The 121,485-nt window shown below is 44.7% G+C and overlaps 7 protein-coding genes across 11 annotated transcripts; 4 read left to right on the forward strand and 3 right to left on the reverse strand.

Moving 5' to 3' along the window:
* Positions 1-588: 588 nt before the first annotated feature.
* On the forward strand, positions 589-47,163 carry CTCF (CCCTC-binding factor). Of its 3 annotated transcripts, none has more exons than XM_080937428.1 (12): positions 589-744; positions 7,325-7,441; positions 26,867-27,656; positions 27,965-28,135; positions 31,148-31,281; positions 34,641-34,761; positions 35,634-35,783; positions 38,975-39,135; positions 40,228-40,410; positions 41,284-41,419; positions 44,498-44,686; positions 45,693-47,163. In XM_080937428.1, exons 3-12 carry the CDS (start codon positions 26,876-26,878, stop codon positions 45,875-45,877), a joined length of 2,211 nt encoding a protein of 736 aa, XP_080793554.1. In that variant the 5' UTR covers positions 589-744; positions 7,325-7,441; positions 26,867-26,875; the 3' UTR covers positions 45,878-47,163. The 3 variants fall into 3 exon arrangements, with proteins under 3 accessions (XP_080793554.1, XP_080793556.1, XP_080793555.1); XM_080937430.1 differs by having other exon boundaries at positions 45,699-47,163; XM_080937429.1 differs by having other exon boundaries at positions 44,501-44,686.
* A 3,632-nt stretch (positions 47,164-50,795) lies between these two features.
* CARMIL2 (capping protein regulator and myosin 1 linker 2) lies at positions 50,796-62,732 on the forward strand (the record flags this gene model as incomplete). Its single annotated transcript, XM_080937008.1, has 39 exons — positions 50,796-50,835; positions 51,088-51,179; positions 51,273-51,323; positions 51,897-51,959; positions 52,079-52,203; positions 52,308-52,399; positions 52,592-52,662; positions 52,780-52,853; positions 52,992-53,067; positions 53,148-53,236; positions 53,317-53,411; positions 53,486-53,572; positions 53,651-53,763; positions 53,859-53,936; positions 54,066-54,142; positions 54,236-54,340; positions 54,521-54,590; positions 54,708-54,789; positions 54,905-55,001; positions 55,084-55,141; positions 55,274-55,446; positions 55,598-55,760; positions 55,841-55,939; positions 57,002-57,130; positions 57,216-57,329; positions 57,479-57,639; positions 57,724-57,811; positions 57,949-58,089; positions 58,221-58,287; positions 58,721-58,956; positions 59,711-59,811; positions 59,894-60,254; positions 60,338-60,460; positions 61,373-61,409; positions 61,561-61,632; positions 61,757-61,978; positions 62,101-62,181; positions 62,456-62,533; positions 62,620-62,732. 39 exons carry the CDS (start codon positions 50,796-50,798, stop codon positions 62,730-62,732), a joined length of 4,194 nt encoding a protein of 1,397 aa, XP_080793134.1.
* Positions 62,733-62,785: 53 nt separating this feature from the next.
* ACD (ACD shelterin complex subunit and telomerase recruitment factor) lies at positions 62,786-65,492 on the reverse strand. 2 transcript variants are annotated; one of them, XM_080937039.1, is made up of 12 exons: positions 65,321-65,492; positions 65,104-65,240; positions 64,862-64,955; positions 64,697-64,773; positions 64,419-64,463; positions 64,274-64,308; positions 63,984-64,132; positions 63,810-63,906; positions 63,428-63,564; positions 63,221-63,352; positions 63,004-63,095; positions 62,786-62,924 (listed from the first exon to the last, which is right to left on the reverse strand). In XM_080937039.1, the coding sequence occupies exons 1-12, from the start codon at positions 65,417-65,419 to the stop codon at positions 62,858-62,860; spliced, it is 1,161 nt and encodes a 386-aa protein (XP_080793165.1). In that variant the 5' UTR covers positions 65,420-65,492; the 3' UTR covers positions 62,786-62,857. The 2 variants fall into 2 exon arrangements, with proteins under 2 accessions (XP_080793165.1, XP_080793164.1); XM_080937038.1 differs by having other exon boundaries at positions 63,221-63,564.
* A 1,647-nt stretch (positions 65,493-67,139) lies between these two features.
* Positions 67,140-67,873, forward strand: PARD6A (par-6 family cell polarity regulator alpha). The gene has a single exon (XM_080936747.1). The coding sequence runs from the start codon at positions 67,285-67,287 to the stop codon at positions 67,795-67,797; it is 513 nt and encodes a 170-aa protein (XP_080792873.1). The 5' UTR covers positions 67,140-67,284; the 3' UTR covers positions 67,798-67,873.
* A 231-nt stretch (positions 67,874-68,104) lies between these two features.
* On the reverse strand, positions 68,105-72,412 carry ENKD1 (enkurin domain containing 1). Its single transcript, XM_080937166.1, has 7 exons — positions 72,304-72,412; positions 72,029-72,223; positions 71,030-71,202; positions 69,073-69,198; positions 68,794-68,957; positions 68,556-68,692; positions 68,105-68,460 (listed from the first exon to the last, which is right to left on the reverse strand). The coding sequence occupies exons 1-7, from the start codon at positions 72,386-72,388 to the stop codon at positions 68,300-68,302; spliced, it is 1,041 nt and encodes a 346-aa protein (XP_080793292.1). The 5' UTR covers positions 72,389-72,412; the 3' UTR covers positions 68,105-68,299.
* Positions 72,413-72,908: 496 nt separating this feature from the next.
* Positions 72,909-75,004, forward strand: LOC308435959 (uncharacterized protein C16orf86 homolog; the record flags this gene model as incomplete). Of its 2 annotated transcripts, none has more annotated exons than XM_080936691.1 (4): positions 72,909-72,992; positions 73,250-73,467; positions 74,059-74,240; positions 74,316-75,004. In XM_080936691.1, 4 exons carry the CDS (start codon positions 72,909-72,911, stop codon positions 74,750-74,752), a joined length of 921 nt encoding a protein of 306 aa, XP_080792817.1. In that variant the 3' UTR covers positions 74,753-75,004. The 2 variants fall into 2 exon arrangements, with proteins under 2 accessions (XP_080792817.1, XP_080792818.1); XM_080936692.1 differs by having other exon boundaries at positions 74,343-75,004.
* Positions 75,005-79,291: 4,287 nt separating this feature from the next.
* Positions 79,292-115,873, reverse strand: GFOD2 (Gfo/Idh/MocA-like oxidoreductase domain containing 2). The gene is made up of 3 exons (XM_080936954.1): positions 115,737-115,873; positions 90,845-91,188; positions 79,292-81,523 (listed from the first exon to the last, which is right to left on the reverse strand). Exons 2-3 carry the CDS (start codon positions 91,101-91,103, stop codon positions 80,625-80,627), a joined length of 1,158 nt encoding a protein of 385 aa, XP_080793080.1. The 5' UTR covers positions 91,104-91,188; positions 115,737-115,873; the 3' UTR covers positions 79,292-80,624.
* Positions 115,874-121,485: the final 5,612 nt, after the last annotated feature.

Genomic DNA, 121,485 nt, shown 5'->3' on the forward strand with positions numbered 1-121,485 from the left:
AGAAGTGAGAGAGTGCCGGAACTCACTGGGTTTTACTCGGTGGCGGGACAGGGTGCAGAGCTAACCCCGGGTTGGACCCAGCTGGGGCGGAGACTGGGCAGGGCCGAACCTTGGAGCTTCTTCGACCCCACGGCCCAGCCCCGAGCGCTTACTTCAGCTAACCGTAGTCCTCCCGCCCTTCACAGCTTTGAAGGAAAGACAGAGCTAAGGAATCAGGGCAACTAGGCGGAGATCCGATTGCTCAGAAGCCGCAAGCCTCCGCCCAGGAAGCCCCACCCAACGGGAACCAGGACGCCTCCGCGCCAGCTAAGCCCACGCGCGACCGGGTGAGGGCGCGGAAGGGCGCGTGCGGCGTGACGACGCGACTCGCGGCGCATCTCGTGACGCCATCGCGCCTGCTTTTGAAAGTTGGCGCCCGGGGCCGCCTCCCATGCTGCCCTGCGCCAACCCCTCCCCTCACCTTTCCTCCCCCGCCCTCAACTCGCCGCCGGCCGGCCCCCCCACGCGTCTCTTCCCTTATCAGCACCCGCGGCCCCGGCAGCGCCGACGCAGGCGCACTGCACCGCGCCGCCGCCATTTTGTGTCCGAGCCTGTGGAGCGATTAAACCGTGCGCGGAGCTGCTTCTTTGGCGGCAGCGGCGACAGCAGTAGCCAGTGCAGGCACGCGGAGCTGGCCGGGGACGCCAGGTGGCCGGAGCGGTGGAGCGGCGGCGGAGCGGGCGTCGTGGGGGGTGTGGCGCGAAGGTAAGGGGGCCCGGGGTGGAGGAGGTTTCGCGGGCCGCCTCTAGGTGTCACGATGGGGCCGCTCCGGTCGGCGCTGGCTGCAGCCCGGCGCCAGCGCCGCCGCCGGGGGGTGTTTGTCTCCCTCTACCGTCCCTGCTGCGGCGCGGCCGCCGCCATTGCCCGGCGCCGCCGCCAGGGCCTGGCCAACCCCCTCCACGCCCGCCCGCTAGCTTCCCTCCTCCCAACATAGTAGGCCTCTGGCGGCGGTGGCGACAGAGGCCTGCGCGCTCGGCGACTCCATTTTCCTTCCTTTGTCTCTACCCTCGAGGCCGGCTTTTGGCCCGGCTGATCTTCGGGCCACGGCCCGCCCTCTGCCCCTCCCGCGACGGGTACTCCTAACCGAGGCTGGACCTCTGAAGCTCGGTTGCCGCGCTTGCTTCTCCTAGGGGTTTTGAACCCTCTGCCGGCCGCTTAGCCAGGTTCCCGAACCGTGTGGGTGTCGGGTCCCGACTGACGCGCCTCGGACTGCCCATCTTCAAGTCCACCCGGTCCCGGAACCTACCCGATCGCCCTGCGTGCTTCTCCAGCAATTGGGGTGCTCTCTTAGTTTCTTCTAGTCCGATCATCGCTGCTGCGTGTCTCCGTCGCCGCCGAGTGTCGCAGGCGGCGCTGCTGTAGTTGAGAGCAGAGGGACCCCTGAACTGCCGAGAGCTCCCTCTGCAAGGCTGGCTGAGCTGCTCGCGCCTCAACGCCGCCTGAGCGGGCGGGGGAACGCGCGCTCGCCACCCCCGCCGGGCCCCGCTGCACCCCCAAACACACACCAAGGCATTGCGCGGGACCCGACCGGTGCGGCCCGCAATGGTGCGCGGAAAAGACACGAATTTCTGCACCAAATAGTTTTTCTCCAACTATGTTCACACTCTTCAGCCCCTTGAAACGATAGCAGTCAGAATTGGTGCGCTCAGAGATCTCAAAAGGACTGAAACTTAATTTCACTCTCATATCAAATGATGTGATAAACTATAAATTCGGGACCATGGGCTGGTTACGATTGTACAGGCGACGCTGGAGTTTGCCTGTTTAAAATGTCCTGACGCTAACTTCGTACTCCACTTAGAAGACCTGATGCTCTGGGGCTAGGCTAAGGCATCTAGTATTGTGCAAACCGATCTAATGCACCAGTAGGGTAGAATGAACTTATTCTTGACTAGACTGGTAATTTGACTGTTCGATGAAATGTGAGGGTTGATGTTGTAATTGAATCCTGGGTCACTTGCAGCAGATGGTTTATAAGTATCTGTGCCTAATGTAACTACTCTCTAGTATCTGACTTCCTGTATTGAGTGTGTAACATTAAGTAAACATGAGCAAAGAGACTTAATACTTTTTTGGAGTTTAGATCAATTAAGAAAGCTAAAATTCCCAGGAGTCCATAGACAGGAAAAGAAATTAAACAAAGTATTTATTCTGGCTTTAAGTCTTTTGCATTTAAAAACTTACTTTGATAAATTGCTGGAGTAACCTTTCCGTGCCCACTCATATTTTATTGTCAATTAGCCACTGATGTGTGTGGCTTAGGTTTTTGAGTAAAGAAAGTGTAGGTTGACACTTTTAAGAAAGAAAAGATAATGAGGCACTTTAAACACACCACACACACACACACAGTTTATCTGTGTAGCTCTGGCTGTCTTGGAACTCTGTAGACTAGGTTAGCCTCGAACTCAGATTCACCTGCTTCTGGCTTTTTCCTGGTGCTGTGGTTAAAGATGTGTTCCAACGACTTGCTTCAATCATCTCAATGCTAAGAAAGATTGTGTTCATTGTGTGTCATTTCAGTTTATATGTCTTGACAACCCACATTGTATGCAGCTCTTTGGACATTCCCCAACCTTTATGTCCTCCCTCAAAAGAATTTAGGATTCTTTGGCTAGTTAGGCCATACTAGCCACATTGAAATCCTATGAAACTTTGTTTCCTGTCATGCACGAGCATGCTATCCAACTGTTCTGCCTTTGAGCTATGTTTAGTCATTCAGCAGCACCTCATTTCTTTTTGAATTCTCTAGAATGTTCTAACTCATCCTCCCTCACAATAAAATTGTGCTAATTGTAGTAGTGTAGATAGAGTGACAGCCTTAGTAGAACTACTTTTTAAATATATTAGGCCAAAGTATGTAACTCATGTAATTATTTTAGAGTTTTACTGTCAGGTTTGTGTTTCACAAGTGCCACATTTTATTAAAAGGAGCTGCTCAAGTTCCTAATGGTATCCAATGCCAGTAAGTACTTCCGAAGTAGAGGCAGGAAGATAGAGGAGTTCAAGGTTATCCTTAGCTTTGAAACTGATAAGGCGACCCTTTGATACCTGAAACTGCCTTAACAGATAAGAGTGGTTAGGATTTGTTTTTGTTGTACTGGAGTTTGAACTCAGGGTCCTGGGTAAGCTAGGCAAGTGCTTTCTACCTCTGAGATATTTCCTTAGCCCCTTTCTAGTTTTTAGGTAAAGTCTCCTTAAGTTGTCTAGGTTGGCCTTGAATTCACTGTGTAGCTTAGATAGACCTTTTTTTTTTTAATCCTCCTAATTCCAAAATACCTGGAATTACAACCTTGAATCCAGACACATTTAAAGTTAGGACTGGTCAGGAGTTAAATTTAGTCTCCAATATTACTAGAACAAACAAATAGCAAATATTAGCTAAGTACAATGATTCCTTTGGAAATGTTATGAAATGATTATTTTGTATGTTTATGATTTTTTTAAATGGAAAGGAAACTACTAAATCTATAAGGAAAATAAATCAGAGGAGTGAATAAATGCTGAGGGGACTACTTTTTAAAACTGTTTTTGTTGGGCATAGTGTCACATATCTTTAATCCTAGCTCTTGAAAGGCAGAGTCAGGCTGATCTCTGAGTTTAAGACCAGCCTATACTACTTAAAGAAATCCCATCTCAAAACCAAAAAAAAAAAAAAAAAAAAAAAGTTTTTTAAGTTGTTGTTTTTATTTAGGTAGTTTCTTACTGTATAGCTCTGGCTAGCCAGCAACCGGCTGTGTAGAACAGGCTAGATGCCCCTCTTAGTTCCACCTGCTTCTGACCGTGATTAAAGACATGAGCCACTATGTCCAAAGGCCTTTGTGTGAGAGTGCAGGCAAGTGTGTGTGAAAGCAGTATAACACCATGGAGTCCATTTTCTCCTTTCTTTTTGGAACCCTGGTTGGTCTAGAACTTGCTATGCAGACTAAGTTGGTTGCTGAACAGATCTGCCTGCCCTTAGCCTTCCATGGGTTAAGATTGAAGTCTTGGGCCGTATCATACCTGACTCCTACACTCACTTTTCTTTCCTTTTTTTTTCCTTATTGTAGCCCTGTCTGTCCTGTAACTGACTATGTAGACCAGGATGGCCTTACACCACTTGATCTGTCTACTTCTGCTCTTGAGTGTTGGGATTAAAACTCTGGGGTTTTACTTGAATTCTGAATTCAGGTCGTTAGGCTTTCCTGGAAATAGATTCTACCCACAGAGTTATCTTGCCCAGCCCAAGGATTTAACTTACTTAAGTCAGTAATGTGACACACAGTTTACATGAATGTCTGCGTACATAAGAAAATCCTCCTTATTTAGGAGTAGTTAAAAAATTTTTAGGGATCTCTCCAACCTTGTAAGAAAATTTAAGAGGAACAAAAGTTAACCTTAAGATGTGTTCTAAAGAGTTAAGATTTTCGAAAAGGATATTCAGAATTAAAGGAACCCAACTGGGACTAATGACTGGCTTGGGAGTTCCTTGGCAGAGTCCACATGTGGCTGACTAATGCTGTAGGGAGGAGTCTTATGACAGAATCTTGAACTTATAGGCAGAAAGTTTCTTTTTGAGCCTTTTTTTCTCCTAGGGATGCTGTTAGCATTACAACTATCCCACATCTCTTTCTCTCTTTAATGTAGGAACTTGACTTGGCCTTTATATCCTATTTATATGTCTTGGCTCTAGATGGCTTCAAACTCTTGGTAAAAATAGATCCTTCTAATAACTTGAGAGTTTCCAGGTTTAGGAAAAACAATAGAGGCAAATAATGTATAATGTTGCAGATAGCTGCTCTCAAATAATGTAGATTTGTCATACCCCATTTTTTAAAAAACACATAAAGCCAAGTATGGTAGTACAAGCCTGTAATCTCAGCATGCAGGATGATCATGAGTTTGAGACCATTCTAGCCTAAATATAATGATTACTGTCTCGAAAATACTAAAGCAAAACAACACAAAGAAATCCTGCGATTGGAGAAATGACTCAGTAGTTAAGAGCACTTGCTAACAGATCCAAGGATCCAGGTTCTGTTCCATCACCCACATGGTGGCTCACACCCATCTTTTAACTCCTGTTTAGGGATAGTCACTATCCTGACTTCTGGCCTCTGTGTACTTAAGTACATGTAGGCAAAACACTCATGCATAAAATAGAAACAAATCTCCTTTATTTTTAATTTTTAAACTTTCTTTTTAAAAAAGCTGGGAGTGAGAATAATAAATAAATAAAAATAAATTTTAAAAAGGTGGTTGTGAGACAGGTTGCAAAATGTAATCTTGGTTGGCCTAGAAACTCAAAGCCTTTATCCTGCCTCTGCCACTCAAGTATTGGAATTACAGGCTTATATCACCCTACAGGGTTGGGGAGAGAATACTATATAGACTTTCTAGTCACGATCTTCGAATCCTTCTGGCCAATATTTTTTTGTGCTTTTTTTCAGTGGTTTAGTATTTAAATGTAAAGTTGGAGCATTGCATAAGACTATTAACAAATACTTCAGGAGTGGTATATTTTTCATATATTTGATCTTTATTCTGGAATAACTGAAAGTTTTGTTCAGGGATGTAAATTCTGTTCCCCTTGGTGATATGGACTTCAATATGAAATTGTTTCCTACACAGGAATAAGTTTATATTAAGCTACCTCCCAACAAAAGAGCCAGGACATCTCTTTTATCTTGAGGGGTTTTTGTTTTTTTCTTTGTTTTTTAATTTTATTTATTTTTATTTTATGTACATTGGTGTTTTGATTGCATGTATGTCTGTGTGAGGGTCTCATACCTTAGAACTGGAGTGAAAGACAGTTTTGAGTCACCATGTGGATGCTGAGAATTGAACCCAGGTCCTCTGGAAGATCAGCCAATGCTCTTAACTGCTAAGCCATCTCCTCAGTCCATTATCATGAGTTTCAAAGGTATTATATCAATTTTATTGAGCTAGTTAAATTATGAGAGATTTCTTTTTTGTTGTACCATATATAGAGATATATTTTTTTAAATTCTCTGTTGCTTATAAGAATTTTTTAAACTTTGTGTATGAATGTTTTTGCCTGCATGTATGTATATATCCACATGCATAATTGATAACCTATGAAGGTCGGGGGGCGGGGGGTCAGCGTCCCTGGAACTGGAGTTAACAATTTTAATTGTAAGCCACCATGTGTTTATTGGGAACTGAACCTAGATCCTCTGCAAGAGCAGCAAGTGCTGCTGAGCCATCTCTCCAGCTGAGCCATCTATCTCTCCAGCCCCCTTTTCCTTTTTTTTTTTTTTTTTTTTTTTTTTTTTTGATGATCTCACTTTTCAAACTCATAATCCCATTTCTCTCTCCTAAGTGCTGGGACTATGAGTATACACACTTTAAAGAGTATTTCACTTGGGAGACTCCCCCACCCCCACCCTCTGCTGTGTGTGTGAGCATGGTCTTTCTAAAGTAGCCAGTCAGTCCTGGAATTTGTTGTGTGGATGAGGCTGACCTCATATTTGGAGGGATCTTCCTGCCTTAGAGTCTAGAGAACTGGGATTAAAAGGTATTGGGTCACTAGACCTGGCTCTCTCTCCCTTTATAAGTAGAGCTAGATTTCCAGCATTACTTGAAACATGGTAGCTTATTGGTAGTTCAGGGAGGAAAAATATTGTATTCATTATTTCACTGAAACAAGTATTTGATTATTTGTGTGTCAAGGATTCTCAAAGGTCAGCAAAACCTTCTGTCTTATTTGTTAATAACCTTACTAGTGTGTGGTGCAAACTAACTTAACCAGTAACACTACTCACTTTTTATTGAAGAAAAGGAAACAAATTGCTAAAAGATTGTTACTTCAACTATGGGAATGTTAGGTAGTTTTGAGTATATGTGCCATGATTATAAGAAAACTGTTAACAATCACAAATCCTTTTAATCTGTATATATTCAGTGAATGGCTGAAAAGTACTTGAGTGTTGTATTATTGGCATTACAGGCATTGATAGAACTATTCAGTTAGTCAGTCTAGTAGCAGTTTATTGCATGGTGGTAGGGTTTTGTTTTGAGAAAGGATCCTGGTTTGTATGTACCCCAGGTTGGCTTTGGGCTGCTGGCAGGTCTCCTGCCTTTACTTCCCAGGTACTGACTGACATTATAGGCCTTCATTATCACAACCAGTTAGTCTGTTGGGGTTTGTTTTGTTTTGTTTTTTCTCCCAATCATAGTAATCTTCAATGTGTTCTCTCTCTCTTTTTTTTATTCTGTATTTATGTATTTTTATGGTGTATTAATGAGAAATGCTGTTTTCATTAAATGATTTCTGTTTTTCTTTTAGAATGACCACAAATCTAGAACCAAAGAACACGATGCACTAGCAGACAGACTCGAAGCTAGGAACTGGAGATCTGGGTTCTTTTGTCCTTCCCCAAACTGATTTTGCAGCCACGGAGAGGTAAATGCCTATTCCATTGTTTGCTCTTTAAAAAGAGACTAGCTGGGCCCAGTGGTGCAGACCTGTGATTCCTTACAAGTTGATTCTGCCCTTGGGAAAATAAAGTTAGAAAACGGGAATGGTGGCATATGCCTGTTTGCCAGCACTCAGGAACCTAAGTTTACTATCCAGTACTGGGGGTAGGGTGGGGGGGAGTATGATGTAATGTCACCTCTTAGGTCTAGAGGATTATCTGGGTAGTTTTGAGCATAGGAGATGCAGCATATTGGGTAATTCAGAGCATGCAAGAATAATTTCTATATTATGAGATCCTGGGTATAAAACTGTTAGTACCTTATATTTGTTGGTTGACAGAGCAGATGTCTTTCTGTAGAAACCTTTGGGTTATATGTTTTGAACTTTGGGGAAATGATGTGAAATGGTGAATGACAGTTTATGGTTTTATAATTTTGATATGGAACAGGTTTTTTTTTTTTTTTTTTCCCTTGGAGTATCTAGTATCTGGGATAAAATTTTTCTTAATTAATTGGAGTTAGTCTAACTGGCCCATGTTTACTTTGTATTATAATAGTCATTATCAATTATTGCCAACCTGTACTCTTTGCTATTAAATAATGGATTATTATAGGGTATTTGGAAAATATCTCATAACATTGGGGGTGGGTATATTCTGCTTTAAGATTTCTAAATAACTAAGTAGGATTTGATATAAGATTACCTCTTTTCATGATAACAAAAGTACCTTTGGGGAAAAATGTAAGATAATTAATTACATTTATATAATGGAAAAAGGAATTTAGAGTTTGAAGTTTATTTAAAAAAAACATGTTTGTTGTGTATTAGTGGGGGTATGCTGCATTTGTGGAGGATAGAGAACAAGTTTGGGAATCATTCTCACTATATGTGTTTCAGGGATTGAGTTCAGGTCATCAGGCTTGGTGGCAAGTGCCTTTGCCCACTGTACCATCTCACTCACCATAGAGATGGAAACTTCAAGTGCTAATATTATGTAAATTGACATGAGTCTATTTAAGTGGTTATTAGAACTTTTTTTTTCTGTTGTTTTGCTTTTTGGTTTTTCAAGTTTAAGATAGCGTTTCTTGCTGTCCTGGAACTCACTTTGTAGCCCAGTCTGGCACTGGACTCAGAGATCTACCTGCTTCCACTTCCTGGTTGCTGGGATTAAAGGCATGTGCAGCCACCACCTGGCTAGAGTTTTTCTTATAAACTTTGTCTAGAACAAAGAGAAAGGACTAGGAATGAAAGTTCTTTTCTGCAAGCTTGTTTTCCAGCAAGGTTTGTATAGTAGTATTCTTCATAAATTATGCCCTGTAGGTTCTTGTAGGAATGCTAGTACTGATCACTGGTTAATAAGCTGCTGAAGGGAGCAACACTGACTTGAAAACTGCTGAGAAATCAAGAACTTTACTAATTTGGAGAATGAATAGGAACATGTTGCTCATTTTTAAGTGTTATTAGTTGACCTAATTGTATTTGATTCCTATTTTTCAAATTTTGATATGAATGCCTTCAGGGTCCAAGGTGATACAATTTTACAGCACTTGAAGCCAAACATAAAATTGACCATTTTCCTAATTTAGGGTATAGCGACTTAAGTAATTTAGCTAGAAGTAACTTAAAATATTGATATATTTGCTAGATGTAGTGATACATGCCTTTTGTCTTAGTGCTGGGGAGGCAGAGCAGATCTTTGAGTTCTAGGTCAGCTAAGTCTATTTAGTGAGACCTTGTCAAAAACAAAACAAAAATTTTATTTAGACAAGTCACCATATTTGAAGTAGAATGCAAACTATATTATTGTCTTGAAAAGTAAGGTCTTTCTCCAACAAACTGAGGTATAAATGCCTAGAGTAGAAAGTGTTATTTATGGACATCGTAGTGGAAACAGATATTTGAGAGAAATGATGTTTGTGTTGCTAATGCTTGCTTACTGGCTTGTTGAGATGGCTCTGGCTGTCTGTAGCCTAGACTTTAAGGCTGAAATTGAAATGAGAGACAGTTCTGCTTCGGCCTCCCATGTACTAGAATTCCAGGCATATACCACCAGGCCTGGCTGTCTTAATTTGTGTGTGTGTGTGTATGTGTGTGTGTGTTCGCGCACACATGTGCATGAATATACACAATTGTGCTCTTGTGCATATTGGAGGTCAAAGGACAACTTGGAAGAGGAGTCACTTCTCCCAGGTAAATTCTGGGGACCAAATGCAGACCATCAGATTTGGTTACAAGTGCTTTTACCCTCCTGAGCCATCTCATCAGGCTGAGCATACTCCTTTAATTAACTATTTATAGTGAATTTGGAGGGTTGAGGATATAGCATAGTGTTAGAAACCTTTCCTATTATTTGGGAAGCAGGTTCAGTTACCAGTGCTGGGGGAAATGTCCGGTGGAGCTGGAGAGATGTCTAAGTGTTTGCTGCTCTTGCAGAGGACCAGGATTAGATCCCTCACACGTAACTGTGACTCCATTTCTAACATTAGTTTTGTATTCATATTCTTTGATTTGGCTGGCTAGATCCTTGGATTTTCATTTTTATGTGATACATTCTCTCTCTATATATATACACCATTGACTGCTACTTCTAGGGTACAGGGTTTATTAACTGGGTGTCCATTGTTAGTTAGTTTCTGTATAGTTCAAAGAAACTGCTCCTAAACAGAACACTGTATTTCTAAGAAGTATTCTGTTTGACAAGTTGCTTTAGAAATCTAATATTTCTATGTTCTTTAAATTTCAATGAGTAGTATGTGATATATATGTATCTTTGCTTTTCAGATTTTTTTGGTTAAATACTTTTTAAATTATCCATATTTTGTTCTATGATACTATTATACTTAGAGAATGTGGGGGCTTGTTGCCAACTAGTTTTTTTTTTTAATGAATTTTTTTTTTATTATATTTTATGTGCACTAGTGTTTTGCCTGCATGTATGTCTGTGTGAGAGTGTTGGATCCCCTGGAACTGGAGTTACAGACAATTGTGAGCTGCCATGTGGCTACTGGGAATTGAACCTAGGTCCTCTAGAAGAGGAGCCAATGCTCTTAACCATTGAGCCACCTCTCCAGCCCCCTCCCAACTAGTCTTGATCTGTGTTAAGAGTGTATGTTTATGCTGCATGGTATAGGTGTTTGTTGAATATGAGCTGTGAAAATTCTGACTTAATATTAACTTATAGAAACTCCTTCTCATTCCCAGCCAAATAGAAATGGCGGTGGTTCTTTCAAGTAGTCTTTGTGTGGTCGTTTAGTGTAGTGACATACTGAGATGCATCACAAAACTAAGCTTGTTCTTTCCTCCTAAGAAAGTTATCTTTCAGTATCACTGGTGCCCAAGAATAGAAGTGAAACTTGAAGACCTACTATGTGAGATAGAATTGGTTTGAGATGACTTTGCAGGTTTTTTGTCTTTTTGAGACAGAGTCTTTCTGTGTAATCCTTGAACTCTGAGATCCTGCTGCCTCTGCCTCCTATGTGCTGGGATTAAAGTCATGTACCACCACACCTAGCATCTTTGCAAATTTTTATCAAAAAAATAAACAAGTCAGATGTTAAAGCTCATACTTACATTTCTAGCACTCCAGAGATGGAGAATTCCCGTTAGTGAGTTTGAGGCCAGTGTGAAGTCTTGTCTCAAAAGTGGGGGAACATCACATTAGAAAAATATAAGCCTATATTTAAAGTATTATATTTTAGGCCAGTAACTTTGAAATTGTGGAACATAAATTCTATATGAAATATAATTATAGTCTGAAATCACCTGTCCTCTCTCAAAGTGCTTAGATTATAAACAGGATCTGTTGCCATACCCAGTGACCTGGGGACCTTATAAAATAAGGTTTTATCTACTCCATATCTTCTGAATCAGAATCTCTGAGATCTATGTATTTTTTAAGTTCACCAGGTGATTCTGATGTTTAAAAAAAGTTTTAAGAACCATTGTTCCTGGTTGCATCATCCGAAAAATAGGTTATCTGTTAACTCTGTATAAACCCTAAATTGTGTGTGTTATTCCTCTTTTGTTAATATTAAGCCTACATGATTTTAGCTTTTTTAGTATTCTAACTGATGAAAGCTTGTAGAACTGTTTAGAGATAATGGTTCTGAGCTGTTTCTTATGGATAAGGAAGGCTCTGGTGAGTCTTGGTGGTCACTCTTAAGAAAATAAGGAAAAGGAAGGTGTTAGGTTGCTTTACTCTAGAGTTGGGTTGTGAGAAGTTGCTTGAGACCCAACCTTCCATTAATACTGTGACACTAATGTTGACTTCCTTTAAGCCTTTTCTCTGTGCAAATGTTTAGTAAGTGGAATAAATGGACTATCTTTAATAAAGAGCCTCTAAAACCAGGTCACAATTATACATTTGAGGGTTTTGGGTTTTGTGGTACTGGGGAATGAACCAGGGGACTACTGTTTACAATCTAGGTATCTGTTAAGCACTTGCTTAGGGTCTGTTAAGCATGTACAGGGCCCTAGCAATCTCCTGAGGTTGGGGGTAGAGTGGATTCTAACTTTATGGGGCTGAAGAGAAAGCTCAGCAGTTAAGAGCACTTGTGGAAGATGGGATTTCTGTTCCCAACATTCACATAGCAGCTTACAAATGTAGGCAAATGTAGTTCTAAGAGATCTGATGCCTTTTTCTAGCCTCCCTGGCCTCTAGGCACACAAGTGGTGCACATACATACTTGCTAGTAAAATAAGTCTTGGGTGAGAGTGAGATTATAGCTTTAGTGATCTCTTTTTGTTTTTAGTCTTCTTTGTTTTGTTTTTGAGACCAGGTCATACCATGTGACCCTGGCTCTTCCTAGAACTCACTGTAGACCAGACTAGCCTCAAACTCAGAGAGATTTGCTTATTTCTTCTGCCTCCCAAGTGCTAGGAGGCATGGGCCACTATGCCTGCCTTTTGAAATTCTTTCTTATCCACACAAATTGCCCTCTGACAAAGCTATAGGAAGTATGTTAATCCCTCTTATGCTTTTGGTTGTGAGCTTAGCCTTTAATGGCTGAGCCATCTCTCCAGCCCATGTTACCCTCTCTTCACAGCACTCATCCTATTATTTCACTTCTTTATTTATTTATTTATTCTCGGTCTGTCTTGCTATCTGATGAGGAAGCCTAAAAACTAAGTCCTGTGTAGAAAGTTTATTTGGGAATGAGCAGTGTTACCAATTGGATGATGCCACTACTGCTTGTGCTCTCTCTGCTTTACTTGTAACCTTTGTCCCATTCTTAACTTGCTAAGGAGCTACTAATTTTTTAAAAAAAGCATCAGGTATCTTTTTGATTAAAAGTTGTGTGTGTGTTGTGTTGGTAGGTACTCACGAGTATAAAAGTACATTCGGAGCTCAGAACTATTGGACCTGGATTCCTCTGAAGCTAGTTTCAGGAGGTTGTGTGCACTGCTTTGAGTGCTTAGAACTAAACTTGGGTTCTCTACAAAAGCAATACACACTCTTAACAACTGAGCCATTGATCATAACACCTCTTGCAGTTTCTTTAGACAGTTTCACATAGTCTGGGCTGACATCAAAATCACTGTGTGACCAAATTGGCCACCTCTTGAGACAGAATTTGTCATCCTAGTTGTTCTAGAGCTTCATCTGTAGGCCAGGCTAGCCTTGAACTTATACTTTATGTTTCCCTGTCTCCTGAGTTTTGGGATTAAAGGCTTGTGCCACCATCTGCTAGTCAACTTTTTTTTTTTTTTAAAGACATTCATCCATCCACCCATCTATCTATCTACAAGCTGGCGTGGCATCACACATTTGTAATCCAAACCCAGGTATCCTTTTTTTAAACACACACACACACACACATACACACACACACACACACACACACACACACACACACACACACACACACAGTAGCTGTCTTAAGACACACATCTCGTTACAGATGGTTTTGGTTTTGACCTACCATTGTGGTTGCTGGAATTTGAACTCGACCTGTGGAAGAGCAAGCAGTCAGTGATCTTAACCACTGAGCCATCTCTTCAGCTAGCCTTTTTACCCCCAGGTAGCCTTTTAAAAGACCATATTTATGTATGTAATTATAAGCTTGTGGGATGGCACACAAGTGTAATCCTGACATTCTTTGGAAGCTGAGGTAGAAGATTCACTAGCAGCCTCGCCTTAATAATATCTCTTAAAGAAAGGAAGGAAGGAAAGGAAAGAAAAATTGCCAGGCTTGGAGGCAGAGACCAGCCTGGTGTACAGATGGAAGTTCCAGGACAGCCAAAGCGACACAGAGAAACCTGGTCTGCTACATTTATGCACAGATACACACATATAAACAATTAAAATCTTTTTAAGAAAAATACCTGGAAACTGGGAGTTGGTGGTGCACACTTTTAATTTCAACACTCAAGGGGCAGAGGCAGGTGGATCTCTGAATTTGAGGCCAGCCTGATGAGTTTACACAGGGTGAGTTTAGGACATAGAGACGTGCTGTCTTGAAAACTAAAACAAAAGGTCTGGCAACTAAATTGAGTTACACAAGCTGTCAGGAGGCAAGAGACAGGAAAGATTCTAAATTTTTTAAGACTAGCCTGACTTACATAATAAGTTGTGATCAAACTCTCCCTTATGTTGATATCTTATGGTTTATGCTGACCTTTGTTGGGTGGTCTTCATGTTAGATTTTCATAATTGTTGCTTTAAACATTTTTTTAGCCAGTAAAACCATGGAGCTACTATTCTCTCCTTTTCTTTCCTGTTCTCAAAATAGGTTCTCATGTAGCCTCAGGCAGGCCTTGAGCTCCAATCTTTCTGCCTCTATCTTCTGAGTGCTGAGGCTGTAGGCACTTTGCATTGTTTATATGGTGCTGGGATTCAAACCCAGTGTTAAATATAAACCAAGTATCCTCTACTAATTGAACTACTTGGGGGCTCCTTTGTCTTTTTGAGACAGGGTCTTACTGGGCAGCTCCAGTTGGCTTGGGATATGCTATATAGACCAGGTGGCTTCAAACTGATCCACATAAACTCTGGGATTAAAGGTGTATGCCATCATATCCAGCTGGGGTTACAGTTTGTCTGTCTGTCTGTCTGTCTGCATAGTGTATATATTATGCCTGGTTTGCTACCATAGGTTTATAATTTGAGCTGCTTGAGAGGCTAAGGCAGAAGATCTTAAGTCAGTTAGCAGGAGTCTATTTTACAAACAAAACAACTTTAACATTCTACCTGTTTTCAGTGACAAATAATTGCTAAATCCCCTATCTTGTTTCCTAGAGCTATGAAGGCTGTCTTGTTAACCATTCTCTCCATGCTAGACAGGCACTTTGTCACTGGGCAAGTTATATTCCCAGTTCTATTCATTTGTTCATGTAGGACTTATTTTTTAGTCTTCACAGTATAAATGTATAATGAAAATTAATTTCTCATATAAACTGTCAAGCAGATGTTAATATGTTTACAGATAGGACTTTTGAGATAGGGTTTTGTATAGCTCAGATTGGTTTCCAGCTTTGTAGCTCGTGATAGTCTGGGACTCCTGCCTTTTTCTCCTCAGTGATTGCATCACCACATAGGCCTTATTTTTTGTTTTGAGTCAAGGACTCACTACATAACTACATATCCCTGGCTGGTCTGGAACACACTATGTAGATCAGGATGACCTTAAAATTTTTAGCAATCCTTTTTTTTCTCTGCCTTTCATGTGCAATTATAGGCATCTACCATGAAACCCAGATTTTTGTTTTTCTCAGCATCTCTATGTATATTGATTAAGTGCCTGTCTCCTGAATGTTGGGATTGATGGAATATGCCACCATATCCAGTCAAACTCAGTTTTATTATCAGTAACAGATTGTTAAAAATCAAACTTTTCTTCCAATGACCAAATACTGCAATGATAAATATGAAGTGTTTATTTTGATAGTTTTCTCTAGTAATAATTTAATACATTTAACTATGTTATCTTATATACGGCATTACTGATATTTATGTAGTCAAAAATTAATGTCTGGGCATGTGATTGCAAATGGTGCTAGTTTGATTTGCTTAGAAATTTCAAGGCCAGTCTGGGTCAGTATTTCATTTGACAGTGATACTAATATGTAGGTATCTGCTGTTTACCTAATATTGGTTTGTATCCATTGCTTTAGATACAGAGCAAAACATTCCTGCCTTTAAAAACTAGTTTGTTGAAGGGAGATGCAAATATAGAGTATCATGTTATAGTTAAAGCAAAAGCAAAGTTAGTCTGCCCTGGATAAGGTTAAAAAGATTTTGATGTAGGAGATGTTGTAAGCTAGGAGAGAGCAAGGCGGTAGACACTGTTGTAAAGATAGATGCCTAGCATGGAGCACTCAAAGATGAGGTTAAATGAATAGCAGGGATGGGAACAAACTGTACAGAGCTGGGAGCTGAGCCAGAGAGTCTGAACTTGATTCAGTAAGCATCAACCATTGTAAATGGTTTTTTTCTTATTACATGTGTATTTGATAGATACAATCTTGCTGTGTAACTCAGTCTGGCTTCAAATTCAAGATCCTGTCTTAGCCCCTTGAGTATTATGAGTATAGACTGAACCACCATATTCAGCTTTGTCTTTTAAAAGTTGAGGGTCCCTATCTTTCTTGCCCAGGCCACCTCCAAACTTCTGAATTCAAGTGACCCTCTTGCCTTAGTCTGACAAATTGCTGAGACTAAGGCTTGTGCTCCTTTATCTTCCTTCATTCATCATGAGTATTTTTAGGAATCATGAGCCACATTTTAGGAAGATACAGTGTATTTCTAACACAGTCTACAAGCTAGAAAAACCAAACTCAAAGGTTACTATTTTTTTTTAATGTGATACATTCTTGTACATATCTGAACCCATGTATCCAGGTTCTTGTAGAGGTCAGTGGTCAATGTTGAATTTTTTTTTTTTTAGTTTGTCATTCAGTTTTTGAGTCAGGATCTTACTGAACTTTAAGCTCACCAGTTTAAGTATAACAACTGGTATACTTAGATAGTTAGTCCTAGAGATAATAAGTCCACACTTCCACCCAGCTTTTTTACATAGGTTCTGTGAATTAGACTTGGGTCCTCACACTTGTGTGACCAACATTTTACTTACTAAGCTATTTTGCAAACCTGTTTTATTTGTTATTTTGTTTTTGTAGAACTAGAGGCCAAACCCCGGACATAAGACATACTAGGTTCTCAACTACACCTCCCAGTTTGATTTCTTACAAAAACAAAACATATATGTATATTCTGATAGGTGTGTTTGAGTGTATGTATATATGTGTACTACATGTGTGCAGCAGTCATGTTTCTTTAGAGAACTCTTAATCCCCTATTTCAATATTTGATCAGTCAGCAACTCATAGAAACTTGAGAATTTATTGAAAAAGTCATTTTCATGGGGACTTCAAGGTTTTTTTTTTTTTTTATTAGAATTTTATGAAATTAAGGCTTACACAAGCTGAGGGTGGTGGTGCCCATATTTAATCCCAGTATTTGGGAGGCATAGGCAGGGTCTACAAGGCACAGGACAGCTAGAGTTACACAGAGAAAACTTGTCTCAAAACAAAAAAGGCATGTTAATGCTACTGTTTACCTAAATTCCTAAAATGCTTTGTCTTCTTGGATGGTGGCCTTTTAAGTTCCCAGAAGCCTGCCATCATACAGTGGTTCTCTTATTATCTTTACAAAAATCTGTGGGCGTAGATACCATTATTATTTTTTTATGGAAACCGAGGCAAAGAAGATAGTATATTACACTGTAGGCCTCCTTTCTTATTGGTTAAAAAAAAAAACTAGAATTGGAATTCTGGTGTAGGTTTTAGGGTTTTATTTTTTGTTTGTTTTTTTGTAATTTGTGTGTGTGTGTGTGTGTGTGTGTGTGTGTGTGTGTAAGTGTAACTTGACAGGAATTAGTTGTCTCTACTTAGAGAATCCAGAGTGTTGAATTCAGATTGTCATGTCTGTTGGCCAGAGCAAAGCTATCTTACTAGCTGTGATGGTTTGTATATGATCAACCAGGGAGTGGCACTATTAGAAGGTGTATCCCTGTTGGAGTAGGTGTATCACTGTGGGGATGGGCTTAAGACCCTCAGCCTAGCTGCCTGAAAGTCAGACTTCAGATGAAGGTGTTGAACTCTTAACTCTACACCATGCTTGCCTGGATGCTGCCACATTCCTGCCTTGAGAATAGTGGACTGAACCTCTGAACCTGTAAGCCAGCCCCAATTAAATGTTGTCCTTATAAGAGTTGCCTTGGTCATGGTGTCTGTTCACAGCACTAAAACCCTTAGACACTAGCCCTATGATTTTGGTTCTTAATGACTAATTCTGTCTATTCTCACCCTTGGGGGAAAGATACACTACAAGGGGCTGATAAGATTGCTCAATAATTAAGAATGCTTAACTTATAGAAAAATAAAAATTAAAAAATAAATGCTTAACTGAGCAGGGCAAAGTGGCATACACCTTTAATCCCAGTGGAGGGGATCCACATGACCTATGGATCTGAGTTTGAGGCCAGCCTGATCTACAGATCAAGTTCCAGAACAGCCAGAGCTACACAGGAAAGTAAAACCAAAAATGAGTACTTAACTGCTCTTGCAGAAGGTTTAGCTTCAGTTCCCAGTATCTACAAGGCGTGGAATACAACTGTCTGTAAGTGCAGTGTCTAGGAATCCCCTCACACACACATGCGCGCGCACGTGCGCACACACACACACACACAAGCAAAACATTAAAATAAAAATACACAATATTTTTCCTTTATTAATGATTAACAAATCTTAACTATTTGCTATTTTTTTTTAAATTTTATTGATATGAGTATACTGTAGCTATCAGACACCAGAAGAGGACATCAGATCCTAGATGGTTGTGAGACACCATGTGAACTCAGGACCTCTGGAAGAACTGTGTTCTTAACTGCTGAACCATCTCTCCAAGGCAGCCCCCCCAACCCCTTTGTTCTTTTGTTTGTTTCTTGAGACAGTGTTTCTCTGTGTATCCCTAGCTATGCTGGAACTCCCACTGTAGACTAGGCTAGCCTCTAATTCAGAAATTAACCTGCCTCTGCTACCCAAATGCTGGGATTAAAAACAGGGTCTTATTGTTTGGGCTGGCCTTGCTTGAATCAACATTGGCAAGAGTCATCATGGCCAGCTTGAGGTGTTTTGTTTTTGTTTTTGTTTTTCTTCTTCTGATAAGTTTATTGTAAATGTCTTTACACTTTTTCTTTAACTTCTGTTTATCAAAAGTACATATACACACTTTTAAATTTATATTTCAGTTCCACAAAGAATTTGGGGGGATGTATATAGAAAATAGAATGAAGTGTCTTATTAGGGTTTTATTACTGTGAATAGATTCAACTGTTATTATCAAGGAAAATATTTAAATGGGGCTGACTAACTGGTTCAGAGGTTTAGTTCATTGTTGTCATGGTGGTAAGCATGGTAGCATGCAGGCAGACAATGATAATGGAGGAGTAGCTGAGAGTTACACATCTGAATTGGCAGACAGCAAGAAGATAGAGTGGGCCTGGCTTGAGCTTCTGAAACCTCAAAGCCCTGTGACATACTTTGTACAACAAGGACACACCTACTCCTATAATACCTTTCTCTATGAGTCTGTGGGCCATTTTCATTCAAACACATGTTAACAAATTTGTCAAGATGTAACCAATTAAAAAAAAAAGATAACAAGGTCTATTATATAGCTTATAAAATGAAAAAAGTTTAACAACAGTTCACTTGCCTTGGCAGAGTGATTAAGAACACTTACAGTGGACCTGGGTTTGACTTCTAGCACTTACAAGGTGGCTCACAGCTGTAATTCTAGTTCAGGAGATCAGACACTATGGCTGGCAAAAGCCATATAGGCAAAATACCCATATAGAAAATAAAAATAATTTAGGGCAAAGGAAAAATATTTTTTTGAACAAGAGCTTTTCTAAATAAGCGTTATATATACTTACTGCAAATAAAATTTTACCCATGTTTCTTTTGGTATAAGCCAAAGGCATAATGCCAAAAACCTCAGTGAAAAAGCAGTTTTTTGGGGGGATAGGACTATGTGACCTATGTATGTCCAGCTTTCAGATGATCTGGCTTAAGTCTAGGATAAAACCTGGGGTCAAATGTTAATAAAGACCGCAGAGAGACCAAGTCTATATAAGAAAGAAAAGTCCCTTTTGGATTTACCCATTAACAGTAATTGTTTGCTTCAGAGCAGTTCAGTAGAATTCTAAGGAATGAAAACCAAAATTGTTGAACTAAGAGGTAGAAGAGATGGGTTAGAAACAGCAGATGTGGAGTCAAGCATATAGAAAATACCTGACAAAGACTATACAGTGAAATGAGGTTGAAGATGGAACATATTTGGACAACATATTGCTGAGAGAAAAGCCAAGAGAAGGATAAAGGGGATTGATCTAGCAGACTGCCTGCCTGAGGGATATATAGTTACGTTATGACATAGGAGCATGGCATTTTAGGTGTTTTCTGTTAGAGTTAGGTCCTTGCATTCACTCTGTCAAAGGTCAGAAAAATACTTGAACCAGTTTTCCTTCTTCTAAACCTTCACCCCCAATTGTCTTAGGATCTTACTTGCTCAATCTAAAGGAAGCTCCTCTATCCTCTTCTGTCTAGAAGTTGATGGGATGATGGTTTATTTGCTATTTTTTTTCCTTAAAAAATGTTTTAGCTGGATGTGGTGGCACATGTCTTTAATCCTAGTGCTCTGGAGGCAGAGGCAGATAGATCTCTGAGTTCAGGGCCATCCTGGTATACAGAGAGTTCCAGGACACCCAGGGAGGGCTATTACATAGAAAAACCCTGTCTCAAAACAAAACTTGTTTTTCTTTCTTTCTTCCTTCCTTCCTTCCTTCCTTCCTTTCTTTCTTTCTTTCTTTCTTTCTTTTTGTTTTATTTTTCAAACAGGTCTTATGTAGGTCGGTATGATGATATGAAACTTTCTGTATACTTGAGACCTTTCTATGTATATGAGGATGACCTTGATTTTTTTTTTTAACCTATATTATACTGGGATTGTGCTGTATATCAGTACACTAGTTTTCATGGGTGCTGAAGATCAAAGCTATGTTTTTGTTGTCCTAGGGAAGAACTCTACTAACTGAGCAGTATTAGTAACCCCTCTTTTATTTTTACCATGATGATAGAAGATACAAGGATCTGTTCTGAGAATACCATTGTGATAGGGACTATTATTGAGTGATAGAGCAGTAGGGAGCCTCTCATAGGTACAAAGCCCTGGATTCCATCCCAAGCACTGCCTTAAAAGAAAAACAAAACAAAACCCCGATTGCCAAAGAAGCAATGTATCATTTTATAGTGATAGTGCAACAACAAGGGTAGAGTTTAACCAGATAATTTATCCCTTTGTGATAGGTTGAAGGCTACAGTCTGCCTTTCTACTCTACCCAGTGCCTTTGACTTGAGAAAGTAATAGGTAGTCATCTGAGTGGAGACAGTAGCCTTTAGACTCTGAAACAGAATGCTTTCAGAGACACAGACAATGCTCCCATGACAAGGAGCAGCTAAAGAAAGAAAGGCTCCTTTTCTTAGGGTTAATAAAAATTAAATGTTGTAGACCCCCTTTTTAATGCTATCATTCCATAAAAGAGGATTAATAAAAGTTATTAAAGGTGTGTTGAGCATAAACAAGGAAGATGGGAGAGGAGAGAGATTAAAGCAACCAGGAGTCAAGAAAGAGATGGGTTAGAACTGTTAACAGCGACAGGGCAAGTATTTCCTCCAGGGAGTAAAGGAAAGAAGCCAGAGACTGTTGGGTTAGTTATTGATTCAGAGGAGAGATTCACTTCTGGAGAAAGCTAGAGGAAGGTTGCTTTTTTCCTTTTATGTGATTTTTCTCTAGAAACTGTTACTTTAAGACTTCAGTAGATACTGATGGTCATGTACTGTAAATCATATGTTCCTTTCATTGAGTACTGTCAGCTCAATTCCTTGGCACGCAATTGTTTTCAATTTGTGCTCCGTTATATGTTATTTTTTTTTAACATGGTATAATTCTATGACTTCTTTTATATAGAATTTTTATGTAGTTTTTTTTTTAAAGATTTATTTATTTTTATTTATATGAGTAAACTGCAGCTGTCTTCAGATGCACCAGAAGAGGGCATCAGATCTCATTACAGGTGGTTGTGAGCCACCATGTGGTTGCTGGGAATTGAACTCAGGACCTCTGGAATGCCAGTCTGTGATCTTAACTGCTGATCCATCTCTCCAGCCCTTATGTAGTATTTAATGTTTTAAGTTTTCAGATTTACAGCAGAGACAGTTGATTCCCCCCCCCCCGTTCAAATTATGTGCTACAAAATCCCAAAGGTGTTATAGAAAAAAATTTTTCCTTGACTTTTGATTTGTTTGTTTATAAAGAAGCAGGGTGTCATGTAGCCCAGGCCAGCCTCAACACTGTAAGCTAGGCTCACCATTAATTCTTGATCTTTTCTCTCCACCTACCAAGTGATAGTCTTACAGGTGTGTGCTACTATGCAGACTCTGCCTTCCTTTTTTATGGGATATTTATTTAAATAGTCCAGATAATGTAGTCATTCTCTGGCAGGGCTACCATTAAACATTTACCACGCATGGGAATTAATGTCTTTTCTAATGGTGTCTGTAATGTAAATAGGGCCTTTTCTCTGGTCCCTAACTCCAGCTATCTATCTGTATTATTGCTCTTGCTTGCTGTGACTAACTTTGGAGCTTGTATAATCTGGAAAACTCTTTAAACATAGATATAGCTTGTGAGGACATGGTGGCACACTCACCTTTAACCCCAGCACTCATGAGGCAGAGGTTGGTTGTTCTCTATGAGCTCCAGAGATACATGATGACAATTCCAGTACCCTGGAAGCTGATGTAGAATTAGACTGGTCTGGCTACAGAGTAGTAACACCTGTCTGAAGTAAAGAAGGAAAAGGAGAAGAATGGCAGCTTAATGTTAAATGGCAGATCCTGATTGTTGTTTAGGGGCGAGCCCAAAGTTCTGTGTTTCAAACAAAGGTCAGAATTATCCCAGTGTGGTTGGGCTTTAGACCTTACTTTGAGCAACACAGTTGCCTAGTCATGGGTTCTAGTGTTGTTGTTGAGAACTTTCATAATCATAAATGCTAGACTTTACAAAACTCTGGCATGCTAATGCTTGGAAATTTTAAATTTATAGGTAAGTTATAAAGTTCCTTGACTCCTACCTTTTTTTTAAAGATTATTTATTTATTATATGTAAGTACACTATAGCTGTTTTCAGATCCCATTACAAATGGTTGTGAGCCACCATGTGGTTACTGGGAATTGAACTCAGGACCTCTGGAAGAGCAGTCAGTGCTCTTAACCACTGAGCCATTGCTCCAGCCCTGACTCCTACCTTTTATAGTAACATTTTGTTATATTTGTCTCCATTGTGGTAAAACATTGTATTGTTTATTAGCCTGGTGGGATGGCACCTTTGGGGAAATAGAGACAGATGATTTCTGAGTTGAAGGCCAGCCTTGTCTACAGAGCTAATTCCAGCACAGCCTAGGCTGTCTCAGGAAAACAAAAGCAAGGGGGCTAGAGAGATGGCTCAGCAATTAGGAGCTGTTCTTCCAAGGTCCTGAGTTCAAATCCCAGCAACCACATGGTGGCTCACAACCATCTGTAATGAGATCTGATGCCCTCTTCTGGTGTGTCTGAAGACAGCTACAGTGCACTTAAATATAATAAAAAAATCTTTTAAGAAAGATTTATTTATGTGGTTGCTGGGATGTGAACTCAGGACCTCTGGAAGAGCAGTCAGTACTCTTAACCGCTGAGCCATTTCTCCAGCCCCATAAATAAATTTTAAAAATACACACACAAAAAGAACTGTTGTGTTGTTTTACTCTTAGATATTTAGAGCAAAGGGTAATAAAAGCAGGTGACAGCAGTACAAACCAAACTGGCCATCTAGAAAGTTTTCCATCATCCTTGTCTTTATTCCACACATGGTAGACTTTGTTGAATTGGTCCAAAAATAAAAGTTGCTGTATTGAAGATGAGGAGTGTGGGAAGCCCCAGGCTCAATCCTCAGCACTACTAGTGAAATGACTAACGTGAGAGAGAGCAAGTACTCACACGCTCTTCAGGCCTGGCTTCACAGTTTTTGCTTTTATTTTAAATTTGATGGTTCTTTTTTTGTTTTTGAGGCGATGTATTGCATGATTTTACCTGCAGTTACTTAAAGTTCATTGAGTTTTGTGAACAAACCAATTTGTGAGTTTATTGGCGTTACTTATAGGAGCATGGATTACTCAGATAGCTGTGTGACAGAAAGACCCACCACAGGACAGGAGTTCCCTGCCCAATTTTTGAAAGCAGCTGTGCTGAAAAGTGCTCCCCACCCACATAATTGTGTGCTGTATATAGACATGCTTAAAATACAGGATAGTTGTTTTTTTTTTTTTTAAATAGCTCAGGTTAGCCTTGAAGTTGCTAAATAACCAAGGCTGACTTCATATTTCCCCTAATCTCCTTCTTCCTCCTGAATTATAGGATTACAGTGTATATCACTATACCTAACTATTTTGAGGCATTGTTCAGCACAAAATCATGTGCTTTGTTTTATTAGCAGCCATTAACAACAAAGTAATGGCCGCGGGAAACTTTACTGTCTTAAGAATGAGCTAGATCTGAAGAAAATGGGAAGGACACAAGGAACAGGACAAGGAGAGAGAAAAGACAGTCAGAGCAACAATGTTGGGTAAAAATACAATTTCTTGCTTTTTTTGTTGTTGAGCATATCATTTTGTTTCAAGACAGGGCCTCACTAGATAACCTTGGCTGTCCTGGAACTTACTATGTAGACCAGTCTGGCCTCAAATTTACAGAGATACAGCTGCCTCCTAATTCGAAGATTAAAAGTTATGAACCAACACATCTTTTTTGGGTGAGAAGCAGGGGACAGTACTGGAATTGATTTTAGGGCCTTATTAGTGCTAGACAAGTGCCTTGACGGAGAACTGTATTCTCAGTCTTTTCTTATTTTGAGATAGGGGTTCATAACATTCCGTTTATAATTAATACAAGCATTTGCTTTGGACATGGTCACTCTACTTTGCTCCGCGCCTACCTTATTTTACCTTAAACTCTTTTCATCCTAAATCAGGCCATGGCTATTTCTCTGTAGATTTTATAATGCCTTCCCAGAATGCTGGCTCAGATACGGTGCCTGCACAGAGAATTGATGAGCTGTGTCTCTAGTAAAGTAGCAAGAGCTTTGTTTGAGACTGGGCCAAGAACATAAGGCATTTTAAATTGTTTAGGGATGACTCTGTGTGTGTGTGTGTGTGTGTGTGTGTGTGTGTGTGTGTGTGTGTGTGTTTTGTTAGGTTATAGTATTGCTTTAAATTAGATGTTTCTCAGACTCACTATTAGCTGAGTTTTTTTATTTTTAGATTTATCTGTATGGTGTTTTTCCTGCATGTATATATGTATACCAGTCACAAGAGGTTAGAAGAGGGAGTTAATTCTCCTGGAACTTGAGTGAGCTCCATCTGAACCTAGTCCTCCTCCAAAAGAACAATAAATACTCCTAACCAAGAAGCCATCTATCCAGCTCCCTGCTTTACTCTTCAAGTTTTTTTTTCTTTTTAATTAAGTCTTAGTTATTCATTTAGTGTGTGTGTGTGTGTGTGTGTGTGTGTGTGTGTATGGGCATACCATAGAACATATGAAAGTCAGAAGGAAATTTGTAGGAGTTGATTCTTTTCATCACATAAGTCCTGGGCATCGGACTTGGGTCACTAGGCTTAGTAGCAAGTACCATCTTTTCTGAGTCATCTTGCTGACCTATTATTTTACTCTAGGTACTACCAAGATTTAAGATACAGCAACTGTAGACAGGCATGGTAGCGAGGCAGTCAGGCCTCCCTAGCAGTGTGATTACAGGCACCCACTGCCATGCCTAACTTTCCATGTGAGTGCTAGAGATCAAACTTAAGTGTTCATGATTTCTCAGAAAGTACTTTACCAACTGAGCATCTCCCTATCCCCCATACAACAAAGTTTTCTAGAAACGGTATGACAAAGTAGGATTTCTAAGGAAGAATTTAGAAAAAGCAGCAAGGCATGGGGTATAATTCAGTGAGGCTCTGGATTTGACACCCAGAGCCATTTAAAGCAAGCAAAATCTCTTCTAATGTTTTATAAATAGATATAAAATGTACTTTTTTTTTTTTTGAAACAGGGTCTTATTATATAGCCCTAGTTCTAGTCTAGCCTTAAACTCAATGATTTCCTTGTCTCTGCCTCAACAGTGGTGGGATTAAAGCAATGTATTACCAGGCCCTAAACTTCCTACAATGTATTTTTAAACTAGTTTTTAATCTGAAGAAAAATGTAAAATATGTTTGTGCTTAACATTTTGAAATGTGTGTACATTGAGGATTATTAAATCTAACATGTATAGTCTTCATTTGTGGTAAGAGAAGGTAAGTATGTAGAGTGCTAACTATGTCTGCATGTTGTACAATAGCTATCTTAAACTTTCTTCTTCTGACTGAAAATTTTTATTCTTTAACTAATACACTCCAAATGAGTAAGTTTTAAACTAGCTTTACTGGTAATTTTTAATATAATTAAATATTCAGAATTAAAGTTTCTACTGTTTAATGTCTCTTTGTTGTTGGGTATCATAGTGTGGCCAAGGTAGTCTCAAACCTCAAGTGCTAGTTTTCTAGTCATGGCCTGCAGTACCTAGCTCTGGTCGTTTGTTGTGGTAGAAGATTGACCTCTGCCTTGTGTGATTCACCTGATGCCATTAATAACATTCTATCCCAGTAATAACAACTAGAAAATAGCCTTAGACCTTGCCAAATGTCTCTGGACACTAAGTTTCCTCAGTTTGGAAATTTGAGCCTATAGGTTGTTGTTTTAACTTTTCCATGCTTTTTCTTTTGGCAGTTTATTTGCCTAAGAAACCAAAATTAACATTTTAGTTTTTTCTTAGACTGAACTTTACTTCTGCAGTGTATTTTAACACCCACTGTCACCAGTTTTCTGTTAGTTTTAAGTATAATCCATAGTCTTGATCAGTTTTGGATTTTTTTTGTTTTGATTGGTAAGATTTATAATATAGGTGGTGATTATTTTTTTCTTCCATCAAAGAGAAAGATATCTGTTGAATAACCATTGATGGGTACCTAATCATTTCACTAAGGAGGTGTTTTTGGGGGGGCGTGCAGGTATTGGAAGTTTGGTTTGATTTTTAGGAACAGGGTTTTTCTGTGTAGGCCAGGCTTGCCTCAAATTCAGAGATCTGCCAGCCTCTGCCTCCCTAAGTACTGAAATTAAAGGTGTGTGCACCACTAAAAGTTTTTAGTTTAAAATGTGTATGCTTTTATTTGGGCAAACCATATCTTAAATAACAATCTGTGTTCTCCCTTAATAAAGGAAGGGGAAATGGAAGGTGAGGCGGTTGAAGCCATTGTGGAGGAGTCTGAAACTTTCATTAAAGGAAAGGAAAGAAAGACTTACCAGAGACGCCGGGAAGGGGGTCAGGAAGAGGATGCTTGTCACCTGCCCCAGAACCAGACAGATGGGGGTGAAGTGGTCCAGGATGTCAACAGCAGTGTACAGATGGTAATGATGGAACAGCTGGATCCTACCCTTCTCCAAATGAAGACTGAAGTAATGGAGGGTACAGTGGCTCCTGAAGCAGAGGCTGCAGTGGACGATACCCAGATCATAACCTTGCAGGTTGTAAATATGGAGGAACAGCCCATTAATATAGGAGAGCTTCAGCTTGTCCAAGTACCTGTTCCTGTGACTGTACCTGTTGCTACTACTTCAGTAGAAGAACTTCAGGGGGCTTATGAGAATGAAGTGTCTAAAGAGGGCCTTGCAGAAAGTGAACCGATGATATGTCACACCTTACCTTTGCCTGAAGGATTTCAGGTGGTTAAAGTGGGGGCCAATGGAGAAGTGGAGACACTAGAGCAGGGGGAGCTTCCTCCTCAGGAAGACCCTAGCTGGCAAAAAGACCCAGACTATCAGCCACCAGCCAAAAAAACAAAGAAAACCAAAAAGAGTAAACTTCGTTACACAGAGGAGGGCAAAGATGTGGATGTGTCTGTATATGATTTTGAGGAAGAACAGCAGGAAGGACTGCTGTCTGAGGTTAATGCAGAGAAAGTGGTTGGTAATATGAAGCCTCCGAAGCCAACAAAAATTAAAAAAAAAGGTAAAACGAGTTTATTTGTAATGGACTTGTAAAACCATTTGGGGAAAAGGATACAACAGCCTGTATGCAAGCTATTTTTGTCAAGTGCTTTTTTTTCTTTCTTTCTCCTAGTGGGTGCCATGGCTTTTAATCCAAAAGAAGAGTCTTACTTATGTTTTTAAGTTCTCAAGAGAAGTCTATTAATGCTGTGAATTAATTTCTACTTAGAGTGACTTTGATTATAAAAAGTTAAGAGAATATAATTGTAGTTTGGGATTAATCTAAACATTGAAGCACTGTAACAAGTTCATGTTTTGTTTTGCATATAGGTGTAAAAAAAACATTCCAGTGTGAGCTTTGCAGTTACACATGTCCACGGCGTTCAAATTTGGATCGTCACATGAAAAGCCACACTGATGAGAGACCACACAAGTGCCATCTCTGTGGCAGAGCATTCAGAACAGTAACCCTCCTGAGGAATCATCTTAACACACACACAGGTGCTGGATATTAATGTGGGGTACAGCATAATAAAGGCTAAAACATGTTTTCTAATCCAAGATTACTTCAGTGGGAAGTTGAAGAAGATGATTTTTGTTAATCTGCAGTTTTCCCTTGACATAATTTATAAAAATTTAGCATTATGTTGCTAAGGATTTAACAGTAACAAGAAATGAGACCCAAGAAATGAGAAAGAACACTAGAAATAGAAGTAAAATCCTGCCTATGTTAGAACTGTGGCTTTTTTGTTTCTTGTTGATTCATCTTAAAGAAGGTAGGTTGTTTACAATTTAAGGATAGAAAAGTATAAGTACCATTCTCAAAGTTCATTTATTTGTTCAAATACAAAATATTCTTTAATATGGTATTCATTATTCATGTTTCATATAGACAGATTCCAGTGAAGTGACTGCATTCTCGCTCTCTGTAGACTCTTGTGCTGGCAAGTTTGTTTGTGTGAGTCTTTCTGTCAGCCTGGGGGGTGTGGGGGAGCAGAGAACTTGACACAAGCTATAGATGGTTCCATACCTAGGCCAGGTGGTCATAGGATTTATAAGAAAGCAGACGAAGCCAACCAGAGGGAGCACTCCAGTAAGCATAGTTCCGGCCCTGACTTCCTCAGCAGTGGAATTTGACCTGAGTGAGAGTCAGGCTGAAATGAACCCTCCCTTCTTCAAGTTGATATAGTCATAGTGCGGTTTTTTGTTTTGCTTTGTTTTAAAATCACAGCAGTAGAAACCCTAAGGCAACTCTCTCTGCAGGTTTTTAATCTTTCTGCCTAATTTCTTGATTGTAAGTTCTCTGACCCAGTTTTTTATGAAGAGTTTTTTCCCATATTATCTACTTCTTTCAGAGTAGATTTTCCTCTAGTTCTATCTTCACCATTTAAAATGGTGATGGTTGGTTTTGATTTGATATACTGGTTGTCAGATTAAATTAGTTGTCTGCTTTACATGTCAAAAGATTAGACAATTAGTGGACCATCTATTGCTTTATAAATAGTGTATTACATATTGGGATATTCTTAGCCATCTAGTCATTTTTTTAGAGTGTGCACACACACTTATAAATGCATCTAGAGGGCTGAAGACATGGCTCAGCAGTTAAGAGCACTGACTGCTCTTCCAGAGGTCCTGAGTTCAATTCCCATAACTACACGGTGGCTTAAAACCATCTGTAATGGGATCAGATGCCCTCTACTGGTGTGTCTGAAGACAGCTACAGTGTATTTATATACAATAAATAAATCTTTTAAATAAATAAATAAATGCATCTAGTACTTTGAAGACATTGTATTACTCTTTGATAGGATTTGTCCGTGTGTATTTACATTGACATGAGTACTCTTAGACTGTATTTAAGCTTTGAAAAGTTCATTCTGTGGCTATCTAGAATTGACTACTCATCTAGTTAACTAAGCCTGCAAAAGTCAAATGCACACATGCTCAAGTGCCACTTCCTGATAAAGAATATGCTTTTCACTTTCTAAATGTATTTATATTACATTCTAGGGGGCATTCTTTGGATTTTTTTTTCCCCCAAGACGGTCTTTTCTACATAGCCCTAGCTGTTCTAAGATTTACTATGTAGTCTAAGTTGGCTTTGAACTCAAAGACCTACCTGTGTCTGCCTACAGTGCTAGGATTAAAAGCATGCACTAGAATGCCCAGCTTCTAGTGGATACTCTTACCTATAAAGTTATAGCAAACAAACAAACAAAAAAAAAGACTTGGTGAACGTGAACCTTGAGAAGAAGGACATGGTGTCACATAGTACAGCCTGATGGAAATCCCTGCTACACAGCAGTATCCAGTTTGATAATTGTCAGGCTTTTTCTCCCAGAGGCAGAACTCTTCTTCCCGTAATAACACTAGGTGAAAAACAGAAGTTATTGTTCTGATTACCTTGTTCCTCAGATTGATTAATGCTTTCCTTCCCTTGATAATTGTTTTTTTTTTTTTTTTTTTTTCTGTACCACTAGATTAAATATACACTTCATAGAAAGAATTCCTTCATTTTCTTCTAACTCAGTGGTACTGAGGAAACAAATTTAACAAGAGAATAGCATTCCTTTTCATTTCTTAGTTGCTGTAATTTTTTCATCAGCACTTCCCTGCTTATATACTTCCATCTTTTTAGAAAGTCATTTTTGTACATTTGTTCATGGAGTTTTAAGCCTGTAAACCTAAACCTTTGGGAGGCTGGGCACTAGGAATAAGAGTTTAAGGCCAGTTCTGGGTTATAGATTTATATATTGAGACCTTAGAGACAGAACGAGAGAACAAAGAATAGTTTCTGCAGGTGTCTGTTCTCATTGTTGACATTGTGATTTTCTAATTATAATCTTTTTGCTGGGGGTGAGGGTTGTTTAGAGACTGGGTTTCAGTGTAGCCCTGGCTGTCCTGGAACTTAGTATGTAGGCCAGCCTAGCCTCAAATTCAGACCGCCCTCTGACCCTGCCTCTGCCTTCTAAGTGCTGGGATTAAAGGCATGTACCACCACTGCCCATGTATGTTGTTGCATTTGGTAAGGATGAAAATATACTGGAACTTCTTTTAATGGTTGGATTCTTAGTAACCAGTATATTTACAAAATAGGAATAAGAAGGATTTTTCTATTCAAAGGCAATGGAATCAAATAATTAGCAGAAACTTGCATTTAGCATATGTTCTCACATCTTTTTTTATAAATGTATTTTTTAAAGATTCATTTATTTAATGTATGTAAGTACACTGTAGCTGGCAGACACATTCCATTACAGATGGTTGTGAGCCACCATGTAGTTGCTGGGAACTGAACTCAGGACCTCTGGAAGAGCAGCCAGAGCTCTTAACCACTGAGCCATCTCTCCAGCCCCATGTTCTCACATCTTAGGGACTAGTGACAAAAATTTATCCAGGGCTTTCTGTAGCTTGTACAGCTACTTTCAGCTTATATAGTAGCTTTGAGCCATACATTGAACCCTGTCATGTAATGTGTCATTGATTTCTGTTATTCCCTCCTTTCTTTAGGTACTCGTCCTCACAAGTGCCCCGACTGCGACATGGCCTTTGTGACCAGTGGAGAGTTGGTGCGGCATCGTCGTTATAAACACACTCATGAGAAACCATTTAAGTGTTCCATGTGTGATTATGCCAGTGTAGAAGTGAGTGTCTAGTTCTTTATTATTGAGAGCTTTCTTAGACCATGATGGTGGGCTTTTTTGTTTTAGGGGAATACCTATTCTATGACTGAGCATGCTAGTGCATACCTTTAATATCAGCATTTAGGAACCAGAAGCAGATGGGTCTCTGAGTTCAAAGCTAGCCTGGCTTCGTAATGAGTACCAGGACAGCCAGACCTATAGAGAGAGAGACCCTGTCTCAAAAAAAATTTTTTTAAATGCCAACTCTATATATTAGTACAAGAAAGCTCTTCTATACTTTGAAGAAATAACTGTACCCAAGTCATTTAAAAATGGAAGGTTTCATGTATACCCCTTTAATCTTAGCATTGGATAGGCTGAGAATTATGAGTTTGAAATTACCTTGGACTAGATATTGAGTTTGAAACCAACTGAAATATAGTTGAGCTTGTCTCAATTGTAATAATAGAAGGTTTGGGGTTGGAGCAGCAGCATTTATGAGGCTCTGAGTTTGATTCCTATCATTTAGAGGGAAAAAAGGGAGCTGGAAGAGGGGTAATAAAATTCAGTTCTCATTACTGTGTAAAGTTCCAACAAGACTAGGGAAAAGCCAGAGCAAATCTCTCTTAATTAACTGAATCACTAAAGTGACCCATCATGCCTATAACCTCAGTAGTCGGGAGGCTGGAGCAGGTAGAGTGCTGCAAGCTTTAAGCCAGCCTAAGCTATAGAAACCCTGTCTCTATTATTGTTGTTGTTGTTATGGATCTTAATGCTATTGTTTCATCGTTGTATTAAGAATTACAGCTACTAGAAGAAGAAAAGTATAACTAGGCAAATGTTGTTGTCTTTTTTTTTTTTTTTTTTTTTTAATTGAGACAAGGTCTAACTATTTATGTATTCCAAGCTAGCCTGGAGCTCACAAAATTCTGCCTGCCCCTGCCTCCTGAGTGTTGGGATTAGAGGCCTGTTCCTCCACACCCAGCTGTTTGGTTTTTTGTTGTTTGTTTTTTCCTATTTTTCTATTTGAGTTGGGGTTGGGGGTACTTCCTGCACCCGTTTTTCTTTCACCCTGTGGATCTTGAGGTTGACACTCAGTCATCTGAAAATAATTTACTCAGTCATTTTGTCAGGTCTTGAAACATCATTTCTTAAAGATTTTTTATTTTTATTTTAGAGAGTATCCAGTAGTAAAAAAACATTAGAATAGGACGAATTCAGTGGATAGGGACCAAATATAAAGAAAGTATGGGCTGGGCAGTGGTGGTGCACACCTTTAATCCCAGCACTTGGGAGAGGCAGAGGCAGACGGATCTCTATGATTTCAAGCCCAGCCAGGTCTATAGTATATGTTCCAGGATAGCCAATTCAATGAAACTCTGTCTCAAGAACAAAAGTATATAGAAATGAACAATTTTGTACTTAAACCAGTGTTTGAACCCAGTTCCTTAGGCATGAACTTGACCACCAAGCTGTGTCTCCAGTCTCCACAAACATTTTGTACTAGTGTAAAAGTTTTTTTTTTTCTCTTCCCAAGAAAGCTTAACACCAAAGATGCTTCAAGATTTTTTCCAGGTTTTGTTTTCTGAGGTTATCTGTTGGGGGGTCGGTGAGTTAAGATTTTATTTTTTAAATTACACTATGTGTGGAGTACTTTGGGTGCACAAGTGTGATGGAGCCAGAAAAAGTTGAATCCCTTGTAGATGGAGTTTCAGGGGATTGGTTATGAGTTGCTGTGGCACTATCATGGGTCCTTGGAAGAACATTTGACAGTCTTAACTACTGGACTGAGCTCTCTCTCTAGCCTAACCCTGTTTTGGATTTTAGAATATTTGCATAAATATACTGGTATCTTGGCAAAGAGATTGAAGTGTAAGCATAAGTTTGTGCACAGAGGTATAATTTTATTTGTTTACTTATGTTGTAACTGTTTTCACTGAGACCAGTGTCAGATTTGCTGCTTGCTGGTATGTTGGTTCTTCAAAAAATTTTAATTTGGGACTCTAGGTGTGGATGTAGCTCAGTGGTACAGTGCTAGGCACTGTCTTGAGTCCCCGAACTGTCAAAGAGAGAAATAATAGTAGTTTCAAACCTTCCAACTGGAGTTATACAACCTATACTAAGAATAGAGAAACTATGAAACCTTGAGGTGGTCCCAATTCTCATAGTGGTGAAATGACTGAAATAACAATAAAAACCATTTTTGTGATTTTTGTTACTGTTAATGTGTTTTGAGACAGGGTGTTTTTGTTTTTTGGTTTTTTTTTTTTTTTTTTTTTTTTTTTTTTTTTGGTTGTCCTAGAACTCGCTCTGTAGACTAGATTGTTCTCGAACTCAGAGATCCATCCGCCTGCCTCCACCTCCCAAGTGCTGGGATTAAAGGTATGTGCCACCATGCCCAGCCCTCTCTTATATTTTTTAGGCAGAAAAGGGTACAAATTTTTCCAAAGGACATAAAAAATGAAGATTACAAGTTGAAAGTATGTAAAGAGAGGTGTTGTATTGAATGTTGTGAGTCTATGTGGTAAGTCAGGCAGGTATGGGGTGAGGTACTACTACTGGTGAGTGTGAGAGCACTCTTAGTCTGTGCATGGCACACCCTAATGTGGCAAAAGGGGTGGGGATTGAGCGATGCTGCAGGGATAGGCACTTGGCCGCTGAGCAAATGAGAAAATTTAGTAAATAATTCTCATGGGTGTAGAAGGGGTTTTCTCTTAAAATTAAAAACACTTTTTCAAAAATCTCAGACAGACATTAATTGCAAATATCCAAAGTATTTTTAGAGTCCTGTTTGAAACTCATAGTTTAGGATAAGGTGCTTACTAAGAGACAGAAAGCATCGCAAGTAGCAAGGAAGAGAAGTCAGAGACTCCGAAATCTCAGCCTGTTTAGGAAGTACAAATGAGAGAAAAGTAGGTAGGGGTATTAAAACATGAGTTTGGAGTTGAATTTTGTAGGAAAGTAATATATATAAAAATAGGCATGAGTTATTTACTATTGTGAAAGTTTCAAACAATAAAAGGGCTGCGTACATGGCTCAGTGGTAGAGAGTTCTTGCCTAATACAAGTCCCTGGGTTCAATCTTCAGGACCACTACCACACCACACCCATACACATACAATAATAGTAAAGACTAGTATAGCATCATGTGCCCAACTCAATTATCAGTGTGACAGTTTTTGCCTGATCCGTGTCCTGTCCATTCACCCCCATCTCCTTAGATTGTAATACTACTGAGAGGAAGCAAAGGCTACAAAGTAGGGGCTTTTCATAACTTTAGTGTCCCCAAATTAAGGTTTTGTACCTAAGCCATAGAGTTCATATTATAGTCCATGTTAACAGAAGTATAAGAAGTTCGTTCGATTGCTTTCATGTTTCAGGTCAGCAAATTAAAACGACACATTCGCTCTCATACTGGAGAGCGCCCGTTCCAGTGCAGTTTGTGCAGTTATGCCAGCAGGGACACATACAAGCTGAAAAGGCATATGAGAACCCATTCAGGTAGGACTTCTCCCCTCCTGCTACTAATGAGCTGCTCTTCAGTGAATCCTGTAAACTGCCATGTGCACCCAAGGCTTACCTGAATGGAAAACTATTAAGAAAAGTTCTGGTATATCATCTGAATTGATGGTTCTGAAAATATACCTGAGGGCAATTTTATTTGAGTCTTATAATGTGAAAATGGTTCTTTTAGGGGAGACATCAAGTGAAATTAAAATCTCATGTTTATCTTTTAAAGTCTGAGTAGAAGCTGGATGTGGTGGTACACACTTCTAATCCCAGCAAAGGCAAGCAGATCTTTTGAGTTTGAGGCCAGCTTAGTCTACATGGCAAATTCCAGACTAGCCAGGGCTACATAGTGACTCCTTGTTTCAAGTTTCAAAAGCTAAAATAATAAGTCTGGATAGATTATCTAACATACTGTGGTTTCTAAGTACTATCATTTTGTAAAAAGAAAGGCTTGTGCTCAAGTGTCATAGCACAAGCCTATAATCTTGATACTTGGGGCTAAGGTAAAAGTATCTCTGGTGCGAGACCATCCTAGACAGCAAGACAAGATCCTGCTTCAAAAAGTAAAAGAGAAAGTACAATTTAGTTCTGGTTTCCCCCTTCCCCCAGGTAAACTTTGCCATAAGAAATACTGTCCTAAAATAGAAGAGTGTAGAGAGCAGAGCAGAGCAAACAAAGGTATAGGATTTGTTTGCTAATTCTGAAGATAGGCATGAGTTGAACAATTAATTACACCAAGCTTTACCTTCTCAAGCAAGGCCTTTGATCTTATATGGCCTAACGTGTGTCTGCCACTCGGCTATTCACTTATGAAGTTACAGTATTTACTCATTTAATTTGTTCATTCTGTATTTTCTTTTAAGGAGAAAAACCTTATGAATGTTATATTTGTCATGCTCGGTTTACCCAGAGTGGTACCATGAAGATGCACATTTTACAGAAGCACACAGAAAATGTGGCCAAATTTCATTGTCCCCATTGTGACACTGTTATAGCTCGAAAAAGTGACTTGGGTAAGTAGATTTATCAGAGACAAAGAATTTATGAAAATAAGAAGATAAATATTTGACCTTATACTCAAACTTTTATTTATGTTAACAAATGGCTTACTACTTAGTGGAAGCCATAGCTTAACTCCCCCTCCTCCTGACTTTTTTCTCTTTATTAATGTGACACTACAAGTTAAATATAACCAGAATATAGACTGTACATAAGGTAATGGGAACTGTAATAGGGAACACTATGCCTGTAACACTAGCTTCCATTCTCTAAATAAGAAAGTAACATGTCTCAAATAAGGTCAGTTTCCTTCAGGTTTTTCAAGAGTATTTGTACATTCTGCGGAGTAATTGGAATATTTTATTGGTTTAGTGATAACTATTCCTGTACGTTGGTAAGCCAGAATTACATAGAGGGAGAATTTATCTATAGGAATTTTAGTGTGGTACATGCTTACATTTAGGATCATCTAGAGTTCTCTCTTCATCTTTCTTACTAAAGAAACACAGAAGTTAGGGATAGTAAGTGCCAGCATTTGGAAAGTTGAAGCAGAAGATTGAGAATTCAAGACCAGCCTTGGTTATGTAAGACTGTCTCAGACAGAAAATAAAGGGATAACTTAGTGGCATGTACCTGTGGTCCCAGTTTCTCAGAAGTCTTAATCAGGAGAACGTTTTGGTTCTGGGATTTTAAGCATAGCCTTAGCCACGTTAGGAGGCCCGTGCTTTACTACATAAAAAAATAGAAATACTACTCAGTCTATGCTCAACTCAAAATACAGTTTCCTGAACATATTGACTTTGTGTGTTGAGGCCCCGGGCCTCATGGAAGCAGTTAAGCACTGTACCATAAATTATGCTCTTAGAAACATTTTTTTACATTCACTTATATTTTTGTGGTTTAGATTTTTCTGTTTACATTTGGTCTTTACAGTATAAAGTAAGCAGGGTATATCTTACTCTAGTTTTAGTACAGTGGTAAGTGTAATGCTTACAAAGATGTACCAGATGTTCAGCAGAATTGATGAGTGGCAAAGCTGGGCAGAAGCCCCTGAGTTCCCTCAGGTTGGGTGGTTGGTTTGGTTGTTATGCTTTATTGATGGTACTGGGAATTGAACCCAAGCCATCTCAGGAGTAATGTGAAAAGTAATAGAGTAGGACACCTGAGGTCCTACTTCAGCCTCTGTGAACCCAGAGATGAGTGCAGTATGTCCTATCTCTCCACCCCCACCCCCGCATATCTCCATGCTGGGGATTGAACCTGGTCCACAGAATTGGTCCTCTGTTCTTTGGGTTTTGGTTTCTCTTAGGGAAGAGACTACGCATATCATATGTTCACAATCCTAATATGGGCTGCCCTCCTCCTGAGCAGTCCCACAAGTTGCTCTTTTGGGGCTATTCCCATTGTTCCGTAGTGTATTCATTTGTGGCACAGATCCTTTGGCTCTGCTCTGTAGGATGTACCATTACTCAGTAGAGTTAGACAAGTCTTTCCCTTTTAACTACTAACCTTTTTTGCTTACAATAGAAAGGTAGTAGGGTGAAATTTCCTGTTATAAAACCAATTTATAATCTCCTTATATCTACACCTACCTTCACCTTTCCTATCTGCCCTTAGGAGTTGGTGTGGCTCTCTTTATCTGTGCTTTGTCCCTTCACCCTCATCCCCACTTTTTATTTCCTTATGTATGTTCATTATTAGTTTATGTTTGCAAGTTGGTGTACTCATTTCTCTCCTATTCACAAGAGCATGATTTTGAATGAGGCCTCATGGTATAGACAAGTCATTTTAGCTGCTCAAGAAGCTGAGGCAAAAGAATAACAATTTTAGGACCTGCCTGCACCTATGTAGGGAGACCCTGCCTCAAAGGTTTTTTTTTGTTTTTTAATAATATTGGTGACAGAGCTCAGTGGTCAAGTGCTTACCTGGCATATGTAGGGCCCTGTGTTTAATCTTTAGCACCACAAAAAATTTTTAAATAACAGTTTTCCCAAATGTCTGTCTATCTGTCTGTCTCCCCCCTCCACCACCACCACCATCCCATGTTGCTGGAGGTTAAATCTGGCTCATGTTGTGTGGTGGGTAAGCCATTTCTCAGAGTTACATCCCTACCCCTAGGTTTAATTTACTTCCTTCTAGCCAACTGTAATGAACAATGATGCCCCTTGTAGTTTTTCCTTCCCTGTTTTTGACATCCCTTTCATTTGTAGAATCTACTGGCACTCCAGTAAACAGCCTTGCTAAAACACTGTACTCATTTCATGTGCTTCCTTAACAGTACCTTCCCCCTCCCAAAAAAAAAAAAAAAACAGTACACTGCAATCTCTGTAAAGCACTTTCTTTCCTCTGCCTCTATGATTAAAGTACTATTGGATTTCTCTCTTTGGTAGTTCTTCCTCTTGACCCCCTTTTAAAAACTGTTCCCTCTTCTCAGTGGCCTTAACTCTTAGATTGAAAGCCTAACCCAGGCTGGGTGTGGTTCTGAAGGCCTCTGATCCCAGCATTCAGGAGATGCTTAGGCAGGTATCTCTGAGTTCCAGGCCAGTTGTAAGCTGTTGGAGTCATAGAGACCCTGACTCAACAGTGAAACAAGCCTGACTATACTAGTTCTTACTTTTGGCCTTTTGTCTTAGTGACTTCATCAGCTCCCTGGTTCCACTCCTGTTTTAATTCTATACTATCTATCTGTCCTTTTCTGTTCCCATCCCTATTTTAATGTGATTGCTTCAGATTCAATGTCTGTGAAACTATAGGTCTAGAATGGCCTACTATAGGTCTAGAATGGTCTCCAGAACAGACACGGCTTGGTCTTGACCCCTTTCCACCATTTCTCACCTTAGTAAGTGGCTTTGTTGTTATTAGGTGTCATCTCCAGCACCCACTTTACTCTTCATCTTGTCTCATGTTTAGTCAGTGACTTCCCTCCCACTGCTCTCACTTCTGGATCTCTCCACACTTCCATTCTGAGTGTAGTCCTCAGGCTTCTGTCTCTGACTTGTTCTCTCCCCACTGATGTTACCATTGGATAGAGGTGGAGAGGGTGAGGGGTGCCACAGCACTAGGGACTGACTCTGGCTCTCACTCCTACTAACCAAAGGTTTTACTTCTGATCTCATGTTCTTAAGAAATAAATCCATTACTAACTTGTAGAAATATTTAATTTGTGTTTTTCCAAGTTCAACCTGGCTTTATATTTTATTTGCAGGTGTCCACTTGCGAAAGCAGCATTCCTATATTGAGCAGGGGAAAAAATGTCGCTACTGTGATGCTGTGTTTCATGAGCGATATGCTCTCATTCAGCATCAAAAATCACACAAAAATGAGAAGCGCTTCAAGTGTGATCAATGTGATTATGCTTGTAGACAGGTAGGTACTGTTGTAGTTAGAAAGCCAGTGATCCAGCTGGAGAGATGGATCAGCGGTTAAGAGCACTGGCTGCTTTTCCAGAGGTTCTGAGTTCAGTTCCCAGCAACCACATGGTGGCTCACAACCATCTGTAATGGGATCTGATGCCCTCTTCTGGTGTGTCTGAAGAAAGTGACAGTGTGCTCACATAAAATAAGTATAGTTTTTATTTATTTATTTATTTATTTATTTATTTATTTTTAAGGAAAGCCATTGATGCTCTATTTCAAGTATCATGTGACTAGTATGGTACTTTTTTTCTTTTTACTGAGATATGGTTTCTTTGTTTAATCTCTTTGTAGAATAGGGTAGTCTCTCAAATTTAGAGATCCTCCTAGCTATTGCTTCCTGAGTGCTGGGATAAAAGGTGTGTGACACCATACCTAACCTGGTAGCTATTTCTAAGAATATTTTTCAGACAAATATAAAGAATAGTCATAGGTGGTACTCTTTATCAGTTGAATCTGGGTCTACATATGCATATGACAGATGTGATATCTTAAGATACACCCTCAGCTTCTTTCTTGAAGAGGGGTGGGTATGGCTTAGTTACAGAGTATAGTGAATTAGAGTCCAGCCTTGACTACATAAGACTATGCCTGACCAAACCAAAAAATCCCAAGGGTATTAAGTCCAAGACTTGGGAAAAGAATCTGGCCCCAGAATGATTCTTAAACTGGAGTTAGAAAAGCAGCCCAGGGCTGGAGAGATGGCTCAGTGTTAAGAACACTGACTGCTCTTCCAGAGGTCCTGAGTTCAAATCCCAACATGGTGGCTCACAGCCATTTGTAATGAGATCTGATGCCCTCTTCTGGTGTGTCTGAAGACAGCTATAGTTTAAATAAATAAATAAGAAAGAAAATCCCAACGCAGGGAGCGGCTTTCTCTGTGCTGGGGTTTCAGGTACGCATTTTTGCTTCTCTGTGAATATACTGTTAACATCTTGACAGTGTTAACTCTTGAGGATGAATGGCATAGGGTGTGCATGCGTAGCAGCTAGGGTAACAGCCCTGTGACTCTTTGAGGCCTTTCTGACAAGCACTTCTGTTTCAGGAGAGGCACATGATCATGCACAAGCGCACTCACACGGGGGAGAAGCCTTATGCCTGCAGCCACTGCGACAAGACCTTCCGCCAGAAACAGCTCCTTGACATGCATTTCAAGCGCTATCATGATCCCAACTTTGTCCCTGCGGCCTTTGTTTGTTCTAAGTGTGGGAAAACATTCACACGCCGGGTAAGGGTTGGGTTCCTATTATGGTTCTTAATATCACATGCCTGATCTGCTGTTACAGAATACAGTTGTTGCACTGGAGCAATAAATGTAGATAGACTTTGCCTTTTGAAAAGACTTATTTATTCCTGTCTCAGGTTCTTCTGTCCATCGGGAAAGCCTTCTGTGGATAGGGACTACAGCATCTTTGAGTAGGCTGGTGGTAAAAAGGCATCTTTTTAGGTGGATTAAAATCTGTATTCTATCATAACCCTAACTAGTTTGAGTCTGACTTAGCTTTCTCTGTTGGTTAGCCAAGTCAGCACTTGCCAGCCATGCTGAATCTCTCCCAAGTTTCTGTGTGACTACAGGCCCTGAGCTCAACGCTCACACCCCCCCCCCCCAACACTCAAACACACACCCTCATGCATGCAGGGCCCAGCCTTCTTACTGGTGTCTCTTCACTCCTTTTTTTTTTTTTTAGTACAGAATAGAATTTATTCAGGTCATGGGAGAGTTAAGAGGGTGGTAGAGGTGAGGGGGGAAGTAAAGGAGTAGAGACCTGCCATGAACACGTGGGGGGGGGAAGGGAAGGGGAAGAGGAGGGGTAGGGTTGGGAGAGCAAAAGAGCCAGGAGGCAAGAGAGGCCAAGAGCTCTTCACTCCTTTTTTATCTCAGTCTATTACCCTATCTCTGACTACTATAGCATCTGAAAGATGCTATCCATCTTTCCTGAATTCGATGGGAGGAACATGCTCGGTACAGTTTGCAGAATTTTGTGACTTTATGTATTCCTTAAAGTTTGTTTTTATTTAATTAAAGAGAACTTTCCGTCTGAACTTAGTTTTTTTTTTTTTTTTTAAAGTAGTGTGTAACAAGGTTTGTTCCTTTTGTCAGAATACAATGGCAAGACATGCAGATAACTGTGCTGGTCCAGATGGTGTAGAGGGGGAAAATGGAGGAGAGACAAAGAAGAGCAAACGAGGAAGAAAAAGAAAGATGCGATCTAAAAAAGAAGACTCTTCTGATAGTGGTAAGTGGATCATTGTTGATTTGGTTAGAGGTGACACACTGGAGGCCTTGTTTCCAGTACATCTGTGTAAGATAGTAGAGGCAAGAAGGTCCCTCTTCTTTACACTTGTAATCTTTCTAAAGCCAAGTGGAGCAGAAAGATCAAAGCAGAGGTTCCATGCCAGCCTCACCACATAGCAAGTTCAAGGCAATCCCTGGCACCAAGAAATGTCGGGGGGGGGGGGGCTGGAGAGATGGCTCAGTGGTTAAGAGCACTGGCTGCTCTTCCAGAGGTCCTGAGTTCAATTCCTACCAACCACATGGTGGCTCACAACCATCTGTAATGGGATATGATGCCCTCTTCTGGTGTGTCTGAAGACAGTTACAGTGTACTCATATATAATAAATAAATAAATCTTTAAAAAAAAAAAATGAAATGTCAGAATACACCCACCCAGAAGTTAGAAGTACTGACAATAAACATGAGGTTGCATAGCTCTGTACTTGTTTGCTGCAGTCCTCCCTGCTGCTATAGGCTCTGCAGTGCCTTCTCTTTCTCTGGTACCATGCTGTTCATGTTCTGTCTCTGAAGAAACTACTGACAGCCTCTAGTAGATCTGCACAATTCTTTCTTTTGAAGAACCACTGATTTCACTCATAGGTCTCACAGGTATTGTCTCTTTTCTTCCCCTAGAACACTTGAGTCAATCTGGACTCTATCCTATTGCTAGCAGAGGCCATATATAGTCTTATTTACCCTATAATTTCTGTCTGTTAGCCATCTGCACAGATTGACCACAGAATTTTTCCAAAATTTCTCAAAGCCAAAAGCCTTTGAATCCTTTTTGACCTTGTTAACTAACATTTCTCTGCATTCCCCCACCCCCCAGTTTCTGGTTGGATTTGTTTAATTTTCTAGGCATAGGGCAGTGGAGGCTCAAGTGAGTTCCACAAAGAAGCATCTTATTTCTGACACACTGCCACCTACAGTGTGTTCCTTTTACTCAGTAACTTGGAACATGAAGCATTTTATCTTGAAGATAAGGCATTTACTCATAGCTGTAACTTAAAACATTCTTTCCAGAGAGAGTGAATTGTGTGTTAATAGTCTGTGCATCTTGGAGGAAGCAAGCAGTGCCACAGCACTGGGCAAGGATAATAAGTACTGTCTGACTGCCTGTGAGTGTAGACAGCAAAGGCGTGAATCCCACCTCCAGCAGTTTTAGCTCCTCGCCTTTCCTGTAAATAAGGACAATGCTCAGAGAGGAGGAGGGGAGAGGAGCACTTGCACACATGTAGGCCAGAGGTCACGTCCCAGGGATACTCCCGGGATATTTCCTAAGTGCTAGGATTATTTGGGACATACCACCACTCCACTTCAGGCTCTTTTTATTAGTATTTAATCTTTTAATATTATGTGTATGTGGGAAAATAAGTATGTGGCGTGAATTCAGACTCCAGTGGAGGCTTGAATCATTAATTCCCCTGGAGTTGGAGTTAGTGGTGAACCACCTATTGTGAATGCTAGGAACTGAACTTGAGTAGGAAGTGCCCTAACCACTGGGCAATCCTTTCAGCTCCAAGGCCTTAAAAAAAAAATTGGGGTGGTGATGATTAAACTCTCAAGTCCTCAAGCTTTCATGACAAGCACTTTTATTTACTAGCTGAGCTGTCTTCCCAGCTCTGGATATCTCCTCTTAGCTGAAATACTGAATCCTAATAAAAAGAGGCTTCTCTATTGTAATGAACACTGTAAAGGCTGTGTTTATATTATATAGAAATTATATAGCCCAGGGTGGCTTCAAACTCCCAGCTCTCTTGCCACAGCCTGTCATGAACTGTATATGTACACTACTATATGCAGTTGTCTCTTTTCTTAATCCTCAAAGCTTTGTTGGGTTGCTGTGCTAAAGACACTCCCCAAGGAAGTGAAGGGTAGGTGTGTCAAGTCTGTACACCAAGTAAGAGAGCTGAGACTTCAAAGCCTTAATATCTGATTCCTTCTTGGTATTCTCTTAATTCACCCCCTTTACATTTAATAGTTTTAAAGGCTGGGGAAGTAGCTCAGCAGTACTTGCTGAACATGCACAAAGCTCTGAGTCCAGTCCCCAGCACTGCATTATTATGGCATCTGCCTATAAATTTAGGAGTTGGAGGGAAGAGGATCAGAAAAAGAAAACAGTCCCAGAACTTTTCCTCTTACCCTCGTAAACAGGACTCTCATTAGCAGTTTCTGTATTTCCTTCTCTTGTAGGTGGGTGTATGCATATCCCCATATGTTCTGCCTCTGTCTAAAGATGAGCACCTCCCCTCCCCGTGCTTCAACTTAAGCTCAGACTCCTGCTTTGCCTTTGTATAATACGAGAAATATTTGTTAATTTGCTTAAGAGCTGTTTGGTAGTATGTTACATAACTGATAAAAGATGAAGCTTGGGCTGGAGAGATGGCTCAGGGGTTAACAGCACTGATTGCTCTTCTAAAAGTCCTGAGTCAATTCCCAGCAACCACATGGTGGCTCACAACCATCTCTAATGGGATCTGATGCCTTCTTTTGGTGTGTCTGAAGATATCGACAGTGTATACATATAAATTAAATAAATAAACAAACAAATAGATGAAGCTATCTGTATGGTTTGAAACTCAGCTTTTTTTTTTTTTTTTTGGTTGGTTGGTTTGTTTTGTTTTTTGAAACAAGATTTCTCCATTTAGTCCTTGAACTTAGAGATCCACCTGTCTCCACTTGAGTGCTGGAATCAAAGGTGTGGACCACTACCACTTGGCGGTCTTACTCTTGTACTCAGTGTACTAGTATTCTTAACGCTAAACAGCTCACATGAAATGTGAAAGTAGGGGTTTTGTTTTGTGTTGGTTTTGATACAGGGTCTCTTTTCTTATCCATGACTCTCCTGTAACTCAGTATGCAGAGACAGATCGGCCTGCCTTTGCTTCCCAACTGCTGGGATCAAAGGTGTGCACCTCCGTGCCCAGCCAAGGACCTTTTCCTAGGGAATATAAAAGTGTTTCCAGAACATTTAATGGTCTGCTTTCTTTGTCTCTCACCACTCTGCTTGACCCACCACCTGTGCTTTGATTTCTTGAGAAGAAAATGCTGAGCCGGATCTCGATGACAATGAGGAGGAGGAGGAGCCTGCTGTAGAAATTGAACCTGAGCCAGAGCCTCAGCCTCAGCCTCAGCCTCAGCCTCAGCCTGTGACCCCAGCACCACCACCTGCCAAGAAGAGAAGAGGGAGACCTCCAGGAAGAACCAACCAGCCCAAGCAGAACCAGCGTAAGTTGCCTGCGTTGGCTCAGTAGGCATCTCATGTGAGGAGGCAGACTGTGTTTTCATGAAGATGGGGACTGAGTTTTGAGAACAAGTGAAGGTCACACAGGCACAGATGCTCAGGAAGCCTTTTTTTTAAAGGAAGTATTTTTTTGTTTTTGCTTTTGTTTTTTTACTGAGAAACATAAAAGGCAGAAAAAGTCTAGAGGAGAAAGGTACTATGTCCTGCAAAGTGGGTGTGCTTTGGGAGGGGTTATAAAACAACCAAGATCACAGTCACGTGGCAGAGCTGGCAGGGTTATGAGTATTAAAGAGCCAGGCTTTTAAGGAATGAAGGAGTGAAGTAATAAATATACAGACTGTCCTGCTAGAGAAATTGAGGCCCATAAAGCTGGGAATGGTATTACCAGCCATAATCCCAACACATGGGAGGCTAACTGGACTACATGGGAACAAGAAGGGAAGGAGAAAAATTCAGGTGAACGGATTGTCCCAGAGGTGTTCCCTTTCTAGATCTCCGCAAAACAGCCTTTTCTTCTATTAAATTCAGGGGTTAATCTATAATTAAGCTCCCCGAGCACCATGTTTAAATGTCCATCACAGAGCAGGGCTAACTCTATATCTAGACCACCTACACACAACTACTTGAGAGCAGTACAAGATCAGAAATGTCAGCTACATCATATATTCTGTGAGGTACTTGTGTGTGGTGTGGTGTTAGATTTCTTTTACCTTGCCTTGCATTACTATAAATCCTAAATATAGAACATAAAGGAAAACTAAAACAGTTTTTAAAGTGCAGTTTAGAGGCTGTGAAGGTGAATGCCAGTATTGGTATCTTGACAATTTCTAGCCTATTGGGATTTTATGTGTGACCACTTGGCATTCACAAGAGGTTGCTTTGTTTTCTATGCTGCTGCTTCCTACTCATTATCAGCATCTGAAACAATGCCTGTACTCTCTGGGGGCTTTAATGTACCATTTGTTTTTTGTTCCTGCTCTTTTTTGCCAGCAACAGCCATCATTCAGGTTGAAGACCAGAATACAGGTGCAATTGAGAACATTATAGTTGAAGTCAAAAAAGAGCCAGACGCCGAGCCTGCGGAGGGGGAAGAAGAAGAGGCTCAGGCAGCTACCACAGATGCCCCCAATGGAGACCTCACGCCTGAGATGATTCTTAGCATGATGGACCGGTGATGGCGGGGCCTTCCTCGTCACCAAGACTGTTGGGCTGTGTTTAAACGGCCCAAATCTTAATATTTCTTTCTTTCTTTCTTTGGCTTTGGGAACGGCATAATTTTACACCATTTTACCAAACATACTGAGAACGAAAACTTCAAGGATGATGTTAGAAAAATGTGATTTAACTAGAACTTGTTTGATGTTAGCAAATCATGGAATGTTCTAAGTCTCTGAGGGTTTACTGTGAAGTGCTGAGGACAGTGTTGATGCCTAATTAGTTTTCTTAGACGGAAACAGACATTGAGCCCTCTCTCTTGATTTAGTAAACCACTCCAGAATGGCCACAGGTTTCCCAGAGTTCTATGGTCTTCCCAAGAGAGTTTTTAATTGTAAATGCAGACTTGGGAAAGACTTAGACTTTTAACCTGGTTTTGCTTTTGCTTTTCCTGACTCCCTTTGCTCAGAGTCAGTTGCACACCAGTAGGATGGCATGCTACGATCAGTTTCTGTCCTGAAAGCTTTGCCTCTTTCTTGGCAAAGTTTCTGGTATGGTCAAGCTTGTAAATAACCTTTTTTACATTTTAATCTTTTCCATTAATTAAGAGGTTGAAAAGAAGTACAGTGTAAGAATAAGAAAACCCAGCATTTTAATTATTTTCAAATTAAGGAGATACGGACACAGACTTGGTGGTATGTGAATGTTGACCGGATCACAATCATGTAGCAGAAGGGCACTGGGCCTGTCGCCTGCTAGTCATGGGCACCATGTGAAAGTCCTGATTTCCAGCTCATGGAGCCACCATTTGAACCTTGAACAAATAATTTTCATTTATGATTTCCTCATCAACATTTTCTTTGCTCTGTTTGTAGCTTAATGTTCTGTTAAAGCCAGAAGAGTTGATTATGAATGGGCCACAGCAACCCTGGCAAGCTGGGCCAAAAAAATTTCAGTAGGTCAGTAATTTAAACTTTAAATCTGAGGGAAAAAAATTATTAATAATAATGTGAAGCAAACCAACTTAAAAAGTGATTCTTGCACATGAATTGTCACATGTTACATGTTTTTTAAAGAGCCTCAGTCTGACTGATTTCAAACACTTTTTTTTCTTCTGTGTATTGCTTTTAAGAGAGCCATCAGTTAGCTATCAGAATCTAGGTTGATGCATTTTTGTACTTAGCTGTACTGTGTGATATTTTTCATTATTTTAGGATGCCAACATGAGACCTGTAATAAAATATGTAATGGGGTTGAAAGCTGGGGAGGAGGATCTACTGCTGTACAGCTAATAAATCATAACGGATTAACAGGCATTCTGAAGACTCGTATCTTTTGGGATTCCTATTTGTTGAGGTCCCTTGGAGGCCTATGCACAGCTTTCTTCTGCAACAGACAGGAGATAGATGATCCTGGCAGGTGATGGGCTGTGGAATGCAGCCCATTCAAGTTGTATCCCACAGTGTGTGGGAATAGGGAAGCCCCCTGCTTCCAAGAGATACCTGAGGAATGACTTGCACAGCAAGTGTTGCCAGAGATGCTGATGGGAGGCTGTGCCCTTGAGATCCTTGAAACCTGCTTAAGGAAGGTTTAGGGTCTGTCTTTGTTCTTAGCAAGGCACAGGAGAGTAGAGAGAGAGCATTGGTAAAGGTAAGAGGGACTGAGAGCAAGCTCAGGCAGTAATTCTTGTTTCTTAGCTGTGTGCATATGTGGCAGTTCCTTTTACAGAACAGTCAGCTAGCTTTGTAAAACACTGTCAGCATGGGTGTTCAAATTACTTTAAAAAGTGGAAAGGGTCAGGTAGGAAGTGAGGTTCTGATAAAGCTTAAGACAAAATGATACTCTTGCATAGCTCATGTTTCATGTGATGAGTCCGTTAAATCTCTCAACATAAGAAGTTAGTCATCACTCTTAAATAAGTTACTGAGCCTCCAATAATCTATATATAGTCTATATGTGTTCTTTCCATCCTGGCTTGTTTTCAGCCCTATGTACTGCTGCCCTGTTCAGCTTGCACCTGAGCGAGCCTTCATTGGTTTTAGTCGGGTTCTCTTGTAGAACCACCTGTTATGAGTAAGCCTCGCTGATGCACCAAGGGCCCTTATCCAGTGTTCCTCACAAACAGTTGATTTGTTCTGTTGGGAGTTCTGACTTCACTTTAAAAGCTGCCCGAGTGTTGGTTTTTACACTATGCACCGGCCGCTAGCCGCTACGTAGCTAGTCCTGGTCACCTCTTCAGATCTTTTTTCTAGTAGGCTCTACTTGCACCCAAGGCATAGAACCTAATTCGGGGTATATCTGGCCTTGGCCAGAAGGATTGCTTTAGTCCTTTGACAGTCACTCCTTGTTTTAATCAGAAAAATTCCTGTGGAAATAGATTTGCTCTATTTTTGACACCCCAGAGTTGCCATGATAAGATACACATCTTAAAAGTAAACATTGAAGTTGCGCATGCTAGCACTCCACTGTAACACCAGTACATGGGAGGAGGCTTTGAACTCCTGTTCAAAGTAGGCTCGGGTCAGGTAGGTTACACAATTCTAGCTACTCTGGAAGTGAAGCGGGAAGATTGCTGCAAGTTTAAACCCAGCATAGACAACCTGGGTACCAGGGATGGTAAAACACTATGCCAACAAAAAGGGGGCTGGAGAGTCAGCTCAGTGGTTATGAGCTCATTTGCTGTTCTTGCAGGGGACTGGAATTTGGTTCCCAGCACCCACTGCAGACAGATCACAAGTACTTATAGGTGACCTGATACCCTTCTGGCCTCTGTGAGCACCCATCCACATATACACAGATACATAGAGCACTGGCTGGTTTTGTGTCAACTTGATACAAGCTGGAGTTATCACAAAGAGAGGATATCAGTTGAGGAAATGCCTCCATGAGATCCAGCTGTAAGGCATTTTCTCAACTAGTGATGAGAGGGTGGGCATTGTGGGTGGTGCCATCCCTGGGCTGGTAATCTTGGGTTCTATAAGAAAGCAAGCTGAGCAAGGCAGGGGAAGCAAGCCAGTAAGTAACATCCCTCCATGGCCTCTGCATCAGCTCCTGCTTCCTGACCTGCTTGAGTTCCAGTCCTGACTTCCTTTGATGATAAACAGCAATGTGGAAGTGTGAGCTGAATAAACCCTTTCCTCCCCAACTTGCTTCTCGGACATGATGTTTGTGCAGGAATAAACCCTAAGACACACAAAAAAGTCAAGTTCTGAGAATAATTCATGTCAAAGGCTTCCAAAAGACTAGTGAGGTTAGTGTCAAGAAAAATTTATTGACTTTGCCTTCAAAACCCACATTCTTCACCATAATGTGCATGAGATTAAATTGAGTCACCCTATAAGCCATTTGTGACTTCCAGATGACCTATAAAGTCTTAAATTTCAGTCTCGGGCTGAGAGGCCTGGGGCCTCCTGGTTCTGTAGCTCTTTCTGTATCTATACCAGCTAGGCTGTCCCTGTCAGGCTTTATCTGCCATACCATATACCTCTTCCCTAACTGCCAGTCTTCCTCCAAGTTGTTTTTACTTTCCAACTTGTCCTATGTTTTGGTGGAAGTTGACAAATACGTTAAGAAGCTATCATTTCACAATGCAGGAAATTAAACTCAGATTTTATGCAGAGGAAGTAAATTTTCCTGCCATTTAGCTATTTTATTTTAAAGAGACAGGGTTCCTTTGTGTTGTCCAAGTTGGCCAGAAAGTCCTGGGCTCAACATGATTCAGAGAGGCTGGGACTTGGTCGGAGAGTCCTGTCTAGAAGATGCTCCCAAGTCTGGGAAGGGTAGTTAGAGATGGTAAAGAAGCTGAAGAGCTTACAATACAGTCTCTTCTACTCTCCAAAACTTTTTATTTCTCTTTGAACTGTGGATAGGTCAGTTAGATGTGGAATTTAATGGAAATCTTTGCAGGGGGAGTGTAAAGATCTGAATTAGTCCCTTTTGTAGGGTAGCATGTTTCTGACTAGTGTACTGTGATTTCTGGAGCCCTGTCCCACCCAGCTCTAAACTCAAGTGAATCCTCCCTGAACTTAAATGCAGACACAGGTATACTTGGCATTTGCTCACTCCAGCCCTCCCTGAGATTCAGGTCATATATTAGCTATAGATGTTCCCAAAGAGCCCTAATCTGATTGAGAGGAACCTGCTTTTTTTTTTTTTTTTTTTTTTTTTTTTTTTTTGGTTTTTGAGACAAGGGTCTTCCGTATAATCTTGGCTGTAGACCAGGATGACCTCGAACTCAGAGTCCTCTTGCGGGGACCTCCCAAGTATTAGGATTAAATGCAGGTACATACTTCAGTCAAAAAAATCTGGCTTTTTGGTTTTATAAAGCCCAGGCATCACTGAACATGCAGCCCAGGCTCTTTTCTACCTGCCTGTTTTAACAGTAGTAGGATTACAAATAGGTCGCCAGACTTTATAAATTCGTATCTGAGCAGAGCAGAGCCTTGGCTGGTGGGTAATTCTTACTGGAAGAGAGACACCTGTTCTGGCTTCCTTTGAGTTCCTACACCACCTACCAAAACCTGTCTTGGGACAGACCAAGATGGAACTTTGGAATCCCCTGGAGGGTGGCGTCCCCTGGTGTTCGCGTCAGGGACTACGGGGCAGGCTGAAAGTAGGGCACCAGGACCTGTAAGAGGCAAGCATGAAAAGGCAAGACCCTCTCCCCTATGCCATTCACCACACCCATGAGTACCCGGAAGGAAAAGTCCCTAAGAGTCAAGATTCGACTATCCTCCCACAATCTCCAACCCGGGCGAACCCAGCCGACTAAGCCGGGGCGGGGAGGGGCCGGGCCGGGGGCGGCCTGGCAGGAAGCGGCGCGTACCTTCCGCTGCAGGAGGAGCAGGTGGCTGCAGTGCTGCCCGGGCCCCTGGCTTCCTGTGTACGCTCCTGCCGGCTGCTTTTTCCCGCCAGAGCTCATTGGGTCGTCACGGCCCTATGGCTCAAACCCCAGATGGCATATCCTGTGAACTGCGAGGTAAGCCCTGCTAGGCCTTTCCTGGGAGCCCACCTGGCTGCGAAGAGCCTGGCTCCAAACTAGACCTCTCAGCACCTCAGGGAGCTTGACCAGAGAGGTTTTGTTCTAGAGGGAGGGCCAGTTCCTAAAAGTCCGCCTCATTTCTTCCTAGCTGGTAGATGAATTCCTGGGCACTCAGCCTAGCACAGACCTTGCACACAGCGTGGTCCTAATAGAGGGACCAAAGTCACCCAGTAGATTGTCTTTCCACAGGCGAGATCACCAGGTTCCTGCGGCCCAAGGAGGCGGAGCTGCTTTTGAAAACCTGGCTTCCCCAGGAGGGTGCTGAGCAAAGTCATATTCTGGTACGGTAGCCAGAAGTGAAGTTCAGGACAGTGGCTAGACCAAGCACGAAGAAGCTTCATTTCCCTAGAATATTAGTCTTTTGTCTCCCCTAGGCACTGCTTCGATGGAGAGCGTATTTGCTGCACACCTGCCTTCCCCTGAGGGTGAGTGAGTCCCTGGCCTAGCCAACACTCCTTTCCCTTCAGCAAGGGACTACATTTGCAGAGCTGTCCTTTTTGCCTGTGCTGAGCTTCCAGCAGTGAACCGGAGGGAAGTCTGGGCAGGTCTAGCTCTGGATGCCACAAAATCCGGGCTGTAGAGAAAGGACCTGAGTTCAATTCTCAGCACCACCAAGAGGCTCACAAGTGGTTGGAACTCTAGTTCCAGGGCACCCACCACCCTCTTCTGGCATCTTTGGGAACAAGGAACACAAGTGGCACATGGACAGATCTGCCAGCAAAACAGCCAATAGTACAATTTTTAAAATTTAAGGACAAGCTGGGAGGTGGTGGCACACACCTTTAGTCCTGGCACTAGGGAGACAGACACAAGATCTCTGAGTTCAAGGCCAGCCTGAGCTACAGCGTGAGTTCCAGGACAGCCAGGGGTATACAGAGAAACCCGGTTTCAGGGAAGAAAAAAAGAGGGAGAGGGAGGGGGGAGAGAGAGAGAGAAAGCAAGAAACTAGGCTCCAGAGAGTGGTATCTGTTAGTCCAAATGATTCCTGTGCTCTCCAGGTGGACCGCACATTCAGCTACCTGGAAGTCCAAGCCATGGCACTGCAGGAAACACCTCCTCGGGTAAGAAAGCTGGACCCCAACTTGAACACACACTCTGCTTGATCATTTATCCCTACACACAGAACTCTCAACGGACACCAGCTTCCACACAGGGATCCAAAAGGCTTCTTCTTCCCCAGGTCACCTTTGAGCTGGAGTCCCAGCCTGAACTGGTTCTGGAGTTTTCCGGAGTGGCCGCTCTAGAACAGCTGGCTCAGCATGTGGCTGCTGCCATCAAAAAGGTCTTCCCTCGCTCAACCCTTGGGTGAGGCCTAGAAAATCCAAGGGGTCAGGTGGGGGCTTCAGTGAAAGCTTTTCACCCTTCAAAGGCTAGAAGTCCCTTGCCTCTTTCCCTCATCCTCTGCCTAGGAAGCTATTCCGGAAGCCCACACCCTCGACACTGTTGGCTCGACTGGAGAGAAGCCACCCCTTAGACTCTGCAGTACCCAGCAGTCCGTGTGGTGAGGGCCAATTCAGAGCCACATGAATCTTCCCGTTTGACTCCATGCAACTGTAGTCCCTTGGTATTGGGGGCTCCCCAAAGTGAACAGGGGTTCTTTGATTACTGCTGCCATCTAGTATGGGGCTGACCTTCCTCTGTCTCTGACTTAGTGTCTGACTTTCCCTCCATCATACCTCTGACACCTCCCTAGGTGGCTTCTTGGAGACATATGAAGCTTTATGTGACTACAATGGCTTCCCATTCCGAGAAGAGATTCAGTGGGTGAGGGTAGGGCCCTTTTGGGGAGCTCTGGAGATGTTTGACACACCCCTGTTATGTGCTAAGTCCCTCTACCCTTTGTGGCCCCAAGCAAGCTGTAAATATTTTCTTCACGTCTAGGATGTAGACATTATCTACCATCGCCAGGGCTGCCGTCATTTCTGCCTTGGAGATTTCAGCCACCTTGGTAGCCGGTATGAGGCCTGCCAGAGTTGGGAGGAGAGAACTCCAGCATCCATATTCCTAGACTTCTGCCTCTCTATAGAGGGGGTGCTAGCTGGGCCTGGTGTTTGGAAGGCCCTGAATGCTGCATTTTTTCTTCCCCACACCAGAGACCTGGCCTTGAGTGTAGCTGCCTTATCTTATAACCTGTGGTTCCGGCGGCTCTCCTGCACGGACATGAAACTGGTGAGCGGGCACACGGCCGGGAGTGCCAAGGGTGTAAGGGTCAAAGTTCAACCTGATGAGTCATGACCCTCTCCTCTCAGAGCCTGGAGGTCTCAGAACAGATCCTGCACATGACGAATCAGTCTTCCTATCTGGAGGAGCTGGTACTGGAGACCTGTGGCCTGAGAGGGTGAGGCTTGGCCTGAGGTGGGCTTGGGGAGCGATGGTCTGTGGAGAGACTGAGACTTACACTGGAGCCTTGATCCTCAGAGACTTCGTTAGGCGACTAGCCCAGGCACTGGCAGGACATTTTAATTCGGGACTTCGGGAGCTCAGCCTGTCTGGGAACTTACTGGATGACAGAGGTATGGCAAAATTTGGGAGACCCAAGGCAGACGAGCCGGGAGAGGTGAGGCTCACGGGGCTGCTCTTATCACAGGTATGGCCGCACTCAGCAGACACCTGGAGCATTGTCCGGGAGCCTTGAGGAGACTCAGCCTGGCACAGACAGGGTTAACACCTCGAGGTGGGTGGGACGGAGGAGGGTTGGGATGGGGTGAGGTGAGGGATATCTGATACTTAGCGCTCCTTCACCCACCAACAGGCATGAGAGCTCTAGGCAGGGCACTGGCAACCAATGCCACCTTTGACTCCACCCTGACCCACCTGGATCTTTCTGGGAACCCTGGGGCACTGGGAGCCTTACAGAATAGTGGGGTGAGTAGCAGTTTTTAAAGTCAGAAACTGGGACTGCCTAATCAATGGGATGCCAGCTCCTTAGGCAACTCCTGACTCCCTCTTTCCTTCCAAAGGGCCTGTATGCTTTCCTGAGCCGTCCTAACGTTCTGACGTATTTGAATCTTGCAGGCACTGACACCGCTCTAGGCATGGTGAGAGTGTGGTCTCGGGGGATGTTTGGTAGGGCTTGGCTATGCCAGAGCAGGGTAGGATGGAGAGCAGAGTATGGTAGAGAAGGCCAGGGCTTCTGGAAGGTTATCACTAATACCATCTTCCCCCAGCTCTTCACGGCGTTATCTGTTGGCTGCTGCTCCAGCCTCACTCATCTCGAAGCTTCTAGGAATATCTTCTCTCGCACGTAAGGGGCACCAGGCAGGGTGGGAAGGAAGAGGCTTGGGGGAATCAGCTCCCTGAAAATAAATCCCACTTCTGCTTTCCACCCCCACCGCAGGAAGTCCCAAGCGGCGCCAGCTGCGCTACAACGCTTCCTTGGCAGTGCCAGGATGCTGCAGCACCTGGGCCTGGCTGGCTGCAAGCTGCCACCCGAAGCGCTCAGGTCAGTATTGCTACGCTCAGTCGCTCAGTCACATCCTCACGTGCAGTTAAACCTTGACCCCCACTCTCTCACCCCTCTATCACTACCATAATCTTTTATAACCCCAACCTGCCTGGTGCTTACTTGCACCCCGAGTTCCGGTTTCCCGGGCCTTGTCACCTGTGTGTTACCCTCTCCCAGGGCCCTTCTAGATGGTCTCGCGCTCAACACTCAGATTCATGACCTGCACCTAGATCTCAGCGCATGTGAGGTGGGCACCCAGTCCTAGTTGTGAGCTGAGAGCACGCCTACATTACTGAGAGTGGGACTGGGAGGCCTTCCCTACCCAGACATAAAGATCCTAAGTGCACCCTATCTCCACTTCCAGCTGCGCTCTGTGGGTGCCCAGGTGATACAAGACTTAGTTTGTGACGTGGGCGCTTTGAGTTCCTTGGATCTGTCGGATAATGGTAAGGCCACCAGGGAACCCCCTCCATACCCCTGTTATTTGGACCTGAATCCCAGAGTGGGGGGGACCCTGCCCTGGCAGCAGCGCCTTGTGCGTCACACTCTAATTACTCCTAGGTTTTGGCTCTGACATGGTGACTTTGGTGCTTGCCATTGGGAGGAGCCGTTCTCTGAAGCACGTGGCCCTTGGAAGGAACTTCAACGTCCGGTGCAAGTGAGCCCCAAGCCTACTCCTGTATCTCTCAGACAGGACCTCATCACCCAGATAGTTTCCTAACAGCAGCCCCTTTCCACAGGGAGACGCTGGATGATGTTCTGCACCGGATAGTCCAGCTCATACAGGATGATGACTGTGTGAGTTCGTAGAGCCCTGCGGGGGTCCTTAAGCAATTAGTGTCTTGTAATGCTTCTTACTTTTTGTTCCTTCAAACCCTGTTTGCTGAACCCGATCCCATTTATCCATCAGTGCCTTTCTTTTAACCCCAGCCTTTGCAGTCTCTGTCAGTGGCTGAGTCGCGGTTGAAGCAGGGTGCCAGCGTCCTGATCCGGGCTTTGGGCACCAATCCTAAACTGGCAGTGCTGGATATCAGCGGCAATGCCATAGGGGATGCTGGCGCCAAGATGCTAGCCAAGGCTCTACGAGTCAACACCAGGCTACGGTGGGCACGGGCTGGGACCAATTTTGAGGAAAAGAGTTATATATTAGAAGGGTGTGTGGGTCTAAGGTATACATGCTGATGAGGCAGATGAATGGATGAGACCAGAGGGCTGGGTGGGGTTCTGCCCTAACTGAAGCCTGGTGGGGTCCAGGTCTGTGATCTGGGACCGAAACAACACATCTGCTCTGGGCCTGCTGGATGTGGCCCAAGCCCTGGAACAGAACCACAGCCTGAAATCCATGCCACTGCCACTGAATGATGTATCACAGGCACATCGCAGCCGGCCAGAACAGACAACTCGAGCAGTCCACCAGGTGGGGGTCCCCTCTTCTCCCTGCCCTTCTGTGTGCGGTGGTTCCACGCCCTGGCATTTCTCATCGTCTCGTGACTGCAGATCCAAGCTTGTCTCTGGAGGAACAACCGAGCTGACTCTGCTTCTGACCTCAAGCCCTGTCTTCAGCCCTTGGGTCTGATTTCAGACCACTCAGAGCAGGTCAGTGTCCCTTCCCCTAATCTTGAGTACCTGGGCACCTGAGTCTGAGAGTCTGACTATCCTGGGCTAAAGGACAGTCTTACCTGAGTTCTGTGTCCCAAACAATTTCCTTTCCTTGGTCATTCTTGAAATAGCTTCCTGTGTAACATTTCCTTGTAGCCTCATCGGACTTCCCATTTAAGGGCTACTCCCCTCTCTTCACTATAGTTAGCTTTCAGCTGTCCTATCTCTGGCTTTAATTTTCCCCCTAACCCAGGTCTTTTGTTTTTGTTTTGTTTCTGTATTGTTCTTACTTCTGCATTCCCAAGCCTCAGTTCTTTTATTTGGTTTTGGTTTCTTGTGTAGCCTGGGGTTGTCCTTAAACTCTGCCTGATTCTGCCTTCCAAGTGTTGGGATTAAAGGTGTGCACCACGACCACCAGGTTCTAAGCCTCAATTCCTATCCAAGCTCTGGAGCCCAGTTACCTTAATCCAGACATCCTGAGGGGTGGTCTTTATGAACTTCACACCTTTAAATGATTTTTAATTAATTAATTAATTTGTGTGTGTATACATATGTACACGCACCCACCTGCCCCCAGGTATACGTGGGTCCTAGGGATTGACGCCCCAGTGACAAGGACATTTACCCATGAGCCGTCTCACGGGCTCTCACGTGATCTTACTACTTTCTAAAAACCCATTCTCACTAAATGCCGTTTCCAGCTCCCTGCTGCTCATACTGGAGCCCTCAGTCCTGCATGGCCGGCCTCTGGAGTATCTCTCAAACATACAGTTCTTACCACACCAGTCATGCTTGCTTCCTCAGTTTCTCTCTCTCTCTCTCTCTCCTCTGTATGGATGGTTAAGGTGACAGTAGCTTTTAAATCAGAGTGACCAAAGCTTCTTTCCTTCCTGTTCTAGGCCTGGAGAAAATATCAAGTCCCTAAAATAACCAAAAGGAAAAGACCCTGGTATCCCACCTTGAGCAGATAGGGTTTCCCTCAGTTTGTCTTCCTGTAGGAAACCCCGGAAGGGAGACTGATGAGAGACAAAGGTAGGACTAATCCATGACTCCCCCCAGGAGGTGAATGAGCTCTGCCAATCAGTTCAGGAGCATGTGGAGCTGCTAGGCTGTGAAGCTGGGCCCCAGGGTGAGGTTGCTGTGCACCAGGCTGAGGACGCCATCCAGAATGCCAACTTCTCTCTAAGTGTAAGCGCTCCCTCTCCTGCTATGAGGACCTTTCTGCTCCCAATCACGTATCAGGTTGCAGCTCCCTTTGTTTCTTGGCCCCCAGATCCTTCCCATTCTATACGAGGCTGGGAGGTCCTCAAGCCATCACTGGCAGCTGCAACAGAAGCTGGAGGGTCTCCTGGGTCAGGTGGGCGAGATCTGTCGCCAGGACATCCAGGTAGGCCCTAGTCCTGCCCCAGCCTCACCTCCATATGTAGGCTTGACTCTCATTCTACAGGCTTGTCTGTGATATGCCCCTTGTTAGCAGTGGTTTAATGGGAACTCACACCTAGCCATACTGTTTACTGTTTTATAACCTTCGCCCAGGACTTCACTCAAACCACACTGGATACCACAAGGAGCCTCTGCCCACAGATGTTGCAGAGACCTGGCTGGAGAAAGCAGCTAGAGGGAGTTCTGGTGGGCTCCGGAGGCCTGCCAGAACTGCTTCCAGAACATCTGCTGCAAGATGCCTTCACTAGGCTGAGGTAAGCAACCACAACTGGACTGGGCAAAGCTGGACAAAGCTGGACAGAGATAGTACACTAATCCTCACTGTCTCCTGCCTTCAGGGACATGCGCCTGTCAATCACAGGGACCCTAGCAGAGAGCATTGTGGCTCAGGCTCTTGCAGGTCTTCATGCAGCCCGAGATCGACTGGTGAGGGGAAGCTTTGCACACATTAGAGTAACTTGTTTAACACTCACAGAGAAACCTGGAATAACTTTTGGGGTCATACGATAGTTACTTTAAGGTTATCTTAGATCTGCCTGTCTTTGGATGGCCTGGTATCACAGGTGGAGAGTCTAGCTCAGCAGACACCAGTGACAGTGGCCCCTGTTGTACCACCACTGGGTGGAGATGAGCTTAACTCCCTCGAGCCTGGGGGATTGGAAGAGCTTTTCTTTCCCACGGAGGAGGAAGAGGAGAGAGAAAAGGTAAGTGTCTCTAGAATCCCAAACCTAGAACCCTGGCTCTTCCCTTCTTGCTCTGGGATGTGAAAGGTAAGTAGCAGTTCTGGGTCATACCCCACCCCAATCCTAGACTGAGGCTGTACCCATCCCACCAGGATGATGGTTCTTCGTGGAAATGGCTTGAGCCCAGTAATTGTTTTCACCTGGTCCCCTCCCTTCATGGTAAGTCAGGCCCAGGAGGGAAGAGAATTTATCCAAGTGGACTGAAGCTCTGTTCAATCTGGACACCTAGACACTTATTCAGCCCTATCCCGGGTGTACCCTATCCCTTCTCCGAGCCAACCCTGAAAGAAAGCCGGAGTCAGCTGCTCTCAGAACCCTGTGGGACCTGAACAGAATAAGACTAAGATATCTTTTTTCCCTACCTCCTCCGCCCCTTTTCCTAACTCCAGGACGCGCATGCTTGGCGGCTGCACCGAGTCGCGCGCACTCGGGACCGCGCTCAGCACCACGGACAGCGGCGACTGGGGGGAGGGGCGGGCGGCGTAGCCGGGGCCCCTCCCCACGCCCTGGGCGGGTCCCCACTGCCCGCCCTAGTGCCTCCGCCACCTCCCTGGGTTCGACGCTCTCTGCTCTTCTGGTGCTTTTGCCTCAGGTGCTGCTGAGGAACCAGAACGGGACCCCGAGCTGGCAGCTCCGGGGGAAGATGCGGAGCCGCAGGCTGGGCCGTCTGCACGCGGCTCTCCAAGCCCCGCCGCCCCGGGGCCACCCGCAGGCCCTTTGCCTCGCATGGACCTGCCACCCGCCGGGCAACCCCTACGCCATCCGACCCGAGCCCGGCCGAGGCCACGCCGCCAGCACCACCACCGCCCGCCGCCGGGGGGCCCTCAGGTAAGTGCTTCCCTTCCCCCTCGCCTCTCTTGAGTGTCATGGGTGGACCATTCACTCTTCACTTGCCACAGAAGACAGGAAGATGGGTTATGGAGGCCCAAGGCCACCGGACGCACCCTATCATCTTTCTGGCCACCCTTAGCCTCAGGCTATAGCGGGCCATGGTGTGCACCTTTCCTGTGAGGAGCTCCTAGATGGTAGACTCCCTCCTTGTAGTGGTCTGTTCTATGAGTGAACGTGCGAGAGCGGTGTCCGCCTTGCCCTCTCTCTCATAAGGTTACTGAAAAACACTGGGCAGCTGGGCCGCGGGACACTCCTGCGTCTGCTGTGTACCAGCGGGTGGATGTGTGGGTTGGGTACTGGCAAGGGTAGTGGGCATTGGCAGGAGAGGAGGAGCTGGCCTGAGGCCCCCTGAGGGTCTGACGCAGCAGTGGCGCCACTGCGCCCGGGATGAGAGGCCGGGTGGTATAGTATGGAGGTGGAGGGTTAGGGTACTGCAGGGAACTGTTGGGAATGAAGGGGTAGCATATTGGAATGTGTGACCCGTAGGTGTTTGCTTAGGGACAGCCAGGTAGTTCAGGGTATAGCATCCTCTGGGCGGGTGCACTGTGACAGCAGTGGAGAATGAAACCCAGTGTGGTACAGTCGTCCCCGGCTCTAGGATGTAATCAGGCCAAGCCACTGCTAAGGAGGAAGCCTATGGGGGAGAGCCACAGTTCTTAGTCCCGACTCCTAACCTCCCAATGTCTCCCAGGTGTCCCCAGCCCTGCTTCAAGAAGGGAATGGGCTCACTGCTCGTGTGGATGAGGGTGTGGAGGAATTCTTCTCCAAAAGGTTGATCCAGCAGGATCGCCTGTGAGTGAGGGTCAGTTGGCTGGGGGTGGAAGAGGGTGGGACATCCTTGAGTTTTTCCACTCACTGATGGTTGTTCCTACAGCTGGGCCCCAGAGGAGGATCCAGCCACTGAGGGTGGTACCACTCCTGTTCCCCGTACACTTCGAAAGAAGCTGGGTACCCTCTTTGCCTTTAAGAAACCTCGTTCAACAAGGGGTCCACGACCTGATCTAGAGACCAGCCCCGGAGCAGCAGCTCGTGCCAGAAAAACCACACTTGGCGATCTGCTTCGACCACCAGCCCGTCCGGGCCGTGGTGAGGAGCCTGGAGGGGCAGAAGGCGGCGCCAGCAGCCCTGACCCTGCTCGCAGAAATCGGCCTCGTTACACACGGGAAAGCAAGGCCTACTCCATGATACTGCTACCTGCTGAGGAAGAAGCAGCAATGGGTGCCAGACCTGATAAGGTAAGGCCTGATGCCGGGGCTGAGGGCTCTTCAGGAACAGAGAGCAGTAGGCTTTCTCTCCACTTAGGCATCTCTGTCCTCAGAGGCGGCCTCTGGAACGTGGAGACACAGAACTGGCCCCATCTTTTGAGCAGCGGGTACAAGTGGTGTTGCAGAGGATTGGTGTAAGCCGGAGCAGTGGGGGTGCCGAAAACAAGAGGAAGCAAGTGAGTGGGGGGGGGGGGTGAACTGCGGGGGCAGGTGGCATGTGGTAATCTGTGGGTGACATATGTGTCCAAGAAGAAACACATGGTGTGAATAGATCTAATTATCAGTTACATGCTTTTACCCTTCAAGAGTCATTGGATTTAACTTTCTTCCTTCCTGCTTCTGACCTGGTTCAGGTCACTGATATATACCTCCTAGGGTGTAGGGAACTCCTTTCTCTGAAGGAGAAATTAACAGAAATTTGACCTTGTTTTTACCTGTACCTGAAAGTTCTCCAGGAGCTTCTTCTTTATCCAGATTCCTAATACTCCTGCAAGATCTCCTGGGACCTTGGTACTGGCCCCCTTGGACCTCTGTTTTCCTTTGGAGCCTCATATCGCCATTGGTTTATATTCTCTATGTCTGGTCATGTACTGGGTTATATGGTCTCCTTCTCGCTTCCCTCCAGTTAAATAACATTACTACAATCGCAGTCTTTATTAGGAACTACAAATCTGTGTACTGTCCATTTAAACAGCTTTTCAGAAAAAACATATGCAGTGAGACCTGGCCTGAATTTAGTGACATTAAAGTGTGGGAAGTCATAGAACTAGGAAATCACATTATCTGCTGGATGGTAATCTCAGCGTTTAGAAAGCTGGGGCAGGAGGATTGCAAGTGAGACTAGCCTGGGATATATACATGACTCTCAAAAAAGAAAGAAAGAAACAAAAAAAAAACCCTATCATGACTAACATGCACATTTTTGTGTGTTAACTATCTAGCATCCCAGACTGTAAGGTCAGAGGGCAGGGACTGGTTTTGCCATGCTCTGGCATCCATTCTGTAGCTGGGTTTTAAGAACATGAATGGAGACAAGGCCAAACAACATGTATGGGCAACAGGGCTGCTGTCTGATTTGTTTTCTACAGAGCAAGGATGGCGAGATCAAGAAAGCAGGCTCTGATGGTGAGTAGGACCCCGGCGGGACAAGATGTTGGGGGACAAGGTGGCCTCAGAGATATAATCCCTAAGGTACTTGCCCCTCGGCAGGAGAGGGCAGGTTACTTTCCCTCCACCACTAAGGTCTGATACCTAAGCCTCTAATCTTTCCTTGCAGGTGACATTATGGACAGCTCCACAGAGACCCCTCCCATCTCAATCAAGTCCCGTACCCACTCTGTGTCTGCTGGTGAGTGAGGGCCCCTGTATATGTGCTAAAGGAGGCACAAAGGACAGGAGGGGGATCAGACCACTGCTCAGAACCATTCCACAGCCAGGCTGGGGTCTTAGCTGACACTTATTTCTCTACCCAGATCCCTCATGTAGACCTGGGCCAGGGGGGCAGGGGCCTGAGTCCGCCACCTGGAAAACACTGGGGCAGCAGCTGAATGCAGAGCTCAGAGGCCGTGGCTGGGGCCAACAGGATGGTCCAGGACCCCCCTCCCCATGTCCCAGCCCAAGTCCCCGAAGAACCAGCCCTGCCCCAGACATTCTGAGTCTCCCAGAGGACCCCTGCTTGGGCCCTAGGAATGAAGGTAGGTAGGCACCCCACTCCTAGCCTGTGAACCTGACTCCTCTGGGAACACCAAAGGGGGGAGGCAAAGGCTGGGTATGGGCAGAGTATGGGAACATACTCTGATATCTTGGACTCCTCTAGATGGCCAGCTGAGGCCGAGGCCTCTCTCGGCAGGCCGGCGAGCAGTGTCTGTGCATGAGGACCAGCTCCAGGCCCCTGCGGGTGAGGGAGACACCTCTACCTGTGCTCAAGTGCAGAAGCGGGAGTGGGGGGCTCCTGGACTTTGGTCTTGGTTCTGGTCCTTGGACAGGGCCACCATTACTGTGAGTTCTAGAGCCATCGGGAAGGAAGCCAACCTCCTGAAGGCCGACCTCTGCCAGGGTGGGAGGTCACTAGCTGGAGAATCTATGGGAGTAGCATGTGCATGTTTTTGCGTGCACCTAAGGTGGACAGAAGGGTTGAGGACAGCCAGTAAGTTTTTCTGTATCCCTTTTAGAACGGCCCCTTCGGCTGCAACGCTCCCCTGTCCTCAAGCGTAGGCCGAAACTCGAGGCACCCCCTTCCCCAAGCTTAGGTGAGAGTGGGCAAGGGCCAGTTGGGAAGGTGACAAGACTGCTCTGCACAAGCCTAGAGTTTTTCTCTCTCCATCTCCCTTCACAGGCTCTGGCCTTGGAACTAAGCCTCTTCCTCCATACCCAACAGAACCCTCCAGCCCCGAGCGGAGCCCTCCCTCCCCAGCCACAGACCAAAGAGGCGGCGGCCCGAACCCCTGATCCTCTCTTCTCCTGCCGCATGAAATTATTTTATTAAAAAAAAACTGTCGAATGAAGCAGAGCGTGGAATACTGTTGGTTGGCAGGCCCCTGTGTACACATCCTCTGATATATGCTAATGGCTCCTCATACCTGTGTCGACTCAGACTCCATCACTATGCTCATGGCCCAAGCTACAAGCTGAGGAGGCAGCCTGGAAAGAAGCCACACCCAGAGGTCAGGGTTACTCAGGGCTGGTGACCAACACAGGCAGGGCCGCCCCAAACACTCACTTTGCAGTTTGGACCTGGGTATGGAGGAAGGCAGAGGGTGCCTCATATTTATACTGGAACGCAGAAGTATCATGATGCCTCAGTGGGGGCTCCTGGAAGGGGTAAAGTATTTAGAGAGAGTCCAGTCAGGACCCTTAATATTACCCAAGCCTACCCTTCCCTCTCCAAGCTCTGCCCAAGGCCCTCCCACAGTTTCCCTTCCAGTTATAATGCTCACCCAGACAGAGCAGGGCTCCTGGATTCCAGTTTTTGGGAAAAGCTGCCGTTTCTTGATGGGCCACTGGGGCGCCCTGAATTCCAGCTTCAGAGCCTGGGCTCTGGTCTCATGGGCCTGGTATGGACTAGGGGCCTGTCGAAGGGGTGAGAGGCTGGGGGTGCAGGTCAAGAGTGGGGAGCTGGGTGGGGAATTGGGGGTCCGCGCTACCGGGGAGGTTGAAGAAACAGCTGGTGGAGGCTGGAAGTTGTCCTTCTGCCCAGGGTCTGATGCATCCAAGGCTGACAGAAGGCTAATGCTGGCGCTGCTTTCTTCCAGTGGCATGTAGCTGAGGAAAGCAGGGGTTTCTGGGGGAAAGGAGACTGGGTGTGAGCACAGACCTCTCAGCTCAGGACAGCTGAGTGCTTGTGAGCATTACACAGCATTTCACAGCCTTCTGCACAGTCTGGTAATCTGACCCAGAGTACTGAGTGCTTATGGTCTGAACCAGAGGAACTGGCTGAAGGACAAAGATAAATCTCCTAGAGCTCTGGAGAGAATCATCAGTGCTGTGGTGGGCTCTGGGCCCTTTTTTTCCTCATCCAGTTCTTACCCTGTGCCTTCTGACTTGAGCCTATAGAACTCAGAATTTGTTCCTCCTCCTCAGAGATGTGCAGCAAGAAGCTAGGCACAGTGAACACAGCTTCTCCCTATGGGACATGAAAGCTCAGTACGGCAGTTGACTAACCCTCTTTTTGAAACCTCCCAAGAAAAGCCCAGCACTGACCTTGGCCTGGGAACTAGAGGTAGCCCAGTGGGTGAGGGGAATTGTGAAAGGACCTTCTAGCATAAGGCAGCTCTCAGCTAGAAGCACTAGTGCGCTCCGATGATCTTGGTCCTCCTTCACCTCATCCAGAAGCTGAGACAGTGTTAGCCCTGGGGCCAGCAATTTGGCCAAAGGATTGAAGTTGAAACAAGAAGGGAGGGTAAGAGATTACAGTGACAGACTGAGGAAACATGTCCAGAGACAGCCACAGAGGGACTTAGGTAGGGTTGCCAGGAAACCCCTCCCAGTACCTGCACTGGAAGAAGTAGACTCGGAGAGGTGGTCCCTAAAGAAACAGTGAATACTTCTCAGGAATACTTCTCAGATGCCAGTCTGCCCAGCTCTGCCACCCCTGACCATATCACACACAACCTAGGGGCCCAACCCCAAACTCACTCGAGGCATTCATTGAGCTTTTTCTGCACATCTGAATCCTGATTGCTGAGAGAAAGAGGAGGGTGGTAGGTGTCAGTGTGATTGAAGCCCATCCCTTTCACCTAAAGACCTATGCCCAGGCATAGGAAGAACAGAGGCAGAAGGAAGCTTCATTTAACTGTTTTGTTTTGGGGAGAGGAATTTGGAGACACTAAGATTGAAGCCCTCAGGACTTCAGCCTTGCGAAGCCTGTAGTCTACCATTGAGCTACATTCCCTTTCCTTGGAGGGAACACTTACCAACTAGTCACCTGTACCCGGGGCTGCTCCGAGGGCAGCAGGTTAAAGCGATCCACCTGGAGGTAGAACTCCGCGGGCTGGAGATATTGGGGAGTGGTGTCTCAGGAATTGCGACAAAGAGCTAGGTGCAGTAACCAACCCGCCCAAATAAGCCTTACCACTCACCGAGCGGTCCTGAGCCACCTGAATGCGGAGCCCGCAGGCCTGCAGCAGCAGGAGCCGGCCCTCGGTCCCGCAGAATCCGAACTCCTTTTCCTCCCTGTTGCAAGCACAGCCCTCACTGCCCAGAGCACAGGCACGTACCCCATCCGTGCAAGCTTCCCCACCTCTCCAGCACCCTCCCACCTCAGGTTCAACACTACCCTGCTAGGCTCCCGCCTTCCAGAGACAAGTAACACCTCTCTTACCAGTCGGAGGTGTCGATGGCATTTCGCGTCACCACGCATCGGACACTGTGGGTTCCGTCTGACACAAGCAACTCGGCCCCGGTGTCAGGTGTGTCAGGGGCGGAAGATGGGCCCGCAGTCTCCGAGTCCTGGAGTACCTAATACAACATTAGTGGCTAGTGTTAATTCACTACCTTAGTCTCCACCCGGGTCTCTGGAATCTGAGTGGTCTGCTCACCTTGAGCAGCTGACCGACTCGAGGACTCGACAGTGTTTCTGGGCCTAGGATCAGCTCTCGAATCCAGGGCTTCAGGACCAGCCTCCCTGAATTCGACATCAGCACGGCAGCACCCTAGGAGACCCCCATGAAGGGGTTTCCCGCGAATACCACTGCTCTGTCTCTGAGAGGAAGCACGTGACCGCTGGGTGGAGCCTAAGTTTGAGACACCGCCCAATCGCGGTTCTGCGCCTGCGCAAGCACCTCCTGGGCGGTAAAGTGTGTAGTCTTTGGATGGCTAATCTCGTTGCGCGCTGATGACACCTTATTCTCACCGGGACATCTCTCTGAGCCTGTAAGCTGTTTCTCAGTACTACTCTAGAACCCTAAGGGAAAAAGCAAGGACTAGCCTGGATGGGAGCGATCCAGGTTAGGAGGCTGCAGCCGAAAATGGGGCTTGAAGCCATTTCGGCTGTGTAAGACCTCCAGAGTTTTCTTAAAATGTTGGTTTAGTTTCCTCTACAAGATGCGCGGTCCTGTAAGGCCAATGGAAATGACAGCACAGACAATTTAATGTTAGTTCCCTCATTCTGCCCTCGGATTGGTCGAGTCCTCTTTGGGACGCTCGAACCATAGCGTAATGACGTAAGAACAGAGGAAGCCCTCGCTACCTCCGTCTCCGTTTCCTAGGAAACGTAGACTCCGCGTTTCTCGGTGTCGCGTCCCCCTTGACGTCATGTTTGGGTGGGAGGGCGGGGCGAGTGTTACCACCAGGGGCGGGGCGGCTCGGGCCAGCGGGTCGGGCTGTGCACCTGCGCCTCGGCGGGGCTGCCGTGGGGCACTGTCCCCCGCCCGCCAGGCCCTGCAATGGCCAGGCCGCAGAGGACTCCGGCGCGCAGTCCCGATAGCATCGTCGAGGTGAAGAGCAAAGTAAGAGCTTTTCTAGTCTTGTCTCTAGCCACTGCGCTAGGCTCTCCCAATTGCCTTTCTCTCCCTTACTACCTCCTTGGGTCTCCATCACCTCCTTCTGTCCTCCATCCTCCACGTCCTATTCTGCTTTTCTGTCTTGTCTCCCCTCATCGCATCCTCCCTCCCACTACGGACCGCCAGAGTCCCTCTATGGCCTGGGTATGTGGATAACAAGGGAAAGACCTTGGACAGTGTCCCTTGTACCGGAGCTGAGGTCTAAGCTTAAGGCTGCAGCTGTTGCAGCAGCCTTTTCCCTCACCTGACAGCCTCAGTCCTGTAGTGAGAAAGGGGCTTGGGCTCTGTCCTGACACTCCTCTCCCCTTTCCCTCCCGCCTCCAGTTTGACGCTGAGTTCCGACGCTTTGCACTACCCCGCACTTCGGTGAGAGGCTTTCAGGAGTTCTCACGGTTGCTGTGTGTGGTACACCAGATCCCTGGCCTGGATGTGCTGCTTGGCTATACGGATGCTCACGGCGACTTGCTGCCCCTCACCAACGATGACAGTTTGCACCGGGCCCTGGCCAGCGGGCCCCCACCTCTGCGCCTGTTGGTCCAAAAACGGGGTGAGGATGGGGTACAGTGGGTAGCTTCCTTGGGGTAGGGTGACAGGGCAGGCATATTAGGGTAGACCATACCCAGGGCCCCCGGGCTTTACATTCTGCAGCCTCTGCCCTTGGTCTGACCTCCAAGTAGCAAGAAAACAGTTGACATTGTCCATATCACGGGCCCAAATGGGAGAAGAGTCTCTAATCTTAGTACCCCTCCTCTCCTGCAGCAGAAGGTGACTCCAGTGGCCTGGCTTTTGCCTCCAACTCTCTACAGAGGCGCAAGAAAGGGCTCCTGCTGCGACCAGTGGCACCTCTGCGCACCAGACCACCCTTGTTAATCAGCTTGCCCCAAGATTTCCGCCAGGTGTCTTCAGTTATAGATGTGGACCTACTACCTGAGACCCATCGACGTGTGAGGTTGCACAAACATGGCTCAGACCGCCCCCTGGGCTTCTACATTCGAGATGGCATGAGTGTTCGTGTGGCTCCCCAGGGTCTGGAGCGGGTTCCAGGTATCTTCATCTCCCGCCTGGTGCGTGGGGGCCTGGCTGAGAGTACAGGGCTGCTGGCGGTCAGTGATGAGATCCTCGAGGTCAATGGCATTGAGGTGGCTGGGAAGACCTTGGACCAAGTGACGGACATGATGGTTGCCAACAGCCATAACCTCATTGTCACTGTCAAGCCTGCCAACCAGCGTAATAATGTGGTACGAGGGGCATCTGGGCGTCTGACAGGGCCTTCCTCTACAGGGCCTGTGCCTACTGATCCTGACAGTGAGGATGACAGCAGTGACCTGGTCACAGAGAATCGCCACCCTCCCTGTTCTAATGGGCTGTCACAGGGTCCCCTGTGCTGGGACCTGCAGCCTGGCTGCCTACTTCCTGGTGCTGGCAGCTCCCTGCCCTCCTTGGATAGCAGAGAGCAAGCCAATTCTGGCTGGGGGAATGGCATGCGAGGTGATGTTAGCGGATTCAGCCTCTGACAGGCAAAGATGCAGCCATTGTCACTTTAGGTTGCTGGAACATGGCCTGGACCTTCCAGCCGGGGAGGGAAGATCAGCTCGCTCAGCCCTCGGCCTGGTGAACATTAAAGTTTCCTACAAATGTAGATAAATGGTCCTTCTGTGTTCCAGCCCCAACCTCCTCTGATACTGTAAGTCAGCCTTTTTCCCTGGACACAAGACAGGAGGGATAATAAGGGCATGGGAGAGACGCAGCAGGAGGCCCACTGGGCTTGGCATTTCTAAGACAGCTCCTATGGAAGGAACACAGCCACGGTGTGCCAACGGTTTAATTTTGACAGAGAGGTTGAGAGGCTGGTGGCCCTTCTGCAGCCACTGGGAACTAGAAGTGCTTTAGATTCTGCCCACCCCAACGCTCTTGTCTTTGGAGCTATGGCAGGGCTTGAGTCTGCCCTCTGCAGCCATGTGCTGATCCTCAACATGGATCTCTGTTAATCTACCCACATGGGGGGACGGGGAGGGGCTAGGTATCCATCTTCACAAAGACTTTGGGTCGGGAAAAAATCTTGATAGCCTCTTCTACTTGCACCAACTTGCGGTCCAGTTCAGCACGGTAGCCCTGGGCTCTCAGAGAGTCAGCCCCAGCAGGTAACAGTACTAGCTCACGCAGCATCTGACTCTGGCCTACAATGGGACATGGAAACTGTGAGCTTTGGGTAGGGATGCATGGTTCTCCCATGGGCTCCCTTTCAGCCAGCCACCCTTGCCCATGTACTCACTCTGAAGCAGATTGTTCAGTGTCTCTAGCCGCTGACTCTCAGGCATGAGTGTGTGGCCAGGGGGCATGGATGGGTCTGGCTGGCTACGCTGGCGAGCTTCAGCCTCCTTCCGCCACAGGTCCCTGCGTTCCAACAAGCTGTGAATGCATAGGCCCAGGGTTGATGACACCAAGACAGACTGGTTCTTATCCTCCACAAGCGTCCCTCACCTCACTGTCAGCCCACAGGACCTACTTACTAATGAGGTACATGGCCTTTCTGTGTAGCGTTGTAGTGCTCCTGGGCTTGCCGCTGCTGTTCCAGAACCTGTGCAAGGACCTGCAGGGAGCGGGAATGGCGCCGGGGGGCTCTCCTGGCAGCTCGGGCATTGTGACTAATGAAATCCACACCTAAGCCTGTTCCCTGCAGAGACATGGAAAGCCTGGTGGAGACCCCGTAACTCTGCCTGTATCGTTGTACCTACTCCACCCCCAGGACTCCTGGCAGATGGCTTTCAAGTCCCCACAGACCCTCTCACCTTAGCTTTAGAACCTGGCAGGGTGAGCTGAGGACTGGAGGCACGGGATGGTGGGAGTCCAGGGCCACAGCGGGAGTGTGCCCGCAGAAATTGGGCAGGTTCTGTCACAGAAGCAGGGCCAAGCTCCTGGAACGAAGGGTATGGTACGGCAGAAAAATCAGGGAGGTTGAAGTCAGGGTCCTAATCCATAAGACCATTCCCCTTTCTGTCCCTCCTTCCTCTAAGAACTTTTCTATGCTCATCTCTGTGGGCCTCCTCCTTGAAGGAACTTCTCAATAACATTTAAATATGCTTGTCTCTCACAGCCTTAAAACGACTACTTTGCTATCTACCTTACTTAACTAGCATCGTTTTCTCCTCCCCCAACACCCCAACATTACTGAGGGCTACCTCCAAGCCCTCAAGACCAAGGGCTGCTTCCTCAGACTTACTGTCCTCAGTTTAATTGTCACTAACATTCTGGCCTCACCAATGAGACCCAGAGCTATGCATCCATCTGCTTCCTGGACACAGTCCTACCCCCTGGCACTGCCACAGATGCTTCAGCATAAACACAGTCTCATGTGACCTTGTCTTTTCTCTCCATCCGCAGTCTCTTTCAGGGTCCCTGGATAGAGAAACAGTAACTACCCCCAAAACCTAACTGCTGCCCACCTCTGTCCTGGGGGGGGGGGGTTTTTGCAAGAAATAGTGGTGCATGCCTATAGTCCCAGGACTCAGGAGGCTGAGGTAGAAGGAATAACAGTTTGAGGCCATGCTAGGTTATGGAGAGAATTCAAGGACAGCCTAAGGCTAAACAGCAAGCTACAGACTCAGAAAGAAAAGAGCTGGGAGTGATGGTCCAAACCCATTATGTCCATACCTGGAAGGCTAAGGCAGGAGAATTATGCCAGTTCAAGGCGAGCCTAGGCTACTTGAGTTTGAAGCTAGACTAGGCTATACAATGAGAGCCCATCAAGTAACAAAGTAGCAGTAGGGGTGGTGGGGGTGGGGAGGAATGATAGCCCAGCAGTTAAGAACTCTGGATGCAGGGCTGGAGAGATGGCTTAATGGTTAAGAGCACTGACTGCTCTTCCAGCGGTCCTGAGTTCAAGTCCCAGCAACCACATGGTGGCTCACAACCATCTGTGATGGGGTCTGATGCTCTCTTCTGGAGTGTCTGAAGGGAGTGATAGTGTTATCATATATATTAAGTAAATATTTTAAAGAAGAAACACTGGATGCTCTGCAGAGACTATGGATCCCATTCCCAGTATCACATGACAATCTACAGCTCTGTCAGGAGATACATACCCTCTTCTGGTCTCTGTGGTGCAGATATACATGCATGCACCCAGACATATAATTTCTTTTTTAATCTCAAAAAATGTAATTAACTAAAACGAGAGAGAAAACAGTGTGGTAGTGCACAACTTTAATCCCAGGGCATGGGAGGTGAACAAAGGAGCATTAGAAAGTCGAAGAATTTGAGGTCAGTCTGGGCTACATGAAACAGAGACACAGGGATAGAGATACTGAGAATGAATTAGTAGAGAGGTCGTGAGTATAATTTAGTGAGTACCTAGTGTTCATGTGCCCCAGGATTCAATCTCTAATATCACATGTTGATAAGTAACTTAGGTAGTTCTTTCAGATATGTATCCAGCTGGCTTTCTGTTCTAACCTTCTGCTGTCCCCCCTACAAATCGAATTATACCTACTATGCCCATTGCCCCTACTCCCTGTGATCCCAGAATTTCTACCTACCCATGGGGTTTCATCTCTATGGAATGTTCTCTTCCTCTAGCCTAATCTTTACTTGCCCTGATGCCATCAGCTCCTCAGAGAAGGTCCACCCAGATGTCTTAGTCTTTTGTAATCTCACACACACACACACACACACACACACACAAAGTTAGATCAGAAATAATTGCCTTGGTCAAGTTGGATTATATGTCTGCCTCCCTGGGACAGATACCTTCATCCTAGCCTTGACTCGAGACTCCACATTGTCATACTTGGGTGAACGCCACAGTGCCTTCAGGGGCTTAGGCTGGCCCTGTTCCCGGCTACGTTCCTGGTCTTGGAAGCGCCTCTGAATCTCTTTGATCCGCCTCAAGTTTTCCTTTTCATGGTCTTTTGGATCCTTCCCTGGAAGGGGAGGAGAGAGGAATGTTGCTAGGGACAGCCCTACAAATGGCCACATAACTCAGACCCGACAGCATATAGATTCACACCTATCCTCTGCAAAAAGATCTCTCGGACAATCAGGGAGATGTCTAGTATATGAGAGGCTCTGGATTCAATCTCCAACATCACACACACAAATTCTTAAATACAACCAAGACCTCTACATGGATGTTAGACACCAAACACACACAGCACCACTATCAGCTTATTCCCTTATACGGTAATCAGCTTATACGGTAATCCTGGTTATCTTCTACATTTTATAATGAAGCATGCCAGTAATCATGGTGTATATTATACACACGTCCTGTCTTGTTCATTCCTCCAACTGTGACTCCTATACTTTTTCCCCACAAATCTATTTTTTTAAATTCACATTATATCCCAATTGTAGCCCCCCCCCCCCCCCGCATAAGTCCTGCCCCTGTCAAATCACTCTCCCCATTACCCCCTTCCCTTCTCTTCAGAGGGTACCACCCCACCCTGGGACAACTCCCATGCCTTTTAACCCTGTTTTCCTACCAACTATAGGGCTTGGCAAAAAGTAGGCACTAAGTAAACAGTGTTCCGTCAAAGGTGTGAAAGCCTGAAGCTGGGGCTTTCTGCAGAAGGATGAACTCTGATCCTGCCAGGAAGTATTGTATTTTGCCCTTCTTTTATGTTAACGGAATTAACACCCAGAAAAGTACATTAACTGCATGGGGCTCAAGGCGATCAAGAAGCACTCTTATTTTAACCACTACTTTTGACCTACGAATGCCTCAATACCCCGTCTGAAAGGACTTACTCTTAGGAGAGACCCCTGAACCAAGGGAGATGCCCCCCAGTTGCAGCAGCACGTCCCCCACGCCTCGCTGGCCACGCTCTAGGATCTCTCGGGCTCCAGGCCTGATGCGAGGGCCACGAGGAGGACTGGAGTCCAGGTCGCGACCTGAAGTCAGCAGGTCCAGCTTCAACGCATTTCCTTCCAGGCGCCCTTGGGCTGAGAAGCAAGACGCGGTGGAAAGCCGTGCTCAGTGGTGGGGCGGGGTACTCGCCCCGCCCCGGCAACCCGCAACTTACCCGAGGCCGGTCGCCGGTAGTAGTCCGGGCAGAGAGTAGGGTCTGGGGGGATGGGTCCAGAGATGCGAGACGGGCCCTCGCACATGATCCTACCGCAGCCCTGCAACTGTGCACCAGGGCCTGTTGCGCTGCGCAACTCCCTCCTCTAATCCCTGTAGGGTGCTTCCACCCTCCACCCGAGCCCTGCAGCCCCGCGGTACGCCCCATCACCGACCCCCACCCCTCAGCTACCGCCAGTCCCTTAGGCTCAGCCTTTACCACCGCCCTGCGACTAGCCCACTGCCCTGAGGGGTTCGCGGCCCCTCCCCCGCAAAGCCCCAGTGTGGGCTCTCACTGGAGCAGTTTTACCGCCAACTGTTGCAAGCTGGTAGGAGTTGCTGTTGCTTGGCAACAAATGGCTTCCTGAGGTCAGGGGTCAAATTACTAAGGCGAAAAGCCTTCTGGGGTTTGTAGTTCCAGATGTGGAGCGATTCTAAATTTCGGGTCTCAACAGGATCCTTACCTCTCAGCTTGTCTCCCTTAACAACACTGAACACCAGTCCAGCCTCGCTCTGGGCCTGCGGTCTTCTAGCAACCGTCGAGGGATGCACTGATTCCTCATAGCCATGGCCTCAGTAGGGGCCAAGAGGCAGCCAGAAGCCCAGAATGGGGCGGCAGTAGGGTTAGCCCAGGTTTCAGAGATCTTTAAGGTGACTTGGGCATTTCACAGCTCAGGAAGAGGAGGGGTAGTCTAGGTGACCCAACCCTCTTAACTGCCAGGCCAAGCCCTGCAAGTAGAGAGACCTAAGCAGGTAGCCTTCCTATTTTATGGCCAATGTATAGTTTGGAGAGGCCCCCAAACCAAGAGAGATGCCTCCCAGTTGCAGCAGCTTTGGGTTTTGAATGACTGATCCCCATAATATTTTGTTTGGCCATCAGCTACCAATTACCTGTGTGTGTCTTCTAGTGTCCAGGAACAGAAGAGTGTCTGCTGCCAGCACGTGAGACCTGCAGAACCCCAGGTGAAGACAAGTGTCCAGTAGGGCACAGCTTAGAGCCAGAGCTCCAAGAAGAAGGAATAAGCCTGGGAGAGGAAGGGCTCAATCCAGGGGTGGAAGCAGGAGAGGAGAGAGGACCCAAACCTACATCATCCATCCTGAGGCCAGCTCATGGGCCCAAGAGAAAGTGAGCAGGTTTTTGGAAGGAAGGGCTGGGGAGATGGGTCCTACACCTGGAGATTCCTTCAAGGCAGAGACCCTTGTCTTCTTCTAATACCTCTCACTTCCAACTCCTGTTTCTCTAGTGCAGTCGGGGTAGAAGTGTGGATTTGGGGCTTCTAGGTCTTGTAGGAGACTGAGCTACCAGGAACACTGGGCCTCTATTGGGTTTGGAGCTTCACTAAGAAACAGACACCCAAGTAGTTCTAGTATTGGTTGGATGGACAGGCAGGGGTAAGCCCTAGGCTCAAGACATGGGGGCTGGAGAGATGGCTCAGTGGTTAAGAGCACTGATGGCTTGTTCAAGAGGTCCTGAGTTCAAATCCCAGCAACCACATGGTGGCTCACAACCATCTGTAGTGAGATCTGATGCCCTCTTCTGGTGTGTGTCTGAAGACAGCTACAGTGTACTTATATTAAATAAATCATAAAAAAAAAAAAAAAAAAAAAAAAAAAAAAGACATGGGAACCAAAGATGGAAACCTGCCTTTTTTAGGCCTCTCGTCCCAGGCTTGAGTACCCCAGCACTCCCAACACCAAGCTACCAAGCCCATCCTAGGGTGGAAGCTGAACTGCCTCCAGGGCTGCTGCTGCAGAAGGAGGAGCCAGAAGGCAGCCACAGTGAATCTTCACTGTCATCAAAACAGCACAAAAAAGCCAAGAAACGCAAGACTGTAGGGGCTCCGGTGCCCCCAGCCATGGCCAGCGCAACTGCACCCACAGAGACCTTGGGGCTGGAGCGTGAGTAGCAATCCCTGGCCTTTTTGTTTTCCTCTTTGTCTTCTGTGTCTGACGTGGCACAGCCTGGTGCTCCAGCCTTTGCTCTGCCTTGGGTTCTTGCAGGAAAAGCTCAGCGCCTGCGGCCACTGTACCAATACATCAACTATTGCAACCCGGAGCTGAATCAGGCCGGGGATGGGGACAGGGAGCCGGAGGTAGAGCCTGAGTCGGAGTTAGCCCTGGTTCCTGAGGAGGCAGGTGTGGAACAGCTGCAGCTGCAGACCTTGCTGCCCATGGCAGGTGAACTGGGCTTAGGCCTCGCGTTGCCCTGCCCTAATCCATTAGTGCCACTGGCCCATAATCTTCCTCCTTTGGTAGAGGAGGTTGGAGAGGAGCCTGGGAGTTTGCCTACTCTAAGGGTGAGTGGCAGCCTCAAGGCTGAGGTGGATAAGACAACCCAAGTGAATATTGACAAGATGTTGAGTGTCTGTGCTGCCCCTCTTGTGCCCCCGCTTTCCCCTCAGTACAAGTGACCATCTACCCATTGAGAATGTCTCTGGTCTAGGCCTAAACTATGGCTCTAAGCCCACAGGCCTAAGCCATCAGGGGGAGGAAGGAATTCAGTCTTTGTCTATACTTGAGAATGTGTGCTCACTGAAAATAAACATTTCTCCCCTTTGAGACTGTGATTCTTCACACACTATGCCTGCTTTGGGAAGGAGGCTGGGGAGGAGGGAGGAGGATGACTGGTCATTTGGATCAATGGGGACCTTGAAAGACAGATTTCTGAGCACTCACCCCAGACCAGGAGCCCAAGACGTAAGTACATATACCACCAAAGTCCAACTTCGTGAAACAATGGGTTTTAATGGGGTTACTTAAGGGAGCAGAAATGACACAAAGACGGTTGCATCACCGAAGCGCGTGCTCGCATGGGTGACAGCTGACAAAGATGGAGACCTGGTAGACATCAGAGTCTGAGAGTGTCCTTTCCAGTATCTCAGTTGGTCTAAACCACCTCCAGGCAGTTTGCCTGGATTCTGCTTTGTCCAGGCCAGACCTGACAATCTTCAGTACAGCTCGGCTTCCTTCTGTCTGAAGGTTTATTACTAACCAGGTGTGGTGTTGCATACCTGTAGGCTTAGGCCTTACTTTGCCCTTTCAGTTTGGAGGTAGAAACAGGTATATAATGAGTTAAAGGCCAGCCTTGTTTGCATAGTAAATTTAAGGCCAGGGTATACTACATGAGGATTTGTCTTTAAAAGCCATGAAAAGGGGCTGGAGAGATGGCTCAGTGGTTAAGAGCACTGACTGTTCTTCCAGAGGTCCTGAGTTCAAATCCCAGCAACCACATGGTAGCTCACAACCATCTGTAATGGAATCTGCTGCCCTCTTCTGATGTGTCTGGAGACAACTTCAGTGTACTCATATATCATAAATAAATAAAATTATTTTTTAAAAAAACAGGAAAAGGGGCCAGGCTTGGTGATGCACACCTTTAATCCTAAGACTCAGAGACAGAAACAGGTGAAATCTCTGGGTTTGGGGCTAGCTTGGTCTACAGAGTGAATCCCAGCTACCAGGGCTACACTGAAAAGCTGGTGAAAAAAGGGGGGTGGGAATAGAGAGATGGCTCTGGCTACTTGCTAAGCTGGGCAGTGGTGGCACACACACTTAAACCGATCACTAAGGAGATAGAGGCAGTTGGATCTCTGTGAGTTCATGGCCAGCCTGGTCTACAGAGCAAGTTCCAAGACAGCCAAGACTACACATAGAAATCCTCTCTCTCAAAACCAAAACAACCAAACAAACAAACAAACAAAACCAAAACAAACAAGCCAAGAACACTTGCTGCTTGTTCAAAGGACCCAGGTTCAATTCTCAATGCCTCACTCCTGTCTAACTCCTGTCTCGGGGATCTAACGCCCACTTTCAGCCTCTTCCTTCCTGTACCAGGTACATGTGTATAAGCATGCAGCCAAAGCACTCATGCACATACAATACTTCTTAAAACTGTTTTCTACTCATTGTCACAGAGCAGCAAGACTACACTTTGTCTACAGACAGTCCCTCGTGATGGGTGGTGGTAAATGAATACACTTTTTGGAGCTCTGAGGCCTTCACTGGAGGACTGCTGTCTCCAGTCCCATAGAGGGCTCTCTGCAAAGAGCTGAGTGAGCGATTTGTGGAGACAAAACTACTGGTCTTCCAAAACCTTCGACATAGAGTTTTCCACATTTAATGCATTGCTTCCTGTCTTAAGCTAAGATCCTGTTCCCTACCAGGGAATCTACCTTCTCTGTTGAGAGGGTCAGCAACTGGGCCTGGACCTCAGTCATCTCTGGGTAGGATCCTCAAGTTTCCCTGCCTGTGGTCTCTGATCTCACATTTCATGCCCCAATCCTGCTGCACAGAGTATTTGATGATTTCACTGTCACAGAGTACCTGCACTCTTGATGATGTCTCTGTCTGCGTTGCTCTTCTTACCTAAGCTGCTTTGAAACTCTTTAATGGTCAACCAGGCCTTTTTTTTTTTTCTTTCACTGTATACATGGGGTTTTTTGTTTTTCCGGTCTACTATGCCTTAGTTCCTTCATCCTTCTACCCGGCTAGCACATGCATGACCTTGATACACCACACACACACACACACACACCCTCTTTCTGCTAAGTCAGGAAGCATTGTATTGCCCTGAATTTTAGCATTTTTTTATCCCACTGTCACAGTGAGTTCTATAACTTCGTTAGACTGTGCACCTACAAGACACATCAGTGGGTCATTCCTACCCAGTTGGGGGGGGGGCTCCCATTGAAGACCTCAAGGCAAAGTAGAGGAAGATAGAGATGGCAGGTACAGAGCAGCTAGAGACATCTAAAGCCCACCGCCTCATGCAAGGCCTCTGGAATACTAACCCAGCATGGTCACTGGATGGGGTTGAGCTGAGCAGATGCAGGTGACAAAAGAATGAACATGGTCCACTTTCTTAACATCATTTCAGGCTCCCCCCACCCCACCCCCATTGCAAGTTCCTCTAGGTGCTTTCTGGCCCACAGCAAGGTCACTGGCAAACCATGATGTCAGTCTCTCCATTTGCTTCCTGCAATGATTCCATCAGGTGATACTGTCCACAGGGCCATGCAGACCCAATCTTGCCTACTGAGATGATCACTCATGATTTGGGATGTTTCAGAGCCAGATAACTGAGTTTGACTTCCATATTTTATGACTGAAGAAGTAGATGCCTGCAGAGATATGGCTGTATGCTAAACTCTGGGGTCCTGTCCTACACAGAGTTCTACACCATCTGTGGACCAAGGGACCCTTGTCAGTTGTGGCATGACTCAAGCGTACCAACATTTCTTCTTTCTGTTCTCCAGGGCTGGAGCGGCAGGGATTTAGTACTACGAAGATAGTTCATGTCTTAGAGAACAATTCCCGAGGCCCATTCCTGTAGGCATGTCTTAGCAGGGAACATGATGGACGTGGTCCACTTTCCCAGCATCATTCTAAAAGAAGCCAATGGGACAAGCATTGCTATGGTTGGATGCTCACGGAGGGGCACGGATGATAGGGTGAGTGCCATTTGCCCTAGGAAGAAGCGATTACAAGACAGCTTTATTCCTGGAGAGCCTTTCTGGCATGAGGTAAACCACAGACAAAGCTGTCTGGGTGTGGAAGAGGCCCACAGGAGTGCTGCTCAGTGTAGTGGAAGCAGAGGACATGGCTAGGAGGGGCTCAGGCTGCACAAGTGTGAAGGGATATGAACAAACGGGAGTCCTGCCTATGATAAACTATTATGGCCTAAAGAAGGTAGGAGACTTAAGTGGGAGGAGTCAAGCCCTACTGTAGCCCAGACTGAGGATAAAATGTCTCTTTAAGCTGAGAACCTTTTAAGAACTGAGAAAAAATTCTTTTGGCTAGAAGTTGGTAATGTATAAAAAACATAAAGCCCATCCACCAGAATAGAATGGCCAAAGGTGATTCTGTACATCCAGCCAATAACAGAATGCCCGAGACCACAGATTCAGGCATGACCGATACAATACAGCTGAGTTCTCCGTCCCTCCGAGTACAGATTGGTGGTGTCTTGGGGGTTCGTTTCTCTCACAGCTTGACATTGTAGAGAGGTTGCTTATGAAGCAAAAACAAGGAAGAGTGAGCTGTCGAGGGAGGAAGGAGGGAGGAAGGAAGCAGATATCATGACTGGGTGAGTAAAAAGCCTTGATTTGCTTAGAGGTTGAAGACTTGGGAAGTTCTCATCTGGCTGGGGTATATCAAAGAGACCTGAGCTAACTCAAGAAACTTCTAATAGTCCTGGGAGCTGCTGCCTTCTTCCAGGAGGGGGCGCTGCAGGACAAGTCTGAAACTAGTTTGGCTGGCTCACCCCTGGGCTCTCAGCCACAAGCATCTGGGCCATAAAGGCTCAGCTCACTCCATTCTCCATGACGGCAAGTTCTTGTTCCAGACAGATGGAAAGATGTCAGGGGTGTGGATCTAGACTCTGAGAAGTGCCCTCAAAATCCCGTGTCTTCATAAAAGTAGCCCCGCCTCATGTCCACTTACCACCTGCTCCAACACTGGAGTTGTTCTCTGAGCACAAACTTCTCTAAAACCTTTGTACCACTTCTGGGTCAGCAAACCTCCTTTTCACAGGTACATCCCTGGTCTTCCTGGCCTTTCTCAACTTGGGCAGGATCTTGGCATATTAGTTGAACATACAAGAATAGCTGGAGATGAGCTGAGCAGACTAGAAACAGGCAGTCTTGTTAGCTTCCTGAGGTGTGGGCACTGTGAGCGCCTTCGTAGTTCAGGCCAGCTTAATCCTGCTGCAAGTCAAGGCCTAGGTGTCTGAGAGAAGATTCCCCAGTGTTGGAATAAGAGCAGTTTAAGATCAGGAGCTAGAGTCCTGACCAAGTTGCCTCTGTTTCTTCTGGTCAGAGACAATGGGAATAGATTTTGTTTTGTTTTGAGATGTGCTCTTCCTATGTTGCCTTGAATGAGCTGGAATTCTCTATGTAGACCAAGCTGGCCTTGAACTTGGTTTACTCTGGAAGACCAGCAAAACAGCACTCCAACTTCACCTTCAAAGACAACGTTTGAAACCAGGATAACACAGGGGAATAGGTCCAATGATTCCTACAAGTGAGGCCAAGAGGAAGAGGAAGGCCTCCCCAGGCCTTTTTGGCAAGGAGCCAGAGGAGGAGGAAAACTGAGGAACAGATTTCGCTGAGACATCACAATCCAGAAAATTCACAGGGGAAACAAAGGGGGCAGATTTGTCCTTAAGCCCCACCTGGCTCTGACCTCTCCCCGTCTACAACAGCCAGTTAACAAGCACATCTGGTGACTTGCTGACTCAAGTAGTACCAGTTAAACCTGTTCCAAAGGGTGGCACAGACCCCTTCCTCCTTAAGCTCCTCCCCCCAGGGCTCTCCTGGAGCCAGCTATGACATTTCTTCCTAAACAGAGCCCTGGGGCTGGAGATGACTCAACAGTTCCCAGCAATCTGCATCAGGTAGCTCACTTCTTGCTCCAGGAAATCTGATGCCATCTTCTGGCCTCTTTGAACACCTGTACTCCCTCATGTGCACACAAAAACACAGACACGCAGACACAGCAGCCTAATAGGGAGCCTCATATCCTCTGCTGCAGATATTTAGAGAGCTTTGGGTAGCCCATGAAAAAGGGAGAAAAACAACTGATCTACAGCCATAAACAAGCCTTCCATTATTAAAGAAACCCAGCCCCAAACAAACGACCACACACCATGATGTCACTTTTTTTTTTCTGACTTATTTACTGACATTTCTCAGATGTTCTACAGTTCCCCTTTGTCTCCTCTCTGCCAAATCACGGGCCCTCTCCCTAGAGTTATGTATAACACAGAAATCTCCCTTTCTCTTGGAAGGGCTTGCAAGGGGGCTGGAAAGGTCTGATCACATGGGAGGGTGGGAGAAAGATCCTACAGGCTGACCTGCTGCCCTCTCCAGTCCCACGATGCCCTGGTCCAAGACAGCCTTCTTGCTATCTCCCCTTAGGACTCAACCAAGCTAGTTCCTTATTGGGTTTTCTCATCCTGTTAGATCACAACTCAGCCTGAAGAGCCCACAGATCGATCTTCACTGGCCCTGCTCTCTGGCAGAACCACAAGGGGCCAGGCCACAGCCCTATATCCTGCACACGCTGCTAGCCTGAGCTACAACAGCAGGAGCGTTTGCTGCCTTGCAAGTCTGAGGAGTCAATGATGGACAGATGGGCTTTTTTCCTTGGCCCCCTTCAGCTGGCTCCTAACCCTGGCCCAAGCTGATTTAATAAACAAGACAACGTGTCTCTGCCTTAGCCAATCACAGCTCCCAGTGCCTTCCCTGGTCCCTCCGCCCCGTGGAAGGAAGCTCAGGTGCAGGCTCACAGGTTGTTCCGCTGAATCGTTTCACTTAGATTCTGGTTGGCATCTGGCTCCTCTGTCAGCATCTCCACAGTCTCCCACTCCCCAGATCGGCTGGACTTTTTAATGGCATCTACCACGCTTTGCATATACAGTCCATCCTCAAACGAGGCAGCCATAGAGACGGGGTCGCGGTCCCAGGTACGGCGATCCCCCTGCCCCTGGAAGGACTGACGCAAGGCCTGAACCATATAGACCATACCTTTCAAGTAAAGCAGTGGGACATCCTGAGGACCCTGCTCAGGGAGCCCTGCACCCACAGCCAGCGAGTCTCTCACCAGCAGCTCCTCCTGTGCAGCAGAGTTCTTCTGCCCATAGAGGTCAGCTCCCCGCGCAACGAGGCGCCCTGCTGAGCCCACTACCATGACCTCATGCACAAAGGCACCGGGCATGTTGAAGTTGAGTGTCACAGTGCTGCACACACCCCCACCCATGAGCATCTGGAAAAAACAGAAGTCATCACTGGTGACATGCCGGATGCCACGGATGGTGGCATTCTGCCTCACAAAGGTCTTGAGGAGCCCATGCACCTTCTCTGCTTTCTGGCCAGTCAAGTGGGTCAACAGGTCCACAATATAGGTACCCATGGTATGCAGGCCCCCGCCACCCATAAGCTCATCACATATCCAGCCATAGCTGGGGCTGAGCAAGCTCCCGGAGTAGATACGGGCATCACAGATCATCACGGCCCCCACGTAGTGCTCTGCGATCAGCTGTTTCATGCGCACAAAAGCAGGCAGGAAGCGCAGGACATTCCCCACCAGGCTCATCAGCTGTGGGTAGTAGCGAGATGCGGTCACCATGCGGAAGGCGTCCACGGACGTCGCTGCCTTCTCACACACCACGTTCTTCCCAATTCCTATAACAAAAGACAATGGGAAAAATTCAAAGTTCCTCATAAGGGGAAAACAATCTTTCGTTTGTTTTTGTTTTTGAGACAAGTTTTTCCAGGCAGCTTTGGCTGTTCTAGAACTCACTTTGTAGACCAGGCTAGCCTCGAACTCAGAGATCTACCTGTCTCTGTCTCCCAAGGGAGTAAAGATGTGATTCACCACCACACAAATTTATTTCTCAAGCCCGACAAGGTAAAATATACCTATAACTCTGCATTTGGGGTGGGGGGCTGAGGCAGGAAGATTTGGATTACGTACCATTCGGTCTACACACACACACACACACACACACACACACACCAAGGAAGATGACCTAGAAACCTAGAAACGTTGCTTATGGAAATAGGTGATCTGGAACAAAGGAGGAGCCTTGGAGCATGTTGAAAAGTCTTTTCAGTAGAGTGTGGTGTATACTGGGGATGGCCAGGACCAAGGGAGGCCTGACAGGGAAGTTCCTGGTGCTAAGGAACAAAGGCCATGCAGAGAGTGGGGGTGTGACCTATGTCAAGACTTTAAGGCAGGGAGTCACTGACATGGGTGCCTGCCAGGACAAAGAGCCAGAGAGACTATGTGGTATTTAAAATGATATGAGGAAGTAGCCAGACAATAGGCATCACTCCCTCCCAAGGCATTCAAGGTAGAGGTGTGATCCAAAATGGGGTTCTGGAGATTCCTTTTCTCAAATCTTCCCTATCTAAATTTCCTGGGTCCAAAAAAAAAAAACCACTGGAGGCACCTCAAAAGCTTTTGTGTCTCTGTGGTGTATGGAAGTGTACATGTTTGTATGTGGAGTATGTGTGTGTAGAGCTAGTCACATAATGCGTGCCCACAGAGGTCCGAGATAAAATCAGGTGTCCTCTTCTGACACTTTCCTTTTGAGACATTATCTCCATATGTAGTTATGTAGCTACAGCTGGCCTGGAACTCACTCTGTAGACCAGGCTGGCCTCGAACTCCCAGAGATCCTCCTGCCTCTGCCTCCTGAGTGCTGAGATTATAGGTATGTACTGCCATACCAAGCTACTTTATTTTTTGAGACACCGTCTCTCACTGGATTTGGTTACACTTGCTGGCCAGCAAGCTCCCCATCTCTGCCTCTCTGGCTCTAGGGTTTCGGATATGGCTGCTATGGGGTGCTTTATGTAAGTGCTGGGAATACTGGGAATCCTAGCTCCAGTTCTCATGGCAAGCCCTTTACCGAGCCATTTCCCCACCCCTCACATCCAACTTGCAATATATCCCGTGGTGTTCATCTTCGAGCTGTACCCAGGGTCTCAGCGGTTCTGACTGCCTCTTTCCTCATTCAGGTGGTCACTGTTTGGTTTTTCCTGGATTATACCATCAGTTATTCCTTAGAAGACGAGGCAAGAAGACAAGGAGTTCAACGCCAGACTCAGCCAGACCTCAGCCATCCCCAATGTCCTCAAAGTCATTTAATGGGTCTCTGCTTCCGCTCTGGCACCCTCCAGTTTTCCCACAACATGATGGTCAGGGTAGTTCTGTTTACACTTGCTACAGTTTGTATCCTGGCATTCTCTAGAGGCCACAAGTCAAAGGTTTGGTGCTACTGGGAAAGGAAACCTTTGGACAGAAGCAAGGCCACTAGAGGTTGTGCCTTTGAATGGCCTACTGAGTTCTGGCCATTTTCCTGCTTCCCTGCTGCCAGGAGGTTCAAACAGGAGGGTCATGCACCTGCGGCCAGCCGTGGCTACACAGGGAGAGCCTGTTTCTAACAGGGACACAGAGCAGTCTTGCCTGCCACATGCTCTTTGCCTACCTCACAAGGGTCAGAGAAGACATAGCTACCACCATGGCTAAATGGCTAAAACCTCAAGCAAAGCAAGCCTTTCTTTCCCCCTTGAACTCACAGAGTCACCCACCTGCTGCCTTCCAAGTGCTGGGATTAGGTTTGACACTACTGCCTGCAAGACTTTCCTTTGTATATCTCAAATATTTTGTTCTAGTGATGAAAATCTAACAAAAAAACTTAATATGGTTTTTAGATTAACTTCTCCCAAAAACCTTTCCAATGGATTTATATCTCAATCAGAATAAAAGTCAAAGTCCTGGCACCAAGCATTGTAGCAAATGCCTATAATTCCAGCAGTTGGGGCTCAGAGACAGGGTGGGGGACTATGGGCTTGCCAGCCTTGCCTACACCAATGGCCTTGTTTCAAAAATCAGGGCTGACAAGATGGCTCAGTGGGGACTTTGGGGAAGCGCAAGCCGATGGATGACAAGTACAATCCCCAGACTCTATAGTAGGAAGAACTGACTCCAGGAAGTCTGCTGAGCCACCTACCATGTACTCTGTGGCACAAGTACATCTGCAATCACACACATGCATACACACATACACTCATACACACACACTCATACACACACATACACACATATATACACACACACCAACACCCTACACATATACAATAATAATAAAATTCAAAAGTACAGACTTGCCTGGCCTATTAATTCAATTCCAGTCTGGACATTCAGAAAGACCCAGTCTTAGAATAAAAAGCGAAAGAGGATTAGCTGGAATACAGCCCAACTCTTGCTCAGCATGCTCTAGGGTCAATCCCCAGGCACTGAAAAAACACAGAATCCTATTAGTGGTCTACTGATAGGACCTTGACTTCTGATCAGAGACCCTTCCAATTTTTCCTTTAGCTTTTTTTCCTACCATGGTCCTTCCTCTGCTCACCCTATACTGGCTGCTCACTGGAGATGGTACAGCTGTGTTCAAGAGTCTTGTGGTCAGAAGGAGGCAATGATTATTAGCACCACAGAGCAGACAGGTAAAACCAGACACCACCACAGCCAGGGAAGCCTTAGATAGGAAGACTTAAAGGTGCCTGATTCTGATGGAAGAGCACCTTAAAGAGTGTGTGCCATTCAGATAAACCTCCTGGTCCCCTAGGTGTTGTGTCATAAATGAGGCACAACCTCCAAAACTTCATGTCCCTGTCCTGGGTCCTTACTGTCCCCCACCCCACTCTAGGTATGCAGATCTGCAAGAGCCCTGCCGCTCCCCAGTTTGGTTACAAATGCATTCTGTAACCAAAGCCGTGTCTCTGGTGAGACAAAGAGTAGGGTGCAGATGACTTCTGTGGCTCACTCCCGGGCACAGCTAGTCCTGATGGACAGACTGTCATCTTTCCCCAAACACTGGTTACACTATACAAATGACCGATGTCTCCCATGACGGATAGCTTCCAGTCAGCCAAATAGCCAGAAAGTGCCAACTATTAGTGGTAAACTTGAGCACCGGGGCCAGAAATTTGTCATCAAAACTTTTCTCACTTCACACCAAATGACTGGCAGCCCCCATCGACGACCTGTGTGAGTTTTGGTTTGGTTTGCCTTTTTGCCTTTTTTTAAACTGTAAAACAAGTCAACCCACCTTCCAGGGAGGATGACCGAATTAACTGAGGTAGCCAGGTAAGGCACCGGGCTGGGCACAACCATCAGTGGTTCACTTTTACCTTCATCACAGGAGAGGAAGAACCAACGCATGCTACAGCAGAAGGGCTTCCTGTAACCCAGACTTTGCTTTTTTCTTCTTTTGGTGAAGCATGGGGTTGAGATAAAGTCTTACTCTGTAGGTCAGGCTAGCTTCAAACTGGCCTGCCCACCACCCTGACCCTCCAGCAGTCCACAGAACATTTATCATCAACACACAATCGAGTCTTGGGCCTGAACTCTCAGAACGCTGAGCCTCTCATGGTGTCATTGCATCACATCAGGTCAGGATAGGATACCCTTCCATCTCCTGCTCTTTTCCAGACAACCGGAGAAGCTTCACAACAGTGCTGGCAGGATAACAAGACAGCTCGCTAGCACACTGTCTCCTGTCAGGGCAGGGGCCAGGCTTTTGCATAGGGGTCCTGCAGGAAGGAAAGGAGTCCCAGCTGCTATTACTCCTGCTTCTGGAGTCTCTCCAATGCTCTCCCACATCTGCAATTTCTTGGGGCAATTGCCATTTGCCTGTTAAACACACATGGCTGACCAGGGAGTTATAATTAGGTTCTCAGACACAAAACCCACTGAGAGTTGTACTTCTGCCCACCCCGGCAGCTTCTTGTTAAGACTAACACTCTGCTCAGCTTGTGACAATCACTAAGGGTGGAGAAGTGAAGTGATTGGGGGGGGCATGAGACAAAACCCCATTTTCAGCATGCCCAACAAAGAGCTTTTGAACGTATCTTTTTGGCTGGAAAGCAGAGGTTTTAAGATGTAATTAGGCTCCTGTAGGCTAACCATGCAAACAAACATCAACTTTCTGTTAGACGAAATACTTGGGTATAGAAATTTATTTAACTCTCCTTCCAGGAAGTCAGAAGAGGCGTTACTGCATGAAAACTGCAGCTTGCTTCCTGTCAGCAGGAGACAGAGTCCCTGAGAACTTTCTAAATGCTGCAGTGCTGGGGTTGAACCCAGGGTCTCCAGCATGCTCAACCCATTCTCTGAGCTATACCCCCAACCCCCATGAGTACTTGTTACCTCAGGTTTTCTGGAGGGTAAACATGTTAGCCAGCTTCTATCTAGCTATAGCTCCCTTAACAAGGCCCACAGGAACTGTCCCCATCCTCCTCAGAACACAATTCTTTGTTCCTTAGTAACACACCATAGGAAGTGGGGTTCATAGGCTAGCCTCAGGACACCTGCGTTTTTCCTACGTCTACTGAGAGGTCTGAGAGTAGGGCGGACAGGGAGCCCAAGGAGGGCATCACGTTCATGTATTATGTTTAATTAAATCCAGGGAGATATACTAACAAAAATGTCCTTATTCATTATTATTGTATGTGTTTGCACATGTGTGTGTGTGTGTGTATGTATATATGTATGTGTACATATAACGTATGTGCATGTGTAGAGGCCAGAGAACAACTCTGTGGAGTTGGTTCTCTTTCACCTTTATATGGGTCACAGACTGCCAAGCTTGCAGGACAAGTGCCTTCACCCACTGAGCTCTCAAAACTCCCACTTTCCCTTTTAACTAAAAAGGTTCATGGAGCCGGAGCAATGGATGTCTTAGTGGTTAAGATCACTTGCTTCTCTTGCAGAGGACCTGGGTTCAGTCCCCAGCACCTACACAGTGCTCACAAACATCTGCAACGCCGGTTCCAGGGCATTCGGCTCCCTCTTCTGACCTCCTCAGATTCCAGGCATGCATGTGGTATTCATACGTAACACTCAGGAAATAAAAGTCAATTTTTGTTTTGTGTTTTTGAGACAAGATCTCTCTACATAGTCCTGGCTGTCCTGAGACTCACTATGTAGCTTCAAACTCACAGAGATCCCGCCTGCTTCAGCCTCCTGAGCACTGGGACAGAAGGTGTGCGCCACCACACCTGGCTTGACTACTTGAAACTTGGATTTGAAAACCAGCAGAGCCGGCGCTCGCTCTGCCTCCAGCCTTCTTTCTCAGTCACATGTTAGCTCTCTGTTCACTAGCAAGATGAATACATGGGTAGAAACTGTAAATGTCTTATTTACCCAGTATGTCAGGTCCTGGACCAAGCACTGGAGAAACACAGTATCAATCATGGGCTTCACTTGAAGACTTACACTCAGGGGTTCAAATGACCATGCAATAAAATGTAGACTGCATAGCAGGCACCGATCTGACCTGAGTCCAGGGAGGTTTTCTAAGGAACTGAAGTTCTTGAGATCAAGTTATCTGGGTCAGTCTGCTAGGAGAGGAATCTTTTGTTATCAAAATAGCCTACGAGAAAAGAATCAGTAAACTTAAAGTATGTGTATAAAATATATATAGACATGCATACTTAATTAATTTTACAAACCTTTAAGTAAAACGAACACATCAAAATTAACCAGAGCCAAAGCTCAGTGAATTTCTATATAATTAATATAGCCATTCTGAACTTCATACTGGATTTCACACTTTCACTATGGAATATATTTTTATGCACTTATCCATCACCAAATATGAAAAATCCCTGGCAGAATTAGAGCTAGAAGAACAATTTTGTTATCCTCTTATAACTCAGACTGAGGAGCTAGCTCCCCAGATGTTTGCTGTACAGGCTTGAGTGTGGAAACCCAGCACCCATGTAAATCCTGGTGCAGCGGCACGTACAGATATCCTAAATGTTTAGGGCTGGGAGACAGAGACAGATGGAGCCCAGGGGCTTAGCTGAAATTACTCTCAGTTTAGTGACTCCAAAAAAAAAAAAAAAAAGTAGATAGGGCTGGAGAGCTGATTCAGTAGTTAAGAATGCCTACTGTTCTTGAAAAAGACCCAAGTTCAAGCCCCAGCACCCACACTGGGCAGTGAGCTGCTGCCTGTAGCCTGTAGGTGTAGCTCCTTGGGTGTGGCTTGCACTCACATGTGCTCCTTCCACAAAATTAGAAATAAAATTACCCAAATCAACCTCTAGTCTCCATATGAATCATGTATCCACACACACAGTATGTATGAATGTACACCACAAACACAAGATTAAAAAATATTCTAATGAGAAGGAAAAGCAATTCTGCCTACATCTTAAGACCTAAGTTATGAAGTTATCGTATCTTAAATTCCTGGGCCTCAGCTCTGTTTCCGTCTTTTGTTTGGGGCAATGGGGACTGAGCCCAAAACCTCACATACAGTAGTAGCTCTACCCCTGAGTTATACTTTTATGTCCTAATGGGTCTCAGATTTAAATACTTTGAGGAGTCAGTCCATTCCCTCTACCATGTGGGCTCAGGGGCCAAACTCAGCTCCTCAGCCTTGGCAGCAAGTACCTTTACCCACCAACCCACCTCACTGGCTTTCTTTTCCTTTTTAAGCACAATCTTTCATATATCCCAGGCTGTCTTTAAACTCATTACGGAACCAAAAATGATTCCTGCCCTACTGCCTAAATGCTAGGACTCTGGGTATTTACTATCAAGGTTTTGTCTTTTACTGTCTATTTTGATGCTAAGTGTGGTCCCCAAGACCTGGAGTCTGTACTTAGTCCCTGTGTCCCTACCCCAAGTTATTTCAGATTGGTGAATAAAGATGCCAACAGTCAATAGCTTTGAAGAAGAAATATAGGTAGGGTTTAGGCTTTCTGGGCTTGGTGGGGAGGGAGGAGGAGGAAGAAGAGGAAGAAGAAAAAGAGGAAGAGAAAGAGGGAGAAGAAGAGGAAGAGAAGGAAGAGAAGGAGAACAATGACAGGAGAAAAAAGGAGAAGCCACCGTGGATTATCTGAGCCATAAATACATGTCCCTGAGGGCCAGCCTATTGGAGTTAAGAGCAGCCCAGATGGAACATAGTAAGTAATAATTTGGGGGAATCAATAGGAAAGTAGATTCTAACAGCATGGAGGCTCTTATGCCAATGAAGGCTTATTGTAAATATAAAGGCCGTGTGTGTGTGTGTGTGTGTGTGTGTGTGTGTGTGTGTATGTGTGTGTGTGTAATCCAGGAACTCAATAAACCAAAGGCAGGGTAGAAACCCTGGGCTGCAATTTAAACAATTCCTACAACATATACCACCACACATAAGTTGTATGTGGTTCTTGAGACTGAATCCTGGTTTTCATGCATGCAGGCAAACATTCTACCAACTGAACTACATCCCCAGCCCATTGGTTTCTTTAATTAACAACAACATTACTGTGTGTCTGTGACCTCACACACAGTGTGCATCAGAACCACTCAGGAAGCTTGCCTTAGACAGTGTGGCACCCACCCAGAGAGGCAGGAAATCTGAGGTGCTTGAAAAATGACACTTCTGTCCCAGGTGGCACTGCTTCTTTGGTGGTGCTGTGCAGGGATCCTTGCAGTGCAGGGTGGGGTGTGGCGTGGTGTGTAGGACAGCAGACAAGTTCTGTGAGAACACACAGTGGGTGCTGGACTAGACAATGACCAGGGCACCAGCAAGCCTCACTGACTTTATGTCTGTGAGACTAGAAGATATGGTTGTGCTAACTGACATGGGAAGAAAGAAGTATGGTGAAAACATCGCTGTGACACATATGTCCTTATACCTGCAAGTCCGTGTCAGTACCAAGTGCCTCACATTACTGTCTTCATACTCTGTGCCTTTTATGGGCTTACCACATTCTATCACAACCCAAGAAACATGCTTAGGTAGATGGAAGCTTCAGGTAATTGTGAAAATTTCTCACATGTTTCAGGTCTAAAGGAGCTGAGCTAAAATTAGACTATTTCAACAGCTACCAACTGAGTGATGGTCTTGCCTTCTTCCAATTCTAAAAAGACTGCAGTTACAAAGCTTAGAACCTTCATTAAAAACAACAGTAACACAAAGAAAAACATCAAGAGAGACAGATTCAATAACAGAAGGAAAGAAGAGGGAGCTGGAGAGATGGCTCAGTGATTAAGAGCACTGGCTGCTCTTCCAGAGGTTCTGAGTTCAAATCCCAGCAACCACATGGTGGCTCACAACCATCTATAATGAGATATGATGCCCTCTTCTGGTATGTCTGAAGACAGCTATAGTGTACTCACATAAAAATAAATAAAGAAATCTTTAAAGAGAAGGGGGGGAAGGAAGGGGAGGGGAGGGAAGCCAGGAACAGTGGCACATATATATGGCACTCAGAAGGGCGAGGCAGGATTGAGAGTTAGGGGATAGCCTGAGCTACATAGTAAAACTCTTAGATATGAGGAAGAGATCACAGGCAAGAGGAACTCACGAGGAACCTGAAGAGCAGCTCACCAGGCCACACCCAGTCAGGGACACAAGGTCCCCAGGCCCACAGTTTCCCAAGAGAGTAGCCATGTGAACAGGCTGTCCTGTGGTTCATGTCAGGAAAGCCAGGTCTGACAGAGAGCCTTCCTGCTGTCTGGCAATATGAGATTGCAGTTTGCCAGGAAGGGTGGTGCTCATTACAGCCAAGGGCTGACAAAGCATGGGAAACAGGAGCCTTCTATACAACCTCCTCTCCTTCCTGTGGTGCTGTGTGCTACAGCACCACAGAACAAACACATCCATCACAGCTGGTATCTGAGGGTCCAGGAAAGCTGACTTCCCAGAGGCAGGCTTGACACTGAAGTGCAACCATCTCTAGCTCCTTGATGGAGTGGGTTTCTGCTCCGAGGGTTAGTAGTGAACATGGAGTAGAGAGGGTTGTGCCCTTTACTCCTCTTTAGAGCTTCTAGAATCTTCAGTGTGCCCTTCCCCCACCTCTGCCCTAGCGATATCCCAGAGTACCACCACCTGCAGATGCAGACAAAGAAGGAATGGCCAGGACGGGGAGAGGGCAATGAGCTGTGGAGGACTGCCCAGAGGAGAAAACAGTCTGCCCACTGCAGATGGTGCATACCTAGAGCCTTCACGGATATCTGCCGGGTGAGCGGAGGTGGGATACTGATGCAAACCAGGTCCACGTCTTGGTGCAGCAGAACATCATCCGTCCGGCTGGTGTAGAAGGTGATGTTCATCTCCTCAGCCAACTGTTTTGCCTCTTCCTCAGTCTTTCCCCACAGGGCCTCCACAGTGAAGCCCTCTGCCCTCAGCAGTGGGACTAGGACCCGGGCCGAGCTGCCAGTCCCGAACACACCCACTCCTGGCAGCAACTTCATCCTGGCATCTGCTCAACAACTCATCTCCTTACAAGGGTCCCCAGAATGGAGCTGACCTTCTCGTAGTCCTGATCAAACATGGCTCCTAAAACAGAAACACACTGATTAGTGGCAGAGATTACACTCAGAGGAGCCTAAATTCTAAAGCAATTTGGAAGCAATAAGTTCTCTGTCCTCAAAGCACAAATAAAGTATTTTTCCAAAATAAAAAGCTGGAGAACCTTGTTTCTGGAACACTGAATACCATAGTGACCTAATGGACACAGAGAAAGCAAACCAATGAGAAGTAGGTAAATCCTTACTCTGCTCCAGTTTCTATCTAACCCCGGCCAAGTGACTTAGCCTCACGGCTTCAACCACAAAATAAAGGTTGACCTTTCAACTTCCTTCTTCTAAAAATCATTTAGTGTGTATGTGTCTGTGTGTGTGTACCTGAGTTTTTTAGGGTTTGAGATCCCAAACCAAAAACACAAAAAGAAATTGTTCTCTTTTCCTTTTCTGTAAACAGATATTCACCCTGGAGCACTGGGAAGTCTGAGGAAGGAGTATTGTGTGTATAAGGCCAGCGTGGCCTACAGAAAAAGTCTATCTCAAAAGAAGACTGAAAAAATATTTTTAAAAAATAGAAAAAAGAAGCCAAGCATGGTGACACACACCTATAATAGCATTCAGGAGGCAGAAGTAAATAAATCTCCGTGAGTTAATGTCCAGCCTGGTGTACGTAATGAATTCCAGGATAGCCGGGGCTATGTAGAGACTCTTGTCTCAAAAAAACCAAAGCAAACAAAAAGGCTGAAAAGCAGGGCAGCTAATAAAAGCATGAGGTAGAGACCTCAACTGCCTATGTGAAAGACATTCACCACACACTCACTGAAAAGAAGGGAAATCCTAGTTCACAGGGCAGCCTGCAGCATCTGGACAGTATGCCTGCCTCTGTGAACCACTGAGGTGAGCTTGGCATAGGCAGCTGGCAATTCCAGATCCTTCAGCACTTTCTGTTTTGTTTGTGTGTGTCATTAGGACATTTATTTATTTACTTACTTATAGACAGGGTCTTATGTATCCTAATGTGGCCCCAACCTACTGAACATGAGGCGTCATGAATGCCAGACAGAGGTTCCTACCAAATGAAGCACATCCTCAGCCCTGTTTTGGTCTGTGCTCCTTATTTATTGTGCGCACACACACACACACACACACACACACACATGTACATATATATATATATATATATATATATATATATATATATAATTTTTTCAAAACAGATTTTTTTCTCTATAGCCCTGGCTGTCCTGAAACTTGATTTATAGACCAGGCTGGCTTTGAACTCAGAGATCCACCAGCCTCTGCCTTCCAAGTGCTGGGATTAAAAGGCAAACACCACCACTACCCAAGGAATGGAGATATATATATATATATATATTTAAACACCAGTAGTGTAAAACAACATGGGTTAGATTTGTAATAACCTGGGGTTTTTTTGTTTGTTTGTTTTTAAAAGAATTATTTATTTTATGTATGTGAATACACTGTTTCTGTCTTCAGACACCCCAGAAGAGGGCATCAGATCCCCGTGACAAATGGTTGTGAGCCACAATGTGGTTTCTGGGAATTGAACCCAGGACCTCTGGAAGAGCAGTCAGTGCTCTTAATTGCTGAGCCATCGCTCCAGCCTGTAATAACCTGCTTTACTTCCACTGACTCAAGGGTAGCTTAATACTCATGCAGAGGCCTTGGAGGAAGCCAAATGGCATGAAGGCAGGCAGGCTGGATGAGCAGTGCTTCCTGCTCAAGCAGGAACAGCTAGTTTTCCTGGTTTACTTCCTGTGGCCGTTCTTTATCACCTCGAAATGTCTTACTCTTAGTCCTAAATTTTTTGCATATGACTTTCACATGCCCCTGAAGATCTAACTACCCCCACCCTCACCAAGCACAAGTGAATTCCAATCATCACATCTGGTCAGGACTGCAGAGTACAAGCTCAAGGTGACAGGGAAGGCTACACAGATGGGTTCAAATCCTGACTCTGTCACCAGCTGGATGGCCTTCAGTAAGTCAGTCATTGTCTTTCTCCCCACCCTTTTCTCCTTGCCCGCCTCTGTTTTTTTTTTTTTTTTTTTCTCTCTCTCCTTTTGAGAAAATGTTCCATACTATAGTCTAGAACCCACTATGTAACTCAGGCTGAAGTCAAACTCACAACAATGTGTGTGTCTCAGCTTTCCTAGAGTGGTCATAGGTGTGTGCTGTCAAGTGTAGCCACAGTGTTTGTTGCTGTTTTTAAATTTTATTTTTGTTTTATGTACATTGGTGCTTTGTGTTTTGCCAGCATGCATGTCTGTGTGGATGCTGGGATGGGAGCAAAACCAGGTCCTTGACAGTCTCTTGGAGCTCTACCATCCATTATAGGGACAACTGGCTGACATTAAACTATAATCCCTTCATTCAATGTTTCTTCTTAACTCCTGAGTCTACAGGTCATTTCCTGTAAGCAGCTATACTCCACTGATTTCCTTTTTAAAGGCGGCACAAAGAAGACAGACTAGGAGACGGTGGATATAAAGTTATAAAACCAGAAGACAAGGAAAAGCTGGGGAGCTGGCTCCGTCAGTAAAGTGCTTGCTTGGCACAAAAGCCTAAGGACCAGTAGTTGGATCCCTAGTATCCCACAAAAGCCAGGGCTTTTCATAAGTTCTTTCTTTTTCCAAGAAAGAACGATCCCTGGAGCTTCCTGGACAGCCAGTCTAGCCGAATCGGAAAGTCCCAGGTTCAGTGACAATGCTCTTCCATCAAAAAATAAACAAGGTGGAGGGTTGGAGAGACGGCACAGTGGTTAAAGCACTTGCTCCATAAGCAGGGATTCAGATCTCCAGAGTCAGCTGGCCAGCTAGACTACACATATCAGTGAGCTCTGTGTCTGACTGACACCTCACTCAAGCATAAGCTGCAGTGATGGAGGAAGACTTCCACTGTTCACCACAAGCACACATACCCACACACATACATGTAGAAAAGACACAAAACAAAAGGTGGAGGGGTGGTTAAAATGGTTCGGCGGATAAAGGCTCTTATCACTAAGCCTGAAGACTTGAGTTTGACCCTCTAGAACTCATGCATTAGAAGAAGACAACCAATTCTCACACACTGATCTCAACCTCCACACGTGAGTCATGGCATATGCATACCTACACATATGTGCACATATGTTGCCATAGTTAGGATTACTATTGTTGTGATGAAATGCCATAATCAAAGCAACTTGGGAAGGAAAGGGTTAATTTCACTCACAGTCCCATCTAACAGTTTATTGTGGAAATGGCCATCTTACCAAAAGCAATCTACAGACTCAACATAATTCCCATCAAAATCCTAATACAATTCTGTACAAACCCTGAAAGAACACTCAACTTCATACAGAAAAACAAACAAACAAACAAAAAACCAGGATAGTTAAAACAATCCTGTACAATAAAAGAACCTCTGGAGAAAGGACAATCCCTGATTTCAAGCTGTACTACAGAACAACAGTAACAAAAACTGTATGGTATTAGCATTTAAAAATAAAAAGAGAGAGACAAGTTAATCAATGGAATTCAATCATATACCCAGAAATAAACCCACCCACCTAGGACATTTGATTTTTGACAAGGAAACCAAAATTACACAATGGATAAAAGAAAGCATCTTCAACAAATGGTGCTGGTCTAACTGGCTGTCTGGACATAGAAGAATGTGAATACATCTACATCTGTCACCCTGCACAAAACTCAAGTCCAAGCAGATCAAAGACCTCAGCCTAAAACCAGATGCACTAAACCTGATAGAAGATAAAGTGGAAACTCTCCATTCTCTATGGAGGAAACTAATGGCTAAGAAGCACTTCAAGAAGTGTTTGGCAACCTTAGCCATGGGGGGGGGGGTGCAAATCAAATGACTCTGCGATTCCACCTACACCAGTCAGAACGGCCAAGATCAAAAGCTCAAGAGACAGCTCATGCTGACAAGGATGTGGAATACAAGGGACACTCCTCCATTGCTGGGGGGAGTTCACATTTGTACAGCCACTTTGGAAATCAATCTGGTGGCTTCTCAGAAAACTGGGAATAGAGCTACCTCAAGACCCAGCTATAGCACTTCTGGGCATATACCCAAAGGATGCGCCACCATACCACAAGGACACTTGCTCAACTACGTTCACAGCAGCTGTATTAGGGTTCTCTAGAGTCACAGAACTTATGGTAGTCTCTAGATAGTAAGAGAATTTGTTGGTGACTTACAGTCTGTAGTCCAACTCCCCAACAATGGTCAGCAGCACATATAACCAAGTTGACAACCAGGAATAGCCACTACAGCAGCTTTATTCATAATAGCCAGAAACTAGAAACAACCTCGATGTTCCTCAACTGAAGATGGATACAGAAAATGTGGGACATTTACATAGTGGAGTATTACTCAGCTTTTGAAAACACTGACATCATGAAATTTGAAGGCAAATGGATGGAACTAGAAAAGATCATCTCGTGTGAGGTAACCTAGACCCAGAAAGTCAAACATGTTATGTACTCATAAATGCATATTAGCAGTAAAGAATAACCATGCTAAAATCAAGAGACCCAAAGAAGCTAAGTAACAAGGAAGGTTCAAAGAGGAATGCATGAATCTCGGAGAGGGAGAAATAGAACAGACACTGTGGGTGGATGGGAGGAAGGGGCTTGGTAGGGAGTGAGTGGAGATAGGAACAGGACGGATCAGACTGGGGGAGGACGGCAGGAAAGAGTATTTGGAGAAACAACAGAAATGAGAGGGGGCATCCTGGGACAAGCTAGAAACCTTGGGCAATAGAAGCTCGCAGGAATATGAGGGTGATCCTAGCTAAGACTCTTACAAATGAGAGATATGGAGCCTAAACCAACCAATTTCTGTAACCAGGCAATACTTCCAATGGAGGGATAAAGGCACCAACCCAGGCACAAAACTTTCAACCTACAATCTGCCCTGCCTGCAAGATCTTTAAAAAGAAAAGAAAAAAAAAAAAAAAAAAAAACAAGCAGTGAGGCCAGGAACTCAAACAGGGCAGGAACCTGGAGGCAGGCAAAGGCCACGGATGGGTGCTACTCACTGGATTGTTCCTCATGGCTTGCTCAGCCTGCTTCTTCTTCTTCTTCTTTTTTAAAGATTTATTTATTTATTATATATAGAAGTACACCGTAGCTGTCTTCAGACACACCAGAAGAGGGCATCAGATCTCATTTGAGATGGTTGTGAGCAACCAGAGCCAGCATGTGGTTGCTGGGATTTGAACTCAGGACCTCTGGAAGAGCAGTTCGTGCTCTTAACCACTGAGCCATCTCTCCAGCCCCAGCCTGCTTTCTTATAGAACCCAAAACCACCAGCTCAGGGATGCAACCACCCAATATGAGCTTGATCATCCCCAATCAATCACTAAGGAAATGCCCTACAGGCTTGCCCACAGCCCAGTCTTATAGAGGCAATTTCTTAATTGAGGTTCCCTCCTCTCAGATGATTTTAGCATGTGTCAAGTTATTATAAAAACTATTTTGTACATGTGCACATACAGAAACAACTAAATATTTAAACTACATATTTATAAATAAAATACACACATATATGTTTAATATTTATTATATTATAAAATTAATATACTAAATAATTTAATATATATTTTTATAAGGCAGTAAGTAGTAGCCCATGCCTTTATTTCTTGACTCAAAAAAAAAAGAAAGAAAAGAAAAAAAGCTTTAAAAATATATATGCATGAAATAAAGTAGAGGGACTGAAGAGATGGTTCAACAGTTAATAACATTGGTTGCTCTTCCAGTGAACCCAGGTTCAATTCCTGGCACCTGCATGGCAGCTCACAACCATCTGTAGCTACAGGCCCAGGGTATCCAATGTCCTCAGCATGCATTGTACACACATGGTGCACAGGCATACATTCAGGCAAACACCTATACACACATAATAATTCGGGAAATTTCAAGACAGGGTTTTTCTGTGTGGCCTTGACTGTCCTGGAACTTGCTCTGTAGACCAGGCTAGCCTTAAACTCACACAGACCTAACTGCCTCTGCCTCCCAAGTGCTAGAATTAAATGCAAGCACCAACACTGCGGCTAAATAATTTTTTAAAGGTAGAAAACAATTAGGGAAGATATTTAACTGACTGTGGCCTCTGCACAATGCCAGTACAAGACAGAGAGATTAGGATGAATGGTGGCAGGAATACTGTGGCTGGAACAAACACCAAGAGGAGTTAATACAGAAAGAGCAACCAAATCAACATGGAGCTGCAGACCAACACCTCTCATGAGCATGAAAACAATCTCTCAAAATGTTAGGTTAGGGGTGGTGGCTCATACCTTCAATCTCAGCAAATCCAAAAGTACCAAGGTGGTTCAGTTACTGCAACTCAAATATCAATAACCACTGGATGATTCACTAAATTGCATTAATTTGAAATGTGAGTTAAATCTTCTTTGTTATTGTCTTGTTTTTGGGTTTTTCTTTTAAGATTTATTTAATTTATATGTGAGTACACTGTAGTTGTCTTCAGACCCTTCAGAAGAGAGCATCCTATTACAGATGGTTGTGAGCCATGTGGTTGCTGGGAATTGAACTCAGGACCTCTACAAGAGCAGTCAGTGCTCTTAACCACTGAGCCATCTCTCCAGCCCTTGTTTTTGTTTTTTGAGATAGTGTTTCTCTGTATAGTCCTGGCTGTCCTGGAACTCACTTTGTAGACTCGGCTGGCCTTGAATCAGAGATTCACCTGACTATGCCTCCAGTGCTGGGATTAAAGGTGTGTACCACTACAACAGGCCAACTCCTGAAAATTTTTTTTGTCATTTTTTTTTTGTTTGATTGTTTTTAAAAGAAATAGAAATAAGGGTCTGGAGTGCCTCAGCAATTAAGAGCTCTTGTGGGGATTTTTGTTTGTTTGTTTTTAAGATTTATTTATTATATTTAAAGTACACTGTAGCTGTCTCCAGACACAGAACAGGGCATCGGATCCCATTACAGATGGTTATGAGCCACCATGTGGTTGCTGGGATTTGAACCCAGGACCTCTGGAAGAGCAGTCAGCGTTCTTAACCACTGAGCCATCTCTCTAGCCCCAAGAGCTCTTGTTCTTATTCCTGGAAGAATACCTGAACATGTAACAACTTCCTGATGTGCAGACATTATCCGTAGCTTCAAGGAACACACATCACGACAGACAGGCACATAAGCAAATCTGTTTTAAGGTATGACTCGGCATATTGGCATATGCTCCTAGTCATGGTGCTCAAGTAGAGGCTTCAGGTGTTCCAGGAGGATCATGTGTACAAAGCCAGAGCAGCTATATATTAAATACAGCCTCGGGATATCAGAAACCCTCCCAATATGCTAAGTATATTCCTTCCATGTAGCACAGGGAAAACACGGAGGCTGGAGGTGACAGGCAAATGGGAAGGCTTCCTGGAGGAGATACTGTAACGGCCCAGAACTGGTGAGAAACACAAGTCCTCTATCACCTCATGCCAAGGCCCCTCTTTTTTTTTTTTTTTTTAAAGATTTATTTGGGCTGGAGAGATGGCTCAGTGGTTAAGAGCACTGACTGCTCTTCCAAAGGTCCTGAGTTCAAATCCCAGCAACCACATGATGGCTCACAACCATCTGTAATGAGACCTGATACCCTCTTCTGGTGTGTCTGAAGACAGCTACAGTGTACTCATATATAATAAATAAATAAATCTTTAAAAAAAAAAGATTTATTTATTTTATGTAACTGAGTACACTCTGTCTTCAGAAAAGGGCATCAGAGCCCAGTATACATGGTTGTGAGCTACCATGTGGTTGCTGGGAATTGAACTCAGGACTCCAGCCCCTCTTAAGTGACAGTTCACTTCTGCCTCTCAGGCTATTTTAGTCAAAGTATTTTCCTTCCTCCCCCCCCCCACCCTCCTTTGAGACAAGATTCTAACTCATGGCAATTCAACTGCCTCAGCCTCTTGTGTGCTGGAATTACAGGCATGAGTTTGAGCATTCTTCTTCATCAGATGGGCTTACGTCCTGAGGAATCCTCCATCCCACAGAGCATCCATGACTGTGCTAGGTTACGGGTACTCAATCACTTCCAGTATGGACTCTGGGTTAGCTTACTGTTTGATAGCCAGTTAGATATTAGCAGGACGAAAGGACACTGGGATGGAGACATTTCTCAGTCAACAGGTTCTAAAGCCAAAGAGAAAAAGCTGGATCCTGTAACCGTGCAAAGAAATGGAACTTGAGTCGTATCTCTGGCCCTGGGAAGGGACATGGTATGCTGAACTGCCTGGTCATTATTGATAACTAGTCCCAGTTGCTGAACTGCCTGGTCATTATTGATAACTAGTCCCAGTTGCTGAACTGCCTGGTCATTATTGATAACTAGTCCCAGTTGCTGAACTGCCTGGTCATTACTGATAACTAGTCCCAATTGCTGGACTGCCTGGTCATTACTGATAACTAGTCCCAGTTCCAGAAGCCCCAGGTATGCCCATCTTTGGCTGCCAAGGATAGTTACGAAAGCAGATCAACACAAAAATCACAAACATTCTGAGGGGTTTTGCTTGTTTTGCCTTTTAGATTTTTTTGTTTGTAACTCAACTGCACAGTTCTCAAGCGCGAACTCTGTAGATTATGAAAGTGTAGTGCCTTATCAAAGGGCTGGGCTCACCTGCAGGAAACCTTTTAAGATTACTACCCAGCAGACGGCACCCTGTATGAAGAACAAGTACATTCCATCGCTCCCTCCAATGACAATCCAAATGGGTTTTTCAATGACCCTCAGAAAAACTGTCTGCCCTTAGGAAACTTGCCTAAACTGTGGGGACAATGGCCTCTTTGCCACTGTCCACTCTCAGCCCTTGAGACTGTCTTAAGTTCTTGAATTTTGAGGCTGTTTGTTGTAGTAAGAAGTTACCTAATATACTTCTCTATGGTCTGAACGCCTATAACCTTTGTTGGGTCTGTTTCACCACCCAGCCTATTCTGGTCTGTCCACCTGGTTTATCAATAGCCTGATATTAGAACAACCCCCGTAGCTACATCAAGCTCTGTTCTTGCTGCACATCATACTTTCTGTTAGCTTGAATTGCTCCTGTGTTTGTCAGTCTAGAGACTGAACTCAGATCTTCACCTGCAATAACTAAGTATACTACTAACCTACATTTATTTTATTTTCGTAGTGCTGGGGATCCAGTTTGTGGCCTTATACATGCTATGCCAGGCAAGAATTGTCCTAGTAAATTACATCTGTAGTCTTTTTTTCCTCCCTTGGTTTTTATAGATTTATTTAGATGATTCTGAGGTGCCGTGTGGATACTATGAACTGAACTCAGGTCCTCTGCAAGAACAGCCAGTGATCTTAACAGCTGGACTGTCTCTCTAGCCCTAGAACAGTGATGATTTAAACACTTGCTTATCTGCATGAGGCTGGGTTCAATCCTGTGCAAAGCAAGACAGTCCCAAAGTGTGCACAGGATGAACATGTGGAAATCTCATATGTTTATGCTGGAGGTATAAAACAATACAACCAGTTCAGAAATTGAGAGATGTTTGTTTGTTTGTTGGAGACAAGGTCTCTCTACCTAGCCCCAGCTGTCCTAAGACTCACTCGGTAGATCAGGCTACCCTCCAACTCACAGAAATCTGCCTGCCTTTGCTTCCTTAGTGCTGGGATTAAAGATGTGTGCCACCACATTCAGCTTAATTGGACAATTTTAAAGAATAAATTTATACATATCTTGGTCCACATATAGCATTTCTGTTCATAGATATTTACCTAAGAAATAAAAAATGACAGTCATTAAGAAATGTATACAAATGCTCACAAACCATGTAAACTGGAAACAAACCCAAATGTTTTGCTATAGGAGAAACAAATGGTGGGGCTGTGATAGAATGAAATACAGTAATTAACTAAACTAAGTCACTATAATACAAACAGCAATATGCATAGACCTCAAAAACATGCCGACTGGAGGCCAGGTATACACACTAATCTCATTTGTAGAGTTCCAGCTATCTGAAGAACAGACAGACGAACCTTACTGTGTCAGCCCAGTTCCAGTGGGGGTTGGAATGAATTAGCCAGGAGAGGAAACAACCTACGGGGCTCCTTAGCCATCTCTATGCCTTGAGATTCCATAGCTACATGGTGATATATATATATATATATATATATATAATATACACACATAATTGTCAAAACTCATCAAACTAAAAAATTGAGATCTGTGTGTTTAACCATATGTGAATTACTCCTTGATTTTCTTTGGTTATGTAGTTCAGACTAGACTCAAACTCACAACAGTCCTCCTGCCTCAGCCTTCTGGGTGCTGGGATCACAGGTGTGGGCTGTACAGGTACGGGGTACGGGAGGATAAAAACTGGCACCACATAGGATTGAACAAGTGAGTCACGGTGGTAGGTATGGCAGGAGAACTACAGTCCTAGAACACCTATAGGGGGATAGGAGACAGAGACAGGAGAATCCTCAGAAGTTTGTGGCATCTGTAATAGTAAACAAGAGCCAACACTCCAGGTTGGCCTCTGACCTCCACATGAGCCATGGTACTCACATACACAAACATGTATGCATGGCACTCACACACACACACACACACACGTGATTGGGCAGCCTAACCTATACTAGATGAGTTCCATGTCAGTGAGAGATTCTGTCTCAAAAAATAAGGTAGAAGGCACTGAAATGACCCCTGTCCTACATACACCACTGGTCTGGCTTCTAGTTTAGGAGTGAGGGGCCACTCTGGGGAGCATGTAGCTCACTGGTAGAACCCATGTTCCTCCCCCCAAAAAGCTTCCCTCTCCAGAGCAGCCCAAGCCTCCACACAACTGTATCCTCAATGTGACATCAGTCTGAAATAGATAAATCAAAAAAAGTGAAATGTTCTGAACCTTGGGCTACAATTATACATAATACTACCTAAGCCTACCTGATACGTGTTCACACACAGTTAAAATACTAAGTGCAGGAGTCGGTTCTCGTGCCCATCCTCCCACTTAATCTGTCAGCAACATCTAATGGACTTTCCACCCTCCTTGGAAAGTTTTCTTTTCTTGGCTGCTAGAACACAAATGTCTCCTGATTTTACTCCCATTTCTCTGGGTGCTCCTCAAACCCTTGTTAGTTTCCTCTGATAACAAATGTAACTACCACAGCTCAGGCCCCAGCCCATTTCTCTTTTCCATTTATATTTGTGTGGTGATTCTCCCAAGTCTCATGACTTTAAATACCATCTATTCCCTAGTGACTCGTAAAGTCATCCACTAGATCCTTTCGCTTGAGGTCCAGACCAGTATAATCAACTACCTATCTGACATCTCCATTTGTATTTTTAGTATGCATCTGAAACTTCAAACGTCCAGAACAAAACACTGATGTTTCTATTCTCTCCATAGCGACTTCATCACTTAAACCGGTAACACAAATGCCCCAATGGCTCGAGCCAAAACCTTGGAGTTATCCTTGCTCCCTTCTCACACTTGATATCTGATCCATCAACACATCTTCTGCCAACTCTCTGCCTTCCGACTTCATCCTGTATCCAAGTACTTTTCACTTTCTGTCACCACCACCTAAGCTCAAGTGACCACTTCTCCATTACTGCAACAGCCGAACTGGCTCCCAGCTTCCAATCTGTCTCCCCACACTGTACCCCCAATCTACTCACACAGCACCAAGAGTGACCTGATTCAAGTGTCATACAGATCAAGTTACTTGGCCAAAGGCTTTCTCATGCGAACTAAGAACAAAACGCTTCCACTGACCTACAAAGCCCGACTGCTGCCTACTTTATCTTCTGACCTTATCCACCAAGACAGACATAACGGTTCACTGCTGTGTATATCCACACGCCGGCTTTGCTGTCTCACAGCCATTACACTTGAGATACACTCTACTGGACAGAAATCCACAATTCCTTTCAAGGCTCTCTCAAATATGGTCTTTTTATTTTTTTCCCTACTATATCTTTAGTACTAGGGAAATTGGCCCTAAAGCCTCATATATGATAGGTAAGTATTCTATTAACGATTTCCCAAGATTTTAAACACAGACCTACAAGAACAGGTTTATGATTATAGTGTTGCTGCTGCTGTTTTAACCGCCAATCGGCTACAATTTATGCTCCCTGGGAACAAGTAATAATTTTCCAATGTCTTATCACTGATGCCTAGTACATAATAAATTAATATTTTCTGAAGGGCTGGAGAGATGGCTTAGTGGCTAAGTGCACTGACTGCTCTTCCAGAGGTCCTGAGTTCAATTCCCAGCAACCACATGGTGGCTCACAACCATCTGTAATGGGATCTGATGCCCTCTTCTGGTGTGTCTGAAGACAGCTACAGTATACTCATAAAAATAAAATAAAATAAATCTTTAAAAAAATTTCTGAAAAAAAAGAGAAAGATTTCAGACCTTGTTTCTACATAATCAAGAAACCAAGATACATTGAGTTAATTAAAACTGTATTCAGATGGGCTAGAGAAATGTCTCACTGTTAAGAGCCCCTGCAGAGGGCCTGGGTTCAGTTTCCATCAGACAGTGTCCTCGTTCGACCTCCTAGGGCACCAGGCATGCACATGGTGGACATATATACATGTGTGCAAAATGTCTGTACACATAAAATGAATAAGTGTGGTTAGATGTGACAGTGCACACCTTTAATCCAGTACTCAGGAAATAAAGGCAAGAGGATCTTTGTGAGTTCAAGAGGTTAGCCAGGGTTACAGAGACCCTGTTTCAAAACACATAAATCAACAACAAACAACCCAAGTTAAAAAAAAAAAAATCTATAAACAACGTATATAGAGATGGGCATGGTAACTCATCCCTGTGTCGTGGTACCTGAGAAGCTGAGGATTTTGAGTACTAGGCCAACCTAGGCTACACACTGAGACCCTATCTAAAATTTAAGAGCAACAGAAGAAAAGCTATACATAATTTAGTAGGGTCTTGGGATGTATCCAAGTGTAATAAATGTAATAAATCTCCAGCTACAAAATCCGCTATAAGGTTGATACTCAGTTGGTAGAGCACCAGAGTAGCATTTGTGAAACGATGGTTTGATTCCTACTAACACTGCAGGTAGGTGTGGTGGCTTAATCCTAGAATTTGGGAGGTGGAGACACCTGGGGGCTGGAGAAATGGCTCAGTGGTTAAGAGCACTGACTGCTCTTCCATAGGTCCTGAGTTCAAATCCCAGCAACCACATGGTGGCTCACAACCACCTGTAATGGGATCTGTTGCCCTCTTGTGGTCTGTCTGAAGACAGCAACAGTGTACTTATATATGATAAATAAATAAATCTTTAGGAGGTGGAGACACAAGATTCAGAAGTTCAAAGTCACCCCTGCCAACATAATGAGTCCCAGACCAGCCTGGATTCCATGACACCCTGCCTTAAAAAAGGAGAAAGAGAGGGAGAGGGAAGGTGGAGGGAAGAGGGGGAGGGAGAGAAAGAGTTCCAAGGGACACACACCTCTGGGAAAAAGATGAGCAAAGAGATTTCCAGTTAGGCTTGGAAATTCATGCCTATATGCTAAATACTCAGTGCCACGATACATCTTTGTCTCAAGCAAAACAAGGGAGATGGCTCAGTCTGCACAGTAACTGACATATAATAATGAAGGGACCTGTGCTTAGATTCCCAACACCCATGCAAAAAGCTGCAGGGAGGGGGTACCCAGTAAGGCCCTTTGCTAATACCAGTGCTGAGGAACCAGAGACAGGAAGACTCTTGTGGCCTACTGACCGGCTAGTCTAGCCAAATTTGTGAAATCTAGATTCAGTGAGAGACCTTGTCTCAAAAAAAAAAAAAAAGAAAGAAAGTGAATAAGGAGGAGGACACCTGTTATCAATCTCTGGCCTATACACACACACACGTGCATCCATGTGCACACACACACACAAGCTTATGTCATTAGCTTGAGGCTTGAGTAGTTACTGGCTCAGGAAAGTAAACAAGCCTCAGATGGCAGCAAACTGAGGCTTGGGAAGAGGAGCTGCCAGCCCTGTGGCTCACACTGTAACAGGAGCTCTTGAGTGTCCTTAGCCCAGAACCACTTCCTCAGCTGTCACTCCTGCTTTCCACCACAGGAACCACACCACCAGCTAAGCTACCTTAGTCCTCCTTACTGTCACCTTTCCCTCTCTTACCAAAAAAATACTGCATATCTAAGTTTGGAGGACCACAGTAGATAGAATGGTGGCCGTGTCCAGTCAAGTACAGAGTCCCATGTAAAATGAAGAAAGTAACAGTGACTTAAACAAATGCTAGTGACTTAAACCTAACCAGTTTAACAGAAACATGGCAACAATGAAGCCTCCCTGTCTGTCACCACACCCCATCAACAGTGATCCTGATGTCACTTGAATTCACCCATTATTTTGATTTCCACAGATACCCAGTGTTTTTCCTAGTCCTGAAGATTATCATAACCCCATCCTCTAGGTAAGTCCCACATTTCTTGACAACACAGTTACTCAGTGGGAACTTACAACTTCTACCTTCCCACATGCTCCCGGGCTGGCCACTATTTGAGTAGGCTCCTTCAGTTCCTCTTTGAGAGGCTAGAAGGTTCTAAGTCCTCCTGGCTAACTCCTCAGAACTTAAGTACTCCCTCCTCTAAGAGCCCGTGTCCTTGGCTAAGTGATTCCGTTCAGTGTTCCCACAGCAACCTGGGCTTTGGCAATCTTGGTGCCCACATGCCAACAGGGCTTCTCTCACACACGGCTGCAGCTCCACACAGCACAGCTTCTGAAGGAGTCCAGGCTGCAGAATGAACACAGGAACAAATGGGTGTGAGAATGAATTAAGTCAGCCCCAACCTGTGAGGATGCTCCTAATTTCTGCTGTGTCTTTCTGGTTTTAGAGAAATGATTATTTTTACATCTTAAGTGTGTAAGCTGGGCTGGTGAGATGGCTCGGTGCTTGTCAAGCTTGACAACCTGAGTTCAATCCCTGGGCCCACATGGCCAAAGGAAAGAAATGACTCTGATAGTCTTGTGACCTCCACACAAAAATGAAGCACATACAACTTAAAAAATGTACTTAATAAAAAGAAAGTGGCCTGTAATTTTTTAAAGTGTAAACTACCTAAAGTATAATTTCCATAAATAATACTGTGAAATTCTTACCCTAAGGAATGTCATGATTTAACATACAGTCCAAAAACAAAATCTTCAATACAGCAAAATTCTTGAGGACAATAAGAGATTTTAAAAGGGAGAGAGAGATAAGATGCTCACTGTTACATGTGATGACCCTGAATTCCATCCTCAGTACCAACACAAACAAACAGGAGAATAAAAACCACAAAACATATAAAGGCTGGCTTTTTTTTTTTTTTAAAAAAAAACTTGGAATCTGTTGGGTACCATCTGACTTTCAGCAACAGTCATATGGCAAAATTTAATGAGAAATGTACCTATGACTGTCCCCCTAGCCTTTCTTATAAACTCCTTCATGTTCAGAATTGAGCTAGTATGTCAGACAGGCCAAAAAAGCTTAAACTGTAGGTTGGCTATAGTGAAGTCACAGGTCCCTGACAGACAGCTGGTACTTAGTCTGAAATGCTAACATGAATGCCTTCAGAAAGATAGGAGAATGCTTTTCAGCAGCAATTATGTTCTGACTGAACCAAGAGATGAAGCTAGGCATGGCAATGTACAACTAGAATACCAGCCTTTGGGACCCTGAAGTGGAGTGCATGGGTGCACACCTTTAATCCCAGCATTTGAGAGTCAAAGACAGGCGGATATTTTTGAGTTTGAGACTAGCCAGGGCAATATGGAGACCTGCCTCAAAAACAAAACAAACAACAAAAACAGGCTGGAGAGATGGCTCAGGGCTTGGTATCATTTGCTGCCAAGAAAGACAATCTGAGTTCAGTCTCTGGAACACACATGGTGGAAAGGACACTCAAGATACTCAATATAAGTTGTCCTCTCACCACCACAACAATGTACACAGACAGACAGACAGACAGACAGACAGACACACACACACCAGAAAAGCGAAGGGAGTAGAAAAGAACAAAAAGGAAGGGAGAGGAGGAAACGTACTAAGTCTTACCAATCTGCTCCTACAAATAGTGTTTATCTGAACAGTGCTTTCACGGACTCTGCATGGTCACATATTTCCGTCTTCCCACTGGGAACAAACCCAAAAGCAGGACAAAGAGATGTTATCCCTTAGCTGCTCTAGTTGACAGGGCAGCCAACATGGGATCTGAGCAGAAGCACCTTCTCTCACTCCATTCACCTGCACACAGGACCCAGGACTAGCCTGATGACTAGGCTATGAAGCACAACTACCCTATGCACAAAAGGGTCAACTGACTGGGTCTTAAAGGAGAAGTAAGTGCTAACTTCACAGATACACTTGGTTTGCTATTAGATTACAGAGCTTCAGCAAAGCATTCCTCTGCCTGCTCTATCAGATCATCACTGGGTTTTGTTTCTTTCTTGTTACATTTATTTATTTAGTGTGCACACTTGTAGAGGGCAGAGGACAACTGGCAGGCATTAGGATGTAGATACTATGTAGACACCAGAACTGAAACCCAGACTCAGGCCTTTACCCAGTGAGCCTTCTAACTGGCTCTTTAAAATATCTCCATAATAAACTGGGCACGGTGGTACATGACTGTAATCCCAGCACTCAGGAGACAAAGGCAGGAGAAGTGCCAGGCGCATGAGGCCAGGTGGGACTACATACCAACCATCTATCAGACCAGCCTGGGCAAAAGTAAAATCCTGTCTTAAAGCAAACACACACAGACACACACACATACCACACCATAGGCACACATTACCCACACCACACACACATATACACACTACCCATCCACATCACACGCTCACACCACTCACACACATTACCTAAATACCACATACGCATACTACCCATCCAAACCACACACACACACACACACACACACACACACACACACACACAAACACACTACCCACACACACCACAGACACACACCACAGACACGCACATCCTACAACATGGCTCACACCTATAATTTCAGTTGTCAGGATGTGAAGCCAACTAGAGCAAAAGTTCATCAAATGCTGTTTACATAGCAAATATGAGGGCAGCCTGGGTAACAGGAAGCACTTTCTCAAAAACAAAGCAAAGCACAAGAGAGAGAAAATAAGTTTTCTCTGATAGTCTTCAATAGTAAGTACCAGACTAACCCCAACCCAGGAACACCCTCAGCCTCTCTCGCCAAGCAATTTAATTTAATCCCTCATTTTATCATGACTTGGATGAAAACATTCCTAACTTTCCATCTCCCGCCCTGACAAGCAGCTTCAGCTCCACCTCTGGCTCCATTCTTCTGAGGGTCTGCTGGAAATTCCCGCTGGCTGACAACCAGCCTTCTCCAACCGGAATTCCTCCTTCCCTCAAGCCTGAAGCTCCTCCTATGCCCCACCCCACCCCCACCAACAGTCGCCACAGTTCTTTCCTCATTCATTTCCTACCATTTTTAATCACAAGGAGTCAGGCACTGTGCCAGGACTGGGCACACAGGAGTGATTCAGACAGGCCAGGTCCCTGGAGCTCAGTTTCCATTTCTTGCTTGTCCCTGGTTGTACAGAGTCTGGTGTCAAACCTGAGAACTGGACTATGGCAAGCCATATGGTAACAATGATTTGTCCTGAAGGCACAGAGGGCAAACCCTCCAACAAAGCACTTGTCTCAGCAACCCTAGACAGTATGTTATAATTTGGCTTTACTTGTAGTGTCAAGAACAAGGTGAGTTTTGACTTAAGAAGCTTTTCAATGGACAAACTGATTGACTTAAGGCTTTCTCCTTCTTGTTTGCTTTTGCTTTTGAGACAAAATCTCAGTATATAGCCTTGGCTGGCCTGGAGCTCACCATGTAGATGAGGCTGGCCTTGAACTCCTGCCTCAGCCTCCCAGTTGATGAAATTACAGGCACGAGCCACCATGCCCACTTGTAATGCCCCTGTGTGCAGAAATCTGCTCACTAGGGCTGGCAGAGCGGCTCAGTGAGTAAAGACACTCACCCCGAGGTTTACAGATCTGAGCTGAATTTCCAGAACCAACATGGTAGGAGAGAAGTGTCAGGTTCTAAAGTCTAGCTGTGGTGCCCATGGGCACACCAAAGGGCATCCTGGCTCCAGGCTTCTCCATCCTTTCCTCCATCCCCACCCCTAAGCATCAGCTCCTGGGATTCCCCTCCCCAGCTTCTCCTTCCCTCATAACCCCCCCAATCCAGCCAGGCTTCCTCTCTCTCTTCCTCTCTTGCCCTCCTCTCTCTTGGTCTCCCTGGCCTGAACTCCCTTATTTTCTCCTCTCTTACACTCGCCTACCTCTCCTCTCTTGGTCAAGTCCAGTCAGGGGGCCATGTTCAAGCTGCTACTTTCCCTCCCTGATCCGGACTCTCCCAGATGCCTCTGGCTGTACTCTCCCTCATTTCTTCCCCTCAACCACACCTTGGAGTCGTCCCTCCTCGGTTTATACATCCGGTGCTGAAACCCTCAGTTTACACAAAAAGCAAATTCCCACGCATTGTCCTCTGACCTGCACACTTGGAATGTGGCAAGCATATGCCCTGAGACATGCATCCGCACACACAAATGAAGTAAAAAAACACGGGAAACCTACTCATGAGCTGGACCATAACTATGCTCGGATGTATCCTCCTCTAGCTGTTAACTGTGGGATGGAAATGAATGGTGTCTCATTCATTCATTCATTCATTCATTTTTGCCATACCACTCCTCTCTTTTGTTGTTGTGTAATGAAGGGGCCAGACGTAAAATACAGGTTATATACAGGATGTGCCTAACTGAAAATACTCATTCATTTAAGTACTTAGAATGTTCTGTTCCTGTTTAAATGATGTCTTATCCACTACTGAGACCATACATTCCTTCAGGACAAAAATTGTGTTCTCAGGATCAAGCAGATCCGAAGTCCCTGAAAATTGCAGATAACATTTCTTTATAATCTGGTACTTATTTAAACATTCTTGGGATATCAATCAATATATTGGGGATATTAAGCATCGAGAGAACAATAAACTAATTTTAAAATAAACAGCCATGTGTACCAACTTGTCTTATGGGAACTTGACACAGGCTTGGGAGATGGGAGCCTCAACTGGGAAAACCCTGCATAAGATCAGGCTATAACCAGTCCATTGTGGTGGAACTGGGTTCTATAAAAAGCAGGCTGAGCAAGCCAGTAGTCAGCATCCCTCCATGGCCTCTGCATCAGCCCCTCCTCCAGGTTCCTGTCCGGTCTGAGTTCCTGTCCTGACTGCCTTCCATTATGAACAGTGATGTAAAAGCTTAAGCCAAATAAACCCTTTCCTCCCCAAGTTGTTTCTGGTCATAGTGTTTTATCACAGAAGTAGTGACCCCCAACTAAGACAGTGGGACCAAGATCAAGCCCAGCAAGATGCCTCAGTGGGTAAACCAGAGCTTGCTATACACACCTGAGTTCAATTCATCGAGCCCACATAAAGGTAGGAGAGAGCCATCTCCAAAAAGCTGTTCCTGACTTCCACATGTATGTGCTCATACAGGAACATAACTCATACACACACCACCACCTCTAAATGTTTAAATACAACAAGTTATTTTAAAAGTAACATCATATAAGGAGATAATAAATTATTTACTCCACTGCCCCATAAACAAACTGGGTCTCCTGAACACTCCATACAGGAATATAAATGCCAAAGTCTGAAAAGAAACAGGAAGTACATTTAAGCCCTTCACTCTTAACAACCACAGGATACCTAGCAGGTCAGTTGTACCAACACATAGGCTCCTAGAGCCACACCCAAATGGGCTCCCCTCAGAGATAGCCATTTTCTGGCCAAGTGCCACCATACGGCTGCAAACGACTAAGCACATGGACTATCCTCTGCTTTGCAATGCAGTTTACCAACAAGAGCCAATGAAGCGATGGGATGGTATAGACCAGAGGTAAAGCACTTACCTGGAGTGCACAATGTCCAGTATTCCTAAAAATCTAAACAACCAAAGGACAAAACCCCAAACATAAGGCCCGAGCGGCGGTGGCACCCACTTTAATCCGAGCTTGGGAAGCAGAGGCAGGCAGATCTCTGTGAGTTCGTGGCCAGACTGGTCTACAAAGTGAGTTCCAAATCAGCCAAGGGTGTTATAAAAATGAAAAGAAAAAAAATCCTTTAAAAAAAATAGTATGGGGAAGTCTGACTTTTTTCCCTCAACATCTCAAAGTTCATAATTTCCATAGCTTTTTTTTCTTTCTTTCTTTCTCAATGGTACTGGGGATTGAGCCCAGGACATACATATGCATACGAGACAGAAACTCTGTCTCTGAACTACTACATTACAGACCTTTCCTACTTTTACTTTTGATACAGAGTCTTGCCAAAGTCCAGGCTGGCTCTGAACTCACTCTGTGGCTCCTACAGGCCTTGAGTTTGTAATTCTTTTGCTTCAGCCTTCCACTTGGGATTACAAACTAACATATACCTGCTTTGTTCTTTTATTCACAATTTTTAAAAAAAGATACAAAAGAAATGGAGGGGGCTCGGGATACAGTTACTGGTGGTGCACTTACCTTGCATGCATGAGGCTCTGAGCACAATGCCCAGCACAAGAAAAAGTACATTAAATAAGGCATGACATACCAACCTTTTAAAATGTGGATTTTTTTTCACTTTCAAATATAAACTGCTTCGCTTTAGTGCAGGGCTTCACACATATGCAGAACAACACTCTGACTTTTGTGCAAGACAAGTGACATCCTTTTATTATACCACATCCAGAATCTCTATACCAAAAACCTCTCATCCCATTTTCTCCTAAATGCTTTCTTGCTCCATTTGTGTGGCTCTCTCTACCTAAGAATCACCCCATTATAAATTTGCACAAGTGAATTCCCAAGCACTAGAGAGGCAAAAAGTCCATTACCCATGCCCAGTGAGTGGAGCCTGATTCCCATTTTCTTTTTTCTTTTTCCTTCCTCTCTTGTTCCCTCTCTCTCCCCTTCTTTCCTTTCCCACTGTGTAGCCCTGGCCATTCTGCTTCCCAAACCTGAGACTAAAGAAATGATATTAAAGGCCTGGCTGAATCCTGTTTTTTAAATAACTGACCTCTGTGTCTCAGAGTCATTTTATCAGATGGCACTGAATGCCTTTTTAAATTTCTCATATAGAAAACCCAGAAGGTCAGTTCAGTGAAAGTACATCTGTTAGCGTTACTGGTTTATCTGGTAAGAGTCCCTTGCAGTTGACTTCTCAAACAACAGTGATTACTTTATTGCAGGTCAGGCCTGATAGCTGCCCTCACTTACCCTGAAAATGGAGTGGGTGCTAAGCAAGTATTTGTCAAAGGTTTCATTGTCATAGTAACTTAGAAACACCTGGAGAGTCTCCTTAAGTCCACACTGCTCTCAAAGTGTCTAGTTGTAGAACTCAGAAAAAAAAAAAAATGCACACAAACCCCTGAACCATAATATAGTCACAAAATGTCCTAGTACTTAAGAATACTTATCACTATGGCAAACAACCTGGGTTCAGTTCCCAGCACCTACATGGCAACTCATAACCATCTATAACCCCAGTACCAGGAGACCTGATACTCTCTTCTGGACTCCACAGGCACCAGGCACACATATGGTACAAAAATACGTATATGTAGGCAAACATACACACACACACACACACACACACACACACACACACACACACACAAACTTTTAAAAAATGTTATTTTACAAAGTTTCTAACTGTCCCGAGCCATTTCTCTAGCTCCAAAATTTTAAAATTTTATGTGTACAGGTGTTTTGCCTACATAAATTATCTACGCACTATGTGTGTGCACCCAAGGAGGCCAGAAGAGGACGTTGGATCCCCTAGAACTATATTATAAATGGTTGTGAGCTGCCCTTTGGGTGCTGGGAATCAAGACCTGGGTCCTATGGAAGAGCAGTCAGTCCTCTTAACCACTGAGCCATTTCTCTAGCCTTCCAAATTAAATCTTTTTTAAAAACTCATTTTGGGGGCTGGAGCCATGGCTTAGCAGTTGAGAGCATTTGTTATTCCCTGAACTATCCATAAATCCAATTCCAGGGGTTCTGAAACTTTCTTTAGTCTCCAATGGCACCAGGCATGCTCCTGCGTGCAAAATAAATAAATTAGATTTAAAACTCTTTGGTATGAGGCAGGAGGACAGCTAAGAAAGTTCCAGGCTGGCTTGGGTCACAGAATGAGATCCTGGCTCAAAAAAATCATGTGTATATGTCTTCGCTGAGACAAGTTCTCAACCATGAATGTAATACTGGCTGTCCCAGAACTTTGAACTTAGGAAGATCTGTCTGCCTCTTACTCCTGAGTGCTGCAATTAAAGGTGTATGCCACCGCGCCTGGCTGCGTTTCTTTGAGACAAAGCCTCACTCTGCGATGTAAATTACTACAGAAGTCATATATCTGAATTTCTAGGGTTTGGTTGATGTTGGTTTCTCAACTCTTGGTTTTTACCACTAAAATCGGGCTGGTCTCAAACTTTCCGGAATCTTATTGCCTCTGGCTCTTGAATGCTAGGATTGCAGACATGCACTGTCACCCGGCCTTTTGCGTTTTATTTACTTAAAAATTTTTGTTTTAGATTTATTTTATGAGTGTTTTGTCTGCATGTGTGCATGTGTACTGCATGCAGGTCTGGTGTTTTAGGAGGCCAGAACAGAGTGCCAGACCCCCTGGAGCTGGATTTATGAGTGATCGTGAGCCCCACATGAGTGCAGGGAAACCAACCCATCCTCAGCAAGAACATCAAGTGTTCTTACTGAGCCATCTCTCTACACCGCCCCTTCTTTGTGTTTTTGAGACATGGTCTTAATATGCAGTCCAGACTGGCCCAGAACTTGCCATCTTCCTGTCTCCATGGAGGTCATGGAGGTGGCTGACCAGGTAAAAGTACCTGCTGTCAAGCCGGACACCCAGGTTCTATTCCCAGGATCCACATGGTAGGTCTGGATGACCCCACATGAATACAACATTGTGTGTATTCATACACACGAAATAAACTCATAAGATGTAAAAGCTATTTTTAATGGAAGATTACCGATATAGATCAATTAATACAGTACATGCCTAGCACACACAAGGCCCTGGGTTCAATTCCCAGTGCCGGATAAAACCAGACATGATAGTACACTCTCAGTACTCGGAAGGCAAAGGCAGGAAGGTCAGAAGCTCAGGTTCATCTTTAGCCACACAGTGAGTTTGAGGCTAAATCTCAATAAACATACTGAAAAAATTAAAGGATTAGACCCAGACTGATTATTTCATAGGAGAAAGGAGACAAGCAGATAGTAAGAGTATATTCCTTACAACAGAATTTTCATCTATAAAATACAGACTCTACCAAAAGAACTGCCTACAAAAATCTCCACTTCTTGGCTCATGTTTTAAATCCACAGCCCTAAAGCACTAATTTTCTCAATTTCTGTAAAATGAGTGTCCTGCAGAAAAGAAAGTGAGTTTCCTTATCACAAGTGACTCTAGCTTCCCCTACTAGATTCATCTTCTCCTTACCACTTCAAATCATAATAAGGTTGTGCCTTCTTCTAGTTTAAGAGCTGTTTCTTTCAACTGAATAGTCTTCCATTAAGAAGTCTTTGTGCACACAGATTATAAAGTTAGTGCTGCGCTGGGTTTTCATTTCTTCCTCAAGTACTCTGTCCTTAGCATGATACTGGGAACAATGAACATAAACGTGAGATATTTTCCTTGCTGTCTACCCAATGCAATTTTATACCTTTACATTTCTGTCCTGTTCTTTAGATCCTGGGGCAGTCTGGTAGGGTAAAGCTGTTCACATGCCCACTCACCAGTGCCCATTTCCCCAGGCATGCCTTCCCTCTCCAGGGGTATAATAAAGTCTTGACAGTCACACCTCATCTCGTCTTTTGTTTCCACAAGTCCATCCTTTTTTGTTTGTTTGTTTGTTTTTCCCTGATCTACAAAAGTAGGCCATGGCCAACCAGGACTCGGCACTCGGGGCTGGCAGAGTAAACCAAATGCTTCTCTAGGATGTTCCTTTTTCAAGCTTTTACCTGAACACCAGTTTCTTATACATTTGCTGCCTCAAGTGCAATCTCATTTTGCAAGAGCATGAACCAGCTAGTAAGACGACGAGCCCTTTGTCTGAAGTTTCCACATCTCACAAATTCTCATCCACAAAGCGCCTATCCTCACACAGGTAGGTAATGGGGTGGTCTGCTCCGCAATGGGCGGTGTAGCCTATGGTTTCACATCTATATGGGTACGGGTTAAAGGTTTCAAGATCCTACAGAATCCAAAATTCTGCGTCCAAATGTGCAGGTCCTATCTCTGAGGTGGGGAAAATGAACCTCGGAGCGACCCCGTACTCAATGCAGTGCACACACTGGCATTTTGCACAGGCCCCCTCCAGCCAGGGCCCCGCGTATACTCGCTTCCAACCTCAGGAGCCGGGCGGCGGCGGAGGCCGGGCCAGCGCCATGCCCTCCTTTACCCTCACCCGCCGCCGGGTGCCTCTCACCTGGCACGCTGGCATCGCCCGCCCAGAGCCGCACGCGAGACCATGGATCCGGACCGGTTTCCGAGGCCGTCTGTCTGCCCTGGGGGAGGCTAGTGTGGATGCGCGCGCGCGCCGGAATCCAGAGCACCGATACTGGGAACACGCCGCCTGGTTTCTAAGGAACAGGGGTCTCGGGTACGGAGGGGCGGGGCGGCAGGAGGACAGCGCATGCTCTGTGACTGGGCGGGGGTGGGGGAGTGGGGGGGAGTGGAACCGCGGGAGGAGGGGCCGGGATGGAGAGCTGCGCATGCTCGCGCCTTGGGGGTGGTGCTTGGGAAACCTGCAGGGAGCCTATTGCTGTCAGGATTTCAGGGATGGATGTGTTCTTTGATGCTAGGGTTTGATCCAGCTTTGAACGCACTTGGATTTGCCAACCGGCGTCAAGAATGTAGATGCTTAAAAAAAGATTTTTCCCCGGAATGAAGGAAGGTCTTGACAACGACCTATGTTTGTAGAATCACAGGTATCTCCAACTGGTCGGGTTTCTTGACTTGGAAAGATTGGCTTCCCTGTTTGCTCAGGTGTTTGGCCTCTTTCTCTAGGTGTTCTTAAGTTGTTCTGAATGCCATTTCTCTTTTAGACTGTGGTCTCAAGTTCTCTTGACCTCCTTATGGAGCCTGTGTTTTCCCAAGGAAGTGAATTTTGTAATGACTTTTTTTTTTTTTCTGTGTGGGAAGACTCTCTTGGTTACTTCTTAGTTGCAAAACGGGAGGCTCCCAGTCCTCATCCCATAGCAGGCTGGAGTGATAAAATAGGCCTGCTGACCTGAGGCGGGTTCCGTGAGCCTTTATCGGTTGTAGGACTTGCCTCCATTACTGCTATGTCTCTACCCTAGACAACTTCCAAAGTGAAACAAAATCATAACTTTGAATCCTCCTCTTCAAATGGGCCTTTGTCTCCTGTCCACTGGAGACAAAGGATCAGAGTTAAAAATAAAACGTGGGGGGAAAAAGTGGATGTACTTTTGATTTCTTGATCATGGTAACTCTTAAAGTTTTTTCAGCAGTGATACTGCTGTCATCTGAAGCATGATAGTATTTGGGGGGTGCAGAACTGTTTGCTATAAGATGGTTAACAGTATTTTTGGCCTCTACTGGGTAGAGGCCATCAGCACACAACCCCAGTTGTGACTACCAAAAGTTACTTATACAGTAAGCTGATTTCCCATTTCTTCCTCTACATTAACTCTTCCCTTAAGAATTGTAGGTGCTTGGCAGGCAGGGGTGACACACTCTCTCAATCCTAGCACTCAGGAGGCAGAGGCAGGTAGATTTTTGAGTCTGAGGTTAGTCTACAGAGGCCTGGTCTACAGAGCAACTTCCAGGACAGCTAGGGCTGCACAGAGAAATCCCATCTCAAAGAGAGAAGAAAAAAAAAAAAAAAAAAGGAATAATTGTGGATGCTGGGGAGGGGGGTGAAGCTCAGAGACAGAGCACTTGCCTAGTGTGTGTTAGTATATGTTAGAGCCTGGGTTTAAGCTACAGCACTGCCAAACAAAACCAAAACCAAAAAGATCCGTAAGGTGCTACAGAATAAACCACTCTCTAGTAATGCTTATTTAGGAGAATGCAGTGTTACGCCCCATAGTTAAATTCAGGACTTTCCGTACTTTTAGAGTTTTTAAATAAATAGCTGGTGGTTGCTGAGAGTTTTCCTAATCTATAGACCACTGGGGGGGGGGTTTCCAAGAACATTATCTCCTTGAGATATGATGATTCTGGTTCCTTCAGTAAACTTAACTCCAGTAACTTAGCCACCACCTGCTTCTTTCTGTAACATTATCAACCATAGTTGTTCTAATCAAAGCTTTTTTTTAATCTAACAATTACCCATATGACAACATTTATCTCCTAAGTATTTCTGAACCTCATTTTTTTTTTTTGTGGGCTACTAGTCACACCCTAGTTGATACCTTTATCTTTGTAGTCTTCAGCATAATTTACTGTGTTCATTTTCTGCACAAAGCCCTGGTTTTGTGGGATCAGAAGACCCAGTCATATAAGACTCATGGAAGTCCTGTGGACCTGCGTAAGCACCATTTATTTATGCTATCATCCCCTAGTTCCAATGATTATAAACATTAACCCTACTTTTTAAGGCTGGGAAGAAAGCCCAGGAAAAATCAACTTCCTTTTTCTTTTCTTTCTTTCATTCTTTCTTTCTTTCTTTTTTTTTTTTTTTTGCTAGGGATTGAACCAAGGGATTTATGTGTGTGAAGCGTCTTGGTTTCTTTTCCTGTTGGTGTGATAAAAACACCCAACAAAAACAACTTAAGGGAGGAAGTTTATCCCGAGTTACAGTTCATCATTATGGGAAAGTTAGGAGAGAAGCTTGAAGTAGCTAGTCACATTGCATCAAGAACAGGGAGAAAAGGACCGGAGTTCAGCAGTTAAGAACACTTGCTGTTCTTGCAAAGGACCTGGGTTCAATTCCCAACACCCATATGATACCTCATAACTATCCATAACCTGAGTACCAGGAGACCTGATGACCCCAAAGAGCACAGGACATACTGGTGGTACACAGACATATGTGCAAGCAAAACATAAATATAGGGCTGGAGAGATGGCTCAGCGGTTAAGAGCACTCTGCTCTTCCAGAGGTCCTGAGTTCAATTCCCAGCAACCACGTGGTGGCTCACAACCATCTGTGATGGGATCTGATGCCCTCTACTGGTGTTTATGAAGACAGCTACAGTGTACTCATAAATAATAAATCTTTTTAAAAATATAAGAACAAAAAGAGAAAACCAAGAAGAAATGAATGCATGCCACTGCTCAGCTTGCTCACTCAGTCTTAGATGGCACAAGATCAGGATCCTTAACCTAAGGAATGGTCCAAACACTGTAACAGGCCCTGAGACCTTAGTCCAACTGAAGCCATGTTAGAGACACCATTTTAACCTTAGAATCCAGAACATACACCCCAACACCTGCCAAAATGGAAATGACCTAATAATCCATCTAAGACCTAGTCCATAGTTACAGGATCTGGGGAAGTCCTTAAACATAGTAATCTTGTTTTGGCTTACTAATCTTGTTTTTTGACTTCTGTAGTTTTGCTTCTTACTAACTGTTCTTGCTAACCAAAGTGTTTCAACTAGGATGTAGATTTTGTACATAAAAGGCAAAAAAAAAAAGTGAATCTTGGAATTGCATAATATGGGCAAGTTTTCCATGTAGTTGCAGGCCAGCAATACAGACTTTTTATTCAGTTCTCATTGTTTCTGTGTGTTGGGCTGGAGAGATGACTTAGTGACTGCTCTTCTACAGGTCCTTGGGTTCTATTCAGAATACCCACATAGCCATCTTTAATTCCAGTTCCAGGGGATATGACACTTTCTTCTGGTCTTCAAGGGCACCAGGCACACGTTACCTAGACATACATACACGCAGTCACACACCAATACACATAAAATAAAATTTAAAAATAAAAAAAAAAAGAAAACAGAAAGCCAGTGTGTTCTCTTGTGAAGAACATTCACAACATTCTGGAGGCCCCAGCGAGATGGATGTCCAAAAATCCAAATAATTCGCTATCAGGTACCTTATTCTTGTGAATAAAATATTTGTGGGTTTTTCTAGATACCTTCTCTGGATGGGTGGAAACCTGTTCCAAACGGAGACAGTCTCAGGAGTCACCAAGAAACTCCTCTGGGAATTAATTCTTGATTTTAGTTGTGTTCTCCAACAGCAGCCTGGCCTTCACAGCCAAGACTTCCCCAAATCTGACAAAGGTCCTAAATGGTGACTGAAAACCATATTGCAGAGCTCGGGACAGGTAGAAAGGATATATAGGACCTTCGAAGAAACTTTAAATAATGTCTTTGACACTGGCAAAAATTTGGCCAACTTCCTACTATTTGCCATTCTAAGGGCCGGCCACACGTACACAGTATCAAAAGGATTTCATTCCACTTAAAATTTTACTTAGATGGCTTTGCTCTCTCCTTCCTAAGTTATGTGTCTTAGTCAGGATTTCTATTCCTCACAAACATCATGACCAAGAAGCAAGTTGGGGAGGAAAGGGTTTATTCAGCTTACACTTCTACATCGCAGTTCATCACCAAAGGAAGTCAGAACTGGAACTCAAGCAGGTCAGGAAGCAGGAGCTGATGCAGAGGTCATGGAGGGATGCTACTTACTGGCTTGCTTCATTATAGAACCCAGGTCTACCAGCCCAGGGATGTCACCACCCACAATGGGCTGGTCCCTCCTCCTCTGATCACTAATTGAGAAAATACCTTACAGCTGTATCTCATGAAGGCATTTTCTCAACTGAGGCTCTCTTCTTGATGATAATTCCAGCTTGTGTCAAGTTGACACAAAACCAGCCAGTACATTATGTTCACTAACCCCACCCCAAGTCCTTATAGTCCCTGCAACAAGCCCAAAAGGGCTATTCACCAAACAACTTGAGAGAATGCACCCTTACACATGTCTGAGCTTGCACACAAGTTCCAGCCCAGTGACCTTGTACGGGTAAAGAGGATCTGGACCCTAATCCTGGAGTCAACAGGGAAAGACCCATATCCTATGGTTCTCACTACCCCTAAAGCAGAGAAGGTTGCCAGTGGATACACCATACCCAACTGAAGGGGGGTACTGAGGACAATGACAGATTGTCACCAGGTCATCCAACCACCTAAGGATGACAGGGCTGGTATTTTGTCCTATTTTGTCTTGTCTGACTGTGGTAAAGGCTCATAACCTCCATAAGCTAAGACCCTGAATATGGGAATTTAGTAAGGCTGAAACTGGAGAGTTTATAGCTTAACCTTTCCACCAAGACCTAACCTACCTTCTAGGTGGACTTCTGTTAAAAGAAGGAAAATATGTCTAAAGGCTACTGGGGTTGTGGATCCACTATTACAAAAACTGAACTCTGATTGGCCCTTGCTAAGAGTTCGGTAAGTATCACTGAACTTAGTGGGGGGGGGGTGCAAAACAGATTCCTCTAGAATCACAGTTGACCCCTTAATAGTCCTAGAGAGAAAAGTACAATCCCATATCTATAAAGGTTTGTGAGGAAACTGAAGGTTATTATTGTTAAACCGACAAAACCTGGGGAATCAGCTGATACTTGAATGATGAGAACCCAGACAAAATTATTTACCATCCAACAGAAACCTTCACTTAGAGTCATCTGGCCCACTGGTCCAAACTCACCCATCTTGGTACCTCCGGAATACAGTCTCCTAAGGTGGTAAGTTCCAAACTTCCACTTTTCCCAGAAATTCCTTTGGTAATTAAGAGGGTAGAAGTCAAGAAGACAACAAAAGCCAGCCTTTTGGTGTTTGGGATGCTAAAATGAGTGTGTCAGTTCCTAAACCATCCTCAACCCAACACAGGTCACTGTTGCTGTGAAGAGACTGTTATAAAGGAAAACTCTTAATTGGGGCTTGCTTAAACTTCCAGAGGCTTAGTCCACTATCATAATGGTGGAGAGCACAGTGGTATTCAAATGCAAGACGTGGTACTGGAGAGCATCTGAGAATTCTACATCTGGATCCCCAGGCAACAGACAGAGACAGACCATTCCTATTCAAACCAATGCTAGCTATGCCTAGACTCCAAAGGCCCCCATATGTTGGGACTGGAATTCATCAAACAAAAAGCTCCATTTCCAGTCCTGACAACTATAAATGGAATCAACCTAAGCTCACCCTGTAGGCCTTCTAAGAAAAGGGTCCCTGCTGTTAATGTTACCA

The sequence above is a fragment of the Micromys minutus genome (genome assembly GCF_963924665.1).
Source record: "Micromys minutus genome assembly, chromosome: 24".
NCBI classification, from domain to species: Eukaryota; Metazoa; Chordata; class Mammalia; order Rodentia; family Muridae; genus Micromys; species Micromys minutus.

What these genes read in the sequence shown, in the direction of transcription:
- ENKD1 (XM_080937166.1), bottom strand. Translation starts at nt 72,388, where the DNA reads ATGTGCGAGGGCCCGTCTCGCATCTCTGGACCCATCCCCCCAGACCCT. An exon ending in TTCAGGGGTCTCTCCTAAGA is followed by an intron (nt 71,203 to 72,028) that starts GTAAGTCCTTTC and finishes CTCCCCTTCCAG; the next exon opens with GGAAGGATCCAAAAGACCAT. An exon ending in GAGTCAAGGCTAGGATGAAG is followed by an intron (nt 69,199 to 71,029) that starts GTATCTGTCCCA and finishes CCTTCGTTCCAG; the next exon opens with GAGCTTGGCCCTGCTTCTGT.
- PARD6A (XM_080936747.1), top strand. Translation starts at nt 67,285, where the DNA reads ATGAGTGTTCGTGTGGCTCCCCAGGGTCTGGAGCGGGTTCCAGGTATC.
- ACD (XM_080937038.1), bottom strand. Translation starts at nt 65,419, where the DNA reads ATGTCGAATTCAGGGAGGCTGGTCCTGAAGCCCTGGATTCGAGAGCTG. An exon ending in GAGTCGGTCAGCTGCTCAAG is followed by an intron (nt 65,241 to 65,320) that starts GTGAGCAGACCA and finishes ATGTTGTATTAG; the next exon opens with GTACTCCAGGACTCGGAGAC. An exon ending in AGGAGCCCTGCTCTGTCTGG is followed by an intron (nt 63,096 to 63,220) that starts GTGAGCATTATA and finishes TACCCCTTCCAG; the next exon opens with GAGCCCCCACTGAGGCATCA.
- GFOD2 (XM_080936954.1), bottom strand. Translation starts at nt 91,103, where the DNA reads ATGAAGTTGCTGCCAGGAGTGGGTGTGTTCGGGACTGGCAGCTCGGCC. An exon ending in GATATCCGTGAAGGCTCTAG is followed by an intron (nt 81,524 to 90,844) that starts GTATGCACCATC and finishes CTTTTGTTATAG; the next exon opens with GAATTGGGAAGAACGTGGTG.
- CTCF (XM_080937428.1), top strand. Translation starts at nt 26,876, where the DNA reads ATGGAAGGTGAGGCGGTTGAAGCCATTGTGGAGGAGTCTGAAACTTTC. An exon ending in TCATCTTAACACACACACAG is followed by an intron (nt 28,136 to 31,147) that starts GTGCTGGATATT and finishes TCCTTTCTTTAG; the next exon opens with GTACTCGTCCTCACAAGTGC. An exon ending in GTGATTATGCTTGTAGACAG is followed by an intron (nt 39,136 to 40,227) that starts GTAGGTACTGTT and finishes CTTCTGTTTCAG; the next exon opens with GAGAGGCACATGATCATGCA.